A 144,179-nucleotide genomic window follows, 5' to 3' on the forward strand; every position below is an offset into this window, starting at 1 on the left:
ACTTAAGGTGTAAGATTAAAGTTGGCCCACAGAGAAATGATTACACAACCTTGATTGAAGGCCACCCCTCCCTGCAGCTCCCCCAGGACCTCTTGGTTGCTAAAGTCCTTGCTGATGTGAAGAGAGGCTGTGCCCCTGTCGCAGTAATGAACCTGTCCCAGTGAGCTACAGTATTACAATCAAGCCACATACACACCTGGCCACCTCCTTCATGGTGGATAATGTTGTGGAGTTTCCTGATGAGAAGCAGGGAGAAGGTGACAAGTTAGGGCATGCCTGAGCTTTGGTCAGGTGGTGACAGGCTGTGCAGCGGACCTCAGAGAGGCAGCGGTGAAGGACGTGCACCAACGTTCTCTCCTTAAAGAGCTTGTGGATAATAAATGCAGGTGTGTTCTCACAGCATTCCATGGACTTTGGTCACACAAAAACAGTACAGCATGAAATCCCCCTGGTTGACTCAAAGCCATTTCGGCTCCCGTATTGCAAAATCCTCCCCTCCCAGTGGCAGGATGTCAGAAAGTTGTTGACAGCCATGGAGGCTGCAGGTGTCATCTGGCCTAGCATGAGTCGATATGCATCACTAGTGGTTATGGTAACAAAAAAAGATGGCTCATTAAGGCTGTGCATCGACTATAGGAGGCTCAACTCCTGCAGCACAAAAGATGCATTTCCACTGCCAAGAAAAGAAGAGGCTCTGGGCCAGGCAAAATACTTCTCCACTCTTGACCTCACATCAGGTTGTTGGCAGGTGGAAGTGGAGGAGCATGACAGACACAAGACAGCATTCAGCACTCCCATGGGGCTGTTTGAAGCAAATAGGATGCAGTTTGGGCTACTAAACACTCCATCCACCTTTCAGACGCTAATGACCTGCTGTTGTGTTGATGAAGGTTCTCAGTCATCCAGGTCATGGGATTTCTAACTGGAGGAGAGTTGCAGGCTTTTAACCTCTGTGTGGGTGTGTCCTTGCAGAGTCGTTAAGGACACGCGTGGGTCGTTGACTTAACCGGCCTTCATGTGATATTCATCATCTATCAGTTCACTTCAAACGTACCAACACACTGAGGCAGTAACTTGTCCATCCTAAGGACAAAACACCCAGGCATAAACAGAGCAATGTAGTTGATGCTGTTCAATGCAGCCAGGACTGCACTGATTTGTACATTGGGGAGACAAAACAACCTCTGAATAAACAAATGGCACAACACAGGAGGGCCAACTCCTCAGGTCAAGACTCTGCTGTCCACTTACATCTGACAGAGAAAAATCATTCCTTTGAGGACAACAATGTAAACATCTTGGCCAGAGAAGAGAGAGTTTGAAAGAGGAGTAAAATAATCCATCTATGTCAAACTGGAAAGACCGTCTTTGAACAGAGAAGGTGGCCTAAGACACTACTTATCACCCACCTACAATGCAGTACTGAGTTCCTTTTCCAGACAGCTTAACAACCATTCACACCTGGGCTCACCTAGCCCTAGCAACCCATATGAAGGCTGGTTAAGTCAACAACCCACAAGTGGCCCTAACGACTCTGAAACTCAGAGCTCACGTGTCAAAGCCGTCCAAGTGCCACCTTGTAAGGAGGGAGGAGCAGTATTTGGGTCACTTGTTGTCTGCCGAGGGAGTCAGAACAGACCCGGAAAAGATCTGCAGGGTCAAGGAATAGGCACGGCCCGCCAATCATAAAGACGTGCTGCAGTTCTTGGGATTTGCAGGGTTCTACATGCGGTATGTGCAGGGCTACTCCACCATAGCTGCCCCGCTATACCACCTCACCAGTGGTAACCCCAGGAAGAAAAAGAAAGGGGGAAAGACAAGTGCAAATCCTGACCTGCCCTTCCTGTGGACTAGTGTGTGTGAGGAGGCATTTCAGTCCCTTAAAATGAAGCTGAAAACTGTGCCGGTGCTTGGGTATATTCTTACTACAAGCCTACCATTTGTTCTTCAGACTGATGCCTCAGGGTCAGGGCTCGGTGCCCTCTTGGCACAAGTGCAGAATGGGACTGAGAGGGTTATAGCTTATGCCAGCAGGGGCTTGAGCCTGGCAAAGATAAGGTATCCTGCACACAAACTCAAGTTCCTTGCTCCGAAATGGTTGGTGACAGATAAGTTCTATGACCATCTCTATGGCCTTAGATTCTCTGTCCAGACCGACAAAAACCCTCTCTAGTATGTGATGACCTCAGCAAAGCTGGATGCTATGGGCCAGCGGTGGGTGTCTCGGCTGTCTGCGTTCGACTTTGATATCCAGTATAGGAGTGGTCAGAGTAACTCCAATGTCGATGCCCTCTCCCATCTGTCCAAACAGTAAGTCACCCAGGTCTTGCAAACTTGCGCCCAGAGTGTGAAGTCTTGTGAAACAACAGAGCCAGAAAGTGATGTGAAATGGATTTAATCCCTCCCATGTCAACGCAGGAGGTTTGTGCAGAGAAGAGAGGAGATCCTGTCATTGGCCCAGTCTTGCACTTCCAAAGTCGTAACCAGAACCCAAGCTACAGTGAGAGGATAGAAGGTGGTAGGCAGGTCTGCCTTCTCTTAAAGGAGTGGAAGAGGTTAGTGGTAAGGGATGGTAGCCTGTACCGCTGAATTCAAGATTGTCAGAGAGGTGCAGTAGAGCAGCTACTACTGTCAGAGAGGCTTTGCACAGCAGTCAAAACTTTGGATTTGAGAGGACATACAGATGATAAGACAGAGATTTTACTGGACAGCAATATTCCAGGAAATCAAGGCTTGGTGTTAGCAGTGTGAGAGTCTGCAGGTCTCAGGGCTCCCCTGGTCAGCATCCACAGCAGTGTCCCCATGGAGCTTGTATGTATTGACTTTTTGTGCTCATTGTTACCAACCACTTCTCTCGCTACACACAGGCACACCCCACTAAAGACCAAAAAGCCTGCACTGTTTATTTTTCCATGCCCTGTTATGGTAAGCAGTGTTAATGGCAGCCTGAATTGTCATCAAATATTAGCGCTAAAACCACCCATCCACTTAAATTATGCATTGAAACTGTTTATTTACATCTTAAACTACATTTTGAGGAATATGAATGTTCATTACTCGTGTTTTATGCAATTTTTGAGACTTGGTAATTGTAGTTAGCATGCTGTTAGCTCCTCATGGGTTTCTTACTGATGGTGAGTTTTGGTTAACCTGACTAGCATGCTGTGGGTCAGTAGGCACTTTAATCTGTGTAATAGTGCTTGACGGAGCAATAGCTTTTCTGTTTACTTAGCATCTCTTTTAAATAGTTTGTCTTTCATCAGCTAGCTGATGTTATTTCTAACATTTTTAACATCTCACTCTCACAGGAGACTGTTCCGTCCTGCCTCAAGACAGCCATCATCATTCCTTTACCTAAAAAGTCTGCTGTGTCTAGTCTAAATGACTACCACCCTGTGGCTCTCACCCCCATCCTGATGAAGTGCTTTGAGAAACTGGTTCTCCGGCACATCAAAGTCAACATCCCTGCCAGCCTGGACCCCCACCAGTATGCTTTCAGAACCAACAGACATCTATTGCAATTACACAAGCGGTACATCAGCTTAACTTTATTGATTATTTAAATCTGTTGACAATTATTAGTTCTGTTATTAACATATCAAAAGGTAATGACATTAATGTCAAGGAGCTGTGTCCAGACACAAATTCATCAAGTCTCTACAGCTGTTACAGCTGACTGACAGCTGATCCAGCTCTAATCAGCTGCAGCCATCATCAGAAATTGACGTCGCTTCACGTGACTCAACAGAGGAAAGGACGCCTCATTTCTCTTAAAACAAATTTCCTCGTTTCCTCTTTCCTCCAGTAGTGTCCTTGCGCCTCTCCACGAATCCATGTGGGAAGGACTAAGATGCAAAAGGATGCAAGTGAGGGAAACGTGTATGCAATTCAGAGAAATGAGAGGCACCTTTTATCCTATGACGGCCCACATTTCCCATCATGCCATAGTGCCAGACTAAATAGTTAAAGCTGCTGTAAGCGTTACTTTCTTGTTAAAATAACTACTGAACTATATTCCACTGTAACTACATCCATTTTAACTATATTCCAAGGAGGAGCCCCATGTTCATGCAGTTTAAGAGAAAATAAATTATCTGGTATGGTTGCCCACTTTATCTATTCAGGACAGAGAACCACATAAAGAGGCGGTCCTGTCTGCTTGAACGGTCCTCATGTTCTGGTACCTACACCCGCATTGGTGGCCAAGGGATGAAAAGTGAGACAAAAAGAACTGTCTCCAAAACATAAAAAGAGTTGTGCATGTGTGGTGACATATACCCCTTTTCCACTGGTCAAAAATCCCACTTAAACCTGCTAAGATCGGGCTATTTTGTGCAATGGGAATCTGTAAACTTGCCATTTACACCCAGGTCAATTGACTCTGCAGTAGTCACAGGTTTTTATCACCTCAGTTCAGCTCTGATCTAAACGTAAGACCCGGGTGAACACGCTAAATTCCGCCGAGCAAAGTGATGGCGCGTTATTAAAATCTGGTGGTGTCGCGTAAATAAGTAAGTAATTTGGGATGCGGTCTATTAAGGACGTTTTACTACTGGACACAGTGTTGGAGGCGGAGCCCCGTTCATTCCTATGAAAGCTGCTCAGTGGTGTTTTAAAGCCAAAATGCTCGGTTATGGACGCCTGGGTATGAAAATGGCCGGCTAACTTCCGGTTGAGCGGTTAGGGTTAGGGTTTTGTTATTGTTTTGTGTTCCAAAATGCAAATGCAGTTTGCGTTAATTAGGGTTCTAACCCCGAAGGGGTAGAACCCTTCTAAGATTGTGCCGGTTTATTATTATTATTTGTTGTCTGCCGCTTGAGCTCAAATTCCCGTGAGCTGGAATGGGCCAGAAACTTGAAACTTGGCCCAATGATTGGAAATGATGTGCATCAACTTTTATTAAAATATGAGCCCAGTCGGCCAGATGGTGGCGCTGTAATTAAGGCTTGAAAATGTGTTTTTCAGAAGGCCACGCCCCTCACACCACAAGTCTGATTGACTTGAAATTTGACACACAAGTCCAGCTCAAAGTGCTCTACAAAAAATCCAATTGGACCATAAAGGTCCGCCTGACTAGATTTTTTGCTAATTTGCATAATGTGAAAAACAGTAAAATGAATTAAACTTTTGAAAGATTGACCCTATCAACACCAAATTTGGTATACAGCCTCGAGGGATGAAAATACAAGTTTCTATTATAAATGAGCCAGATTGGTCAAAAAACATGGCCACCACGGAACATGGCCACCAGTTTCTGGCCCATTCCAGCTCACGGGAATTTGAGCTCAAGAGGCAGACAACAAATAATAATAATAAACCGGTACAATCTTAGAAGGGTTCTACCCCTTCGGGGTTAGAACCCTAATAATAATAATAATAAACCGGCACAATCTTAGAAGGGCTCTACCCCTTCGGGGTTAGAACCCTAATAATTGTCCACTGGCCAAAATCTCAAAAGGTTGAAAATGCTGTAAACAAAAAATTATTTGATGTCAGAAATGCCAGTGTTGTTGGGGTAAGGTTAGCTATTGGTAGCTAATAGCTACAGCTGCTAGCATGTGAAAATGCTGACTGCAATGAAAACAGGAGACTGAATGTGGCTGAATTCCACATCAACATCTTTTTTTATTTATATTAAATGAGAAAGTGTCATTATCACCATTAAATACAAATGTACAATATATTACTGCAGAACATATAGATAACAACAGACCAGCTCACACATACAGATCACTGACATTATATACAACTGCTCTCCTAAAGGTGAAGCAAGTTAGTAAGTTTAAGTGGAGTTGTACATACAGTATGTCTTTGGCTCTATAGTTATTTCATGAGTCACATAACAGGCAGGTCATTAGTAGGTGTGGGGACTCCGGAATAGGGTAGGTCAAAGAGGTCCATGTTTTTATTAAAAATAGTGGAAAACTCTTTAGAAAGCAGCTGATGGAGGCTCATACCATCATGAGTGTATACCCAGCGCCCACCTGTCCAGCTGTAGCGCTTTGGTCCACTGCAAAAAGAGAAATTGGCTAAAAAGTTATTTCAGATTTCTCAGGAAAAAAAGAGAAAAACAATTTTTGTATTTATTTATCTCAGAAGCTTTTTTCAATGCACTTCGTTTTACCCTGCTTATTGTTTTCCATAAACCCATGAATGTAAGCTTAAAACACCTCTGCAGCACTCTGCGGCAGCGTGAACAGCTGTGTGTAACGACAGCAGAAGAGGGCTGCTGCAGTGCAGAGGATAAAAGACAGACAGCTGCAGACAGATGTGACTTTTGTAGAGGCAAAACAGGCAAACAGACCACTGAGGCAGGTGCCTGAGAAACACTCTCAGGTGATGTGGTGTGTGTGAATAAAATGTGGGCATCTGTCAGGTGTGGTGCGACTCTATTCTCACCTGGTAGGAGAAGACAGCCAGATCTGTTTGTTTGGAGTCTGTTTGTTGATGACATAAGTGCCGTGGTCCCCGCCGACCTTCACTGTCAGCACACCACTCTGTACATGAACCAAAGACACAAACGCACACATGAAGACATTTCCTGTGACACAAATGTAATAAACCATCTGAAGCATAAACTTAAATGGAACAAAAATAAAAATGTTATTTAAAGTGATTCAAATAGATCACCAAAGAAACTTTACCCCCTGCCATTGCCTCACCCCTCCCCACTGATCCCACCACCAGCAGATAGTATCAGCTCTTCCAGAGACAGAAGATCAGGACAGCACCAAGCTCAGGCGGCATGTCACCCTCCTGTCTGAAAGCCTATGCTCACCTGCTGGCCCCTATCTCCAAATAGTTCTTTAATAGATCACAGGAGCCCTGCAGTTTGCCTGCCTGGCAAACAGGTCTGTGGATGATGCAGTCAACAACTCGACTCGCCGAGTGCATGAAGGGACCTTTTGTGGATCTCAGCTTTGCTTTCAATACAATCATCCAAAAACAGTCCGTACAGGAAGTTACAATGTTGGGATCACAACGCAAATTCAACCAATCTCTGTGAACTCTGCACGACCTGCAATTTTGTATAATCACTGTAAATTTTTTGCAATTATCATAGTTTCCCTCAATTTTAATTGAGGGAAATTTAATGCATTTAATGCAAAAAAACAAAAACAAAAAATCCTTTAAACAATGCAACATCCACTGCAATTTTTAAGAAAAGCTGCTGTGAAATAATTTTAGGCTGCAACGATCCCCCAAAAAAGCCCCCAGTGAAGAGTGAAGAATTCCACAAAGATTTAGTGTACACCCTCTGCAGTGTACACTACTGCTGTGTGTGTGTGTGTTGTTCACGGCCCCATATGTCACTGCAGCCACATGAAAAAGGTTGTCACTGTCCAACCAAAACGATTTTTACACACACACACACACACACACACACACACACACACACACCACACACACACCTTTATTAATTATCCTCTCATGGACCTCTGACAGGGAGGAAGATGTTACAGAAAAGACGGAGAGGGATGAAACAGGAAGTCGAACAGGGTTGAGTCGATCACATGGAACACAGACAGGAAGTGCTGTGATGATAAAGGAGGGAAACAGGAAATAAAATGCACTTTGTTGTCCACGCATTCACTCCATGACTGCATAAAATATAACAAGACATATGATTGTGCTTAGCAAGACCATTTCTCTAATAATATTTATCAGGCAGCCAATCAGAGAGACAGCTTCCACAGCTTATCTCATGTTTAGAAATTGATAAGCAGAGCCATTTTTTTTTCTTTTTCATCAGGTAGCCAGTACTTGGTATTAAGTACTCAGTTCTAACTTGGAACCAAGTTGCGGTTCCCAACCCTACCTGTGATATGTCAATCTGAACTGGAGATGACACACTCAAACACAAGGAACACATCACAGTAATGATCTGTCCATTAGTGAAACTTCTGAAGGATTAATTTCCACTCAGAATTTAATGAATCAAGATATTGAACCATGTCTACAGTAGTGCTGTTAATCTACCTCTTTTATCACATTCAAATTTGTTAATGCTCAAATTCAGCCTGTTATCAATATTTACTATGGACCTATACACTGTATACAGTACACAGGCTTAAGCATTCCCAATGGCCCTCTCAGTAGGTGGTTGTTATACATTCTGTCCACTCGAGGGCGTTCACACAGTATCTTTAAACTGGTCCCTTTCTTGCTTGAGTCAGAGTCAGAATCGGTCAGAGACAGAGGCAGAGGCAGAGGCAGGCAGAGGCAGACAGAGACAGACAGGCATTTTCTCCTCCTTCTCCTTGGTAGTTCATTGGTTGGTGGGTTATCACAGACTTGCTGTATTGTTTCAATGCAACTTGATTATGTCAGAAATTTTTTTTTCAGTTTTTTATTCAGGACCAAATAACTTCTAGATGTGACATAACTACATTCATTCTACACAGAACCAACATTTAGTTGAAACAAAGTGAGAACTAGTGGAGATATGAATTTTTGAATAATTTTCATTCTGGTAAAAAAAATCCCTTCCTGTTATAAATGTGATCACTGTTACCATTCAGCAACAACTATTTACATGAATACATGCTGCCAAGTGTCCTTCCCTTGTGGACTGGATGAAACAAGTCGGTTTGGACAGCCCTCAACTTGTGGACTGAAGTCTGGACATTTGGATGCAGCAAATGGCTGCTATGATGAGGAGCCCAAAATACTTCCACCAAGCACTTCTCAGATGTGTTGGTGTTGTTGCTGTCCTCTCAGGGTGGTTCTTCTAACCATGGTTTTCAACATTACATTAACATTACCATAGTTTACTGATCAATGGTTAACAGAGCCAAAGGTCCAGTTAACAGTGAAGTTTTGGAGCGCCCTCAGCTGGATCACAAGGTAAAACTACAACAAATGACCTGATAGTGATTATTACCTTTTCACCCTACTTTTGGACGAATGTTTTAAATAAAAACAGACAGCCCAAGTAGGAACCCCTCTTTATCTAATATATCAACATGGTCAAATACATCAACAAGCACATTGAGTGGCATACTCATAATTTAACCTTTTTTTTTTTTTTTACATTAAGCTGTTGGTGTTACTGTTACTGTTACAAACAAGCTACTTTTCAAAAACCAGCAAAACCTGTCACCATTGGAATCAACTGTAGCTAATGTAGTGCATGCTGACCACAGCATGTGTGCATGAACATGCACTTAAAGGGTAACTCAAAGGGTGAAACATCTGACTCTCCAGTATTTATTATGTTTTTCCTACCCTATTCTAGCAGTCAGCATCATATGCCATAAATCATTTGATTCAGGAGAACATTGGGTTTTAAGCTGGCTCTTTTCAACATTTGCTTTGTCTGAGAATGGATGAATTAAAAAATAAAACACAAACCACAAGTCTAAATGAGGTAGGAGTTTTGTGTTTGTTTTTGTTTTCTTCAGACAGAACCTCAGGAAGTTGACCTTTCCTAAGCAAGTTACAGTCATTTATTATGATATTATCCTTGCCTTTTTTCAGTGAAAACCAGGGTTAATCCTATATTTCATTTACTGATCATGTAGATGTGTCCAAAAATGGAATATGAACATCTCGTGGTTGTGAATAAAACTTTCAGCCCTTATTACTTTTCTTTTTTCTCCACACCACTGCAGCAAAACACAGGAAGACAGAGAGAGAGACAGAGAGAGAGACAGAAACAGAGAGAGACAGAGAGAGAGAGAAAGAGAGAGAGATTAGATGAGAAATGATTGTGAATGCTTTGATTAATTAACTATATAATAATGTTGTTTGTGAAGACAGTTGAGTTTCAACACCTGGGTGTTGTCACATGTGCTCCAGGCTGTGTGGATTAACTCTACTGGATATACCAACAAGCTAAAAGGTGTGCTGCAGATATACATTTTGAATAAAAGACAAGATACAAACTAGATACAATTAGTTATTTAATCAATTACTTTTAAAATAAGTCAAATCATTTTTGGAGCCAATTAATAGATTTGTTTATTAACATTTATTTAATAGAATTTCCAATTATTTAAGGTTTACAGATGTGAGGATTCCCTTTTTCCGACTATTGTTTTTACAGATGTTTATACGTATTTATATCCCATAAATAAGGTGTAAGAAATGAGAACCGCAATAATAAACCTGTTGTCTTCCACTCAGGTGAGTGACATGAGAAACTGATGCCCATCAACCTGTTATCTGAGTGTAATCAGAGTGTAATCAGAGATGTTCCAAAGTGACAGTAAGCATAAAACAGAAAGACTTACAGAGAAGACCACATCGTAGTCTGCTCCAGTGAAAGCTTCATCTGTCAGGTCTTCAAAATACTCAGCCAGAGCATCCAGCGTCTCGTCTGCCAGCTTCTCATATTCTGCCTCACTTTGAAACAGCAACACACAGTTGAATATTAGCTCAAACAACTGACGCAAGCTCGCAATGCTTAGAAAATCAGATCGCTGTGGTGTACCTCATCTGCACAGGGGTGGCTTCCTCCTGCCATGATGACGTCAGATGGATGCTCTTCTTCCACCTGTCACTGTCACCTCTGCTCTCAAACCACTGAAACAGGAAAATACTGAGGTCACATATTAAACAAGAAGGACTTTATTAGCCATCATCAGAATGTTATAAGTTGTCTAAATCCACTTTGAATGCCCTTTTTAGTTTTTGTCTTTCATATTTATTTCATGTTCACTTAGCCTTTAACTTGAAGAATCTCACCCAATTATGGAAATTGATAAGTGACATTTCCATTTTTCCTGAGTACAGTTTTATCGTTAACACGACATGTCAGTCACTTTATCTCCTTTGTTGGTAGGGAAATAAAAGAAATACTTAAAATGTCATTTTTTTTAAAATGGAGTCTGGCAGCGGGACTTACTTTGTTTGGAAGTTGACAGATGGGATTCAGCGTATGTTGAGTGAACGGACGGACCCCCATGAAGCCAGACAATCTCCTCACCTGGAATAGCAGATGAAACTAGAAAAATTGCATTTCCTGCGAAAATACAGTGTGAATGCTGACGGCTGAAGTGATTTCGGAAATCTGCTGAATGTACTGGAAAACACTTGCCTGAAATGCACAAAACTATAAGAATGAATGGTCAAGAATTTGCAGAAAAAGCTGAAAAGGCAGAAAGGCTGAAAAGTAATAGGCTAAATGGGCTGAAAAAGCTGAAGATTTTAATAGCTGAACGGTTTCTCTAGCTGAACATGAAGCTGAATACTTGAAAAAGCTGAAAAGGCAGAAAGCTGAATATTTGAAACAGCTAAAAAGGTTGAAAAGCTGAAAAGTACAAGGTTGAAAGAGCTTAAAAAGCTGAACATTTTGATAGTTGAATGGTTTCTATAGCTGAATGTATGCTGAAGTAGTAGCAGAATGAAATTTGAAAAATTTCCCCATAAGGATGAATGGGAAAACACCTCCCAAACACCTGCAGGTCTAGAAAAAAGTGTAATGGTTATGGCCAAAATATGTATACAGTCAGTGACAGGAGACATTGCTGAACTCTATGATGTCTTTTTTATTTCTTTTTTGTTTCGAGAGACAAAACCAGTACCGTCTGCTCCACTCCAGATATTTAGGCTCAAAATTAACATTGAGCCTTATAGGAGAATTGCTGGAGTGCTTGTCGCTCCTACAGCCAAAAGTTTCATCTGAAATAAGACCATCATCTGAAAGTCAACAAGATTTCCTACATTTCCATGTATATATTATCTATGTGAAGTAAAAGATGTGGGACCCAAATCAAGCTGAAGAGATTTTTTTCTAAAGTTTTTGCAGCTGCTCTCCACTCTAGCGATGTCACGCACTCTAGCTCACGCAATACACACCCATTATAAAACCAGACGAGGTTTTATAATGGGTGCTAAACGAGCTAAAAATCCTTAAAACTAAAACTGTGATTATTTCAAAACCGTAAAAGATTTTCAAGAGCCGAATAGCCCAATAGTTCAAGGTCTTCTGACTCTTTTAAAGTTGGAATGGTGTCTGTAGCTTAAAGTATGAGGGACTAGAAGAGGTTGAAAGTCGATGACTTTTGAGGGGGATTTGAAGATTTTCCCATTTGCTTCCATATTAAATGTTTTTTTTGAAAAAGCTGAATATTTGAAAAAGTTGAAAAGCTATAAAGCTGAAAAGCACAAGGCCGAAAGAGCTTAAAAAGCTGAACATTTTGAAAGTTGAGCGGTTTCTATAGCTGAACGTATGCTGAAGTAGTAGCAGAATGAAATTTGAAAAAATCCCCATAAGGATGAATGGGAAAAATTTTGCAGAAAAAGCTGAATATTTCCAAAAGTATGAAAGATAGAAAAAAGAACAGACGCCATCATGTCCTTAACGAGCTGAACGTTTTGATAGTTGAATGGTTTCTGTGGCTCAAAATTTGTAGGAGAAGTGAGCCAAAAAACGTACGGAAGAAGAATAATAACTTTAATAAATTCCAGAAGAACAATAGTGTGAATGCTGTGTCAGTATTCACACTAAATATGAGAGCTGACTTATTATTAGTAGGATATGTTATATGATGTAACAGCTAACAAGCGTTACGTGCCACAGTTAGCTAACGTTAGCAGCGTGTCAGTCGTTCTGGACAGAGCTACCTGGTTGGATAGTTTCCTGATCCTCTGCGCGGTCACATTCATGTAGAGCTGCGTGTTCGCACGGTGACACATCTGAGAGTAGATACAGGCTGTTTTACTGAAGGACAACATGTTCAACAGGCTGCTGACGGTCCTGACAAGTTCATCGATCTGTCCTGTGTGTGACTTGTTCTCCTTCCGCCTCTTCTTCTTCCTTTTTTTTTTGGCTGGTTCAAACTAACGTTCAGCATCCACATACTGCCCCCTGCTGGAGGGGCGGAACTGTGTCTCCTGTCACAAACTTCAGCATCTGTGTTTCTCCAGAGGCAGTGTGTGATGTTTTAAGATCTCTTTTGATCAGATCCAGGCTGAACTTCATAGCAGGAAAAAAGTCAGTGCAGCAAGAAAATGTATTTTGTGGGTCGCCACAGTGGTTTAGTCGTTTAGGTGGACTACACCTGTCAGCCTTCATTTTTTTAATCACAACTACAGACCTGTAAAGTTTGTGACAACATACAATACAAATGTAGGCTAGAGACCAAAAGTGAGGGGCCTGAGGCTCCTTCCTTAGTTCATGTCCCCCTATGATGACATTAATTTACTGCAAAGATATAAAAAAAATAAAAAACTCTGTTGTTTTTGACTCGTGCTGTGTATCAAAAGGCTATTTGAGATTATTTTACTCATTTTTTTTACTTATCTGTATTTGTATTTTTCTAACAACAACATCACAAATCTTCTGTTTATGTACAGTAATTTATTTGTTTTTTATTTTTACTACACACTTGTTTTGGCCATGTAAACACCCATTTCTGATTTGTTGAGTCCCAAGGGACCAGGAATTGGGTCAGATGGGTCCTGGCACTTCACCAATAAGTAGTCTCTTCAGTGTAGGCTGGAGTCAAGAAATAGGCTCATAGAAGATCACTGGAGAGGAGCAGAGTCTGGGACAAAGGAGTTTATTGGGTTCTACAAGACAGCAACACCAACAAACAGTGAATTCAGACCTGGAAGCAAACTTAACAAGTTCTCTCTGCGCTCCTGCTTTTATGCTGAAGGGTTTCTTAAACACCCGATTATAGGATTATATTTAAACACACTGTATATAATAGAGTTTTACACAACAGATGCCAATAAAGCTCTTTGATTTGATTTGAATTGAATTGTGATCACTGGAACACTTTATACTGTAGTATGCCATCAATACCTGTTTCATAAATGTTTCATATCATTAAATTTGTATTGTAAAAAAGATAATTTAATGAACATTCAGCTGCAAACACGAACAGCCACAAGCATGATAAGTCAGGCTGTGCTGTGCAGTGACTGGGCCTCTTCTGAACTGCAGACCAGTGTGAAAAACACTTGAACATGTTCAGTAAGTCAGAAATAACAATAAAACTCCTTATTTCTAGTTGGTTTTGTTCTTAAAGCATGTGTGAGATACTTTTCACTTCTCATTCCTTAAATTCTGAATTACACTCTCACAGTAACTCATGAAGTGCTACTTACATGTATTCATGCTATGTAACATGCTAATTCATGTACCTAAATGTTAAAGTGGAGAATAAAGATGTGCCAGTTAACCCCTGCCGGTCCCAGTACTTCCATCCAAACTTCGGACGAGCTCACACCCAACATTATTCATGAATCTGTCTACAGACGTCCCACCAGGGCTTAGCCAATCAGTCCACTGGTGAGACATGTTGGACTCTCATCTAATTGGCTGGCAGCTTCTCTGGTGAGGGCCATGCAGTCAGAGATCAGTGGACAGAAGTTTACATCCACTTGTAAAGAACATGTTCATCATGTCAGTCTTCACTTTTAATGATTTCTACAGCTCTCATGTTTCTGTGATGAACGAGTGGAACACAAACTACTTTGTCACAGAAACATTCATGATATGTGCTTCAAACATGAATTTATCATGCGTCTTCTTAAAATGTGTCCAAATCTGCTGGATCAAAAATATACATACAGTAATTCTAAAGTTTGGTTAATGTCCCTTGGCCATTTTCACCTCAATTAGGTGCTTTTGATATCCATCTACATACCCACTGCTCTTTACAGAATCAGTTAAACTAAATTTGTTGGCTTCTTGGCACAGACTTGTTTCGTCAGCAGTCCACATATTCTCGATGGGGTTCAAGTCAGGAAGGCCGTTCTGAAACTGCATTTCTAGCCTGATTGATCTGTTCATTTACCACTTCTGATGTGTGTGTCGATCACTGTCCGGCTGGAACACCAAGACCCAGTCTTCTGCTGATGGTTTTAGGTTTTCCTGATGAATTTGGAGATAATCTTCCTGCTTCATTATTCCATTTACTTTCTTTAGAGCAGTAGATCCACTGGCAGCAGAACCACCCCTCAGCAGAACACTACCAGCACCATGCTGGACAGTAGGTCTGGTGTTCATGGGGTTAAAGGCCTCATCTTCTCTCTTTCAAACATATTGCTGCTCATTGTGACCAAACAGCTCAGTTTTAGTTTCATGTGACCAGAGTTTTCCTCCAGAAGGTTTCTTCTTTGTCCATGTGATCAGCAGCAAACTTTAGTTGAGCTTTAAGGTGCTGCATCTGGATCAAGAGCTTCTTTCTAACACGGCAGCTTCTCAGCTCATGTTGATGTAAAACACACCTGACTGTGGACACTGACACCTGTTTTCCAGCAGCCTCTAATTCATTGCAGACTTGCTTTTCGGTGGTTTTTGGTTGACTCTTGACTTATTTTCTGTCAGCAGCAGGAGATAGATTGTGTTTTCTGATCGTGGCAGTGACACAACTGTGCGATGAGCTTTCTACTTACAAACAGTCGTTTGTACAGTTGATCTTGGGACCTGTAACTGCTTTGAAATGGCTCCAAGTGACTTTCCTGACTTGTTCAAATCAATAATGTGCTCTTTCAGATCAATGCTGAGCTCCTTAGACTTTCCCATTGTAGTGTTTGTGGCTGAGTCTAATGGCTGTGTAAAACAAGTCCTATTAAAATGGGCCCAGAAAAGTCACCAGCTGTTTTCAATCAGAATCACTCAGAAGAAGTTAAGATGCTACAAAGAACATATGATTCACACAACTTTTTATATCACCAAAATTGGTATTTTGCTGTATGTACATTTTTGATCCAGCAGATTTGGTCACATTTCAAAAGACTCATAATAAAATCATATTTGAACCAAACTTCCTTAATGTTTCTGTGACAAAGTAGTTTGTGTTCCACTCCATTCATCACTGAAACATGAGAGCTGTAGAAATCGTAGGAAGTGAAGACTGCCATGATATGAAGTGTATTTAAACTTTTGACCACGACTGTATGTATGAAAAACAGTCTTACCATTTTTCAAAGTTAATGATAGTGTTAAAATTTTTCGGAATATGTTTCACTTTTTCACTTTCAAACAGCTTCAGGTTTTCATGAGTTCCAGGTCTTCAAACAATATTCCATAACTTTCTACCTAAAATAACAGCTTCAAATTTATTGGGATGTTACAGTAACTTGTAATAGGGTGAATGGTGTCTGTCTAAGCCATTCCGGCCCCTTTAGCTTGTCTCTGTGCTATGTAACTTCAGCTGGTAGCATCACAGTGTGCAACTCTTAAGAGCGGTACATCACACACAGCACCAACTAGCCCAGATTTTGGTGAAACAGGTTCATAGTTCATGGACAAGAGGTTTTGTTTTTTTCCTTCTGATGTGCTCCGACTGCTCTGCCTCAACTCTCTGTGATTTATGGAAAACAAAGACACATTGTGTTTTCGTTACTTTAGAACAAGCCTAATCTACAGAGGCAGCGGCCATCCATGTTCCACCGCCATGTTTCCACAGCAGTAAACGCTTTTTTTCATGTTTTTAGTAGCCACTGTAGGTGAGGTTGAGACAAGCAGTATTTCGTTTGCAATCTGCAACCTCACTGGTGCTTTTCTCTGTGGGCAACTGCACACTAATGTTTAGGTTTCTAAATGCAATCAGTGGTAATACATAATCTTAGAACCCTAAAATACAACTGTCACATGAAGCTTCTGCATGCAATTTCCACAAACTACACAGAACACATGGGAGCTTCAAAGATTAGATACAAACTCAACTGTTGACTGACCCTGAAACATAGCTCTTCAGTGTCAAGGCCAATGGTGCATTTACTGTCATGCTATTGTAAATTCCACATTTAAGATAATTTGCAATTCATGACAGTAGCAGCTGTAATCAAAGTAGGACAATCTGTCATTATAAAGTCCTTTTGTATTTATTACAAAATATATTCAAAATATTTGCCATCTGCCAGAACATCAGGGAGACTCACTATTCATTTTAACTACACGACATCTGCAGTACATCATATTACATTACATCTTTAAGCATCAACGTCACATGCTAATGCAGTTTAAAATGCATATTGATTTGAAAAGTATGTGTCTGCATCACCACACAGTGATAACACAACTTTGTCTTGATTAAAAGCAGTCATAATGTAATGGATTACAATACCTGACACATGCAAATGTCTAGTCTTTGCAAGTTTGTTTCCACACATTCATATCTGTCGTGAATGGCACTGGAATACACTGTGCTTTAAAGTACTCTCTTTATGGTAAGTACTGTGAAGTGCAGACGTCAGCTGAGCCATTGGCGTTGTTTCTTTTGATCAATTAGACAATGTGATCTCAACATGAATGGGTGAATGATTTGTTGCATAGTTCCATTAGCAGGACAGGCACTTTTAGCCTTTTTTAATCACCCTCCCTTTTATGAAGGAAACGATCAGGATTTTGTCCACACCTGTCCTGTTCTGTACTTATAGGAGGTCAACTGAGCCTTTGAGAGAGACTAATTCTAAGTTCTAAACTGTTATTGGATTCACATAATCTTTCTTCTGTATTTTTTTTTTTTATTAATTCCTTAAGTCTGTCATGGATAATCTTCTGTCTCTGTTCGCAGTCCTGCTGAACTGTGTGAGCTATTTGTAACTGTGACACTATGTGTTCTTGTTAGCTTCACAAACCACCCTGATGAAGAAATCAAATAATTCAGAATCTGTATTAAGCAATTACAAAGATGTTTCTGCACTCACAGTGCTCCGTTTGGCAACAGGGGATCAGAAATGTTTCTCTTGAACCCAACCTGTCCGTTTCCCAAAGACCAACATTTTAAATGTGGACATAAAAGAACAAACACAAAGAAAATGAATTACTCGGACATAATACTCTGATTAGCTTGTATGGATCCTTTTTATATCCAGCATAGAGATTGGTCAAAAGACACTCCTATGTCTTTTCCAAAGCACCTGTAAGATATCTGAGGTCTGTTTTCATTGAACAGAATGATTCGTCCCTTTCATTTTGTCCATCTTTTCGGTTTACAGCTCCATCCAGGGACTGAGGGAGGCCGCACTGCTCTCAGGCTCTCAGGAGGCTTTCTTGGTGCAGGCTCCTGGAGTCTCTTGTAAGTTCACCTTGGATCTGCACACAGAACAGTTAGGTCAGTTGATAAAAGTGTATCTTTGGTGAATTACCAAAGTCTTTAAATAGTATGTTTTTACAGGAACTTATCAGTTTTTCACGATCAAACATTAAACTTGCAAGACTGGGGTTCAAAGAGTCAGTGCCAACCAGTCCTCACTGCTCTGGCTCACTGACCCGGAGCATTCAGCAAGCCAAGAGCATAGCTGAATAAGTTGATGAAAGTTCTCAGGCATCCAGGTCACGGTCACTCTAAGTACTGTATTGCAGGCAACTGGACGTGTTGGAGTTAGTTAGAAGTGAAGAAGCCTCTTGGATGAGAGGTGAAACGTTTTCAAGAAACTGATACACGTCCAGGTGCCTACGATACAGCACTTAGAATAGCTGAATAAGGCTTTAACAGGTTGTTTAACCGTTGTTAGTTTGTATGCTTGGACAGGTTGCACACTACCAGGATGTTCTCCAGCCTTGTACCGTGAGAACTGTAAGTCTTTGTTTGAACCATAAATAAATGCACCTGGATTACAATCGCTGAAGTGACTCTTTAAGTTAAGTTTAAGCATTGGTGTCTAATAATGCCTTCTTACAAGCTAGCTGTTAGAGTTAGGCAAATATGTTAGAGGTATGATGCTAGCTATGCTAGCTTATAAGCACTGACACAGCAAAAAACAAAAAGTGGTGGAAGTGCTGATGGGATTTGTTGATGATGGTCTCATGATCTGAGTAGCTCATGCATGAGTCTGTCCGCCCTCTTGGAAAGTTGGATACAGAAACACCACTTGGACAATTTATATGATCATGAAATAATATACTACATAATAAATTAGATGTGATCATAATCGTGATCAAACCCATAAACATACTTAACAAATTTCCGGTTTACCTGCAGTGGTGCATGTGGTTTGCCCAAGTGGTGTTGCCTTACTGAAGGGAGCCAGGCTTTGAAGCCAATTTTACATAATGGCAAAAACTGTGTAATACAATGTCACATGATGCACTGGGGCCCAAAAACACTTTTCCACATAAGCTTACATTGTGAAAGAAGCTGCTGTAAAGTGGTGGATGAAACAGGGTCCCCCTGATGCTGTATTTCCCTTGTTAGAACCATGGTGCTACTCAGATCAGGGCGTGAAGATCAGTAACTAACAGACAAAATGAGTCACGTAAATCTGTGCATTACCTGTTGTGTGTCATGTGACTCTTGACCAGGTGGCCAGCAGCCAGAGCAGCCATCAGTGAGAGCTCTCCAGCCAGCACAGTGGCACACACAACCCTGGCCAGCTGCCGGGCATTCTCCCCTGGACAGTCCTGACAGGCTCCCTGCACGCCCAGCATCTACACAGACAGACAGACAGACAGACAGACAGACAGACACACACATAGAGATAATGAAAACAAAAACTAAGGAAACAATGTTCATGTTGGCATGGCTAGTCTATGTGTGTGTCTACCTGGAGGCAGGCTTGCTGGGGGGGCAGGTTGGTACCTCCTCCTACTGTGCCCAGCTCTATAGAGGGCATGGTGCAGCTGATGTACAGGTCCTCCCCTGTTGGTCCTGATGCCTCCATCAGGGTGATGCAGTTACTGCTACCCACTGACTGGGCTGGATCCTGGAGGACAAACATACACACACAGTCGTAAAATCAACACAGAAAACACAGAAATACATTGGAATACCCAGATGTGCAACAGCTCCTGAGAACTACTTTACCTGTCCACAGGCTATGTAGATGGCAGTCACCAAGTTGGCTGCGTGTGCGTTATATCCACCGATGCTACCAGCCATGGCTGAGCCCACCAGGTTCTTGCTGATGTTCACCTCCACCAGAGCTTGTGTCGTCGTCTTCAACACCTGCAGCACAGGGACAAGGAGTAAATATAGAGTTAAATTGAGAGTGGTTGATTCTAATGAACAGAGTACAATTTATTAAGGGAACTTATGTGAAACTAAAATAAAAAATTTTTTGAAAGATTTGGAAGATTTTGAAAGTCTTACAGCTTTCTTAATACTTGGTACCTTTTTCTTAAAACTGTGCAGTAATACAAGCTAGAACCAACACCTGCATTGACTTATCCAAAGGTGTCCCTTTATAAGATTCAAATTTTCTACACTATGGACTGAATTTCTGTTGATGAACACAAAGTCACTGGTTTTAAGGATGGAACAACTGATTAATGGGGCGGTTCTGGCTCAGGACGTAGAGCAGCTGCCCACCAATCAGACGGTCGGTGGTTTGATGCAGTCTACATGTCGATGTGTCCTTGGGCAAGACACTGAATCCCAAATTGCTCCCAGTGGCTCTTCCATCGGTGTATGCGTGCCTATGAATGGTTATCGCTTCTGATGAGCAGGTGGAACCTTGCACGGTAACCTCTGTCACCAGTGTGTGAATGTTTGTGTGAACGGGTGAATGCTGACTTGCATTGTAAAGCGCTTTGAGTAGACACTAGAAAGGCACTATACAAGTACAGTCCATTTACCATTACCATTTAAGGCCAGTAAAGGCTGTACAAAGTGCCAACAACAGTATACCCAGCACTCTCACTCTGGCTCCTCCTACCTCTCTGACCACTTTAGCGGGGATGGTAGCCTCACAGACAGCAGACTTGCCCCTGCCTTCGATCCAGTTGATGGCGGCTGGTTTCTTGTCGGTGCAGTAGTTCCCGCTAACAGCCACAACCTGCAGCTCTGGAAAGTGCTGCTGCAGTCTGCTCAGAGCCTGCTCTGTACCCTGCAGGAACAACATGTGTTAATGACAAGCGGCTGAAAATTTAAGCCAATGAATGAACCCACAGTCAGCGTCATGTGAGTAACGTTAGGCGAAATTCGCTTCTCTTTATGTGTGAAAATAGATAGCTTGTTAACCATAACCAGCTTGGTAGCTTTCAGCTTGGTGGACTTGTTTAACTAACTAGGCTCGTTTCAGTTCCTGCCACGATCCACCTCTCTACCCATTTTTGATTAGCTGGGAGTTAGGCCTTTGTCAGGCACTGCCATGATGGCGACAACTGGTATTTTTACAGTCGGTGGTTAATCATCATACTTACACTAGGGTTACAGCTGTCATGACACGGTTCACATATTGGGTTACTTTCATATGCATTTGAAATGCTTAAACAGTTACCTTAGAGATCATATTCATCCCCATGGCATCACCAGTCTTGGAATGGAAGCGGATGTAGAGATTTCTCCCAGCCAGAGCAACCAGCAGCTTCTGGAGCCGTGCAAACCTGCCAACAGCAACCACACACTCTTTCACAGAAAGATAACATGTGGACACACAACGGACACTGAGTGAATTCTATGTCCTCTGTCTACGTCCACGTCAGGTTCATATTTTACCTGCTGGTGTTGTCAAATGCATCTTTGATGGCCTGAAAACCGTCTGTGCTCTCCAGCCAGGCCTTGACCTCAGAAGCCTGGCAGGCAGAGGGCAGCCTCACTACGGGTCCTCGAGTCATGCTGTCAGCCAGGATACGACTGCTGGCTCCACCTCCAAGCTTCAGCATGCAGGGGGCAGGACCACAAGTCAGGTACCGTGTATATTATCACATTATGTTGTTACCACAGTGTCAAAGTAATACTGAAGATTTTGAATACATAAAAACAGGCCAAAATAAAAAACACCACTTAATAAAAGATAAATGATTAGTCATTTGTCATTTGAGTCTCTCATGCCCAAAGTCTGATGCTGTGTTGACCCAACTCTCCATGTGGACCACCCTCCTATGACGTTTATCAGCACTATCACAGGGACCACTAGTTTTTGCTTTCTGAGAATGAACACTCATAATTCACAATTAGTCCTTGTCAGGGAAATGTCATTTTAGTCATTTTAGAAACTTGACCAATCAATCTGACAACTGATGCTGTCATTTTTCTAGTGAGCTCAGTTTAAAAATTCCATGTTCTCATATTAACAACATACCCAAAGAGCAAATTATGTCTTTTTGACTGAACATTCAATTCATATATAAATTTACAAATTGTAATATTAAAGTAAAACTCGTCGGGCACCCCAGTGTCTGAGTTGTTGGAGAGTGTGCCTCATGTACAGAGGCTGTGTCCTCGCAGCAGTTGCCCCAGGGTTCAAATCCAACCTGTGGCCCTTTGCTGCATGTCATCCTCCCTCTCTCTTCCCCCGTTCCTGTCAACTCTTCAGCTACACTATTTAATAAACTAACTTGCATACCAGTTTCATTCTAATTTAACACTGAAAGAATATACTATATACTAGGGGTGTAAAAGATCACAAAACTTACGTTATGGACGCCAAGAAAGGTTAGTTTTGACTGATATCCATTTTTTGTGGTTGGTTGGTTGGTTGGTTGGTTGGTTTGTCAACAGGATAACACAAAAACCGCTGCACTTATTTCCACAAAATTTGGATGGAGGATGGGTCTCTGCCCAGAATAGACCCTAATAACACCCAGGGTTTCCTCTACATGTAATTGATTGTGGCGCACCGCCACGGCAAAATAAAAGCCGCCACACCTTCAGAATAATGTTTGTTTTTTTTACCTTGTTTTTATGTTGTTTTATGTTTGTGTTAATGTAAATTATTGTATGAAATGTGAATTTTGGTACAAAACATGGTGTTTTTCATGAAATGTGACGCTACGCTGCAAATACCCTTATTTTGAAAAACCAACACCGGAGTCACCACCTGCCTGTCTGGCTGCGGCGCGCGAAAGACGAAGAGAGTAGAGACGACAGTCCGACGTGGAGAGAGAGAAAAGGGTGAAAGAAAGGTACCTAAGCTAGGTTATATTTGATACAGTTTTGTTCAAACCCGTGAAAACGACCCTAATGTTATAGATGGATTAGGCTACAGAAAAAATCCTGAGTCGGGATAAATGTGTTATTGATTGGTGGTTAATACAGGATACGCATTATTTCTATCATTATTTCAGAGAGATTCTTATTTTCATTTTATTTTTGTACCATCGACACTTGTTAAAGAGAGATTACTTTAGGCCTAATAAAGCATGTCGAGTCTTTGGTTATACAGTAGAGAGAGATATTATTTTGTTGTAGATTAATTTTTAACTGTAAAACTTAATTTTCTATTGATAGAGGAAACCCGTTACGTTTCAGATACACGTTTTGAACAGCACGACATAACGTTAGCTTAGGTAATGCCCAGGTAATTTTCTGCCATGACTCTTTTCTAGTTACATTTTCAGATGAGTATAAAGAAAAGTAAAGTGCTCTCAGCCAGGCTGCAAACTGTGCCATTAGATTAGGCAGTTGTGTATATGCTTGCTACAGTACAAACATTCAGTTTGTAGTCATAATTTCAAATTTCTCCCCAGAAATGTAACTGCACGTCGCAGTGAAGTGGGTCGCAAGGAATGTGATTGGTCCACTTGGAAGCATTGCATTTTCTGGCTTCTCCTCCGGTGCTTAGCGGCGGTGCTTATATCAGGGGTTGTGACCTGTAGTTTCCCAACATTTACAGTGAGCTCTTTGGCTGTTGCAGTCCCTCCTGACCAGCCGGCTGCTGCTCCTCTTGGATTATGCTACTCCTACAGAGCCTGTCTCTCTCTGTCTTAATTGCGATTAATTAATCACAAAGCTTATAATTAATTAGATTTTTTTTTAATCGTTTGACAGCCCTAGTATACAGATTTATATTTCTGTTTGCATTTCTTTTGTTAAATATGAAGAAAATATGAACAAACGTGCTGCCAGGTGTTTGACAAGAAATAAAGTACAAATGTACTTCATTTGTTAGTTTAGTGCAAGGTTTCAATAAGCCTAACTAAGGCTTACTAATACTATACTTACTTACTATAAGACTAACTAATCATATAAAAAAAATATACAAACTGCTGTTCGCATTATTATGTTAATAATGGAAATAAAAACTAAATTTTCTGAAATGTTGTACTTTCTTGTAGTACTTGCACACAACAAGATGACAATACCAGCAGACGCCCAAAGCTAATTTGAGTGTGCGACCCCTGACCTACAGTGTATAATTAGTAATACTGTATGTGTCAGCTGTCAAAAAGGTCCCACGATCCATTTCTTGACCTGAGATTTCAAAGCAACGTATGAAATGAACTCCTTCAGCTATACCTAGATACCACTTATTGCAGGGAGCAATATCTCAGGATGAAAACTCAACCAGCAGTGCCAACAGGATGCAGTGTGACGCAGGCCCGGAGTGGCTAATTGGGAGGACTGGGACAATTCCCGGTGGGCTGGTCTGACTTTTGGGCCGCGAGGGCCGGTGTTCAATTATTATTTTTTATCTATTTATTTATTTTGGGCCGGTGTTCAGTCATGGCACTGAGTGGGTATTACGTGTATGCTGTTACCGCTGTCCCTGGGCCGTCTCCACTGGCAGCTCTTTTTTTTTTTTTGCAGACGCAGCCTGACGTAACACGTCCGTGCACACTGTCAGTGGTGTTTGTAGCCTGGCTCCAGCCCCAGAAGTGCAAGGGTGTTTGCAAAATGGAAAATAAAAAGAGCAAGGGTGGCGCAGAAAAAGCAAGAATTAAAAAGAGAAAAGCACTGGAGACAGATGCAGCCAAATGTGCAAAAATCGGCATCTTTTTCAATAAAACGAGCTTGCGGTCTGAAACGACCAATGAAGATGATGAAACGGGTAAGGCAAGATGTTGAACAAAATGCCACTTTACCTGCACCATTCAAGTTAATTAATTAGCCTATCAAGTCAATGAATTGCGTGGCGTTGTAACATATAGCCTGCCTAACCTAACATTACATAATTTAAATAATAGTATGATGCGATGCCACATAACTGGGAAACTTTGTCCCCTCAGATGCAAGATGCAGCACCAAGCACCAGCCATGAGCCCACCACAGGTCCAGAGTGGGCAGGTAGGATTGCTCATTGAGTGAATATTATTAGAATTAATATAATGAAGAGTATGGTGTAGACCTGCTCTATATGAAAAATGCCCTGAGATAATTGATGATGATAGATGATTCAGCACTACAATAATGAAACTGACTTGTTTTTTTTTACTTGAAAAAGGGGAGATTTGTGTTGAGAATTATGACCATTTTTAAAATGTGATTTAGTGTCAGAGGCAGAGCCAGGAGCCAGTGGTGAGGAAGGGATAGCTGCTGTCATGGAAGGAACAGGTGAGCTATAGTGTGTGCACAAGCAAGCATCAGTTCCAATATAACCACTTTCTATGCCTAAATGATAGTAGTGGCCCAATATAATTTTTTATCATTAAAAGTAAGATAGTAAACAAAGCACACAGTTGAAAGTGAATAGGATGAAAGTAATATGGAATAAGCCTGCATATTTTGCCATTGAAAAAATCTTCACAGTTCACAGTTCTTCTCAGTCAAAATGTGTTTTCCATGTCAAATATGCTAAAGCCTTACACATTATTGGTTTTTATGTGATACAGGTGCTGGCAAGTCTAGGGAAACTGGAGGAAGTGTGAAAGGGAGAGCAGAGTCTACTCAGGGACTGATTACAGAGGCAGCAGCTCAGCAGCAGAACCCTGAACCACAAGTTAGGAATGAGACAGATAAAGATGAGTCTGTTGATAGTTTTGACTACTTTGCTCGCCCTCAGTCACAGGATATACATATATTTTTTTCTTATCATCCTAATTACAAGGCTTTAGAGAACAGTGCGCTATTGTAGGCTTAACATGTAAAGTTATAATTAAATTATTTTAATATAATAGGTCATGATCTAAAGTGGGCTGGTCTGAGGCATGAAACTCCAGGGCTGAAAATGAGTCCAACTCCGGCCCTGGTGTGACGTATATATAATATGAAAGAAATGGCTGATCTGAGGGCAGTGGCTGACTATTTGCTGTTCATATGTTGTATATTACAATTCCTTTTTTCCACTTCAGTACATGTCCTGTAAGGCCCTATCAGCATCTTAGGAAAACAACATTGCCGACACTTACAGCAATTGCTCGACAACCGCGGTTGGTACTGGCAACCAAGCAGCCCTCTGTGGTTGCCATGGGGACCTGGAACTGCTTCCCATCAAGGTGCAGCGGTCCAGCCACACCCACGGGTACAGGCATGTAGCCAATCACATTTTCACAGCAGGCGCCCATTACCTGGAAAACAAAAATGTTGAGGAGCTTGTAAAACAGGAAGCAGAGTGAAACAGAGAAGACAGCTCTTTGCTGTGTGTGTGTGTGTGTGTGTGTGTGTGTGTGTGTGTGTGTGTGTGTGTGTGTGTGTGTGTGTGTGTGTGTGTGTGTGGCTGTGCGTCCTCACCTTGGAGTAGTCATAGTCGGTGTATGGCAGTGAGGAGAGTGCAGAAGGGGAGGGGAGTTTGGCAGATATCATCTGTCTTCGAATGGCCACTCCTCTCTCTGGTCTCTCCATCATGGCCTCCAGTTTGTATGCTGGGATGTGTTTGGAGTTGACCAGTAGCATCACCTCAGCATCACTCAGCAAACGAGGCCCCAGCTGCAAGAGGTACAATCATGCAGTGACTAAGGCCAGATCCTGGTCTGCACAAGAATGCGAACACAAATGACAACACTGGCCCAGTTACTCAGAAAAATGAATGAGGTGATCCTCTCTTTCCTCAGTCCAAATGTGCCATTTCGACCAGCTGATATTTTGTAACGGACATGACCAGCTGATGTTGCTACAAGGCCCTGATTGCATATCATTCTAATCGCTTATCAGTCTCAGACTCGGCCCAAACAAACAGAATAGACTAAATGTTCTGCACTATTTGTGAGAGGGCAGGGAGGACGATCATCAGTGCATCGTAGCCTTTGCATGCTTTGTGTTTTATTGCTATTTAAATGTAGACTATATATATAGATAGATAGATAACTTTATCCAGTAGTTCTAGTTGGTCAAAATTCCATAATATTAACGGCAACATTGTCCTTTTTGTAAGACCTTGGCATAATTTAAGTTTAAAACATTAAAAAAATTAACTAACCCTATCAACAGTGTTATTATCAAACTTCATACAGCCCCACTTTAAATATTCATCTTTGTCCAGTCATTATTATAGATCTAGCACAATGGACTCAAACATAGATTTGTTTTTAAACTCTTGTGTTTTAAAAAATGATAATAAATTTACCTTGTGACCTTGTAAGCTTGTAGTATTATCATTTGAAATATTCTTATCTCACAAGTCTTACTGGATGGAGCATTCCTTGCATTGTGGGAGAAGTCTATTTAACTGCCATGAAACCTCAAGTCAAGTCTGAGAAAGCTCAAAGGTGAGCTGAGTCGATCTGAGGACGCACAGAGGCAGCCAAATCAGTGCAAGTGTCTTTTCTATTGGCGTCATGCTCTAATTGGTTCAGCCTCAGAGAGATAGTCGAGTGACAAAGCTCATTACAGTGCAGTTAAATCACATAACTGCAGTCTTATTGGTGGGACATGGCTCCACAACTGAAAGAGACATCTTAGGGAGCTGGAAAGTAGGCCGACGTGATGTAAGCACTCAGCCACCTGAGAGGAGGTAAGCTGTGAAAAGGAGATTGTATGGTTTCAGTTGTAATGTCTCACCTCAGGGTTGTTAAGGATAGCCACACATTCCTCCAGTCCTCTGGGCTTTGGGAGGAGGCTCGGCTTATCGATCTTGGACTTGAACTCTTCCTCTCCCCCCCCAACGACAAAGATGCTCTTTGGCTGGGGATCAGTGGCTGGGGCAGACAACGGCCGAATAACCTCATCTAATAAAAGAAGATAGAGTTGGATACCACAGTGCTATACAAGTCCACCTGCTACAGCATCATCACTGAGCACAGACAAACCTCTGTCTTCCTTTTTGGCGATCGCCGGGGCAGCCATACTCTGGGCAGGGGCAAGGGCCCGGGGAGTGTAGGGCTCCATCCTGCAGCAGGTCTCAATAGGCCGTCGCAGGGTCAGGGCGGGGGCAGACATAGTAATGGGGTTCTTCAGTGACAGTGTAGACTCCATCTCAACCTGCTCGAAGAAGATGTACTTGATAGCCAGCAGCAGGGCCAAGGCGAGACAGATCACCTGCTCTATGTCCATGGATATCATCCTGTGGAGGAGGAGGGGGGACAAGAGGGACAAACACATATACAAGAAGTTTTATTACTGAGTTCAGAAGTTGCCCGTTGTTTTTTTTTTTTTTTGCACCATAGCTTCAATACAAATTTTAATGTTCTATTTATACTGAGGTATCGACAGTAATTGTTGAGATAACTGCTCTTTGTGTTAAAGGGGCTCTTTGGAACTTCTGAAAGCTAGTTGTAAGTTTATGTTAGCGGACTCCATTTCTAAACTTGAGAGGCACTTGAGAATGTGTAGAAAGTCACATCCTTTTGACAGTTGCAGAATATAAGACCCAAGTCCTTCACAAAGAAATCTACAGTGCAGCAGCATTAAACAACTTACACAAATCGTTCACAGGCTTGCAACCAAGAAAAACAGGGAAGGTCTCACTGGTCAGTTCATATTACAATCCGCTTACATATGGCCAATAAAAAACTGATCAATACATGTAAATTGCTACAAATTGTTAAATAGAGCCCCTTTAAATGATCTTCATGCTTCACAGTGTCTGAGTTGGATACAAAGTCAGGCCCACCTTTAACTCTATGAACATCATTTCCTACCTGGAAATACTTAAGAATCTTTAGAATGAACTTAAGATAATTAAGTTGCATCAAGAGGTCATGCAATAGAGAAGTCAATTAAGTCACTACCATGGTATAGAGGTAAATTGGTTTTACTTTCTCAAACATTTTGAATTGTATATAATAAATGGCTCTAGGAATGGGAAAGCCAACTTCACCTACTTCCAAGGTGCCTGGAGAAGAAAAAAAGAAAAAAAGTGTTGCTGAAGTTCCAGCAACACTTGTAGTATAAAGAACAAATTTGTTTTCATCATCAGATGATGTTAGTGAATTTGCTGATTTGTCAATAAAGGGTGTACTATACACTACAAATGTTGGTGGAGTTTTGACATCTGTATTAACATATGTCCTGAGTGATCCGATCAGAAGTAATTCGTAATTCTGAACACTCCCAAGACGCTTTTATGTAATTCACTGTAATGCAAATTACCTGTTACTTATTACGGGCCGCAGCTCAGCAGGCAGAGTAAGTCTTCCAGTAAATCGGAAGGTCGCTGGTTCAATTCCCTGGCTCCCCTGGCTGCATGTCCAAGTATCCTTGAGCAAGATACTGAATCCTAAACTGCTCCTGATGAGCAAGTCGACGCCTCTGCCATCAGTGTATGAATGTGTGTGTGAATGGGCTGTTCAGTAGACTGGAAAAGTGCCAATGTTGGAGCAGTCTGTTTCCACTAACCACTAAAATAGTAACTGGATATCCCCAGACTCCCTTACAAGTGACCTGTTTTTAAGAGTTGTTGAGTGAGGAGAACCTTGCGAAACTTTGCTGTGACTATTCATGCTTCCTATAAATTTGGCATTAAATGCAAAACATGAAGTTGTTTCTTTCCTTGTAAAAAGTGTCACTGTGTATCAGCATTGCCAGACCAGCCTGTCTGCTTCTGTCTGAAGCTCATCTTACCTCCCAACATTTCGCATCTGCTTGAACACAGTTTCAACTGATGTCATCATTAACCAGTAATGTTGATAGGTACGCATCCTGCGTCTCTGACCTAACAAACTCACTATCCATGTGTCCAGGGGACGCACCATATTTTATCCTTGATAATGCTATATTATAATATTATAACAACATATCTGTATTGAAATAGTTATAAAGAGGAACTCTTTCAACAATGTGAATAAACTAACTGGGCCACCTTCAAGAATGATCAGCTCTGACTGATTCTGTATTCTCGCATGATGATGATGACGGATGATGCTTTGCCATTCTGTGATGATGCCGTGTCGGGCTGTACCCGACTCAGGATTTTATCAGTCCTATTGGATTTTGCTGTTCAATTAAAAGATTCAACTATTCATCTTTTTTTTTCAGTTCAGCACCACACTTACCTTCTTTATCAGCCTCCATCAGTATGTTTTACCTGCAGCCTCAGACCTGCGTTTTAATCTGTGATATGAAAACATCAGATTTCCACACAGTCAGAGAAAGTGTACGTCTGCACATAGTTCGGTTATACAATCCCAGTGCATCACAGAGTCTCTCCTGTTGGGCTCCTGACAGCACGGTTCTCCTCACTGAGATGTTATCCCTGTGCATTTTTGTAAGCTTCTATGTTTTATCCCGTTTTGTAATGTACTCTGACCGACAAAACCAGTCTCAGACTGACTGGCTCATCAGCCCTTGATGTCCCAGTGTATTGTTTTCAGATTTGGGATTTTATTTGTTATTTATTGGTTTAATTTTCAGATGCATTTTCAACTTACATGAATATAACCATGATCAGATCCATACAACAAAACAAATACGAGTTCAACTGTACTCGGAACTCGGAAGAAAAATACAACTGCCGACACAGAAAAGTTTAACAGAATGGTCCCCCACGTTGGAATTACAATTAGGAAACTCGGGCAAGATCTGCGTAGCCCGAGTTTGCCGACATAAACACAGATGAGATCACAGCAGTATGGCGGGGCACATAGTGAACAATTAGTTTTTACCTCTTCATCAATTTTTACTTCATATAGGGGTTGTTTGTGAAACGTGCAGTAAATACAATGTGTAGTTGTCATTTTCACTTCATTCAGTTTATCTGTGCTCAATATGAGTCTTTGAGAGTATGTGTCAGAAACCTACTCATCCTGTCTTTTTTAAAGTGCCCTCAACTGTTAAATCAGCTGCTGTAGTTGCTTGTGAAGTTCGCAGACTTGCCATTCAAACACCCGTTTGCATCGAGCATCCATGTTTTTCCAAGCAAATGCACTGGAACGCTTTTAGATTGGAAGTTGGAAATACAGACTCAGAAATTTCGAATTCCAATTTACAATCAAACGCACCATAAAACTACAGTTTGTCAGAAATCACAATTTTTATTGAGGGCCCACTGAATTTCCCTAAGACCCAATGAAATGATCACCTGTGGGGACTGATGGTGAACATGTCAAATTTTACAAATACAGAAAACAGGAACCAATATAGGCAACTTCCTTGACACGAGAGGAGTAAAAAAATCATTCAGGTTTGAAAGTTGGGGAGCTAGGAGACACTTGATAAAGCCTGTGAAACACTGTCTACAACAAAGTCTTTCTGTTTGGGCCTTGTTAATTCAGCAAATGTTATAAATGAAGATATTTCCTGATTTGTAAAAAACTCATTGTATCCGTTTGTTCATGATGTACGCGTTAATTTGCATGTAGAGCTGGGAAGTGAGATCCCATTACAAGTCATCACTCAAAACATACGTTAATGCCAGGTGTAAAGGTGTCCACTTATTATTGGATCACTCAGGATGGACGCTGATACCAAATGTGAACAGCCTCACAGTCTCCACTATACCACTCTACCAGTGTAATTGCATTTTACAGATTCTGAGGACAGGCAAAGCTAATGCTCCGAAGAGCTCCAGCAAATGCAGGTTAGTCGCCACACTCACATGAACACGGAGTTAAAAGCAAGCATATCAGTAGTCTCACCTGGTAAGATAGAAGTGCCAAAGTGGTTTCTCTGGCTCGATCCTCCTGGGTGAGAGGTGGTCCAGTTCCATGCTGACCTCTGGCATGCCCACTGTGGTGTTGATGGACAAGGGCTCAGCGATCCAGCGGCTGTGGGCATGAACCATCACCAGGCCCAGTGACTGCACACAGAGCAGAGAGGAGATTTCTCACTTGTGTTCGAATGAAAACAAAGAAACAAATGAAAGACGGAGAGAGGCATTACCATGATCATTTTGACTCTCTGTGTTACAGGGTTGGGTTTGTTGTCCTCCTCCTCCTCCATCACCCTGGAAAAGTGGCTCAGCTGCCAGATAGGATGGCCCTCCTGACTCTCACGGGACAACTACAAAAGCAAACACAACACAGTCAAACAATCTGACATTAACACGCATATATAGGCACATAAAATGAAACGCTGCACCCATACCTCCAGCACCAGTGAGACACACGCTGGGAAGAAAGTCATGAACACAAAGTAGTTGGCCAAGACAGACATGCAGCCGAAGCAGCACATGATTTCCAACTGCCGCACACCTGAAACATACGGGACAGATACTCAGCCATTCACAAGAACAACACACATGAGAAGTGTCCACTATATTACCGAACATATTAAAAGGTGCAATATGTAAAAACTAACCACCTCTTGAATTCATATTCCACCAAATATGGGGTGGCATATCACCAGAGTAACCATTAATTGCTGCTAAGTGTAGCTGCCAATAGCTAGTTAGCTAAGTTAGCTGTGCAGCAGTGGTCCAGACTGGGAGCTTGTAGTGGTATTACAAGAATGGATGGGCCATGGCTAACTGGTTAGCATGCTGGCTTCAGTAGATATCTCTGCAACACAGTTGATAGAGGTCTTTTAGATATCATCAAAAATCTTGCTTCCCCACATTCTGTTACAAAAATCTTAGTTCATTTTTTACATATTGCACCGTTAAATCAGAAAAACACTTGTCATTACTTTCTTTTCCTTTTGGTGAATTAACAGCAAAATAGGCCATCATCTGCTCAGAAGATGAATGATTGAATTTGACAGATATGCTTTACAGTGTCCACATTCACATATCTAAGCACTTAATTTGGTTCACAAGTTTTTGTTTTTATGACAGTTATTTCCTTTTACATTACTTTTTTCACTTCCTTGAGCTTTTTCAATTTATGTTCAATGTGCTATCTTCAACTATTGGCTATCTTCACCAATACTTGAACTCTGTGAATAAAGTGAAAACGGTGTGATCTCAGCTCAGAGAACTAACTGCAGTGAAATGCATAAAGCTGAAAAAACAAACAAACCAGACATGGTTCCCACTCCGATCACTAAGCACTCCACCAGGGCATCCAGAGTGAAGGTAGGTCCCAATACTGCCATGCCACGAGCAATGTTGTCCCTCACTTCATCCTGAACAATTGTAGCACCAAGATATCCCAGTCAGGGCTACTGTTGAATTTCATGTGGAATGCTGAAATATGATGAGTGAATATTTCTTCCTACCTGAGAACTGGAGCTTAGGGCAAACTTGGCGAGAGCGCATGCTTTGGAGAGGTCGATGAGAAGCAGGAAGAAGGGTAAGGCCTCACTGGAGAGCAGAACAGAACAAGTTGTAACTTGACTTGTAACTTGTAAGATATTGACGAGAAAGGGATATGTGCGAAAAGTGTGTCCTTACTTGAGGCCCGTGAGCTCTTTGTCAAGGAAGTGAATGACAACTGTGCTGAAGACGAAGCTGGAGAATATGGTGAAAAGGCCAGCAATACCTGCAAGAGAGTAAATGAGGTGCATTTTAGCTTTATCTAGCTAGTTAGGTCAAAAGATCTCCTTCCTCTACAGCCACAAGATCCATAGCATCTTAGCCACCTTAGATATCCTGTAGACATCAAAACTTTACCTAAGATATATTTGGATCCAAGTTGTCTCAAGTTCTGGAACTGGAAGTAAATATAGACGATAGCAATGCAACGTGTGATGGTCAGAATGATGATGTCACTGCTCAGAATTTGCTGTAAAAAGAAAAGAAAATCAGATCAGTGGCAAGGCAACAGGAATTAATTAGAAATGTATGGTAAGTAAGTAACTACAGGATAATCCTCAGCGATATCCTCTTAGCTGATAAATATAGAGATACAGAGCAGGGACCCCTACTACATATAGAGTATAACATTTTGTTGCATATTAAACTGGGTCTACAATAATTTGTAGCTAACTGTAGCTAACCAGATGTTTCAATAATATGCAGTCAGCCACACATTCTCACCCCAGATCATCGAATACTAATCTATAATGCAGACGTTTAGCGTCTGTGTGCAGCTCTCATGCCAAAACGTCATACACTGAGGGACATGACAAAACCTTGGTAGCCTATATGACACCCTGGAAGGAGGCCGGCTTGAATTAAGGAACTAGGTAGCTGTTAAGCATAGGTGCTGCACAGTGATTAAGCATAATGTTAGGTTAGCTTGCTCACATGAATGCACAAGGAATCATGGGTAGACTATCAGCACAGCAATAACAGCATTTACATGCACCTTAATATCCCACCTATGATCACAATAAAAATGCTTCATGTAACCATGTCAATCAGGAGAGACTGATAATAGCTGTCCTGATGTGATTGAATATTCAATCAGATTGAGAGAGTTGGTCTACCCCTTGGATAATCCGTTCAAATGGAAGATATTAGTACCTAATAACCATGTACATGAATGCCTAATCTCATTGTTTCTCTCTGGTTGGAGTCAATATTTTCTTTATGCACATGGTAGCCTCACATTGGTGTAACATTAGGGGACGTTATTTCTTGGAAGGACGGGAACATGGTGGCAGCAAAACAGAATTGGTCTGTGGCCAATACAACTTTTTTGTTGGAAATCTTAAAAGAGTTTAAGATTGTTGAACATCTTGATGGTTAAAAGAATTGAAATGAGTTGAATGAAGTCAGAATCCACTGGACCACAAACTGAAATGCTGTTCCAATTTTAAATAATTCTATTTACAGGTGGAGCAAATGAATGAGTTTTCTCAATAAAGCTGGAAAAAAATCTTCGTATTCTGTTATATTTCCAGCAGATTAGACACAGACATTTAAAGATGTATCAACATGTCTTTATCAGATTTCATGGTGATCCATCCTTTAGTGGTTTCTGTGGTGGACTAATAGCCTGACACTCCCTAGAGCTACAGCTGTACTCAAATTAACTACAAATTAATGATGTCTACAAGGATTTATTAAAAAAAAGGATTTATAGCTATTGGTCATTACAATACATATTAACTTTAAATGGGGATAAGGGTATTGCATCAGAGCTGTGTGATTAGTGAAAGTATTCATATACTGTCCGTGCCTAAGTGCAACAGAGGGAGGACAGTCCTGCAGGCTGGTGGCTTTACATTGTGTGGTCAATACACTACTACAAATAACTGACATGTTTTCCATCATCTCGTTCACTCACCTCTTCTGTTTTAGGGCAGTCAAAGTTCCAGCCACAGATCTGATCATTGCCAGTGAACATGTTCATGGACATCATGCAGATGGTGAGGGTGACTGTGCCGACAATCACCTCCCACTGGTGAGAGGCCACCAGGAGGCCGTGCATACGGAACAGATGGGTCAGCATGGTGCAAGAGACCTACCAAAGAAAACAAATGGGGTAATGGGAGAAGCTGACTGCAGACCTTTACATGAACAAAGATGTCATTGGAGGAAAGATGTGGGTTAGGGGTTAGGGTTAATTTATTGTTTAAACTAACCAACAATGTATAAGTAAAACTAGCTGCCCCTCATCTTACTACAACATTAAACTGCTACTTACATGTGAACAAATGAACGAGCATAATAATCTTCCAGTTATTTCCCTACCTGGAACTATAGTCATGCATATAGATCCAAGGCTTTCATCGCATAGTACATACAGTCTGTTTGATGCTGGCTTTATGTTTAACTTGCTTTTCATGGATTTGTTCTTGTGTAATTTGGTTATTCTGCAATTAAATCCAGTTTTTTACTCTCTCTTTTCAAATATGAGCCCACCTTTTGTATTGTTTGTCACCTATCTTCATTTTATTTTTTTTCCCCATACAAATGGTTTTAAGAGTTGTTTCCATTTTGTCTAGTGCCAGAAACAGAATGGTAATTCAGTCCCATGTTCTCTTTACAACTATAATGTCAAACAGATGAATTATTGTGGTGTGGTAGGTAAAGACCACTGAAACACTGTGGTGACTTACTACAGCTTCATACGTCTGGTCATTTACTGCTCAATTCAAAAAAATGAATATGATTCACGGAATAACAAGCTAAATCTAAAGCCTTTTGAACATGATTGTAGAAACTATTCTTTTAAAAATAAAACAAAGTCAGAGGAATTAGACCTAATAAAATGTTCTGTATCATTATTATCAAATTAAAGTGTATGGGCGGAAGCTGGCCGGTCCAGCAGAGCGGCTTTTGTCCCGCTATGCTCGGGTCTATTTTTGACGAAGGTTACCGACGCGTCTATCAGATCTATTGAGTCGTCCTGTCGCCTGTGCGGGTTTTTACTTATTCAATACGAACAGAAAGTTAATTTAAGAGATATAATTAACTTACCTTGACCGGTTATCGGTTAGACGATAAGTGTGTTCGGTGTTTGATGGCGGCCAGCCTCCTGACGTGTATCAGCCTCAGGTAGTGCAACACTTAAGGCCTGCTCACCGGCACAGTGAACACCCTCTCTGAAGCTCACTGAAGACCGATGGAACGATGGCACGCTACTACATCTTCCGACACTTCAGCCAATCACATCGCTCACTTGCTGCACGAGCGCTTTATCCACGCCCCGTTTCCTAGGCGACAGCATTAACGGGGCATGGCCAGAGCGAGGACGACTAATCTCGCCATTTCACAGACACACAGCCAGGTTTGTGGTGTCTGTGTGAGGTCTGGAGCTCAGCTGTGGCTCATAAAGTTCTGTTCATATTACAGCAGCTTTGTGACGGTTCAGCAAAGCTGTTAGGACTAAATATTATATTGCTCTTTTGTTTGAAGCTTGAGGAGGAACATGAGCTCTGACAGTGTCTAATACAGTAGACTGTGTGCTGTCTTCCCTTTGATGAAGGGAGACCTGTTTTATAAATCATAGACCTATCAGTTAATTATGAATCATAGACCTATCAGTTAATTATAAATCACAGACCTATCAGTAATTATAAATCATAGACCTATCAATTAAGGAACCCCTGGTACTTTATTTGATCCTATTTGGCATTTAAACTTGCTCCATTTCATGTTGCATATGATGATTTTATCACTGTAATTTTCAGAGCGGACTACATATTTATTGGTTTTATGCAAGCTGGCATTACAAATAATTCCTACAGGAATTAGCTTTACATTCTCACATGGGAATGGGATCCTCCCAGGACTTCTGGGACAGTGCCTGGTCCTGGCATTTCAGTTTTGTTTGTCCTTTATATAACAAGGTGATGGTTTAAGGTTAAGTTCAAGGCTGAACTTATGTAAGGTGGTGGGTCATAACTAACTGACCCACCACCTCTGATATGTCTTCCCACTGCCTGTTTCAAGACTTCACCTTCACCTCCACATATGAGTTGGACCCAAACAGGAACATAATAAAGAATTTATTCAATAAACATGTAAAACCCCTGTACAAATAGGATATAAGACTATACAGTACAGAGAAGTTGTACCAGGTGGCAGCATAAAAAAAAAAAGATGTTTTCCAACTGCATGTGTTACGCTTACTTTTCAGATGGATTTCCCTATTCAATTCAATTCAATTCAAAAAACTTTATTTGTTCCCAGGGGGCAATCACACCACAAGTAGTCACTGGCACTTACAGACAGAAATAGATAGGGTGCAAATTACTATTGTGTTGAGTGAGGGGCTTCATTCACACTGACAAACATTTGTAGTAAATAAAATTAATATTTACTGTAATCACCTATTTGAGCTATAAATAACACTTTTATTGAGGGTTATTTTAAAAGTTTTTAAAAAATACTGTAGAATTAGGTCAAGACTAAATGTTGGACATTGTAATTAATCTGAAGGCCCATAGTGTAGGATTTAGTGGCATCTAGTGGTCAGCCTGCAGATTGCAACTAAGGAACTGAGGAGCCTATAGAATGCCAACTGGCCAAACTCCTGCTTCCAGATGATCTTGGACTCCCAAAAGCCAAGCTTGTCACCAAATAAATGATCCCACATCACTCCAAGTAAAAAGATTAGTCAAGCAATGGATTATTAGATTGACAGCTGGTTTGATGATTGATTAATCAAAGTTATTAAATGAAAGTTGATGAAGGTTCTCAGTCATCCAGGTCATGGTAAATCTAAGTGCTGTATTGTAGGCAACTGGACTTGTTTCAGTTTTGCCTACAATACAGCATTTAGATTTATTAAATGAAAGTATTTTATATTAGTTGGATTTTTCAACCATGAAGATTTGCCAGGTGGCATGGTGTGACTTCACCCCCACAACCCTTGACATTAAATTGAATATCTTTGGGTTTGGACTGTTTGTTGGACAGAACGATATCACCTTGGGCTTTAGGAAATTGTTATGGGCATATTTTATCATTTTATAGACCAAACAATGAATCGTTTGAAATAAAAAAATAATTGACTGATCAGCCATCAAAATAATTGTTTATTGCAGCCCCATTCAAAAAGTTCATTATGTAATGGCAGTATGTAGGGAATTACATTGTGACTTAGCCACTAAAGGTTAATATTGTTAAAATTAAATAAATTAAATGCAATAAAAAATATTTCCTAGGTGTATACTTGTTTGTTTTTATGAAGGAACTACAAACTCTGATTTCATTATGGAACCCTGTGTTGAATAGTTACCTTGTAACAGCAACACTGTAAGAAAGAAAAGTACCATCATGAGATAGTCGTGTGTTTGCTCCAGGACGCCTGTGAACAGATACTGTTATGAGCACAGATAGCAAAATCTTTGTGTGGCAGTTACCAGTAGTTACCAGTTAGAAACAGTTAATTAGGTCATATTATGTTTAAATGTTAAGTTGTTGTGTGACATATTTTTCACTCATTATGAAAAGGAGTAGTGTAGTTTCTCCAGAGGTGTTCTACACCAGAGAAGTGACATCTTTACAATTCTTTCCTTTTTTGATATCTCTATATTGCTTTATGATGTTTTTTTGATTGCCTGATAGAATGTTCCACATACATGTTCAAGTCTGGAGCTGGTTTTTTCATCGTTGCCCCAAACAAGAGCCTGAAAGTAGTTTCTCCACATAATATGATGGTGGTTTATTAGCAAACATATTTTAGTTTTGCTGCCATCTAGTGAATGGTTTTATAACAGTCAACTTGGCTCAAGTCTTTAAATGTAGGATACTGCATTGATAAAACATGAGTTGTTTTAGGTAGTCCAGTATTTACAGATTTAAATCCTATGACCACTGAAGGTCCATCTCACCATGATGCTGGGAAGGAAAAGTGTGAGCTGGAGGTGTACAGGAGCTAAACCACCTTATTCCCAGGCAAGTGGTCAGCATTTACAGCTCAGCTGCAGCTCTGGGCCCACAAACACCATCATCATCCAACCGAGGTCCAGTGTTTGTGCCTAGTCACAGCACACTATTCATATGCTGAATATTGGAGATGGGGCTAAACTGAGGTACGTGCTTGTAAATAGCTGTCCCAGCCATGCACAAGGGACAGAGAGGTGTGCTGTCAGGATAGTGATATTCAGTAAGAGCACAATTTTATACTCAGTGAATAAGGAGGGAGACCAGAACTGTGGTAGAAAGACCATCTTAAAAACCACGCATTTTTATAGTTGTGAGATTATTTTAATTACGTGACTTGACTTGAACAGGCTCCTTTCACAACAACAGACACAGGTTGGTTCCTTTAAACGGCCATGTGTTGCTTGAGAATGTCTCTTTCTGATGCATTTCTCACCTTTCACGCTGCAAGAACTACGGTGGCCCTGAAGGGCAAATGACAACAACAAATGGGGAATCACAATGACAAAAAGAAAAACACAACCACAAAAAGAAAAACACAACTACATTAACAGAAACACAACGACACTAACAAATACACAACGGCAAAAAGAAAAACACGACATTAACAAAAACACAATGACAAAAAGAAAAACACAACGACATTAACAAAAACACGACAAAAAGAAAAACACAACATTAACAAAAGCACGACATTAACAAAAACACAACGACAAAAAGAAAAACACGACATTAACAAAAACACAATGACATTAACTTGTACCAGAAAAGGTAGGTACCTGCTATGACACGGATAATTGCTGATTGGACGAAAGCACGTCCGTCTTTTTAACAGGTGAGAAAGGCTGCTTTACGCCACACCAGGTAGTTCACGGCTCGGATGTAAACATGGCTACCACCGAAGAAGTTATCAGGGATTATTTTGATGCGGGACATACATATGAGGTGATAGTTGATATGCTGTCCACCTTTCATAGCATAACAATGAGTGTTCGCACTTTGAAGACATGTTTAAGAGAAGCAGGGTTGTATAGGAGAAAGAATCATTCTCCACTCGCTCAGGTGAGACAAGCCATACTGACAGAGCTGCGTGGGCCCGGGCAACTGTTCGGTTGTCGGACTATGTGGCAAGTACTAAAGCAAAAACACAAGCTACATGTTAATGGTGGTGTAGTGATGAGATTGTTGAAACAACTTAATCCACAAGGGACGGATTTGAGGACACGTCAGAGGTTTATGAGACGTACATATCACTCCATGGGACCAAACTACATATGGCATGTAGATGGCTACGATAAGATGAACCCCTTTGGCTTGGACCTCTCAGGAAGTATTGATGGCTTTTCAAGAAAAATCATGTGGCTTGTTTGTGGGGCTACCAACAACAACCCATCGGTCATCGCTTACAATTATATTCAATGTGCCAAGAGTGTTGGTGTGAGACAAAGAACTGACTTCGGAACAGAAAATGGGACAATGGCAGCAATACAATGCACCCTCCGCCATGAGCATACCGACTACTATGCGGGCTTGTCAAGCCACAGTTATGGCTCATCAGCAGGGAATCAGCATATTGAGTCGTGGTGGTCCTTTTTCAGGAAAGGAAGGTTGGTACATTTCTTTTCGATAGATTAAAAATGCTGTTTTGTACATCAGGCCTTATAGTTGGCTATACATTGATGAATAATGCATCTATACTGTTATAAAATGTGGTCTACTTCATAGGACTACAATCTTTTTTCATAGAATATTGCACATTGCTATCAATAAAAAGTCATATGCACTTGTACATTAAGTCCATTGCCCTTCCATGTAGGCCTAAGCATTCACACAATCATTTATTTTACTAATGATGGCAGCAGCATCAATGCTTTCCTGCAGTACTTGTAGTTTTAAGTTATTCAATCATGATGTTCTGCTCTTGTATATACTAAGCAACTTTTGTATTTAATGTATTCCAGGGCTCAATTTTGGATGGACCTATTTGGAGACCTTAGAGACTCTGGACAGTTTAATGGCAGCCATGAACACCAGGACTTACTAAGATTCTGCTTCAGTGATGTTCTGCAGAAAGACCTGGATGAATGTACCGACCTCTGGAACATGCACAGGATTCGACCCTCCAGACTTGCATCATGTCCTGGGGGGATTCCAAACAAACTCTATCTCTTGCCTCACAGGTAATCCATATCAACTCAGAATGAACTGACCATATACATTCCTATAAAAATGCAAAGTGTTGTATTATAGCACAACAGTCATGGGAAATACATTTGGATCATTACAGGTGTAGGCAAATTATAACCTTTCATTTATAGGCTAGTTGTCCCTGCCTTTGTTTACCTTCGCAATTTGGTCTATGAAGGAACAAAATCAAAGTAAGAATAATAATTTGAAACTGCATTTTCCAAATCTTAGGGACATGTTTTCCTTTCATTTTGAATTATATAGTCGTCTCACTGTGCAGGTTTGGTTCAAGGGACTTCGGATTGGCTGTTGAAGACGGGGAACTTCATATGTTTCCTGAGTCGGGGCAAACTATTCATCTATGCAGTGATCCTGACATTCAGGCTTATCTACAACAGGCTGTGGAACAAAATGGATTAAAGCAGCCACATGATTGGGAGTCAGCCTCAGAACTATACATTACTCTGAAGGAAGTAGTTGGGCTATAAATATGGACTAATATACAAAAATTGACTACTGCAGCCCATTGGGCACTGGACAGCACCTTCAGTGTAAGGACAGAGCACAGAGCAGCCCTAAAAAGGGTACACTGACTTGTAGTTACTTGCAATTCACCACAACCCAGAAGACAATCTGTTGTTGACCAACTTGTTTATTGCAACTGTTACGCAGCATATGAAACATCATGATCAATGCAATCAGTGCAATTCCTTGCCTTTTCCCCACTTGCTTGAAACAGTGGAGTGTTGACTAGAAAATGAGGTAAAGTAAACTGATTTTACTTGGACCTCAAAACTTTGGAAAGGAAGTTGACACAAAAGACCAAGCCAGGCAGAACTTAGAACTTTCTTGCCTGTTCTACTTTGTAACTTATTCTACCTTCCACACTTTTCAGAGACATCCAAAACCTGGTGAGTTTTGAATACCAAAGTCCATATTTGCTTTGAAAAGATTGTATGTTTGCAAGAGTGGAGGTGTGATTTTGTTGGCACATGCATTTGCTAAGGGATACATGGACTCCTGTGTAAATATGATGCATGGACGGGGTGTCATTCCTGCAGGTGGGATTGACTTCAGGCCTGTGGAAAACATTAACACCTCCTCCAGTGACACAGGTCCTTGTTCTGTAAAAGGAGCAGTCATTAGATACATTTCCATTCATGTAAAATCTGATTTTATTATCTTATCAGAACAGTATTTTTCTTCACAAACCTTCACAGTCCATAATATAGTCTTCACAGAAACTGAGTGCCAATTTTTCTGTTGTCCTCCTGTTGCTCCCTGCTAGACTGAGCTGTGGCATAAAGAGTTGTTCAAGTTCTGTAGCAGTCAGCCTCTTGTCCATGTGACATCATTGGGGGGGGGACCAACCTGAAATATATATAACATCAGCAAATTCAGACAATTGATATTTTAAGGCCAGGACAAAATAAACAGAAACCTTTAAAATGTAGTTACATAGAGAGGAATGTGGTTTCAATGTTTTTAGTAATGCATGCTTAATTTTTGAGTATTATAGTGTTTCTGCGCAGACATTTGCATAAGGGCCTCTACTCTAAACTCAACTACAAGTACTGTACTTATAAGCATTTCAATAAACAATAAATTTATGACAATGACCAGTGTAGTCTCTTTGTCATACGTCATTAGGAGCTCTCCCTATCTCATCATCTGTCACATCCTTCACATTTGCACAGAAACCAGGTTGTCCAACAATATGGTTCACCAGGTCCCTAGAGAGAAAATGTGGGCCGACTCTCCAGGGGTCCTTCAAAAATGGGTCGAGACTGCAACTGGCTCATTAGAAGTGTCAGAAATTCTCGTTTTGGACCTCCAGTGTCTATTCCTTCCTCAGAGGAGCCTGCATCATCATTGAACTTCACAAACACATCCGATTTTTCAGAAGCTTGAGTGTCTGAACCCTCTGAATGCTCCATACCAAACATTTGAGCGTGTGATATTGAATCTGCTGACAATTTTGTGGTCAATGGCATCTGCTAATTCCGCAATGATCTCGGCTGCAGATATACCTGTGTTCCTATGACAATAGATACAGAACAGAATAGAAAAGTATATAAAATACTTGATCACTTCTCATGGATACTAATGATCATATTTTCATATGATTTATCAAATTCATTTTTACAATGTACAGGAAAGAGTGGAAAAATGTGTTCCATTATGTTAACACTATAGAGTACTTTAGAGAATATTTTGCATCTGACCTGGTTTTTCCACAAAAAAGATAAATTACCTTGTTAAAAAATAGTCTAAACTTCATGCTGAATTCTTTTACACAAGATGTCTCCTACTTCACTAAAATGTCCATTCTTCAAATTATTTATAGGTGTAGGTTTTTCAATAAACATGGTTTATAGCAAATATGCTGCCATGTCCAAAAGCACTGATGTGGTCCTTTTAAAGATCTTCTGTTTTTGACTTCACAATGGTAATAAAAAAAGGTTCAATGATTACCTCTAATAAGACACAAAATTTCAATTTCACAAGATTGCAGCCAATAATACTTACTTGGCTGTTTTTGCAGGGTCAGTGCTTATGGGTACAACATCACAATCTTGACTGTCGTCCTCATCATCCTCAATTACAATAGGAGCATACAGCTGTGTATACTTGCTGCAAATAAAAAAATATGTGATTAAATATGATTCAGCAGATGCTCTTATCCGGAGCGACTCATAGTGAACCAACTACAGGGGCAGTCCCCCTGGAGCACCTAAGTTAAGTGCCTTGCTCTGGGACACAATGACAGCAGCCCATAGGATCAATCTCAAAACCTTCCGGTGATCCATTTGAAACCACTACCACCCCATGAAATAAACAAATGGTGAAACAATATATGGTGACATACATGACAGTGAGTGTTTGAAAGTGTGTTGAAACACTACTGTTTGAAAGTGTGTTGAAACCCTAAAAGAAACACTACCTGTACAATGTGTTTTCCATTGTGTTCACAGCAGTCGTAGTGGCAAGGGCTGCATCTGCAACACTAAAAATTTTTTTTTTATAATCTATGGTCGTCGTGAACCACTAGGTGGCGCTATAATCAAGGAAAGTGCGTTTTGGCTTATAACTCCCATATACTTTGTCACACATTCAAAAACCTTATATCCACGCATTCCCTGAATTGTGTTGAGTCTCGTGATATAGGCCACGGCCATTTCCGCATACCGTTTTTTTTCGCTAACTCGCGAAATGTCGCAAACCTACTTTTTCGAACTCCTCCCAGGCAATTTCACTGATTTGCACCAAACTTTGCACACAGCATCTGTGGAACCTTCTGACAAAAAGTTAGTTAAAGAAATTTGATATTCCAAAGAATACTTAAGTTATTAAATAACAACTTCCTGTACATTTTGTTCCAAACAGGAAGTGTTGCATATCTCCACATTGGTGTGTCCGAAAGACGTGAAACTCAACTTGACAGATGACCACTAGGTGGCGCTCTTTAAATTAAACTATTTTGTATCTCGACATCGGTTGGTCGGATTAACACAAAACTGGGAACACTCATTGCCAATGCCCTCTTGAGGATAGCTGACGAAGGTGTTACCGATCCGACACTAGGTGGCGCTCCGGTGGCAGTTTAATTTTATATTTGGCACTGTGCCCACACCATAACAATTATGTCAACAAAATTCATAGGGGTGGTATAGACTGGCCCCTGTAACTCACACACCAAAAATGACCAGCAAGTGGCACTATTAATCAATGCAAAAGCGTTTTTGCCCAATAACTCCCACATAATATGTTGCACAGTTTTAAACCTTATATCTTGGTGTTCCCTGAATTCAGCTGAATTGTGTGATGTAGGCCATGCCCACTTTCGCAGTAGATTTCCATTCGCAAAATCGCCAAAACTGAAAAACATACTTTTTCGAACTCCTCCTAGGCGATTTGACAGATTTTCACGAAACTTTGCATGTGACATCTGTGGACCCTCCTGACAAAAAGTTATCAAAACAATTGTGATAGTCCAAAGAACGCCCAAAATAGAGAACAACAATTTTCTGCACATTGTGGTCAAACAGACAGTCTTGCACATCTTGACCAAATACAGTCCCATTACCACCAAACTTTTGCTAATTGCGTTCCATGGCCCCATGATGGTCTGTGCAAAATTCGGTGCAAATCGGCCAATAGGCGGCGCTTTCATTGCTAAATAAATGACGAAACAACAGCTTCACTGCCTTCACTTTTGATTCCTCAACGGAAGTTGTTGCATGAAGAAGGCCCGAGAGCAGCATGCCCCGACACGCGTGGACTGCGAGGGCCCATTCATCACTGCTTGCAGTTTTAATGATTAGGGCCCGAGCAGGAAATCTGCGAGGTCCCTATTGTTTTTCGAATGATTCTTTTATTTTTTTTTCTTTGTCCCAAATGATCGCATTTTTCACTGCCTGAACATACCCCAAAACTCACCAAACTTGGAAAATACGTCACACCTGGCGAAAAATTTTATAATCTGTTGTTGTTGTGAATTTCCACCACTAGGTGGCGCTATAATCAAGGAGAGTGTGCGTTTTGGCTTATAACTCCCATAAACTTTGTCGCACATTCAAAAACTTTATATCCACGCGTTCCCCGAATCGTGTTGAATCTCGTGATATAGGCCACGCCCATTTCTGCCTACCTTTTTTTTTTACGCAAACTCGCCAAATGTCGCAAACCTACTTTTTCGAACTCCTCCAAGGCAATTTGCACCAAACTTTGCACACAGCATCTGTGGACACTCCTGACAAAAAGTTATTAAAAGAATTTTGATATTCCAAAGAATACTCAAGTTATTAAATAACAACTTCCTGTACATTTGGCTCAAAACAGGAAGTGTTGCACATCTCCACATTGGTGTGTCCAAATGACACGGAACATGATACTACTTCCCCATGAGCCCCTAAGGCTCTGTGCAAAATTTTTGGCGATGACCACTAGGTGGCGCTCTTTAAATTGAAGTATTTTATATCTCGACGTTGGTTGCTCGGATTAGCACGAAACTTGGTAGAATTATTGTCAATGCCCTCCTGAGGATATCCGTTGAAGGTTTTACCGATCCGACACTGGGTGGCGGTCTGGTGGCAGTCTAATTTAATATTTGGCACTGTGCCCACACCATAACGCTTATGGATATGAAATTGATAGGGGTGGTATAGACTGGCCCCTGTAACTCACACACCAAAAATGACCAGCAGGTGGCGCTATTATCAACACAATACCATTTTTGCCTAATAACTCCCACATAACATGGCGCACATTGTTAAACCTTATATCTATGTGTTCCTTGCATTCAGCTGAATTGTGTGATGTAGGCCACGCCCACTTTCACGCTAAATTTTCATTTGCTAAATCACGAAAACTGAAAAACGTACTTTTTCGAACTCCTCCCAGGCAATTTCACCGATTTGCATGAACCTTTGCACACAGCATCTATGGACACTCCTGACAAAAAGTTATTAAAAGAATTTTGATAGTCCAAAAAACGCCCAAAATATAGAACTACAATTTCCTGTACATTGTGGTCAAACAGACAGTCTTGTGTATCTTGACCAAATACAGTCCGATTAACACAAAACTTTTGCTAGTTGTGTTCCATGGCCTGATGAGAGTTTGTGCAAAATTCGGTGCAAATCGGCCATGGCCCGGAAATGGGCTTGGCCTATATCACGAGATTCACCACAATTCAGGGAACGCGTGGATATAAGGTTTTTGAATGTGCGACAAAGTATATGGAGTTATAAGCCAAAACGCACTCTCCTTGATTATAGCGCCACCTTGTGGTGGACGTTCACGACGACCATAGATTATAAAATTTTTCGCCAAGCCTAATGTGTTTGCCAAATAAAATCGCGTTTTCATCCATGTTCAGGCAGTGAAAAATGCGATCATTTGGGACAAAGAAAAATAATAATCCTTATAAAAACAATAGGGACCTCGCAGGTTTCCTGCTCGCTCAATCAAATATCAGCATCGACCATTGACAACCCTGACCACTACTGAATATCTTTCAAAAATTGTCATTTTAAATAAATAAATAAATAAATATATTGCACTCACCAGTGTGTCAGCTAGATCAACGTCTGTGGGTCTTTTTATGAAAATCTCAGAGTCAGAAATGTCTGGCACTTCTCCAACTGTAAAACACACAAATAATTCAAGCTGGCATTGAAGTCTTAACTGTAGTCATTATTTACAATATTACATCGTTTAACAGACACTCTTATCTACAGGGAACCAACTACAGGGACAGTCGTTCTGGAGCAACTTGCGGTTAATTGCCTTGCGCAGGGGCAGAATGGTGCCCCTTGGATCGAACTCATAACCTTCCAGTGTTCCATTTGGAAACCCAGATCCCTAACCACAAGGCCACCACAACTTACATTTAATGATAAAGATTTAAAAAGTAGCTAAACCCAGGAGAAAGTGCTGAATGGAAAGCCACCTTGACACACTGTGTCAGAAGCAGCTGGTTTTGGCTCAAGGTCAGATCTCTGCTTGAGCAACTGCAACATATACCTGCACAACAAGTAAAAATAGCTTTGCACTCAGCAGTTTCTTGGATACTTTGTTTTTTTACTTCATTAACTAGCTACAGTCTCTCTTTGAGAGGTAAAACAACTAGGCACAGGAGTTACTGATGGAAAAAACACTTACCTTCTTCAAAGTCCTTCTTAGAGCAGATGAAAATGTTGATTCGTTGATATGGTTTGCCTAGTTCTGCCTTGTATTCTTTTAGAATAAAGGGTCTTTGTGTCCCAGGGGTACTGATGACTTCAGATCCATCCGGATAAAGAAGGATGAAGGGTCCTTCATCCAAATCTTTATTAAAGTCCCTCATTTTTTTTCACAGCCTGATAAAGAAGACTTTGAGCAGTGCTGTCAGGGTCTGTTGTCAAGGAAATTGTTGTTCCACGTTGTGGCTTTAAACATTTCTGAGCAGTCATCAAGCCAAGATTTATCTGCAATAGAAAACATGGTGATTCTACATATTGATTAAAGAACAATGCTTCATTCAAAAGTGATTGTTTCGCTGTTACAAGGCTGGTAAATGTTACATTTAGATGCAAAATAGATCTTTACTTCGAATTCTAGTAAACAAAAAACATAATGATCGATCTTGGCCAAATAATTGCTAATAAAAAATAATGATTTAATTTCCACAGTAGCCTACACAACATTTGATATTCATGATATCCTTTTTCTTCTGGTATTCCAGGAAGGTTTTTACCAATGGGGTTGGATTAGATGGAGGATTCTGTGATACTACAGGGAAACAAACGAAAAATGCGTTCTTATGAATGGCAAAGCATGCATTACAGGTGCATAAATACAACAATAGTGGTATAAATAAAACGCATGGCTAGACTACACAGGGTTTCCCCTATAATTTTGTTCGGGCCTGGTGGGAGACATGGGCTGTTTTCAGACACAAACTCCTGGCTTGTGTTTACAAGGTTACGAAACAAAAAAAGTTCACACAGGCTTTGCACATTCTCCAGTCTTACATACTAACGTTAGCTGGCAGGGTTAAGGCCGAGTAGACCTACATTACTTGAAATTTCCAAACTTCCAGTACAACTGGCGCGTTTGGCTGTCAGCGTAGCAGGACAGTACATTTTTAAGTAGAAATGTAATGACATCAGTGGCGGTCCTAGCTTGCATGACACCCTGGGCGAACCTCACCTTCATGACACCTAATAACAATACACTGCCCACACTGTCTATAATTACACTGTTTATATTTGTACATATTATGTATATACAATTCTATGTCTTGCCTTTTTATTATATTGTTTATTTTTTACTATTATTATTGCTTATTGTTATATTGAACTGTCCTTTGGCTGCTGTGACGCACAAATTTCTCCATTTGCGGGACTAATAAAGGAGTTCTGATTCTGATTCTGAATCCCCTGCTTCACCGCTCCCCCGCACCAGTAGGGAGAGCTGAGGTCCAGAGCTGAACCTATCCGGCGGCTGCCCATACTGCCCTTATGAGAAACCGCCCCTGAATGACATTATACCATTTAAACGCATCTGAAAATAAAATGTAATGACATTCCCGCTACCGTCTCTCCCTAGCTCTCTGTTGCTCGGCTCTCTTTTGTCTCGTTTTTTAAAAATTAGCAAGCCTAACCTTACTTTACTTACTACTTCTCAAGTTATCAAACGGAGAGAAATGTCCTCCCTTCCTCCTAGTAACGTCGTTGTACTCTACGATACTCTATATTGCCGTCTATACACCAATAAAGTGCCAGAGTATATCGTTTTCAACATTATTCTTCATTTTTTCGGAACCATGTAGCCTGCAGACCACCAGGTCTGAGGAACCCATTCACTACTTTATTAGCAACAATTAACGTTACATTAGTTAACTTACCTGAAGGCGGTCCGTTGGTGGGTTCAACGCCAAGCATCTCTTGAAGCCCCTTGCCACAACCACTGCAAAAGTTAGGTCTTTCGACAAGGTTTTCAGGTACCTTTCTGCCACAATGAGGGCAATACATCTTTGCTATTTTTCTTAATCTGATGCTAAATGAAGGCCGTCCAAGCCGTAAACTATCTGGTGTGGCGTAAAGCAGCCTTTCCCACCTGTTAAAAAGACGGACGTGCTTACACAACAGTACGTGATATCAACACATCATACATCGTACATACATAATGCAAGTTAGGCTCAACGACAACAACGTGAAAGCCATTAACAACTTGTACAAATATACCTCGCTGGCTGCTGGTCATAACAAGAGGTCCTAAAAAGTCTTTAACCATCGCTTCCACATGTTAACAGTCCGCACAGCATGTTAGCACTGTGAGCTCCACGCGGTCCTTCAGCAAATACTGTCGTAGCATTACAGCAGACAGGGAACTTTAGTTCCGCCTCGGAAACAAAATAACATATTTTGTTCGTGCGTTTCCCCCCGACACAGACACAGACACGGACACGGAGGAGAGAGGTGCAGTCCTCCTGTTTCAGGTAATTCACATCCAAAAACCACAACCATCTATCCACAATGTCTATCCTGTATAAACGTACTTTATATGAACGCGAAGATAAGTTTAGTAAGTTCCTCATCAGTCTCTGGCTCTCAGTCAATGTATTCATTGGCAATTAAAGCAACATTTTGTAAGTATTTTGCCTCAAAATAACAGCATCAAAATCATTTTGATTGTACAGTGACTTGCAATAGGGTGAATGGTTTGTTTGTCTATGTCTTTTTTATGTCTTCAACTCCCCAGACAGTTATTCCAGTCAATGTGTAAGCTAACGACTGGAGATGTCATGGTCCCGCCACAGAGCCCGACTGTGGACCCAGTTCATCATTGGCATTTAAAGCAACAGTAACTTCGGCCCAGCAGGACCAGCCTCCGTTCTAAATGAATAGGGAGAAAGCCATTACTTCACTTTCAATGGTCACTGGGCAATAATTACTTCATGTATAGAATCACCAGTTAAATCTGGTATAAAATGCTTTAAAAATGTGGTGACTTTGCCCCTACACAAGCGTAAAGAGCTTTTTTCACACCCTTTACTTCTAGGGTTTTGCGATACTACAGGCTAATTTATGGTTGCACGTAGGCTCTACGCAGAGACGACTGCAATAAAATGCCCTTGCGCTATAGCCTACGCAAGTAGTCTATGCTGAAGTGAGCTTTTAATCTGTGCGCTGGCGTGTCTGCGTTGCTCGCGGTGGTGAGCGGATTCTTCGGCTCTCTGGGCCACAGATAGCGGACTTGCAGTGTGTCTGCAGGAAGGGCCATGCTCTCTTACCTGGAGTCACCCTGGTGGCAAAGAGAGGTGGAGGTATAGTCCAAGACGAGCGGAGGCCTGCCGGAGGAGAAGCCAAGAAAAGAGATGCTTCCAAGCGGACCAATTACAGTCTTTTCGGTCCACGATGCTACAACATTTCTGGGGAGGTGCAATAATTATACCTGGACACAGCCATGGAGGTGAATCCCATTAATGACTGGCAGCTTGCATCCTAAATGTTGTACTATTGCCACCCTTTGGAGTAATCTAACGCCTACAATGTTCCATATTTCAGATTTTCTCATGAGTTCTGTTCTCATTAGGAGACTGAAGCATCTTCTACCTCGTCCGCTTCCACCACACTCCAATATGCTCTTTACTCCGGCTCTATTTAACCCTGATCTTTTCATTCCTTCCACCATGTCCTTTCTCTCTACTACATATTTCCTGCACTTAACAAGCACATGTTCTACAGTTTCTGGTAGCTGACAATGATCACAAAAACCGTTTGGATGCTTCCCTATAATGTGAAGTGTGCCATTCAGATTACTGTGTGCTATTCTTAATCTAGTCATAATTGTCTCCTCCCCTACCTCTTATCTCCCAATCCCAGTGCTGCTGCCACTCTTCATTGATTTTCTTTCATACTTTCCTTTTGATTTTGAAAGACTAATATGTGCGTCTATGTTTCCTTTTTCCACAGCTTGTTTGGCTAATTTGTCCACTCTTTCATTACCTACAATTCCTATATGAGCAGGAACCCAGATAAATATGACCTCAGCACCTTGTCTCCTGATTCTTGTATGTATTGACATTATTTCATAAAGTAAATCCTGGCGATCACTTGATATACCTGGCCTGAGACTGTACAGAGCAGAGACTGAATCACTACAAACTAGGACCTTTTCAGATTTGTTTTTTTACCAACCCATTCTAGAGCCATAAATATGGCGTACAGCTCCCTGGTGCAGTCTTGCCAGGTTTAGCCAGCACCTTACTTAATTCCCCCTCTGTAAATGGGACATTTTGTTTATCCTCAGTATTTTTCCTCTCTCCTTAATGCCTGCAAGTTTTCAGCTTTAGTTTTCTCTCTTCCTCTTCTTCCCTCAGATAAATTACTGGAGCTGTGTACTGTAACAAAGGTATCTACCATTATCTCAGCCTTTTCCTTATTAGTTACTGCAACCGTATTTCCACTGCTCAAAACAGGATAACTCCACTCCCTCCTGTCCCCATTCATCCTTTTAATGATCCCGCACACCTCTCCTACCTGAGTGGTGTTCCCAAAGTTCTTCCTCCAATATGTCCATTTTTCCTGTCTTATTGTTCTTCTTACTACTGCCTGAGCTTGTTTGTATTGAATAATTTGCTGGAAATTATGTGTTCTTTTTACTAGCTTAAATGCTTTATTTCTATTTGCCACTGCTAATTTACACTTCTCATCCCACCACGGTACTGCTTTCCTCTTTACCCTGCCTTTACTTTAAGGAATTGTTTCTAATGCAGCTGATATTATGGCTTGTTTGATTTTATGTCTATATTATCATCAATCTGATTCAAGTATCTTGTCACTTTCTTTCTAAAATTTCTCCCAATCAGCCTTCTCAAAAAACAATTTCCCTCTCCTGTCTTCTGTAGCCAGTGATGTAGAAATGTTGACTTTACATAACACTGGGTAATGGTCACTTCCTATGGTTCCTTCTCGATACACAGTCCAATCACATATTGGTGCCATATTATTGGAAACCAGCGTGAGATCATGCACAGATTCCTTTCTGGTGCCAACATCTATCCATCCATCTTGTTTTATTTCCATCGTTTAAACACTCTTAAGTTTTTCCATCCAACAATTCTTCTATGACTTGACCATTATTATATATTCTCTCACTCTCCCATAGTGTGTTATGCATATTAAAATCCCCACTAGGCCTGGGTGATAAACCGAAAATTTACCGATACCGAAATTTACGACGATAACCGACGTCATTTTGCCCCTGTCGGTATATTCGGTGTTTAAAAAAAAAAAAGAAAAGTTGTTTTTGTCTTGTTTGGCTGTGTGTGTAGGTAGGCTACCGGTATGTTCATGTCCCTTTAAGACGCTCGGCTGTACTACGTATACAGCGTGTGTAGTCACGTGACTCCACGCCATCCAGTCTGTTACAAGAAGGGAAAGAGACGGTGAGACGGAGAAAATGGAGCACACCGGTTCAAAAGATGAAGCGGCTGCGGTAGTCGAATCTCTTTATAAGAGACTGTATTTTTAATACTTTGTGTTTGAAGGAAATTTAAGTTATTTTATACTTTTAACATGGATTAAAGTTCTCCGTCGCTACGACGGATTTCCGTCATTCAAACTTCACAGAGGCGACTTGTGAGATCAATGTAGATCGGAGGAGAACTGTTGGCTTATGTTTATTGACAGATTGTCACACTCTACAGCCAATGGTATCGTTAACAGCGTGTGCGCGCCTGACCAATGACAGTGTAGTGACCCACACAGGGCGGGATCTAAACACGGGGCGGCGCTAAAGTTTAGCTGCTTAGCTAGCAAGGACTCGTCGCGCTGCTACGTTATCAAGTGAGTTTAGTCAGCACGTGAGAACTCGTCTGACACGGAGAGTCTCCTGTTGTGTGCTACATGTGTGAAATAACAACTATAGTCTGGACTTTGTCTGTAGTGTATCTGTGTAAACGGCTTCATTCAGCATCTCTCCCTCCCCTCGGGCACCGCGAGTTACCATGGTTACAGGAACGCCCTGAAACTTTATAATGATGATCAATAAGAAGTTTTTGGTTAGTTTGACTGTACAGAATCATGAATGAAGCCTGATTGTAGCTCAATGCTGAAATCTTGTATTATAACATATAGAACAAAGCCTCAGAGCTTCTTTGATTATTAACAGCATGTTAGTGATGACAGAAAGGTGATAACTCGCCATCAGACTGACAAGGCTGCAAAAGTTGCTGCTTGTATGATGTATTTTTCTGTTAAACGATAAGAGGCCCACTTTAAACAATATTAATAATAATAATAATAATTAATGATAATGATGATGAGAAGAAGAAGTAGAAAAATAGCGTACTGAAAAGCTCTGTAGATGGTTGATTATTTGAAAGAGTAAAACTTGAGAGAAGCTTGGCAAAAAAAGAGGTTGATTTCATAGATTGAAAATTACATTGAAAAGACAAAAAACATTTTAAGTGTGAATAGAACAGCTGTTCAGATCATCCTCCTGTAAAACACTGTTGGTCAAATATTTAAACTTGATGTCTGCATTAGAGAACATGGTGTGGGGTGAGGCTGTAAATCTTACCTTATTTTTTTAGCACGTGTCAAGTAAAATGCCCTGTAACATGTTTCACAAATTACAAATTGGGAATATGACTTGGCTACAGCTCGAAAAAACATTTCAGTCAAAAGATTTTTTTTTGCTTTAATCCATGCCTTTTAAACTTGTTCAGTTGTTGTCATTTCAAGTAATCTGTGCTTTTCAGCTTTCCAACTTATCGTTATCGAGGTGAGTTGCTCAATATATCGTGATATTGATTTGAGGCCATATCGCCCAGCCCTAATCCCCACACCATGCAACTAGGGATGTCCCGATCAGGTTTTTTTTTACCCCGATCCGAGTCATTTAATATTTAGTATCTGCCGATACCAAGTCCCGATCCGATACTTAGCCCTAATTAATATTTTCCTAGATAATACAGCTGCAATTAAGAAAAAAATTACTTGCACCCAAGCTGTTCCTTAATAGGTTTTTTATTTTGTTGAAACAAAGTAAATACTTTCATATGGCTCTTTCTTATTCTGCATATCCTATTGCAACATTGGTTTTCATTTGTTTTTTTTGTTTTTTTAACAAAAACAACCAAGTAAACAAAGTCAGTAACTAAACCCTGATCCTCGACCACGGAGATGGGCTAGTTATCCAGAACGATGAATTCATTGCCCTTCTCTGTAATATTTTTGGCCATGTCGCTGTCTCAAGGATATTTCTCTTTCCTTTTGAAAGTATCCGCAAGTGTTTGTTGCTTCTGTGCCTTTGCCTGTATTGCTTGAGTGAACTCATTGTATTCCTTTGAGTGTTTGTTTTTTATGTACTGTATCAAACTTGTAGTATTAAATGCAGCTCTTTTGTTACCCCCTCGCGAAACGGTGATATTGCAGATGTTACATGTCGCCGTTGAACTGCTTTCGCTTTCTAATTTAAAATATTTCCACACTGCAGACATTTTATCCACAGGTTTGCCAGAGTAACGTTACGCGCGTCTGCGTTCTGCCACAAATTGTGCTCCATTTACGACAGCTGACGTAAAAATCATCGGGCTTGGGTTCATGTTCAAAATTGCTGATCCCGATCAGTGAAACAATGCCCATATCGGCCCCGATCCCGAATCCTGCAGATCGGCTCGGGACATCCCTACATGCAACATTTTTTCTATCCTGGTCCTCTATTTCCTCAAGTCTGTGTAACTCTAGCCTCTTACATGGGTTGTAGTAATTTATGACTACCAACTTTTTCCTCTCATTCCACACTTCTAGTCCAACATATTCCTGTTCATTCCCTACACCTAGTACTCTGAAGGGAATCCCCTGTCTAACAAACGTGACACATCCTCCACCTCCACCATCTTTCCTATCTTGCCAAATTGCTATATACCCATATAAGATCCAATTTAAGCTTTAACCAGGACTCTTGAATGGATATAATGTCTGTTTTTTCTCTTCTACTGGCTATAAACTGTTGAAAGTCTTTTCCATTTGCTATCAGGTTTCTTGCATTCCACTGAAGGACTTGACTGTACACTCAGCTCATCCCTTACTTCTTCTCATTTCAACCCTACCATATCCAGGTGGTGCACTGCTGCTTTAACAATAACCTGGATCCTCTCAGTGTTAGATTAAATGTCAGATGTTGCATTTATCACCCCAGCTATAAACGTCACCAGTTTCTTCTTTTCTCTCCACTCATCTCTCTGCCCATCTTAATTTCGCTCTGTTATACTCTCTATTAGTAGTCTGTTTTTCCTGTCAAGTTCTCTTAACTGCCTCTGCATAAGAAACTTGTTCTTTTACTTCTATCTGCTATTATTCCTGCACCTCTCGTCCCAACACTTCACATCCCCAAAAGGCAACACTATGGTTACCTCCACAGGTGCAACGCTTTGGTCTCACTCCCTCTCCACACTTCCCATATTCATGATCATCCCCAAGCCTAGGACATCTTCTTTTCCCTTTGCATACCTTAGCCACATGTCCAAATTCCTGGCCATTGAAACACCTCATAGGCTTTGGTATGTACTCTCTTACACTATATCTCATAAATCCATAGTACAGCTCCTTTGGATAACATTAGTCTCAAACCCAACCAAATGGTGTCCGTCTCCATTTTCTCGAATTTCCTTTGTCATTCCTTTAACCCTTTTCACTGAACTATTCCGCATCCTCAAGTTCTCCACTTATTCCTTCATCCCAACAGTGAGAAGTACTGTGAAATTCTAGCCGATAAATAGAGCCGATTATATGAAATATAAAGATAGAAGTACAGAAACATTTCTCAAGGGCACCTTCTGTCGTCAATAGTATTATACGTAGATAGCGGAGTTGATGATGACTTAAACTGTAACGGATAATCAAAAGGTAAACAACTTAGTGCCAATGTTGCGGCTGCATTGACACACAAGATTTAACTGTGAGGTAATGGGCCAAACAAAATGCAGTCTGGTTATAACTGTAAATGTGTTTTAGTTTATTGAGTGGTAGAAGTAAATGAATAGTCACACACATGTTTTTTTAGTTAATTTGCAGAGAAGCTACTCAGTGGAAGTCAGCTACCACCAGCAACACACTCCCAGAGACTGCTGATTCATACCGAACGCCATATCAAGGAGGGATCCAGTCTTTGAAGACGTTGTTAGTCATGAGTATTTTATACTAAACCTTTTTAATCTTTAAATAACTGGTAATAAATTACTTTTTTCTTCTTCTGCTGGAATGGGTTAAAAGAAACTATCCTCACCAGAAAAATGACATACACTGTCATCCTGCCAGTAGCGGTGTCTTTCATAAAACACTCATGTGGTTCTATTAAGGAGGTAATGACGCATGACCTTTGTTACTGGCAGGGCTGGGAGGAATGGAGATATTCAGATGATAATTCTTTAAGCTTGTTGTGTGATCTTAATGTCTGTCAAAGCAGAGGGGAACTGAGGACATGGAGATAAGTAATTCTGCTCTTAAGCTGGAAACAAAAGGCAGAAAAAAGGAAATGGAGATAAATCAAGTCAAACCACCTGAGTCAGGGATATCCAGCTGTACCCACTGTGCAGCAGGCTGTTTTCATCCAACATCTCAATTAGGAAAGAGTTAGAAATTCAGTAAACATAATGTCACAGCAACAGATTCTTGCCACCATTACACAAAATGTTTGTGTATTTGTAATTTTACCTTTAATTTGTCATGTTTTTTCTGGATTTACTTCCTAGAAATCTTAACTTTATTAATCTCCAAAACAGCAAATGTCTCGTCAATGAGTGAAAATTCCTACCAAGATGCATCTTCACAAGAGAAATGGAAAGGGAGAGACTCTTCTGCACAAAGCATGCAAAAGAAAAGATCTGGCACAAATCAAGGCGTTGATTCAAGGTGGGATCAGTGTCAACATTCTGGATAATGCAGGTTTGTCATGGCTTAGACAGTTGTTTATTTGCACGTTTGCCTCTATATTCTTACATATTTTACCACCATGAAACAATTAACTGTCAACACAAAATCCACTTTTATAAGTAAATGTTGACTTGAATTGTCAGGCTGGACTGCTCTCCATGAGGCTTCTGCTGTGGGTGATGAGGCAGCGGTTGAGAAGCTGTTGAAGGCCGGTGCTAATGTTAACGCCAGAAGCTTTGATGGTGTCACACCGCTACATGATGCTGTTGCCTCTGGAAACTATCAGGTGATGGAGAAACACTGAATGAGACTTTTAATATGTTGTTTGAAGGCTTCAGTAACACTTCTGATGTGTCCAGAGAGAGCCAAAGTCCTGGCATCAATGTCAACCTCTGTTTCACCGGCTTTGGTAACTCAGTGTTATGTCTCAGTGAGTGTATCTTTGGTTTTTCTGAAAAACTGAAATGTGACTCTGAAGGTTTACAAAGACATTCATAGTAACGACAACATTGTGTAAAAGAATTTTAACCCTGTTTTAACTTTCCTTCCCTATCCTTAAACCTAAACCTAACCCTTGCCTCCCCCTTCCTCTTATTTGGGATCAACTTTAAACAGGCAAGATGTGCAATGTCAGCACAGACAGGACAGACTTCCATATCACCTCAGTTCAGATGAATGCAAGGAACATACCAACATACTGTTGAGCAGCATTATAATTTACGGCTTGATTTCTTTTTCTTCTTTTATTTCCTTCTTTTTTTGTTATGTTATAAATGTCGACGTGGTTTTAAATTTGCGTTTTCTTATATATCGATAGATATTAATACATTATTCAATGCCTAATGCATCCCTAGAGTTGCTATAAACTTTCAGAATTCATTATATTGTGTTATAACAAGATTATGAATATGGAGAGTTGTGTGGATGTGTGGAGGATGCTGAGAGAGAGAAGGGTTTGAGAAAGAGTTTGAAGGTCTTCACTGAAACATCTCACAACAGAGTAACCAGGGACCAAAGTTACTTTAAAAATAAGTGTTGGGGAGTTCCGGTAACCACGTGGACCTGATGGCTGCCTGAGTTTTGAGCTCTCCAGCAACATCCCATTTTTGTCAAATATTTTAATCATTTCACGCCAAACAAGCACCATTTTTTTGGTGAATGCACCGACGGTCGTTTAAAATGCCAGATTCAAAAGGAAAGACGGCTAAAACCCTGAAAGACGAAGATATTAACTCCATTGCTGAAGTTGTCAGAGCTTTGCTGCGCGAGGAGCTGGAAGCTAGCATGCAGCAGGTGGCTAACAGGCTAGATGCTGTGCAGACAGAGCTAACTTCACTGACCACGAGGATTGTTACGGCTGAAGGCGAGCTTACTACTCTGAAAAAAGACACTAAGAAAGTCTCTGTCGTGATCTCCAACACGCAAGAGAAGCTGCAGAGTTACGAACGCAAGTTTGCGGACCGTAGCAGGAGATGCAACATTCGGGTCTACGGCATGCCGGACGACTGACCCCAAGAGTGGCGACAATCAAGTTTGAGCTTCCCGGCTGGACAGCCCCGCTGACTGTAATGTGTTTGCGGCTCTCAGGTTGGCATTCTAGGGCTGGAGGCTGGCGGCCGGTGCAGTTAAGTTTTTGCCTTACCCATGCACTACAGGCAATTATGTTTTAGTTTTATCTAACGTCGTTGTCACTTTACAATCATCCAGCGTAGTGTTATGTTTGGTACATGCCTTGAGTTCATGTTAAATGACGATGATTTTTACAGCGTCAGTATTATTTTCATATAGATTTATGTTTACCGTAAAGCTGGATAACACAACAATCTTTTTTTTTCTCTTCGTCTGTGTCTCTGCAGTATCTGGCACTGACTTGTTGGTTTGTGTTGATTGTGTGCTTATTTGGTTGAACATTTGGGATGTTGTTGGGCTCGAGTTCTGTATAGCCCTAGGTTTTTCTCCTGGTTGTGGACTATTTTGTTCATTGGGGAAGGGAGGGGGGCGGGGGTGAAATGTTGATGTTGTTGACTGTGTGTGTAATTTTTATTCTTTATTTTTTTCTCTTTTTTCTTTTTTCCTTTTGGTTTGTGGCGGGCGGGTGGGTGGGATGGGCTCCTTCAGAACCTTATATCTACTTATTTGGGTTATTACAAACCAGTTACATACATTCACTGTTGACATCAATTTATGACTAATTTAAACACACTGGTTTGGAACACAGGCGGCCTTAACGCTCCACATAAACGCACTAGTGTCCCTGGCTTATTGAGGAGAAAAAAGGTGGATATAGCACTACTGAGTGAAACTCACCTTCTGAAGGCTGATGTTAGGAGACTGGCCGACAAATTCTATCATGCCATAGCATCCTCCTCTGCTAGTACCAAGGTATGAGGTGTGGCCATAGTGGCTAAACGTAGTCTAAATATTAAAGTTCTGGACATATGGGCAGACTCATCGGGGAGGATAACTATTGCCAAAATTGAATGTTCTAACAGGAAAATTGCCTTGATGTCAGTTTACGCACCTAACCAGTTTGATGCAGATTTCTATAGTGTGCTCACTGACATTACGCTACAGCTTGCAGACTACATATTTATAGTGGGGTCAGACTTTAATGCAGTATGGGATCCAGCCGTAGACAGATCAGGTGCTTCAGAGACACCCGACCAGAGACAGGCCTTAGCTGCTCTGCAGTCTTGGGCTCGTGATACTGGTCTTGTTGATATGTGGCGCATGGTCAACCCCTCTCTGAGAGATTTTTCCTTGTTTTCTTCAAGACATAAGACCTTCTCTAGAATCGACTACTTGTTTGCCTCCCCCCATCTTTTTGATAGCTTTGATGTGTCCATGTTACCCATAGCTTTATCTGACCATAAAGCCATCTTTCTGTCTGCTTCATTTAAAAAGCTCTCCTCTCGTGCTTCCAGGTGGCGATTTAACACAACATTACTGAAAAATTATGACTTCTGCTTGTAATATGGGGAGAAACTCGCAGAGTTTTTAGAGTTTAATGTGGATTCAGTGGAAGACCCCAGAATATTGTGGGATTCAGTTAAGGGTTTCATCAGGAGCCACACTACAGTATTTGCATCTAATTTACGTAAAGTGCGCCTCTCAAAACTTGGAAAATTGGAAGATTTATATGCTAACCTGAATGCTTCACTTCAATCTAATTACAATGAACAATTGGACTTGCAGGTGAAAGTAGTTAAAAAAGAAATTAATTCTATATTCAGACAGCGCTCAGAATTTTTGTTGCACAGAACAAGACAACACTATTATTTCCATGGTTCTAGACCTAGCCACTTGCTTGCTATGCAAATTTGTGCTAATGAACAATTTGCAGATATCCCAGCCATTAAGACCCAGCAGGGGCAGATGACCACTGACCCCAAAAAAGTTAATGATACATTCAGATCTTTTTACTCTGATTTATATAGATCAGAAGTAAGTTTTGATAGAACTAAATATGAGGCATTTCTCAACGGGGTTGAATTACCATGTTTACCAGAAGACGATTCCACACAACTGGCTGAGCCTATTACTTTAGAAGAACTAAAAGTCGCGGCCCTTGATATGCAGAAGGGCAAGGCACCTGGATGGGACGGCATTCCCCCTGAGATCTATTTAACCTTCTGGGACATTCTGGGCCCTCTATTGCTTTCTATGATTCAATACTCGATTGAGCAGGGCAGATTCTCCAGGGACGTCAATATGGCTCTCATTTCCTTACTACTAAAAAAGGATAAAGAACCAGCTGACTACAGCAGTTACAGACCTTTAAGCCTACTTGGTGCTGATGTTAAAATCTACGCCAAAGTCCTGATTACAGACCTATATGACATCGCTAATTCATTGTGACCAAACTGGTTTTTATAAAAGGTCGCCTAGCCACTGATAACCTCAGACGCTTATTACACATTATTGATGCTAGCAAAGATGATAACACACCAGTAGCAGTCATGTCTTTGGATGTGATGAAAGCTTTTGACAGACTGGAGTGGTCATACTTATGGGCTGTTATGGAAACAATGGGACTAGGGAATGGGTTTATTCATATGGTTAAGGTTCTTTACACTGCGCCATCAGCTATGATTTTGTCAGGTAAAATTTGCTCATCACCTTTTCTGGTTGGAAGATCTTCTAGACAGGGCTGCCCCTTGAGTCCTGGGCTTTTTGCCCTTTCCCTTGAACCGTTAGCTCAATTTATAAGACAGTCACAGAATATTATTCCCATATCCATCCGTGGCACATCTCACCATATCTCCCTTTATGCAGATGATATACTGATTTTTATGTGTAACCCTTCCTCGTCTGTACCTCATTTACTTAAAGTGTTTGAAGAATTTGGTGACCTTTTAGGATTTCGGATTAATTGGCCGAAATCTGCATTTTTACCTCTTAATGAGACTGCCAAATTGGCTCATCTTCCAGCAGACATATCCATGGTCGAACATTTCACATATCTCGGGGTAGAAATATTCCCCACTTTAAACCGGACTGTGAAGCATAATTACACAGACACATACAACAAGGTTCTGCAGGACCTTAATAGATGGACATGCCTGCCCAACTCTCTACAAACTTGTGTTTCGATCATTAAAATGAATATATTACCGAGAGTTAATTTTGTTAGTTCAATGCTCTCTTTACCTCCCCCTAATGGGTATTGGAAGAAACTTGATTCAATTGTCTCTAAATTTCTTTGGAACAATAAGCGGCCAAGACTTAAAATGTCTACTATTCAACGGAGGAGGCTGGATGGGGGGCTGGCGGTCCCAAATTTTAAATTATACTTTTGGTCTTTTTCTTTGAGACCTTTGATTAACTGGTTTAACCCAAAGGATGTGGTCTCCTGGCGTGTGCTAGAGGAACAGCTGGTCTCCCCTTGGAGACTTCAGTTATTAGGGCCCGAGCAGGGAACCTGCAAGGACCCTATTGTTTTTGTAGTGATTATTATTATTATTTTTTTCTTTGTCCCAAATGATCGCATTTTTCACTGCCTGAACATACCCCAAAACTCACCAAACTTGGAATATATGTCACACCTGCTGAAAATTTTTATAATCTGTTGTTGTTGTGAATTTCAACCACTAGGTGGCGCTATAATCAAGGAAAGTGCATTTTGGCTTATAACTCCCACATACTTCGTCGCACATTCAAAAACCTTATATCCCCGCGTTCAGTGAATTGTGCTGAATGTCGTGATATAGGCCACGCCTATACTTTTTCGAACTCCTCCCAAGCAATTTCAACAATTTGCATGAAACTTTGCACACAGCATCTGTGGACCCTCCTGACAAAAAGTTATTAAAAGAATTTTGATATTCGAAAGAATACTCAAGTTATTAAATAACAACTTCCTGTAGATTTGGGTCAAAAGAGGAAGTGTTGCATATCTCCACATTGATGTGTTGGAATGACATGAAACTCATGTTCCTACTTCCCCATAAGCCCCTAAGGCTCTGTGCAAAATTTTGCCCCATGACACCTAGGTGGCGCTCTTTAAATTCAAGTATTTTATATCTCGACATTGGTTGGTTGGATTAACACAAAATTTGGTAAACTCATTGCCAATGCCCTCCTGAGGATAGCTGACGATGGTCTTACCGATCCGACACTAGGTGGCGCTCTGGTGGCAGTCTAATTTTATATTTGGCACTGTGCCCACACCATAACACTTATGGATATGAAATTGATAGGGGTGGTATAGACTGGCCCCTGTAACTCACACACCAAAAATGACCAGCAGGTGGCGCTATTATCAACACAAAACCGTTTTTTGCTAATAACTCCCACATATTATGGCGCACATTGTTTAACCTTATATATACGTGTTCCCTGCATACAGCTGAATTGTGTGATGTAGGCCACGCCCACTTTTGGGCTAAATTTCCATTCGCAAATTCGCCAAATGTCTCAGACCTACTTTTTCCAACTCCTCCCAGGCAATTTCTCTGATTTGCACCAAACCTTGCACACAGCATCTATGGACCCTCCTGACAAAAGTTATTAAAAGAATTGTGATAGTCTAAAGAACGCCTAAAATATAAAACAACAATTTCCTGCACATTGTGGTCAAACAGACAGTCTTGCATATCTTGACCAAATACAGTCCCATTACCACAAAACTTTCGCTAATTGTGTTCCATGTCCCGGTGACGGTTTCTGCAAAATTTGGTGCCAATCCGCCAATAGGTGGCGCTTTTATTGCTAAATGACTAAAGAACCGCTTCACTGCCTTCACTTTTGATTGTAAATTCAGGCTTTCTCCAACAGACGGCAGTGCTGCCTTGCTAATGGATACAAACCTCTGTTTAAGAGTCTGTAGGGTCACGCAGTGTAGTTGTCTCATTATTTGTTCTTCATGTAGATTGCAGGGAGTTCTTTGAACTTCAGCATACATTATTTACTACAGGCAGGAGCAGCCCACCCAAACACGGACACTTAAGACATGCGTACACAATAATTGGGCAATGGGGCCGGGTAAGCAGCACGTCCCGACAGCAGCACGCCCCGACGCGCGTGGACTGCGAGGGCCCGTTCATCGCTGCTTGCAGCTTTAATTTTTCTTTGTTTGTTTTTGGTTTTTTTGTTTTTGTTTTGTTTTTGTTTTTTTGTTTGGTTTTCTTTTTCTTTTTCTTTTTTTTTTTTTACTATTGTGGTTTCTCTTAGTTCTCATCTTCTCATTCTTATGTCTGTCATCATGTTTTGTATTTGTTATTAAAAGGCACTGCCTTTTTCAAAGTTTGGAAAATAAATAAAAATTTGATCACAAAAAAAGATTATGAATATGACCAAAATGCTATACAACAGGGTTTCTCAGTGTTGTTTATGGTCTTGATTTTTTTTAAAATCAGTCAACCCTGTATGTATTTATTTAGTTACTGTATGTATTTATTTAGTTACTGTATGTATTTATTTAGTTACATGGGGACATGTTGGGGTCATGGTCATGTTGATATGTGGTGCAATACCAAAATTGGGATAATCTGCTCTCCACAGTCCCTGTGGCTCAAAACTGCTGCAACCATTTTGCATGAAACATTATCAGCTGTCCATGAAGTTTTCATCATGACCGCTTAATGCCTTGTTCAATTACAACAAAAGTTAACTGATTTCTAGTAAATAGGACTCAGACAGATGGAGAGTATCCTATATGACATGTTAATGTACTGTGAAAGCTTAACAGCAATTCTCATGATTCTTGTGTTATATTGGGTAAGGCTGGTATCTGAAATGAGTTGTGGTGGTATAAATCAGGCACACCATTTTTAACATCAATTAGAATAACCAAAAAGACTGTTGAATTTGAACATGACATGATAGTTGCTAGTTTTAACAAAAGCTGTGATCTTATGCCAGGACGCTTATCAACGTTAAAGCAACATTATGTAGCAATTTATAATTTTGTGCAATTTAGCGCCCCCATGGTTTCTGAATGCAACATGACTGTCATAAATACACTTTTATGTAACAATTCGTCAAATAAGGTAACTAAAAACAAAACTCAGCATGTCATATCAGTGTTACAGTCCTGCTCACCATTATTAGCACCCATGAAGTTTAAGTACATAATGTGGAATATCTTCTGAAAAAAATGAATCAAGTGAAACATTTCTTTTCTATAGAGAACTTGTGTTTGATACAAAAGAGCAAATGATAAACAACAATTTAAAACAATAAACAATGGGAGGAAAAAATAGAAAACCTTAAAGCTTGCTGTGTCACTGGTATTGGCACCCTTTGCTGTAAATCAGTATGGAAACACATTGTGTTCACAAATGAGAAATCACCTATGATAAATTGTCTGTGCCCATGTGACATGAATTAGCCAATGAATGATGACTTCCCTGTTTTAAAAAGCCATCTGTTATCCCCTGTTCCTTTGTCACAATGGTGAAGACAAAGGAGGTGTCTGAGGACATCAGAAGTGCGATAATTGGCAAACACAAGACCTCCAAAGGGTATAAGGCCATCTCCAAAGACCTTGGTGTCCCTGTTTCAACAGTGCGTAATGTTATTAAGAAGTTTGCCAAGCATGGAACTGTCAAGAACCTCCCTGGGCGTGGGGGGAAGAGAAAAATTGATGAGAGAAGTCTTCGAAAGTTGGTGCGAATGGTGGAAAAAACACCACGTCAAACATCCAAAGACCTGAAGGCCAACCTGGAACAGTCTGGAGTCATGGTTTCAACAAGTACCATACGCCGCACACTAAACCAAACAGGGCTTCATGGGCGAAGGCCAAGGAAGACATCACTGCTGAGGAAAAGACATAAAAAGGAACAACTAATCTTTGCCAAAGAGTACCTGGACAAACCACAATCCTTCTGGGAAAATGTTCTGTGGACAGATGAAACAAAAATAGAGCTTTTTGGCAATGCACACCCACAGTTTTTTTATAGACTACACAATGAAGCCTACAAGGAAAAGAACACCCTACCAACAGTTAAGCATGGTGGAGGATCCATAATGCTGTGGGGCTGCTTTGCTGCATCTGGTACTGGAGGCCTTGACCGTATCACAGGAATCATGAAATCAGAGAATTATCAAGAGATTTTAGAGCGAAATGTCCTACCCAGTGTAAGAAAACTTGGTTTGAGTCGAAGATCATGGGTCCTCCAGCAAGACAAAGACCCAAAGCACACATCTAAAAGCACGCAGGAATGGTTGAAAAGGAAAAAATGGACTGTTTTAAAATGGCCAGCCATGAGTCCTGATCTCAATCCGATTGAAAATCTTTGGTATGAGCTGAAATCTGCCATTGGGGAAAAGAAACCTGCAAACGTTCAAGAGCTTGAACAATTTGCAAAGACAGAGTGGGAGAAAATACCAGCTGAGAAGTGCAAGAAGCTTATAGAAGCGTATAAGAAACGTTTGGAGGCTGTCATCACTGCCAAAGGGTGTGCAACCAGATATTAAAGAGGGGTGCCATTATTGCTGCACATGCTGTTTTTTCTGTTTCTTCTTTGAAATTACAATATGTAAGTTGAAAAAACAATTTTCTTTGTTAAATTACTTTGGACCTCCGATTAAAAGATCCTGATGATATAAATTTGGTACATTTCCATTTATTTCTGACGATACTGTAGAGGTTATGCAAAAAATGAAGGGGTGCCAATAATGGTGAGCAGGACTGTATGTCTTGAAAACTTCTGGCTTGAAGGAACATCCAATGCAGAGGCACTTTTGCAATGCAGCAGTCAAAGTTTGCACTGCTGTTGCACACATCCCAGAACAGCGAAAGCACGCCAACTTAACGTAACCTGAATCTGAAACAGTAACACCTCACTCTAACCTTCTACCAGCTACATCCCTAACCCAAAATTGGATGACGTGGCTTATGATCAAAAACTTTGCTGACACAGCCAAACATCGAGGAAGTGCAACAACAGAAGACATAAAACTTAGGAAGCCAGCTAATATTACTTAGTACTTACCAGCAACAAGTCCGACTCTGTGTTTGTCGTCTGCACCTGCAGCCTTATATTTAGTGAAGCTGTCAACTAAAAGCCGGTCTGAGATTTACTCTTTACTCCTCAGTTTTTTTTACCTCTGTCTGGATGTCAGCAGAGGCTACTGAGCCCAGTTCCCTTGGCCACTTGCCCAGCTTCAGTTCTGGTGCCCATTCCAGCCTGGACCTGAAAGCCCCCTTCCAATGACCCAAAGCTGCTGTGATAGTGGTGTAAACACCAACACTCCCCAGCAGTACTCCGAGCCGAGTCAGCTAGTGAGCTAACTTGTAGCTACGGTATGCAGCAGGTAGAGGATGTTCTCAGAAAAACTTTGGAAACTCATCACGGATAGTTGAGGCAGAGCAGCCAGAGGACATCAGAGTGAAAACAAGAAAACATTTTCTGTATAAAATATGATCCAGTGTAATCAAATTCACTGATTGTCAGTGCTATGTGTGATCTACAGCCGTAAAGCTGCCGCACTGTGATCCTACCTGCTCACTGACGTCTCACAGTGCAGAAAACAGGACACAGGGGAGCAGAGTGGCTGAGTCAGAGACACCATTCAATATATTACAAGTCACTGTACAACTGAAATGATTTATTGATTTATTTAAAAGGTAAAATAGTTACATAATGTTGCTTTAATCACTTACTGGATTTTGTAATGAATGGTCTATGTACCTCTGGTGAAGACAGGAGCATTGATGTTGAAGTTTCTACCTCCTAACATGATGAAATGCATTTGTGTTGTGTAGGTAGTGAAGCTTCTCCTCCAGTATGGGTCAAACGCCACTGACAGGAATGTCAGTGGCCTCAGTGCACTAGACATGGCAGAGGAGGAGAATATCAAAGAGCTGCTCCTAACTTTCCAAGCATCTTCCTTTATGCATGAGCAGCCTTGTGTGGCACCTGCACAATACAGTCAAGCAGGTGAGCTACCTTTCACATTCCATACTAGACTTTAATTTCTTCCTATTTTCTCCGTAGAGCTAATGTGATCTGAGCCATTGATTTTGACTTAAAAGTGATATTCAAAAATGTGTGTAGTAGCAACTCAGCAAATGCATTTTGTCATAAGGTTTTACTCCACTGAAATGTTTAAAGTATCCAACACTCACCTCTTGTAGTCTGGAACAGAGGCTCTGAAATGCTTGTAGTTAACTTCTTGGGGTTGTAGTCAGCTGGTTTCACAACAGGTAACATGGATTCCACAGTTCTCTACTTGCACAATATAGTGTGACATATATCCGTTCTACAAAACTGCACATCGGTTTACTTCCTGTGTCAATGATACAGTAATGTTATCTACGCAACACGAAGGACTGCGTGACTTAGCACCCCCTCCCAGCCCCTCACCACCACCACCAACTCGTACACACAAAAACAATTCACACACACACCAACGTACTATATTCGCTAACTTAATCGCAAGGTTTTTGTTATCTCACAATTGGTGAAGCAGCAAAACACTTCTGTGACATAAATGTTGTATGAAGCAGAGGACTTCTCACTTCTGGAGTCTCCTGTCGGCCAAGACCACAGCAATCCAGAGCTGTACCAGGTTGAGTCGTTAGCGCAGACGGACTGTGCTGAGACAGCTGGGCCTGAGGACGGAGGGGTAGAAGATGCACCCCGAGGGATGTTAATGTTGCGGCTACTGGTCAAACAGAACAAATTAACATTTTTAAACAAATAAAATATGAATCCAATAGCCACAATAAATGTATATTTCTGCCTACCATGGTTATTTTAAAACATTCCTTATGTTGCAACTACATGTTTACTTTACTTTAGTTTAGAATGAATGAGTGAATTCATTTAGAATTAGTAAATTTTTGCAATTTAATACTGTGCTTATGCTATCCAGTGGTTTATGTTAAAATGCCATATCGAACTGTGGTCACTGGCTCTGCTGCCTTCTGCCCTGTGACCCCACAACCATCACCTCCACCTCCCGATATCAAAGTCAGTTCATTTACTGTGTTACTATAGGCATATTTATCTAACCAATGATACTCGTCTACACAGTCTGCAGAGTCGAGAGATGTTGGGGAGAGAGGGTTGGTTGGGGACAAAACTGCCCCCAGATCAGCTAAAAGCAAAATTCAATTGCAATAGCCAGGTTTCAACTACTAGAGGGCAGTCGCTATGCATATTTATTGCACCATATGTAAATTTAAAATATTTTGTGCTAAAATGTCGAAATTTGGACCTGCAATCAGTCAACAACACGACTAAATATCCATATACATTGATTTTCAGCTGAAAAAAGAGGTTTGTGGGTTTAATTACTCTTTAAATTAGATACATCACCTGTCACAATTAGCTTTGTACATAATGTTATTTTTGGTTTGTTCTTGTTTATAGACTGAATCACAGTGACACTGCTAGAAAACTGGCCGGTGATTTGCATTGTTGAGATATGTGAAATAAGTAATCTGTCGTTATTTCAGCTAATGTGCTTACATTTATCTAAGACACTAAGGTAATTATCAAAATGATCAGAAACAGTATATACAAAAACCCATGGTAAATATTGTTAGTCACTCAGCTGACTGACATCAGATCACAATGGCTCTTATTAACACTAACACTAACACAGTACTTGGAAGAGCTGCTAAAAATAAAGTGACTGACGTAAGTGAGCAATAAAACTATGAGACCTTTTTACTCATAACCTTGACAGTGCTTTCCTTCCTATCAGTTGTCAGCAAGGTCAGTCAGCTGTCAGCTAAGTGGCTAACCTAATGAATAACAATGCTGAAAATACTATAAACAAAGGTAAATACTGTTAACAATGTATACAAAGCTAACTGTGATGTGAAGTAACTAACTTAAGGATGAGAAAGCGCTGTGATCACTAAGGTTCGAGATGTAGGTAGAGAATACAGTCGATGTGCAGTCACACTACATTGTACAAGTAGTGAGTTCACCTTGTTTCGCTGCAAAAACACAACTGTGTATGCTTACTTTGCGTGTTAACCTGGTGTCTTCATTTCCCACAATGCAACTTAGCCACTGGGTGACATCACTGGAGGCAGTTTAATAGATCACATGCAGCCTCCTCTGGAGCCACAAAAGGATTTATGTTGCTTTTTTCACATATGCTGTAGTACCCAAGAACTGTAAACACACTTTAATGTCTAAAATTGGTGGAGTAAAGAATATTGGTCAATGCAGTGTAGGCCTGGGCGATAAACCGAAAATTTACCGATACCGAAATTTACGACGATAACCAACGTCATTTTGCCCCTGTCGGTATATTCGGTGTTTAAAAAAAAAAAAAAAGAAAAGTCGTTTTTGTCTTGCTTGGCTGTGTGTATAGGTAGGCTACCGGTATGTTCATGTCCCTTTAAGACGCTCGGCTGTACTACGTATACAGCGTGTGTAGTCACGTGACTCCACGCCATCCAGTCTGTTACAAGAAGGGAAAGAGACGGTGAGACGGAGAAAATGGAGCACGCCGGTTCAAAAGATGAAGCGGCTGCGGTAGTCGAATCTCTTTATAAGAGACTGTATTTTTAATACTTTGTGTTTGAAGGAAATTTAAGTTATTTTATACTTTTAACATGGATTAAAGTTCTCCGTCGCTACGACGGATTTCCGTCATTCAAACTTCACAGAGGCGACTTGTGAGATCAATGTAGATCGGAGGAGAACTGTTGGCTTATGTTTATTGACAGATTGTCACACTCTACAGCCAATGGTATCGTTAACAGCGTGTGCGCGCCTGACCAATGACAGTGTAGTGACCCACACAGGGCGGGATCTAAACACGGGGCGGCGCTAAAGTTTAGCTGCTTAGCTAGCAAGGACTCGTCGCGCTGCTACGTTATCAATTGAGTTTAGTCAGCACGTGAGAACTCGTCTGACACGGAGAGTCTCCTGTTGTGTGCTACATGTGTGAAATAACAACTATAGTCTGGACTTTGTCTGCAGTGTATCTGTGTAAACGGCTTCATTCAGCGTCTCTCCCTCCCCTCTGGCACCGCGAGTTACCATGGTTACAGGAACGCCCTGAAACTTTATAATGATGATCAATAAGAAGTTTTTGGTTAGTTTGACTGTACAAAATCATGAATGTAGCCTGATTGTAGCTCAATGCTGAAATCTTGTATTATAACATATAGAACAAAGCCTCAGAGCTTCTTTGATTATTAACAGCATGTTAGTGATGACAGAAAGGTGATAACTCGCCATCAGACTGACAAGGCTGCAAAAGTTGCTGCTTGTATGATGTATTTTTCTGTTAAACGATAAGAGGCCCACTTTAAACAATATTAATAATAATAATAATAATTAATGATAATGATGATGAGAAGAAGAAGTAGAAAAATAGCGTACTGAAAAGCTCTGTAGATGGTTGATTATTTGAAAGAGTAAAACTTGAGAGAAGCTTGGCAAAAAAAGAGGTTGATTTCATAGATTGAAAATTACATTGAAAAGACAAAAAACATTTTAAGTGTGAATAGAACAGCTGTTCAGATCATCCTCCTGTAAAACACTGTTGGTCAAATATTTAAACTTGATGTCTGCATTAGAGAACATGGTGTGGGGTGAGGCTGTAAATCTTACCTTATTTTTTTAGCACGTGTCAAGTAAAATGCCCTGTAACATGTTTCACAAATTACAAATTGGGAATATGACTTGGCTACAGCTCGAAAAAACATTTCAGTCAAAAGATTTTTTTTTTGCTTTAATCCATGACTTTTAAACTTGTTCAGTTGTTGTCATTTCAAGTAATCTGTGCTTTTCAGCTGTTCAATCGTGTGCTTATCAGTTGTTCTTAACTACTAAATAAATAATATACATCTTAACTACAGTGTAGTTTTACAGTCCTTTAAAGTGGCATTTAAGTGTGTGGGTGTGTGTGTGTGTGTGTGTGGGGGGGGGGGGGTTACTTATCGTTCATTTATCGTTATCGAGGTGAGTTAATCAATATATCGTGATATTGATTTGAGGCCATATCGCCCAGCCCTAATGCAGTGTGTCGTCAGTGAACACATTTTCAAGTGGAAAAAGTTTGAAACATGTAATTTAAAGTTATGTTTAAAGTTGGATAAACCTTACTATAGAATAGGACTATTGGCAACATGACACTTCATACATTCAAAATGCGTCCAAATCTTTGTGTAAATTGAGTTGGATTTATTCATCGTAAGACTTTGGATTTTGAGGGGGGATTGCAGCTGAGGTCTGAGTACAGGACTCTTTCAGGTGAAACACCCTCAGAGGCTCACTGCCAGAGCAGCTTCAGTCCCGGCCACAATGACATGACAAATGTACAACCAAGAGAATCAAGTGACAGAGACGGAGGCAGACAGTCTGGTGACATTCAGCTGAGAAAGAAAGACACCACCACTGATAGCGTGAGAGCTCTTTACACTTTCAATACCTTCAAACTCAAGTGTGCATTAGTGTCAGCTGAGGCTGGTTTAAATGTATCTCGACAAAAAAGGTCTTTTTAACCATTTATGGCACAGCTCCAGTTATCTAATGTCACCCCTCTCTTTAGGAGACATGCAGCATGCACTTATGGAAAGCTTAGCTGGTTTTACAGCTGGGATACACATCACTTTTCACTAATTGTCTTTATTATAGCTGAACCAGTCAGAGGTCATAACAGTGGTTTTGGAGGAGGTGGTGAGGAACCAAACAAAAATGTCAACTTGGCCTTTTGCAGATCCAGAGGATGCAGGTAGAGCAGTTGCAAACAACCCAACCTGATAAGTCAATTTTTTTTAATAGCTCAATATCACAAATCACAAATTTGCCTTAAGGTGCTTTACAATCTGTTCCATACAACACTGTCTGTCCTTAGACCTTCAATTTGGAGAAGACACACCCCTTACACAGGGAAAATAATGTAAGAAACCTCAGGAAGAGAAACAATACAGACAGACATAACATAGTTGGTCTGTGTGCTGAATAGATGTTGAAATTACAGAATGGACAATCAGGATGACAAAACTTTAGATAGATTGTAAACATATGGTAATATTATGGATCTGGGAAGATGTCGAGCAACTTCCAGGCGGTGCCATACTCTCCTGAGCCACATAACCTTCTCTCATCCAGTATTGCTGCTGCTTCACCATTTGGTTTATAATGTTTGAAGTACATACAAGGGTTCATTCTATGCCAACTCACCCAGACTTCAGAACTTTTCCAATTTCATGACAGGGATTTTCACAAAAATTGATGTATAAACCAAAATCTATCTGAGCTGAAAAAACACACTTTTTAAGATATTTTGACTGTATTTTTTCCAAAGGATTAAGAAGATATATTCAGCAATATTTATGGCACTTAATTTTTTATGCAGGATGAAATACCACACAGTCAAATTTTGGTTGCAAGAAAGTGAATACAATATTTTATGATAATGATAATATTTAGGATTCTGCATTAATATATCTAAAAACAACCAGATCTTTGTCATATATATTTTGCTGAGTTGTGTACATTATCTCTAATGTTTCCAACCCAGAGAAATCTACAAGTTTACTCAAGGGAACAGATTAAGAGAGGAAGATGGCAAATTAGAGTAAACGTAACATGAATAAAACTTTCAAACATTAATTACCTCGACCCTGATCATTTCTGCCTTAGTCTCGCCAGATAGATTTTCCTGAGCAATGGCAGTTATTTAGTGGTGTATTCCCCACTGGTGCAAGTTTTACCACGGGACCTTTGAGAGAATTTACATATTGTTTATTTAATTTTTGAAAATGAAAGATTATTGGTTTGGGTACAAAATTCCTTATTTTTAGTAATTTTATTGCTGTAAACATTTTGTAACAACTATTTACATGAACACATCTTGCAAATGATCCTTTTCAACCAAATCCAGTGAAAAATAAGCGATCTGGGAGGTTAAGAACCTTTCATACAAAGAATCACAAAAATTCTAGTAGCTCTGAGGGCCAAACCTCAAAAAGTCATAACTAAAATAGTATGTAGTACAGCTTTAGGGTTTTGCACGGTCCAATGACTTTATGACATAAACTAGGAGGTCTCAGGTGATTTGGTATGGAATAACCCAAAGACAGTTGTACACAATAATTAGCAAATAGGATCTCAGCGTATACATTAAGTTGATATGCCAAACATTGTTATTTTTTAAAAAATTTTTTAAAGAACCAGTCAGTTACTGAATTTGTATCATTCACTTTAGCTGTGTTTTTTTTAGGCCAATATCATACTGCTCTGACACATATCCACTACGTGCTGATTGAGGTGCTTGCCAAACAGCATTTGGAGAATGACAATCTCTCCCACAAATACCGGTAAGTGCAGTAACCTCAGTCATTCTTGATTTGAGTGTAGCTTTTTGAGCCAGCAGTAAAACCTTTTGTGTACCACAATGCTGTCATTATTATTATTATTGAGAGTAAGCTACTTCCTTATACAGTATATGCATGCACTAAATAATTGGAATTTAAACTAAGGGCATGACACATTTACAAAAATGTATTTGCAACAAGTGCACTATGGTTATAATGTTGCCTAACACAAAGCTGCCATAAGAACTACTGTACTCTGATCATATAATCATATTTGCTAGAATGAGCAGATGGCTTGGTGTTAATGAGACTACACCAGTCTGATTCTCAAACAGTAAAAGGCTTATTTATTTAAAGTGGTTAAAGTGCATTCTTATTAGGTTATGTTATTCTAAATAAATCCTCCATAGCTCCATCCTTGATAGAAATTCTAACTACTCTTTATACATAATATTACTAATAATAATATTAGTAAATGCTGTTATCACAATTTAAGAATACTTAACATGACAAATAAGGTAAGTAAAAAAAACAAAAACAAATTAGCAATTTTTGGACAGTGTGCCCAAATAATTTATATATAAATAATTTATACATAATAAATGTTTTAAAACCATCACCTTTTCAATAATGTTTTTCACAATGTTTCCTTGTGTCTCTTTAGTCTGAGATGAGTGCCATATAACCTCACTGTAAAAAAAACACATTCAGGGCATCACAAAATGAACATCATATCCAAACTTAAAGGTTTAGTTCTCACTTCACCTAACCTGCATGTGTTTGGACTGCAGGAGGAAACTAGTGCAGGGCTGAGGTGGACTTAAAGCTACTATGTCAATTTTCTTGAATGAGTGTTGGTATAAAACAAGAGAGTAGAGCAGACCGCTGTACGTGGTTTGAAGAAATTACTCTTGAAAATTCTTGAGATTAGATTGACCTCTTGACATGGCTTTACAGCACCAAGTACAGTTAGAGCACACAGGTGGTCAAGGCAGCTTTCAAACAAGCCAACAATTTAATTATATTATTTAAACCACTGATGTTGAGGTGGAAGTGAGGCACATGAAGTGTATTTCCCAAATTGACCATTGAGAATGTCCTTTATATCTCGCAGTTACTTCCTGATTGAACTTTGACCATCAGCAATTACTTTAGTTGGGGACACACATGGTTTTCAAGTATAGTGGATAATTATTGCAGATGTTTCAGGTGCATTCACTTCTAAATGGGTTTAGATAATGGTGTAAAACTGGGACCTAATTAAAAGTTGCTTTATTACCATATCTCTGCAAATGAAGAGTACGATTTTGGAATAAGAGACACGAGTGAGAGCCAAATGAAATCTAAACCCAGGTCTCAGTGCTGGGTATAAATTTAATAAAAGCAATAAAACCATAAAGTCTTCTTGTGACTTACTGTTATTCTAAGGGTTAGGATTAGGGTATCGTAGGCAACTGGACTTGTTTCAGTTTGTTGAAGATGTTTCACCTCTCATCCAAGAGGCCCTCTGGTGGCTCAATAAAGGTCTGAATGGAGCTGAACCATTTTTTCCACTAGCACTGTTGGCCATGCCAAGTCAAACCGCGCAGCGCTGATTTGCCTATCCATCACCGGTTTAACTGTGCCAAGTTGAGCCAAGCCGCGATGGTGATGGACCTGCTCTGGAGTAGGGCCAAGCCCCGGCCGCCCCACCTCCAAGCCGGCCGCAGTGATGTCTCGCGACTGCCGCCAACCCATAACAAGCACCTGTCTCCCCCTTAAATCGACACTGGACTCATGTCTGTACAGAAAACCTGAGAGAAAGATGTTTCTAAAAGTCAGTGTTCAGCTCTCAGTATGTCTGTAGCTTCTAACTGAATCTCTTTAGTTTCTCTCGTCCTGTTTGTACTTTCAAACATCTGTTGTGTTCTACTGTTTCATTGTGTTCACTTTCAGCTTTTTCAGGAGTCATGTTTAGTTACTGCTGCTGAAAACACGTTTCCTGTAAAGCTGCTTCATAATAAAAGCTTTTAAATGCCTAAATAACAGGGGGCTTTTATTGTTTAAGTTATCATAAACGAAACGTGTTTGTAACTGAATTACCAGAGCTGTGATTCTTCGACAGTACTGCACAGATAGAGACAAGAGCGTCAATACTTTAAGAAACACTTTCAGGCAGGTAGCTCAGTTGTGATGGAAAAGTAAAAATCCGGCCATGCTGGGCTGCCGCGCCGAGTCAAACCGAGTAGAGCCAGGCCGGCAGATGTAATGGAAAAACGGCATTTGTCACTCCCCTCTCTTTCTCAGTCTTACCTCTACTCTACTGTCACCTGTCTAGTAGAGGTAGGAATTCAATGCAGTTAGTTTCATTCATCAAAAACAGTGTTGCTATTTATTGCTGTGATGCTGTCTTTCTCTCTGAACATTTATGCAGTTTTTATACAGTATATTGAAAGACATAACTAAATACTGCTATTGTCAATGTGCTAGCACTAGGGCTGTTATAATAAAGTGTTAATTTCAGTCTTTCTCAAACCGAGAATGGGCTGTGGTTAATGGTCGGATGTTATACCATCTTTAACAGGCGCTGTTGTTTCAGCATGATTAACATCATTAGCATGGATAGTAATAGCATAGATATTAACAAGGATACAAATATCACGGATACAAATAGCATGGATATTAGCAGGGATAGTAATAGCTATCATCAAACATGAGGACTTCTTGTGTAGTAAGGAACTGCAGAGTTTATTCATGGTCATACTGTGACCTGTACTGCACATTTACTGCCACTAGACAACCTCTCGGCTAAACATTTAATCTGCTCTGGTGGCTAACAGCTGTTTGGTCTGAGCTCAGCCACCGACCGTTGCGCTCCACTCACTCACTACAAACTTCCCTTGGTGGAAGCTTGGTGTATGACATAAATATCCTAGATTCTTACTGTAGTCCATTCCATTTTAGCGACAGCTTAATTTTCATTTAAGTTTAAGCGCAAAATTAAGTTATTTGTCAAAAATGATAAAACGTTGTCAGGAACACTCGAGTAGGGCTTCAAAAACTGCCCAGATGGAACTGTTGACAGGTGCACTGTTTTTTTGGGGGTACAAAAGTATTGTAAAGGGTACAAAATGTGCAGTAGATCATATGCAGTAATAGATATAAGATGAGGTATTGCTCAAAAATATTAAGAGAATCGGCATCGCTATGTGCACATGTATGTTTACCTATATGAAAAGGTATGCGGTCCTGTATATGCAAATATGCATGTAAAGTTTGACTTAAAACACTGAAACAACAACTAGAACACAACAACACAATATATGATATAGCCTGGCCATCTAACTAATTAAGAGTAGTCTGAATATTCAAGGTAAGTAAATAGACATAAGGAGTTACAAGTAGAGAAGAGTAAAAAAAAAAATACAATAGTCAAAATGTCCCTGATGAATGCAGAATGAGACGGAGGAGTGGGTGATTTCCACTGTAGTAAAATAAGGCGTCTCTCCAGAAGAATTGCAAAGGCTACCAGGTCTGCTTTATATCGTGGTAATGGTAGGTCGATAGTAGGGACAACAAAGTAAGCAGTTAAAGCATTTGGTAACAATGCTCCCTACAATAGAGCAACCCTAACCCTAACCCTAACCCTTGGGACTTCAATACAGACTGACACTGAATCAAAGATTTTGGACCAAAATTTGTATAGGGAAGGGCAGGACCAAAACATGTGACCTTGTGTTGCTGGGGCCTGGTGTGAAGAGATTAAACCATTCATAACAGATATAATGCCTTTTCTGCAAGGTTTAAAAAAAACAGTCTATAGGGGTGGCATCCGGGAGATTGGGAAAGGATTACTATTACAGATAAAACTACGGATTTGCAAATATCTGAAAAAGTGTTGCTTTGTTAGTGAATACTTCTCAGATAATTGTTCAAATGATACAAATATGTTTTCTATGTATAAATCTGTGAATGACCTGATACCCAGAGGAGACTAGGAAAAAAACTCCTCCACGATGGAGGGAGGGAGGACAGGGTTAGCTGCAATTGGGGCCAACAGAGGAAAGGACTGCAGACCAAATTGTCACCTGAACTGGTTCCAAATTTGGAGTGTTGATACACAATGACGTTTTTAGAGTAGGCAGAGGAAGAAACATTTAAAGGTGCTTGTGCAAGAGCTGACAATGAGGAGGGACTAGAGGAAGTGCTTTCCAGAACCAACCATGCAGGAGATAAGGGGGAGTCGTCAAACTGGGCCCAGTGTTGTAATACTCTGAAGTTGGCTGACCAATAATAAAATCTAAAATTTGGTAGTGCCAAGCCTCCCAAAGTTTTTGGTCTTTGTAGTAAGGGTCTACTGAGCTTAGGTGTTTTTCTGTTCCAGATGAACGCTGACAACAAGCTATACATTTTTCGAAAAAATGATTGTGTAAGACAAATGGGTAAATTTTGGAAGGGATATGACAGTTTTGGTCAGGAGTTCATCTTAACTGAATTGATTTCTTGTGGATAAATCAGGGACAGTAATGACAGTAAGCTAGCACTCCCACATAAAACCTACCATTTTGATCAGAATAAACATCTGAGCAGATAAAGTTAAAAGACTTATGAAATAATACAGCTACACCTCTAGAGCTGCTCTGAAATGAATAATGAAACAATTGTCCAACTCATCTCCTAGTATGATCAGCTCGCTTAAGATGGGTTTCCTGCAGGAAAGCAATATGAACTCCCAGATGTTGAAGGTGCCCAAGTACTGTGTTTAATTGGCTGGTTGAAGTCTTTGCAGTTACAACTACAAAATTTGATCATTCCTCTAGTTTGTTGTAAAACCTTTGGTTGGCTCATAAATCATGCAGGAAAAAGATAATTGAAAGATAAATAAAATACAGCACAGGGCGTAAAACAATAAGTTGAATTTTAAAAGATACTCTGACAAGGATTTTAAGGTGTTGTGGCCAGACTACAAACAGAACAATACAAACATTACTCAAAAGGAACAGTAAACACACCCACCCCCCTCCCACCCCTGCTGAAGCATCACCTTGAACTAGACATTCAAGGGGGGACACAGCAGAAGCGTAATCAGCAGAAGCGTAATCAGGGATGGTGAAGAGCCTCTTTCCCTGAAAGCATAGGGGGTTGTGGCAGAAGTTTTTGTTCGCCCGAAGCAGAATCGCAATCAGTTGTCTCATCCAGTTAAGTAGGTCCTTCAGGAGTTGGCTGATAAATACGGTTGGACGCTGACCCTCCGACCTGTCCGGGACCCCACCACGCAGAGATTATTCCACCTCGATCTTCCCTCCAGATCCTCACATTTGTCTGTCAGTAATTTCGCCTGTGCTTTAAGCACATCAACAGTGGAGTGAAGTGAGGAGAGCTGGTTGCTGTAATCGCTGGCCGCCATTCCAACTATTCAATAGTGTGTCCATGGTCATTCTGCAGCAGTGGTTCGGTGGCATTTTTTAACTCTGTGAGTGTATTATTTTTTAAGTGAATTTCGGCTCTTAAATTAGTTGACAATAATCGATTCGGCCACATACTGTCTTCTTTCAGTGAGTCAAGCACGGACTGTAGAGTCCGTAGATCAGTGGTGTTAGTGCCATGCTAACATTAGTGCCAGTAACTGCGTCTGGCAATGATGATGGTTCAGTCAACTGGGACGCTTTGCTGCGGTCTGACCGGGCGGAATCTGTTTTATGTTTGGGAGAAGTCCAAAAAGTTATGTCAAACTCAAACGCAAATGAGTCCCACAGTGTCCAAAAAGTTAATAGATGACTATGAATGAGTGAAATTTGCCATAAAACAACAGAGCGACAGAGAAGAAATTTTTGTTTTTTTTATCATTTGACAGCCCTACCTAGCACTTATCTAAACTAGAATGGCAATCACCATTAGAGCCCACACCTCTGCAAACCGTCCCCTTAAATTTACTCAAGCCTAATCCAATATCAACTAAAACATTTAAATCAAGATCAAGATTAACTTTATTGTCCCACAATGGGGGAAATTTGTTCTGGGCCATTTGCCCATGCTGCAGCCATAAGTAACACAGAACATACAATGACTCACAATCACATACAATAGATATGCACATCTATATCATACAAAGTGCCGGAGTGCAAAAAAGTGCTAAAATTGTAGTAGGAAAATTACTAACCTATACAAAACAAGCAAACGCAAGTCACCTGAACTTATCTGACCTTATTTAACAGCTTGATTGACACAGGAACAAACGAGTTTTTGAATCTGTTCAGTCTGCAGTGAGGAACTCTAAACCTTCTCTAGAATCTGCTAGATTCCATTTTTTTAATAGGATCCATATCAAATGGTATCACCTCCTTGGTGAAGCCAGTAACTGCAGTATTGTTTGATTCTCTGTGCAGGGGTGTGTCTGACTACCTTCGGCAATGTTTGTTGAAAAGTCAGCTCGTCTCCCTGGTGGCACGTCAGAGGACCTTGGTGGAGATCCTCCAGAAGCAAATGCATTTGGTAGAGGTGTATCTTATCAAGAAGGCCCAACTTTCCACACAGCCCTCCAACCATCCAAGCAGTACAGTAGTGAGACATCAGCCAGATCACTTCTCCTCTCCAGCTTCCACACCAGCCTCTGCTAATGATTCTGAAGTGCACAGCTTTTTTCAAGACAGTCAAAGATCAGCACCTCCAAACAATTTTGAGGACCTTAGAGTGCCCAGAGCTCGTGGTCAGTTGCTAACCCAGGGGGAGAAGACTCTGAAAAACACTGATGTGCTGAATAAGGAAGCCAGCAGCTGTCAGAGCTGTGCCCATCAACCAGGGAATTCTTCACAACACATCAACTTTCAGATGAAAGGAAATAATGCACTGGTACAGACAAGAGCTGAAGACAACAGCAAACATCTCTCTCAGCACATACGGACTGGAGTCATGCCATCTGGTAGAACTTTGCAGATGTTGTTGAAGGTAAGGCAAAATTTGTCTCACAAAACCTATTTAATCCTTGTCTAACAGCTTGGTCTTATTAGAGTTGTCACCAAATACACATATCTTCTGCCAACAGCTGGAAATAAAATAAACCTAATGTCTTGACAATAAGGGTATCACTAACACTTCCCATGGATACAGTCAAGACCTGGCAACACAGTGAATTATTAAGTTATTGTCAACCATGAAATGCTACAGTGTAGTGCTACTGTAGTACAGCAGTACTGGTAGTATAGATTATTTGTCAGTGGCACCTCGCTCATGTGCTGGGTGATGGCTCAATAATGGACAGTAAAGGGAAGTCCCACCTGGCTCGAGAACATTGGCCAGAGCTTATCGTTAGTAACCACATTCCTGTCAGCTCAGCATACACCAGGGACAAGGTTAGACACCAGTCCGCTTAATCACTTTCACAACACTCAAAACATAAGAATGGCTTCAGAAACAGAAAATAGTCAAATGTGTTCAGTTGCAAGACTCAGGAATGTGCAGGAGGCCAGAGAGAAAGATGATATCAAAAATCTCTCTGTGTTCAGCTCTCTTGTAGCTTCTAACCAAATCTCTTTAGTTTCTTTTCTGCATCCCTGTATGTACATTCAGATATCTGCCTTGTTTACTGGTTCATCGTTTCAGTGTTAATAATTTGTGTTAAGTTACTGCTGGTGAAAACCCAACATTTACTGATTTTGCTGCTTCATTGTAAAATCTTTTACCTAACTAATTAATGGTGAAAATGTTATAGGAAACACCAAATTAGCGGAGGTTTGTTAGCGGATTCTTTGATATTACTGCAAGGAGAACGAGTATTTAAAGCTGCTCAGTCGACCACTACTCAAGACAAGTGCGTCATCAGTTAAAGACACACCCTCAAGCAGGTATCCCTGTTGTAATAAAAATGCAAATCACTGCCTTGCTGGGCTGACATGTTGAGTCAAACCGATTCAAGCCAGGCCAGCACATGTGTATGCAAAAGCTCCACTGAGGAGAAAAAAACTGTTTAATCTGTTTAACCTACTCTGAAGAATGACAAAATGACTGATAACTTTCCTGTCTTATAGTATTATAAACTGCTGCACCGTGTCTCGGCATCTGATAGGCCTCAAACAAACCATTGTATCATTCTGACTGGCATTCATGGATTGTATTTCATTGTTTCACCACCACAACCTGAAACCATCTCTACAACATCTGTCCATAGAATACTTCAGGTTCAACAAGATACAGTGTCTTGACAGCCACAGTATATGTGTATTCCCTCTGTGCCAGTTAGCTCCATTGTTGTTCAAATACTATTAAAAACAGAACAATGAGCCACACTGTTGCACTCTGACATGTTCCTTCATTACCATAAACACACACACTGTAGATTGTTTAGACTCAATCCCACATACATGGACCAGATGCTAGAAATACTCTCTATGTATGTTACCCACTGCTGAAAATAGTCCCGAATAAATGTACTATTTCCTCCTGTTGAGTTAAATTTGGTAAGTGACCAGCTGAAAATGCTGAATCTTTTTTAAGAATGAAACTTTATTAGTGAGTTGTTTTTAAAGAATTTGAAACCCCAAATGGGTAGAACCAGATTGGGTTTGGGCAAGTCAATTATCATTATTTGTTTTCTGCCTCTGTTTCTGCCTCTGTTGCACAATCTTGTGGCATGAAACTTGGCAATAACTTGAAATGATGTGCAAATGAATTACAAGAAATATCCTAATCGACCTCATACTGGTGCTATAATTAACTTAAAAAAAAACAGACATTTTTAAAGGTGGGTGGATTTTTCACTGTATCAACACCTGATTCGGTACTCATAGATACGTGTATATACAGTATATATATACATATATATATAATATATATATATATATTAGTGGTGGGCATAGATTAATTTTTTTAATCTAGATTAATCTCACTGTGATCATGAAATTAATCTAGATTAATCTAGATTAAAATGGGTCATTTGAATTCTGCCGAAGGCATTCAGAATATGTGTGCTACCTAAATAATGACTAAAAGTAAGTCTTTGAGAATGGGTTTCATCTCCTGTTTCCACTAACTGCTTGAGAAAGCTGTTCTACTATGATAATTGGTGATGAAAATAAATAATGTTCAATAAGATGTACTGTGTTTACAAACTGTTTATTCAGTTAAACATGAATTTTGAACTGTAAGCCAACATAAGAGGTTGTGATGAACGGTTTACAATCAGTAGCTTTGTGTGAATCAGTCCAAGCTCTATTTCTCCTTCTTCCACCAGTCACTCAGGCAGACCAGCTTGTTCACATTTTCTGGTGTCAAACTAGATCTCCGCTTCTGCACAATATGGCCTGCTAAAGAGAAAAGTCTCTCGCATGGGACAGTTGTGGCAGGAGTCCCCAGGTATTTACAGGCAATGTTGGCCATCTTACCATAGACAGCAGTGTGCTCCGACCACCACTTCAGTGGGCACTGATCTAGAGTGGCACTGGGCTCTACCTTGTACCTCTCCACAGTATTGTCCCCTGGTGTTTCCTCATCTGATTCTGAGTCAGATCCCATCAGTAGCAGGGCTGTTTTCTTCTTGGGTGGCTCAGGGTTCTCCTCCCCGAGTGGCTGCAGAGCAGGTTCTTCTCCCTTCACCAGCTCACTTAGCTTTGCCCACACTGGCTCCCTCTCTGCTCTGGTCAAGCACTTGAGGTCCTTAAATCGTGGATCTAGAGCAGTCGCCACCTTTCATGAATAATACATAACAATTATTGATGAACTTTCACTTTTCAAATCCAACCTCCATATTTCTTCATGATTCATTCATCTATTCATTGACTGGCTTAACAGTCCATAATAGTCAAACGATGCAGTTATCTTCTGGTCAGTCTGACATACCTTAAGCCATTCCAGGTTTATTTTCTCCCTCCGCTGGTTGAGGTCCTTGGTGAAGGCAGCCTTGAATCGCACAATATAGGCTGGATCATCATCTGAGATCTTCAGTGCATGCTGGAGGTGGCACAGGGCTGGTAGAACCACAGAGCAGGATACATACTTATCGCCACCAAGGAGCTCAGTGATGTACCTACACAGACAGACACACACACACACACACACACAGAGAGAGAGACAGACACACACACACACACACACACACACAAACAGACAGACACACACATACACAGACAGACAGACAGAAAGAAAGCAATAATTAATGACTGATTCATTTAACTTAGATTACACATTTTTAAAGTTCTTAATCGCATTACATTTAAGGGCAGGTATTTCTTAAATACAAAGTGACATTTAAAAGAGCTTGTATGCCAATTCATGAACACGCTATCTTTGTAGACCATACCTGCATGGCTCCAGCAGTTTTTCTAGCTTTGCCAACTTCTCATATTCAGCATTTGTTGGGAGGGCCAAATTGTGCTTCTGCTGAGACAGAGTTGTGTGCAGTGCGTCTCTGTTGCGCCTCACGCGCTTGATCATCTCAAGGGTGGAATTCCACCATGTTGGAACGTCTTGGACGAGTGGCTCCTGAACTTGTCCAAGGGAGGCTTGCTGGACATACAGCTCGTCTAAGTTGGCTGGACTGTGTTTGAAATGTCCGACCACTTTACGGCACTTGGCCAGTGCACCATCAAAACCACCTTCCCGAAGGGACATTACTACAGCTCTCTGTACAACATGCGCAACACAGGGCAAGTGCTCAAATGGCAGTATCCTCCCTGCGGCCACCATATTAGGAGCGCTGTCTGTTCCGATAGTGCTGATTTTGTCAGCTATCCCCCACTGATTAGCGACGTCGAGAAACTGCCTAGCACACGCTTCTGCAAAGTGACGCTCCTCTGTTTTCATCACACCTAACGGACAGACAAAGTAGGCTAGATCAGAATAAGTTTACTACTAGTAGTAAACAAATCATAAGCATGGTAGCATACATAATGTGGTGGTAATTCGTGGTGTCGTGGTAATTAAGAGGCTACGTAATTCAATTTAATTAGCCTATGTAATTTAAAATGACATAACGTAACCTAAGTAATTCAATTTAATTAGCCTATGTAATTTAAAATGACATAACGTAACCTACCTAAAGCGAAGGAGTGAAGTTCCCAGCTGGCATCGATGAGGTGAACAGTAACGCCGAGGTAGTTATCGTTGTTGACCGATGTCCAATGGTCCCCAGTCAATGCTACACACTTCGCCTTTACCATCTTCTCATTTTTTGCGGCTTTCTCTGCGGCGTACTGGTCATGTATTCTCCTAACGATAGTTCGCCTCGTAGGTAGTTTGTAAGATGGGTCACCTGTGGCCGCCTGGAGAATAAGCTCGAGCCCATCATCTTCAACCACGCTTATGGGCCGGCAGCTGGTGGCAATCCACTGAGCGAGGAGATTAGTTAGCTTGGCTGATAGAGCTGTGCTGACAGGCTTGCCTCGGTTGCACTCCAACATAGTAGTTTGACGACGACTCTTCCCCTGAGCGACACCAGTGCTTGGCCCGGCATCTTCCGCATTAGCTAAGGGATGCTTTGCGTTCAGGTGGTACTTGAGACTGGAAGAACTCCTACAGTAAACTAATTCCGCATTGCACAAGGTGCAAACAACCTTAGTCTTGTCGATGTTTCCATTGGGAAGCTTCTTAAAAATAAATTTCCCCTGAAGCAAACCCGGTGGCTTCGCTGCATCCATGTTAGCAGTCACGTTTGATGTGGTAGGCCTTATTCACAGGTTCATGCATAGGTTCGAATACTCGTTCTCGCCCCCTACAGTGCAATTTGGCTAGGCATACATCCGCGCTAAAGTAGGCTATCAAGGTGAAAGTCATCATAGTTTGTGCAGTAGCCTATAGACCCAGCTCCCAACCCAACTTTGAGAATAGATTAATGCCGACATTTTATTTATCGCCCGATAAGAGTCTCACAATAACGCAGCACGTTAACGCCGATAACGGCCCACCACTAATATATATATACTGTATATACACGTATCTATGTGTATATATATATATATATATATATATATATATACACACACACACATATATATATTTATATATATATATATATATATTTATATATATATATATATATTTATACACAAAATGGATTTTCCTCAAAATTCTACAAACAATACCCCATAATGACAACGTGAGAGAAGTTTGTTTGAAATCTTTGCAAATGTATTATAAATAAAAAACAAAAAAATCACATGTACATAAGTATTCAAAGCTTGTTTCCACTGATCATCACTGAAATGTTTCTACAACTTGATTAGAGTCCACCTGTGGTAAATTCAGTTGATTGGACATGATTTGGAAAGGCACACCTGTCTATATAAGGTCCCACAATTGACAGTGCATGTCAGAGCACAAAAAACCAAACCATGAAGTCCGAGGAATTGTCTGTAGACCTCCGAGACAGGATTGTATCGAGGCAGGGTACAGAAAAATTTCTGCAGCATTGACGGTCCCAATGAGCAAAGTGGCCTCCATCATCCGTAAATGGAAGAAGTTTGGAACCACCAGGACTCTTCCTAGAACTGGCCACCCAGCCAAATTGAGCGATCGGGGGAGAAGGGCCTTAGTCAGGGAGGTGACCAAGAACCCGATGGTCACTCTGACAGAGCTCCAGCGTTTCTCTGTGGAGAGAGGAGAACCTTCCAGAAGGACAACCATCTCTGCAGCACTCCACCAATCAGGCCTGTATGGTAGAGTGGCCAGACGGAAGCCACTCCTCAGTAGAAGGCACATGACAGCCCGCCTGGAGTTTGCCAAAAGGCACCTGAAGGACTCTCAGACTATGAGAAACAAAATTCTCTGGTCTGATGAAACAAAGATTGAACTCTTTGCAAACCAGGCACCATACCATCCCTACAGTGAAGCATGGTGGTGGCAGCATCATGCTGTGGGGATGTTTTTCAGTGGCAGGAACTGGGAGACTAGTCAGGATCGAGGGAAAGATGAATGCAGCAATGTACAGAGACATCCTTGATGAAAACCTGCTCCAGAGCGCTCAGGACCTCAGGCTGGGGCGAAGGTTCATCTTCCAACAGGACAACGACTCTAAGCACACAGCCAAGATAACAAAGGAGTGGCTACAGGACAACTCTGTGAATGTCCTTGAGTGGCCCTGAAAATAGCTGTGCACTGACGCTCCCCATCCAACCTGATGGAGCTTGAGAGGTCCTGCAAAGAAGAATGGGAGAAACTGCCCAACAATAGTTGTGCCAAGCTTGTAGCATCGTACTCAGAAAGACTTGAGGCTGTAATTGGTGCCAAAGGTGCTTCAACAAAGTACTGAGCAAAGGCTGTGAATAATTTCCGTTCTTTATTTTTAATAAAGTCGCAAAAATTTCAAACAAAGGTTTTTTCACGTTTTCATTATGGGGTATTGTGTATAGAATTTTGAGGAAAAAAATGAATTTACATATATATATTCTGGTCATATATATATATATATACATATATATATATATGGAGGGGCTATGGTGTAGCTTTGTTTGTTTGTTTGTATAAAAGATGTATTAAAAATGATTGTATAGTTTAAAATCAGACGAGAGAGCAATTGCTAAGACCAAGAAACAACAGATACTTAACCCTAACCCTACTTGAGGAGCATAAACACTGATATTTATTCACAGAATAAAATCAGGTTAAAACCACAGGTCCATAAAAAATGATAAGACAGGGGGCTGGTAAAAAGGCGCTAAAAGGCTAAAATGAGGGAAGCTAAAACTAAGGGGTGAGGAAGTCCAATAAAACAGTTCGGAGTCTTATCTGTGGGAGGAAGGGGCTGCAGCACATGTGCAGAACGCCGGCGGGAGTGGCTCTGTCGGCCGTAGAAAGAGCGTCGATACGTCCTGTGTTCGTGGTCTTGTAGTCGCCTGGCTCCGCCGATCCACCACCGTCGTCCTCCGCTGAGCACTGGCCTCGAGCTATCGGGGAGGCAAGACAGCAGTCACTGCACTTTTAACACATACAGGCACAGCGAGTCACGCTTTGTCATCCAGGGCCGCTACTCACACAAAAGGGCAGAGTATCACTCTGCCCGCTTCTTCATGGAGCTTTCTGTCAATCAGCCACCTGGCTTCTCCGTCCAATGGCGGCTCTGGCGTGGCTACTGTGGTCGGTGCCTCTCCCTCTGTTCCTGCTCCGCTTCCTGCTTCTTCACCCGCTCTATGCATCCCGATTTTTCTTCTTTCTCCTGCTTCCTATGGATGCTTTTAAAAGGCTGCCAATCTCATTCTCTCAGGTGCAGGTGATTGTGCCGGGGGTGTCACAACCGCATGGGATTTTCAAAGTAAAAGCACAACACACTCCCAGTGTACAATACATGCAATAAAAACACACAGATAAAACTACACACTAAAATCAGAAATGTTGAAAATTAAAAACACACTGGGAGCTTAAAATACACACAATAAAATCATTAGTTTACCCATGTGACATATATATCTTTATTTTTTGGTGTGTATTTCCACCGCAGGTTTTGTCCTAAATTTCATATAAAGTGGTATTTAAAAGATCTTAAAAAGTCTTAAATTGAACTTGTTTATATCTGTAGACACCCTCATTTTAATCACAAATAAAACGTTTTTCAATGTAATGAATATTCTTTACATTAACGATATAAATAGGTTAAAAAAAACATGTTTACAGAGGAACTACGCACTGTATTCTCTCATTAATGACAATAACAAAGAGCACGTAGGTCTCTCTCTCTGGGATGTGCGCTGTCAAACCTTTTCGTATTTAAATTTCTCAACAAATTCTTATCTACTTAGGCCTTTTTGTTCATTCGGCTGGGAAGTGAGATCCGGTCACTCGAGACACCTTTATTTAGACATTTATCATTTTCATGCCAGGTGTGAATTAATGGGCTCTCTCTCTCTCACACACACACACAGAGAACACACCCATTCGGCTATTATCCTATTTGTCTATCTCTGCCCTAACGTTAGTAAGGGTTTGTCGTTAGTTAATTTAGAGACCCCCACAAACCTCAGATTATAACCTGAACCCTGGTCTCGGCCATGAATAGACCTCATTAACTTTTGGTGCAGACCTGGATAAAGGGATGGATCCAGGATTTTTTCCGTCTTTTCTTTAAAATTGTGAGATGGAGATTTTTTGTTTTTGTTTTTTTGGACATTGTCGTAAATTTGTCAGGGAGTGCATGGATCTCGATTAAGAAAATTTGGCATGTGTAGGTGGTTGATATCTATGAATGAATACAATTTGAGGCAGATCCAAATAAAAATTTGGATCTAGCGGATTTAAAGTAAATCAATTTTATTTGATATTGAATTAGGCTTGATTGAATTAAAGGGGACTGTTGGGCCTTGGTGGAGGTATGCACTCTACTGAGTGCCATTCTATTTTGCTGAGGAAATCAACAGGCATCTCTTTGTGTTCAGGATGTGTAGTCTCATCGTCTTAACTTGTTCAGCTTCATACTGTCAGAAGATTTTGAGACACACAACACACTTCATTCCCCTCTTCGTTGCCCACAGTTGTACTGGTGAAGCCGAGGGTGAGCTATGCCTTGTCATGTTTTCTTGTCTTTGTTTTTTAATAGTTGTAGCGTATGGTGTATACTCATCATCTGCTGGGAGTAACGTTACAAATACATGGACATATGTAGAAAGATGTTTCGGCGTATTGCTGCTGTTTTTCCATCCTTACTTGAAATTATCAACAGTCAGCTCCCACAGACTGTTTTCCAACTGTATTTTCTGTTTATGTGGAGCAAGGTTCACTTCTCTCTGTTTCCTGCCTGCCAGTAAGGGTCTGTGGAGACAGGGCAATTAACAGGCATTAGGCTGTAAATTATTGAGTATTCATCTTCCACCTCATTGAGAAAAAAAAAGTGTAGTGCTAGTGTCCTATTGTACCAGAGTAATGCTGAAAGACATTTGATAGGCCAGGCTTCACATATCCCACCATATGTTTACTACTCTCATTAATAAGTCATTATTTTTAGACAGGCATGTCAGCGATACATTTTGTCCAGGTGAAGGAAGCTAACTGCTGCTGGTGAGTAAGGAGAAATTGAAGATTGAGTGTTTAGGCATTCTGTGAGGAAAGTTAGTTGAAATATTTAATCTTGTCTAGATACTTTTTAGTAGGCCCACCACCCGCAGGAGGGTTCAGAAGGGGCCGGTGCGGTGTGATTTGGGTGGCTGTCCTGGGCGGGTGCCCCGGCGACCCAATCCCCGGACGGTGACTCTAGCCATGGGGACATGGAATGTCACCTCGCTGAGGGGGAAAGAACCTGAACTGGTGCGGGAGGTTGAGCGCTACCGGCTAGAGATAGTCGGGCTCTCCTCCACGCACAGTCTGGGCTCTGGAACCCAACTCCTTGAGAGAGGCTGGACTCTCTTCTACTCTGGAGTTGCCCGCGGTGAGAGGCGGCGAGCTGGTGTGGGCTTGCTCATAGCTCCCCAGCTCAGCCGCCATGTGTTGGAGTTTTCCCCGGTGAACGAGAGGGTCGTTTCCCTGCGCCTTCGGGTCGGGGATAGGTCTCTCACTGTTGTTTCGGCCTATGGGCCAAACGGCAGTGTAGAGTACCCGGCCTTCTTGGGGTCCCTGGGAGGGGTACTGGAGAGTGCTCCAACTGGGGACTCCATCGTTCTGCTGGGGGACTTCAACGCTCACGTGGGCAGCGACAGTGTTGCCTGGAGGGGAGTGATTGGGAGGAACGGCCTCCCTGATCTGAACCCGAGTGGTGTTCTGTTGTTGGACTTCTGTGCCAGTCACAGTTTGTCCATAACGAACACCATGTTCAAGCATAAGGGTGTTCATCAGTGCACATGGCACCAGGACACCCTAGGCCGGAGGTCGATGATCGACTTTGTGGTCGTGTCATCTGACCTCCGGCCGTATGTCTTGGACACTCGGGTGAAGAGAGGGGCTGAGCTGTCAACTGATCACCACCTGGTGGTGAGTTGGTTTCGCTGGCAGGGGAGGAAGCTGGACAGACTTGGCAGACCCAAACGTATTGTGAGGGTCTGCTGGGAACGTCTGGTGGAACCCTCTGTCGGGGAGGTCTACAACTCCCACCTCCGGGAGAGCTTTGACCAGATCCCGAGGGAGGCTGGGGACATTGAGTCCGAATGGGCCTTGTTCTCCGCCTCAATTGTTGACGCGGCTGTTCGGAGCTGTGGCCGTAAGGTCTCCGGTGCCTGTCGTGGCGGCAATCCCCGAACTCGGTGGTGGACACCGACAGTAAGGGATGCTGTCAAGCTGAAGAAGGAGTCCTATCGAGCCTGGCTGGCTCGGGGGACTCCTGAGGCAGCTGACGGGTACTGGCAGGCCAAGCGTGCTGCAGCACGGGCGGTCGCGGAAGCAAAGACTCGGGCCTGGGAAAAGTTCGGGGAGGCCATGGAGAAGGACTACCGGTCGGCCTCGAGGAAATTCTGGCAAACCATCCGGCGCCTTAGGAAGGGGAAGCAGCACCCCGCCAACACTGTTTACGGTGGAGGCGGGGAGCTGTTGACCTCGACTGGGGATATCGTCGGGCGGTGGAAGGAGTACTTCGAGGATCTCCTCAATCCCACTGACACGTCTTCCATAGAGGAAGCAGAGGCTGGGGACTCGGAGGTTGATCCATTCATCACCCAAGCCGAAGTCACCGAGGTAGTCCGGAAGCTGCCCGGTGGCAAAGCACCGGGGGTGGATGAGATCCGCCCTGAGTACCTCAAGTCTTTGGATGTTGTGGGGCTGTCTTGGCTGACACGTCTCTGCAACATCGCGTGGCAGTCGGGGACAGTGCCTCTGGACTGGCAGACCGGGGTGGTGGTCCCTCTATTCAAAAAGGGGGACCGGAGGGTGTGTTCCAACTACCGGGGGATCACACTCCTCAGCCTCCCTGGTAAAGTCTATTCCAGGGTACTGGAGAGGAGAATTCGGCCGATAGTCGAACCTCGGATTCAGGAGGAACAATGCGGTTTTCGTCCTGGCCGTGGAACACTGGACCAGCTCTATACCCTCAGCAGGGTGCTGGAGGGTTCATGGGAGTTTGCCCAACCAGTCCACGTGTTTTGTGGACTTGGAGAAGGCATTTGACCGTGTCCCTCGTGGCATTCTGTGGGGGGTGCTTCGGGAGTACGGGGTCGAGGGCCCTCTACTAAGGGCTGTACGGTCCCTGTACGACCGGAGCAGGAGCTTGGTTCGCATTGCCGGCAGTAAGTCAGACCTGTTTCCAGTACATGTTGGACTCCGGCAGGGCTGCCCTTTGTCACCGGTTCTGTTCATTATTTTTATGGACAGAATTTCTAGGCGCAGTCATGGGCCGGAGGGGATCTGGTTCGGGAGCCACCGGATTTCATCTCTGCTTTTCGCAGATGATGTTGTCTTGTTGGCTCCTTCGAGCCGGGACCTCCAGCATGTTCTGGGGCGGTTTGCAGCCGAGTGTGAAGCAGTTGGGATGAGAATCAGCACCTCCAAGTCTGAGGCCATGGTTCTCGACCGGAAAAAGGTGGCTTGTTCCCTCCAGGTTGGGGGAGAGTTCCTGCCTCAAGTGGAGGAGTTTAAGTATCTCGGGGTCTTGTTCACGAGTGAGGGAAGGATGGAGCGCGAGATTGACAGGCGGATCGGTGCGGCGGCCGCAGTAATGCGGTCGTTGTATCGGTCTGTCGTGGTGAAGAGAGAGCTGAGCCGAAAGGCGAAGCTCTCGATTTACCGGTCAGTCTACGTTCCTACCCTCACCTATGGTCATGAACTTTGGGTCATGACCGAAAGAATAAGATCCCGGATACAAGCGGCCGAAATGAGTTTCCTCCGCAGGGTGGCAGGGCGCTCCCTTAGAGATAGGGTGAGGAGCTCTGTCACGCGGGAGGAGCTCGGAGTAGAACCGCTGCTCCTCCACATCGAGAGGAGTCAGCTGAGGTGGCTCGGGCATCTGTATCGGATGCCCCCTGGACGCCTCCCTCGGGAGGTGTTCCAGGCATGCCCCACCGGGAGGAAGAGACCCCGAGGAAGACCCAGGACACGCTGGAGTGACTATGTCACCCGGCTGACCTGGGAACGCCTTGGGATCCTCCCGGAGGAGCTGGAGGAAGTGTCCGGGGAGAGGGAAGTCTGGGTATCCCTGCTCAGGCAGCTGCCCCCGCGACCCGGCCCCGGATAAGCGGAAGATAATGGATGGATGGATGGATAGATACTTTTTGTCAATTGTTGTGAGACCATTGAAGTTAAGTAGCTATCAAGTGCCCTTTGTCACCGGTTCTGTTCATTATTTTTATGGACAGAATTTCTAGGCGCAGTCATGGGCCGGAGGGGATCTGGTTCGGGAGCCACCGGATTTCATCTCTGCTTTTCGCAGATGATGTTGTCTTGTTGGCTCCTTCGAGCCGGGACCTCCAGCATGTTCTGGGGCGGTTTGCAGCCGAGTGTGAAGCAGTTGGGATGAGAATCAGCACCTCCAAGTCTGAGGCCATGGTTCTCGACCGGAAAAAGGTGGCTTGTTCCCTCCAGGTTGGGGGAGAGTTCCTGCCTCAAGTGGAGGAGTTTAAGTATCTCGGGGTCTTGTTCACGAGTGAGGGAAGGATGGAGCGCGAGATTGACAGGCGGATCGGTGCGGCGGCCGCAGTAATGCGGTCGTTGTATCGGTCTGTCGTGGTGAAGAGAGAGCTGAGCCGAAAGGCGAAGCTCTCGATTTACCGGTCAGTCTACGTTCCTACCCTCACCTATGGTCATGAACTTTGGGTCATGACCGAAAGAATAAGATCCCGGATACAAGCGGCCGAAATGAGTTTCCTCCGCAGGGTGGCAGGGCGCTCCCTTAGAGATAGGGTGAGGAGCTCTGTCACGCGGGAGGAGCTCGGAGTAGAACCGCTGCTCCTCCACATCGAGAGGAGTCAGCTGAGGTGGCTCGGGCATCTGTATCGGATGCCCCCTGGACGCCTCCCTCGGGAGGTGTTCCAGGCATGCCCCACCGGGAGGAAGAGACCCCGAGGAAGACCCAGGACACGCTGGAGTGACTATGTCACCCGGCTGACCTGGGAACGCCTTGGGATCCTCCCGGAGGAGCTGGAGGAAGTGTCCGGGGAGAGGGAAGTCTGGGTATCCCTGCTCAGGCAGCTGCCCCCGCGACCCGGCCCCGGATAAGCGGAAGATAATGGATGGATGGATGGATAGATACTTTTTGTCAATTGTTGTGAGACCATTGAAGTTAAGTAGCTATCAAGTGAGTTTCTGCCAAGCCAGGTGTGTTGAATAGGCTTGATTGCAGGGCAGAGCCAAGTCCGCATGAGGTAAATCTAGCACTTAAAGGCTAGTCACTACAGCATCAGGACAGCCGAACAAAGACTGTTGAACAAAGACTTAGGGAGTCTCTCTGCGGGAGTCTATCGAGGAGGTCCAAGTAACTCCCTGTCCACCACAGATTGCAGCCATGGGTCCCTGCCAATCCCAGTCAGGACATCTAACCTCTGGTACCCAACATTTTCCACCGGTATTGAACTTGAAGTACTAGGGGGGCTATGGAACTGCCAGTCTGCAGTCAAGAAGGTGGACACCATTTCAGCCTATGCCTCCCTGCAGACTTTCCACTTCCTGGCCCTTACGGAGACCTGGATCACTCCAGATAACACTGCCACTCCAGCTGCCCTCTCAACTGCCTACTCATTCTCACACTCCCCGAGACAAACAGGTCGAGGAGGAGGAACTGGACTCCTCATCTCACCCATGTGGTCCTACCAGGTCCTTACCCTTGACCACCTACCCAGATCTGCATTTGAATTCTATGTTGTCACTGTCACCCTTCCTTTCAAGATCACCATTGTGGTGATCTATCGCCCCCCGGTCCTCTCTGCGACTTCTTTGATGAGATGGACGCCCTCCTAAGCTGCTCCCCTGACGATGGCACACCGCTCGTCGTCCTGGGTGACTTCAACATCCCCCCTGAGAAGCTGCGCTCAGCTGAATTCATCAGCTTCTTCTCCACATTTGACCTCACACTCTCCCCCTCTCTACCCACCCACCAGGCCGGGAACCAACTTGACTTTGTCTTCACAAGGTCCTGTAGTACCTCGGCACTCTCTGTTACCCCGCTCACTGTGTCCGACCACCACTTTGTGGCTTTCTCTCTCCCCTTGAAGTCCTCCACTTTCCTCACCCCTACACCTTGGACGGTGACCACCCGCCGCAACCTGAAATCCCTCTCTCCTTCCATTCTCTCCTCAACTGTTCTCTCCTCACTACCATCCACAGAACAATTCTCTCTACTGTCCACCGAGGAAGCCTCCTCCACTCTGTTATCCTCCCTCTCCTCCTCTTTAAATGCTCTCTGTCCCCTCACCTCCCGACCAGCACGATCATCTCCCCCCCTCCCTAGCTGTCTGAATCGCTGCGAACCAATAGATCAGTGTTACGAGCAGCAGAGAGAAAATGGAAAAAATCACATCATCCTGATGACCTTGCTCACTACCACCACCGCCTGTCTGATTTCTCATCAACTGTTTCAGCAGCCAAATCTGCCTTCTACCTGTCAAAGGTCAACTCCTCTGCCTCCAACCCCAGGAAACTATTCTCCATATTCTCTTCGCTCTTCACCCCTCCTACCGCTCCCCCTCCATCCTCCCTCACTGCTGACGACTTTGCAACTTACTTTACCAAGAAAGTAAAAGACATCAGCTCCTCATTTACTCCTATGCCCTCCCAGAAAGCACCTCCCCCAACCCTCACCGATGACAGCCTTACCTGCTTCAGCCCTCTCTCCTCTGAAGATGTTCACACACTAGTGACGTCTAACCGTGCCATCACCTGTTCCCTCGACCCGATTCCCTCCTCTCTTCTCCAAAACATCTCACACGACATCTTGCCAACTCCTCCCTCCCTCAGTCAGTCCTCATCCTCCTCGACTTATCCTCTGCGTTTGACACAGTCAACCACCAAATCCTCCTCTCCACTCTGGCCAAACTTGGCATCACTGACTCTGACCTGGTTCGCATCATACCTGACAGAACACACCTTTCAGGTCATGTGGAATGGCTCCTTGTCCAAACCCTGCTCCCTGGAAACTGGTGTCCCTCAAGGCTCAGTACTAGGACCACTTCTGTTTTCACTATACACTAGATCACTAGGCTCTGCAATCACATCACATGGATTCTCTTGCCACTGTTATGCTGACGACACCCAACTGTTCCTCTCCTTTCCCCCATCCTCCAACACCCACATTGCCACGCGCATCTCGGAATGTCTAGCAGACATCTCCGCTTGGACAACTGCGCATCATCTCAAGCTCAACCTTAGTAAAACTGAACTCCTCTTCATCCCAGGGAAAGAATGCCCTCACATGGACCTGTCAGTCACTGTTGAGGACGTCACAGTATCGCCTTCATCGACTGCGAGGAACCTGGGTGTAATCCTTGACGACGGACTATCCTGCACCTCCAACATCACCGCAGTGGCCCAATCCTGCAGATTTGCCCTCTACAACATCCGCAGGATCCGGTCTTTCCTCACAAAGGACGCAACACAACTACTGGTCCAATCGCTGGTCATCTCCCGCCTGGACTACTGTAACTCGCTCTTGGTTGGACTCCCAGCCTCTGCGACTAAACTGTTGCAACGTATCCAGAACGCTGCAGCGCGCCTCGTTTTCAATCTACCCAAATTCTCCCATGTGACCCCCCTCCTCCGTGACCTCCACTGGCTTCCTGTTGCGGCCCGCATCAGATTCAAGACCATGGTGCTGGCCTTCAAGGCCATCAACGGAACTGCACCCATCTACCTCCAAACACTGGTCAGACCACACGCCCCTGCGCGAGCACTTCGCTCTACTACATCAGCTGGCTGGCTGGTACTGCCATCGCTGAGAACAAACAAAGGCCGCCCAGCGAAATCCCGACTCTTCTCTGTTCTGGCGCCTCAGTGGTGGAACGAACTCCCAACCAATGTCAGGACAGCAGAGTAACTCGCCATCTTCCACAAAGACTGTTCAGACTTCACCTCGACCCCGCATAGCGTGACTCCCTCCCCAACCCCCCCACCCTAAAAAAAAACAAAACAAAAAAAAAACATAAAAACATATTCACTTGTATGTTCCTACCTTTAGCACTTACATCATAGCACTTATGTACTTAAGGTGAGGGCTTGAAAATTGTTTCTATCTTTTCTACTTTATCAACAGTGATATGTTGTGGTTTCTTTCTTGTAGGCCTGGGCGATAAACCGAAAATTTACCGATACCGAAATTTACGACGATAACCGACGTCATTTTGCCCCTGTTGGTATATTCAGTGTTTAAAAAAAAAAAAGAAAAGTCGTTTTTGTCTTGTTTGGCTGTGTGTATAGGTAGGCTACCAGTATGTTCATGTCCCTTTAAGACGCTCGGCTGTACTACGTATACAGCGTGTGTAGTCACGTGACTCCACGCCATCCAGTCTGTTACAAGAAGGGAAAGAGACGGTGAGACGGAGAAAATGGAGCACGCCGGTTCAAAAGATGAAGCGGCTGCGGTAGTCGAATCTCTTTATAAGAGACTGTATTTTTAATACTTTGTGTTTGAAGGAAATTTAAGTTATTTTATACTTTTAACATGGATTAAAGTTCTCCGTCGCTACGACGGATTTCCGTCATTCAAACTTCACAGAGGCGACTTGTGAGATCAATGTAGATCGGAGGAGAACTGTTGGCTTATGTTTATTGACAGATTGTCACACTCTACAGCCAATGGTATTGTTAACAGCGTGTGCGCGCCTGACCAATGACAGTGTAGTGACCCACACAGGGCGGGATTTAAACACAGGGCGGCGCTAAAGTTTAGCTGCTTAGCTAGCAAGGACTCGTCGCGCTGCTACGTTATCAATTGAGTTTAGTCAGCACATGAGAACTCGTCTGACACGGAGAGTCTCCTGTTGTGTGCTACATGTGTGAAATAACAACTATAGTCTGGACTTTGTCTGCAGTGTATCTGTGTAAACGGCTTCATTCAGCGTCTCTCCCTCCCCTCTGGCACCGCGAGTTACCATGGTTACAGGAACGCCCTGAAACTTTATAATGATGATCAATAAGAAGTTTTTGGTTAGTTTGACTGTACAAAATCATGAATGTAGCCTGATTGTAGCTCAATGCTGAAATCTTGTATTATAACATATAGAACAAAGCCTCAGAGCTTCTTTGATTATTAACAGCATGTTAGTGATGACAGAAAGGTGATAACTCGCCATCAGACTGACAAGGCTGCAAAAGTTGCTGCTTGTATGATGTATTTTTCTGTTAAACGATAAGAGACCCACTTTAAACAATATTAATAATAATAATAATTAATGATAATGATGATGAGAAGAAGAAGTAGAAAAATAGCGTACTGAAAAGCTCTGTAGATGGTTGATTATTTTAAAGAGTAAAACTTGAGAGAAGCTTGGCAAAAAAAGAGGTTGATTTCGTAGATTGAAAATTACATTGAAAAGACAAAAAAACATTTTAAGTGTGAATAGAACAGCTGTTCAGATCATCCTCCTGTAAAACACTGTTGGTCAAATATTTAAACTTGATGTCTGCATTAGAGAACATGGTGTGGGGTGAGGCTGTAAATCTTACCTTATTTTTTTAGCACGTGTCAAGTAAAATGCCCTGTAACATGTTTCACAAATTACAAATTGGGAATATGACTTGGCTACAGCTCGAAAAAACATTTCAGTCAAAAGATTTTTTTTTTGCTTTAATCCATGACTTTTAAACTTGTTCAGTTGTTGTCATTTCAAGTAATCTGTGCTTTTCAGCTGTTCAATCGTGTGCTTATCAGTTGTTCTTAACTACTAAATAAATAATATACATCTTAACTACAGTGTAGTTTTACAGTCCTTTAAAGTGGCATTTAAAGTGTGTGTGTGTGTGGGGGGGGTTTACTTATCGTTCATTTATCGTTATCGAGGTGAGTTGCTCAATATATCGTGATATTGATTTGAGGCCATATCACCCAGCCCTACTTTCTTGTGACAAATGTACTTATTGTAAGTCGCTTTGGACAAAAGCGTCTGCTAAATGCCCTAAATGTAAATCTAAATGTAAATGTGCTTAAAGACATTTCTAATGAAGTCCACCCACTGTTTGCCCAGGTGACACATCATGAGGACTGTGTTCAACACTGCAAGGCTGGCTCTTTTCAGGAGACACTGCCCACAGGTCTGTAGTTCTGTCAGCTGACATGCCTAGCCCCGGCCCAGCTCTACATACATCCTGCCTTTGACATTTCTTTCCGAGCAACTCAAACAAATAAAGTGTGCAGGCAGACAGGCACTGAAGTGTGCTTTTTTCTCTGTCAGTAATTAATCACCTGCCTCATACATTTCCTACCTGGAGCTTCTCTGACCACTGTTGTAAACAGCCTCTTTTAAATTAATTGTACATTTGTATTTAAAAGGGACTTCATATGGTTTTGAATGTATTTGAATGCCTTTTCTGTTTCTGCAGAGCCAACCATCCTGGACCGCATCATGAACGTCAAAATAATCCATTTGGTGGATGATGAGGAACTAATGCCAATAGCTATGCTGGACTACTACTGGGAGAAAGACTGTTCAGATTCTGAAGACTGGGGGACTTCATTTTTCTAATTATCTCTCCTAGTCTGGAAGATATGCGAAAAAATTGTTCAGGTTTTAATTAAAGCATTAAACTTGGTACACCTGTACAGTTTGGGACCCTGAACATTTTCAGAGATGATACTATATACTGCATCATTTATTGTTCAGATTAACAGTTAAAGGGGAATTCAGGTATGTTGTGATAATGAAACTAGATAGTGTCTGTGATACGTCAAAAAACCTTTTACTTCTTCATAAAAGCGTGAAACTTGGTACACTTGTACAGTTTGGGGCCCTGAACATTTTTACATATGGAGCCATTGCAAAAATGTCATGTGGCAGCCATGGTTGCCATTTTACTCTCTGCCATAAGTTAATTATTTATTGTACATCATATCTCCTGAGCCAAACATGACAACACAGAAAAGACGATGTCTGTTCAGCGCCGCAAACTGTACAAGTATACCAAGTTTCATGCTTTTATGAAAAAGTTAACAATTCACCTCAAATTTGTCACGTATCTTCTGGACTATCCCCACAGTTTGTTCATAACTGATTGTCTTCAGAATTTAACTTGGTGAGTTTTAATTATTTAACTAATTTTTATGATCAGTTTACTATACTCATTGTGATTGCAGTAAATAGAGAAAGTTACAATGTGAGTTCCACTGGGTAAATAGGATTAAAAAGAGACTTTGTTTATCTTCCATCTTTGTTGTTCCCTGGTATGGGGTACACTCAGTTCAGTGTTCCCCATTTACTTTTTTCTGGGCATTGTTCAGGTACTTGTATAGTATTTCCATTAATAAATGTTACACTTTGAATTGTAACTGGCATTAAAACAAAATAAATATATAATAAATATAATACAGTTAAGCATGTTGGTTTGGTGTGTGGTTAAAAGTTTGTTAACATGTTATTTTATTAAAAATTCTTTGAAATTACCTCCAATTATCACAATAATTACCTTAAAATGTATGTACCCAACATAATTTAATAATAACATTTAGCTATTATCTGAGTCGTTGCAGCATAATTTCAAACTAGTTATTGCTTAACTTCTGCAGGTCTGTAAATTAAAGTAAATTTTTTTACCATTTACATTTTTATCAATGTCTATAACTTCAGCAGATCAGTCCAACTAAAGAACTTTTTTCCTTTCTTATGGTTAGCCACCTTAAATTGCTAAGTGCCGACAAATACTTTGAGAATCGACTGATCGACCAATTTTCTGCTTTAGGAGTTCCTTAACTGCCTATAGTTGTTTTTTGGATTGATGAAAATGTAAATGATAAGAAAAAATGTCATTCAAGTCACTGACCTGCTGAAATGAAACAGAAATTAGTTGGAAATTAAGCTGCAACAACTCACTTTAATTTAGTGGCCTGCTAAGGTGGAAGTTAGACAGAAACTAGTTGGAAATTAAAATGGCATCATCGGCAGAAGGTAAGCAAAAAACAGTTTAAAGTTTCCTGGAAATGTATTAAAGTACTAGCTACAGTATATACAGAATATTATGTAAGGGATAATGCCCAAGGAGACGTCCATTATCAGGAATTGATGGATGATGTGGAGGCCTGAATGGTTGCCTCCATGGTCACAAAACATAAAGATCATTTGCGTAAGTTTTTCGCAAGCAGTAACTCCATTTCCCTACATCGCTTCCTGAGAGTTAGCTGACATTCATTTCAATCCCATAATGTTCTTGTGTAATGGAAATGTAGTTTACTACTCCAGTAAACAGGACGGACATTAGATACCACTTATCAACGGGAGATAAACTAGTTGGCTCAGCTCATTGAACCCTTCGGCTCAGGTGTTAGCCAGAAAGCTAATGTTATGCTCGCAAGATTAAAAAAGAATAACATTGCGTTCGGTGGACAAACAGTAAATGTAATTTCACAGCATGTTAAACAAGACAAGCTTACACGCGCGAACAGCTGATTGCGCTGCGTGAGCCTGTGCTGCTGCCCGGAGACAGACCTGTGGTCCCAGGGGAGTTAAAGAGGAGACGCCGGGGTTGCAGGTCTGGAGCTATACGGAAGAGGAAAAGGAGAAGACATAAGCCAGCGGTCCCGGCGATTATAATGGGAAACGTGAGGTCTTTGGGGAATAAGACGGATGAACTCACAGCGCTGGTGAAGACCCAGAGGGAATACCGTGAGTGCAGCATATTTTGCTTCAGTGAAACTTGGCTGCACTCGCACATCCAGGACAACAGCGTTGAGGTTCCAGGCTACGGTTTGGTACGAGGAGACAGAGACTGTTCCAAGAGTGGGAAGAAGAAGGGTGGCGGGCTTGCACTTTATGTGAGTGAGAGGTGGTGCAATCCCGGACATGTCACTGTGAAGGAACGGCTCTGTACCCCAGACATTGAACTGCTGGCTGTGGGAATGCGTCCGTATTATTTACCGAGGGAATTCACGTCGATCATTGTTATGGCCGTTTACATCCCTCCGCCTGTGACGTCATCAGCTCCGCCGCTGCTAAACTACAGACTGAACACCCGGATGCATTCATGGTGATTACAGGTGATTTTAATCATGCCTCACTGGACAAAACTTTAAATAACTATCACCAATATGTTGAATGCCCCACCAGAGGCAATAAAACATTGGACCTCCTCTATGCTAATGCCATGGATGCATATGACGCCACAGCCCTTCCCCCCCTTGGCAGATCAGACCACAACTTGGTCATGATGACTCCCAGGTATGTCCCTCTTGTTAGACGGCAGCCCGTGCACACCAGGACGGTGAGGAGGTGGACACAGGAGGCCGCTGAGACACTGCAGGACTGCTTCGGGTCGACAGACTGGGATGTACTCTGTGAGCCACATGGGGAAGACATTGACAAGATGACTGACTGCATCACAGATTACATCAGATTCTGTGAGGACACCACCGTACCAGCCCGCACCGTGCACTGCTTCTCCAACAACAAGCCCTGGATTACCAGTGACCTGAAGGCACTTCTTAACAAGAAGAAGAGGGCTTTCATGTCTGGAGACAGAGAGGAGCAGAGGAGAGTGCAGCATGAACTCCGAGAAATGCTGAGGACGTGCAAGGACAACTACAGGAGGAAGCTGGAGGCCAAACTCCAACAGAACAGTGTGAGGGATGTGTGGGCAGGAATGAAGCACATCACGGGGATGAAGGGGAAGGACAGGCAGACATCAGGGAGCCTGGATAGAGCGGACCAGTTGAACCAGTTTTTTAACAGGTTTAGCTCACCTCCGACACCCCCTGCCCCCCACACACCCACACTGTCCCAAATGGCTCGACCCACCCCCCAGCTTTCTCCTGTACAGCCCCTCTCCATCTGCCCCCCCTCCTTGTCCCCCACATCCTCCTCCTCCACCTCCACTGAAGACATCTGCACCAACCCCCGCCCAACGGTGACTACAGGCCAGGTAAAGAGGCAGCTGGAAAGACTACACCAGCGAAAGGCTGCAGGCCCTGATGGCATCACACCTAGGATCCTGAAGACCTGTGCCAGCCAGCTGTCTCCTGTACTGGCACATCTGTACAACCTGAGCCTGAGTCTGGAGAAAGTCCCTATGCTGTGGAAGACATCCTGCTTGGTTCCAGTCCCCAAGAAGTCGAGACCATCCGACCCGGCAGACTACAGACCAGTCGCCCTCACATCTCATGTGATGAAGGTCCTTGAGAGACTGGTCTTAGCCCAGCTGAGGCCACAGGTGATGACGTATCTGGACCCTTTGCAATTAGCTATCAGCCCCATTTAGGAGTCGATGATGCTGTCATCTACCTGCTGCAACGAGCCCATATGCATCTGGATGGTGGAGGAGGCACTGTGAGGATCACATTCTTTGATTTCTCCAGTGCTTTCAACACCATTCAACCTCTGCTACTGGGTGAGAAGCTGCAGGTGATGGGTGTTGACAACGCATGGATCTCCTGGATTACTGACTACTTGATAGGCAGGCCACAGTTTGTCCGTCTTGGCAGTGTCCTGTCTGATGTGGTGGTCAGTGATACAGGAGCTCCACAGGGAACTGTGCTTTCTCCCTTCCTCTTCACCTTATACACCACTGACTTTCAGTACAACTCTGAGTCGTGTTACCTGCAGAAGTTTTCTGACGACTCAGCTGTTGTCGGGTGTGTAAGAGAGGGAGAAGAGGGGGAGTACAGGACACTGGTAGACAACTTTGTTGAGTGGTCCGAACAGAATCACCTGAGGCTGAATGTCAACAAGACCAGAGAGATGGTGATTGACTTCAGGAGGAAGAAGATGCCTTCACAGCCACTAAGGATCAGGGGGGAGGTGGTGGAAGAGGTGGATGACTACAAGTACCTGGGAGTGGTGATCGACAACAGACTGGACTGGAAATCTAATACCGAGGCTGTGTACAAGAAGGGGATGAGCAGACTCTATTTCCTGAGGAAGCTGAGATCCTTCAATGTGTGCAGCAAGATGTTGGAGATCTTCTACCAGTCTGTTGTTGCCGGAGCAATTTTCTTTGCTGCTGTGTGTTGGGGCAGCAGCATCAGAGCCAGCGACACTAACAGACTTCATATAATCATCAAGAAGGCTGGCTCCGTACTCGGTCTCAGGTTGGACTCTTTTGAGACAGTGGTGGAGAGGAGAACGCTGAAGAAACTTTTATCCATCATGGACAATGATCAGCACCCTTTCCATCACACAGTAGACAGACAGCGGAGTACCTTCTCTCACAGGCTGCTTCAGCTCCGCTATCGAAGGGACAGATACAGGAAAACTTTCCTGCCACATGCCATCACACTGTATAATAACAGCTAAAACTCTGGTCATAACATACAGTCTCTACGCACTTTATATGTTTTTTACACTGTTCTGCACCTCATCTGTTCACTGCACCTTATACTTTATGTTGCACTACCATTATACACCAACACTGCTCATTTATACATTTTTATACATATTTTTTGTATATATACATTTTTTATATTACATTTTATATTGTTATGTTAATATGTCTAGGTTGTTCTCTTTATTTTACTGTGTTGTCATTCGTCTCTGTGTGTAATGCTGCTGCTACACCTTAATTTCCCAGCTTTGGATCAATAAAGTATATCTATTCTATTCTATTCTATTATTATCTAACCAGCCATGTCACTGTCCCCAAATCAATAAAAAACTTTTCACAAACAAATGACTGGCTGGCTGCAGCCAGAACCATAGACATGTATACGTAGATGCCACAGTGACTGTGGCTGTGTCTCAATTCAGGGTCTGCAGCCTTCGAACGGCGCATTTGAAGGCCAATTACGTCACAACGCAGCGCGAAGGCTGTCCCAATTCGAAGGCTCCTCCAAATGCAGCCCACAAATGCGGCCTTCTTTTCCCTCTTTTTGGAGGATGCACCGCTACTATCCTTCGCGGCCTCCCATATCCCAAGATCCTTTGCGTGCCCGAAAAAGAAGAAAGAAAGAAGGAAAATGGCGACATCAAGTGGTGTAGATCGTCACTTTCGCGGGCCTGGGCGTCAGAAATCATGATGTAAGGGTAAGGGGCGGGAACATCTGGTGACGCAACCAGGAAATGCTCCGAAGGCTAGACCATCCCATTTAAAAACGGTGGACGTGGCTTTCGAAGGTACCTCCGAAGGACTCGCCTTCGGAGGCTGCAAAGGCCGCGTCCTTCGAAGGATGCAGACCCTGAATTGAGACATAGCCAGTGTGTCCGCCATATTGGATGTGGCAGGTCTGTCCTGTAAACAAATACAAGTAGATGTTGTGGGAACTGTGGGTTTTCTCAATAAAAAGCACTAACACTTACATTTAACTGATTCTGATGAAATGTTTTTATATTCAGTGATTCATATTCATTTAAGTACTAATAATGACATCACTGAGACAAAAAATGAACAAAGTCTGCAAATCAAAATAAGACACTGCAGCTGGCAGTGAGTCTGCTCTCTTTTCTTTTAGCAGTGAAGTGATTTACTCCATGACAGAAAATTATACACTTATTTTATTGTATACAATTACATTTCATGGTAAAAGGCAAAAAAAAGTAAACTTGCAGTAGGCTACTATAAATATGCACAATATCATGCATGTCAGTTGTCCATATTTAAAGTGTATGTATTTTCTAAGTGGCAGCTGTGATAAGAATTTTGTACTTCATGTAGAGGAATGTGAATTGATGTTTACACAGCCCTATTGAGAGAGACTGTTAAATGTGAACTGTGACCTGTAACTTGTGACCTCTTTTATGACTTGTTTTATATTGTTTTATGACCTATGTAAGGTACTGAGTAATCACTGAAGGTAAACACTCTCTTCTCTGCAGGAGGGCATGAATGAGCAGCTGTTAGAGTGAAAACACACCCACAGAGACAGATATAAGCCAAGCATTGCTCTTCTGATATTGAGTCTTCACTTTGTAACTGACCTGCGTGTTGCTCTGTGAATGCTCCTCTTGTACAAGATTAAACCCTTGTTTGAACTTTGAGCTGACTCCGATCTCCTTCCTCCAGTTCTAAATTAACGCGGAAGTATTTTAACAAACTTTGGTGCACCAACGTGGGGCCCCAACATCTGTCTCTCTCTCCACATCAGAGGACCTGAAGACCTTGCAAGGCAGAGATAAAGACTCTTGAAAAGACCTCCACCGCAGGGCTCTTAAAGCCTCGTTTGGCCAGGGAGGCCAGGTCCCCTGGAGAGGGGGACAGTGACGGGGCTAACTAAAAGAGGGGAGACGGACCAGCCAGGCAAACATTGAGTCAGGGGCTCAAATCATCAAAAGCGTAAGAAACAAACATTTCTAGAAATAAAAAAAAAAAGCAAGTCAGGGGCTTGGGAGATCAGGGATCTAAAGGAAATAAATAAAGCAAGTCAGGGACTTGGAAGAGCAGGTATCTCTTAGAATTAGGTCTGGAACCTAATAAGCTGTCTTTGGAAGGACAAGGTTTAAATTAATCCCTCAGGCCTGAGTAAACAGTAAAATAAAAAGTAAATAAAAATACGAATAAAATTGAAAATTACATTTAAAAAAAGGGGGGGGGGGTCAAAATGGGAAATTGTAATAGTTGTTGTAAATGTTGTTGTGAACCTGACGAGGTTCAATATGAAGGAGATGTAAAACAAATGGGCCAAAGAGCACCAGATAATGTAAAATATATAAAAAGTGGGAAAAGAAGTACGGGTTTAGAGGAAAGTTACAGGTAGAAGAGTGCAGAGAACTGGTAGAAAAAATAGAGGCAAAGTCAAAGGGAAGTAAGAAGAGGCAGAACAAAGAAGGTTACACACAGGCAAAGGCATGGTTAAATGAGGCAGAAGCAAGAAAGAGAGGAATGCAGAAGCAGAAAGAAAAGGAAGTGAGACAACGTAAAGAAGGGAAAAGAGAAGTTGAAGAAAGGAAAAGTCAGATAGAAAAGGAAAAAGATTCAGGAGGTAATAAACTTTATCCTCTTTTGTACTCTAACCGAGATAAAAGGAAGATGACGATTATGTGCCTCTGGGTCTCCATCCCGATCCTCCGCCGTACCTCAACCCTCAACTACCACCACCTACTGCCGAAGGCGCAGCTCCAATTCCTCCCCCTCCCCCTCTCTCTGCACCTACTCTTTCCGCTCCTACACGGACAGAAAGGGTCGTAGGAAGTCCAAAAGCAACAAGGTCGGATAAGTGGTATGATTCTTATAACCCTTTTCCCATGCCTATACTCTCCCCTCCAAAGGAGTCAGTGAGTTTAAATATTGACATAGAAGAATCGTATCCGCTGATAGAAATGCCTAACCCGAGAGCTGGGGATGGGCAAGATGCAACAATTAGAGTGTATAGAGCATGGATAGAGGGTGACGTGAAAGATGCAGCATGCGGCATTCCACACCCTAGAGAAAACACAGGGGAGTTTAGAGAGCAATTTGAAAGATTGTGTGAAAGTTTCCAGCTGAACACCTTAGAGGCAGAAAGAATACTAAGGTATATGGTAAAGCAAGATTGGTGTCTGATTAAGGGAACATGGGATCCATTCCGCAACAATGTCACTATACCACATGGGAATGCTGAATGGAATGTCCGAGTTAAATGCTTTGGTCCAAAGAATAATAACTCATTATCAGGGAAGAGCAGACTATAGCAAAATAGCACGGTGTGTACAGGATGCAGATGAAGGTGTGTTGATCTACCTAGAGAGACTGAAAATAGTGTTTGCAGCAAATAGCGGTATGCAACAGGATAATGTTGACAACGGTCCCTACAATATGCAGTTAAAAAACGCATTCCTGAATGGAATGAAGCCAGAGATCTCACAGTTTGTAAAAAAACACCTAATAGGTCTTGGAACTGCTGGGATACAAACTACGACCGACCATGCAGTACACGCAGAGAACGTACTGAGAGAAAAGAAAGCCAAGAAAGGTGGAATAAAAAAGGCAAGTGAAGTATTTGTCGTGGATGATGATGATGATGATGAAAATTATGCTAATACATTTACTGATGTGTATTTCCGAGGCAATGTCAACCATGGAGGCTGGAGAGGGAGAGGACGAGGAGGAGGACGGGGAGGATGGAGATTTGGAGGAGATGAGAGCTGCTATAATTGTGGCAAATTTGGACATTGGGCTCGAGAATGCAGAGCTCCAAAGGGCAGAGGTCAAGGAGGCTGGTGGGGAAGAGGAGGAGGAGGGAGACCCAGACGAGAGAATGATTTACCAGCATGACTAGCCAATAAACCAGGTCATGCACAAACACACACACACACACATCAAGACACAGAAGATGAGGAGGAAGAAATATTGCTCGCTACAAAGCGCTGAAGTATTTTTGAGCATGAATCAAAAACCTATAGTTACCCTGTTAGTTGATAGTCATAAAACTTGTTTTTTATGCGATACAGGAGCATGCAGAACAATAATCAGAAAAGATGAAGGCGACAGTAGACTGCCACTCCAACACAGTAAAGGCATGAAGGTAAAATCTGCAACAGGACACATAGTCACAGAGCCACTTAGTCGACCTGTGTCAATTACTGATCCAAAAACAAATAAAACAGTCTTAGCAGTGGTTGCAGTCTCAAACATGTGTCCAGTGAATCTGTTAGGGAGAGACCTAATGGAAAAATTAGGAATAGGAGTAATTCCAACCCTGCTGGGTATGGAAGCTTGTAGAGTGACAAAAACAGTACCAGATTATGAAGACGAAACAGAAGAAGCAAATCAGTATGTGTTTGAGGGAGAGGAATTGCATTACTGGTACGGTCTGGACTTGGTGACAAGCGGACCTAGTTCGGTAACAGACAAACTGATCGCTGAAGCAAAAGCGAAAATACCGCCAGGTACGGTATTACAAGATTCAAAGGAGCTGCACTGCACAATGTAGTATGATCATTATCAGGGTCGAGATACACTCTATGAAGGCAAATTTTTCAAAGAGCCAAACACACGCTTGATGCTCACAAACCTATATTGGGATAAAAAGGGAAATTATGCAGCAGCGGTAAAATTACCTGAACCTGACCAACGAATGTTCTGCATGTTCAGCACACCGCATGTGTCATGTGCCGTAAGCGCAGACACACGGTGGATGGACTTAGGTCGTATAGTACAATGTGCAGAGGAGTCAGGCGAACCATGGCTCAACATGGAAGGGGGAGTACAATACTCACCTTCCCTCAAAATGTACTGTATGAAACTCAACTGGGTTACACCAGTTAAGAAGGTAGTCCATCTATGTGGCCGACAAACGTCTCAAATGACTGAATGATACTCACTGACTGATAAGGAAGAAGAGGAACTGAAAGATGTTCCTGAAAAACTATGGTCTAAAGGAACAGCAGATGTAGGGCTAATACGAGGTATAAAACCTGTAGGGCCTAAAGTTCATTTAGGCCCTACCAAAGACAATATCCATTAAAACCAGAAGCAATAGTAGGAATACAGCCAATAACCAAAGACTTATTGGCTGGAGGGATAATCAGACAGTGTCCAGATTCACCATGTAACACACCATTATTTCCTGTAAAGAAGGCTGCACCATCACAAGGATGGTGCATGGTCCAAGATCTACAAGCAGTAAGTCGAGCAATAATACCAAGAGCTCCTTTAGTTCCTGATCCACACACTCTATTAAACGATCTTGACCCAAAGGTAAAGTACTTCTCAGTAATAGATCTGGTAAACGCATTTTTCTCAGTTCCAGTACATAGAGACTCGCAATTCTGGTTTGCGTTCCAATTTGGAGGGAAAAAGTATACGTATACAAGAATACCTCAAGGTTACTGTGAAAGTCCAACCATCTTTTCTATGGCCATGTCCTCAAATTTAGCAAAATTCGACCCTCCGTGTAAAAGTCAGATACTACTGTATGTGGATGATATTTTAATAGCGTCTAAAACTGAAAAAATATGCAAAACTGATACTCTAGCGTTATTAAAATTCTTAGCTGAACAAGGACATAAGGTCAGCAAAAACAAACTACAATTGTGGCAAACGGTTGTGAAATATTTACGTTTTAATATCTCACAGTCAGGAAAACATCTAGACGAAAAAAGGAAAACAACTATTTTACAAGCACCAAAACCTACAACCAAGAGTTTCCAGTCTTTCTTAGGCATGACTAATTTTTTGTAGACAATGGATTGCTAATTATGCTGAAATAGCACAACCGCTCCAAAATGCTATATATGACCAACCTATGGCGGCTCAAGATAAAATAACATGGACTCAGGAAGCTAATGATGCTTTTGTTAGACTCAAACAAGTTCTAGTGAGCTCTGCAGTGTTAGCTTTCCCTGATTACTCAAAGCCATTTGTTCAGACCTGCGACACCAGAAATGGTTTTATGACAAGCGTTCTAACACAACCATTTGGAGGGAAACAGAGACCTATTGCATATTATTCATCTCAACTTGATAACATCACAAAAGCCATGCCACTTTGTTTGCAGGCAGTACAGGCAGCTGCATTCAGTGTGCAGAGTTCTGCTTCCATAGTGTTATATCACCCATTGACGCTTATGGTATCACATGCGGTCTCAGCACTTCTAATGCAAAACAAAATAGCTTTTATGTCACCAGCACGACATCTTAGTTGCATGACTATTCTACTGTCGCAGCCACATCTCACTATAGAGAGATGCACTACATTGAATCCATCAACCTTGCTGCCAAATGAAGCAGATGGAATAGCACACGATTGTGTAGGAGAAACTAGTGCTAGAGTATTACCAAGACCAGATCTTACCGATGTACCACTCAATACTGCTGATATTGTGATGTTTGTAGATGGCTCATGCAAAAAGGATCCAGATGAAACAAATATCAGTGGATATGCTGTAGTAACATTTGATAAGGTTTTAAAATCAAGGTCCTTACCGTCGCATTTCTCTGCACAGGCAGCAGAACTAGTTGCACTTATTGAGGCGTGCAAAGTAGGAAAAAACAAAAATATCACTGTGTACACAGATAGCCAGTATGCATTCTCGACACTTCATGTGTTTGCACAGCAGTGGAAAAATAGAGGCATGGTAACGTCCAGCACATACTACAAGTAAAGACCCTATTTCAATGGGGGATCAAAGAGCGGATGAGGAAGCAAAACGAGCAGCTGCTACTCAGCAACAGGTAGATGATGTTTATACCGCCGAAATTATGCCTACACATATAGACCATGACATTTTAAGAGACATGCAAAATAGCTCACCTGAAACTGAGAAAAACATGTGGCGAAACAAAGGAGCCACGCAGACACAAACAGGTATTTGGCAGGGCCTCGAAGGAAAGCTTATTCTATCGAAATTTTTTTTTAGATTTGCTGCAATTTTGAGTCATGGGAATACCCATGTCTCAACAGGAGGGATGGTATCCACAATAGAGAACATATTTACTACATATGGATTTCAAAACTATTCAAAACATTTTTGTGCTTCGTGATTAATATGCTCCAAGCACAAAGCTCAAGGTAGATTACGTCCAAAACCAGGTAAATTCCCAGAAGCAACATACCCATTCCATGGCATTTGTATGGATTTTATCGAATTGAATAGAGCTGAAGGAAAGAAATACTGTTTAGTAATAATAGATATGTTCTCCAAATGGGTGGAAATCACACCAACAGTGAATAATGATGCCATAACTGTGGCCAAAATCTTAGCTACAGTAATAGCTCCAAGGTATGGTTTTCCAGAGAAGATTTATTGTGATAATGGTCCACATTTTAGGAATCAAGTAATACAAAAACTATCTAAAATATTTTCAATCCAACTCAGGTTCCACTGTAGCTATCATCCACAGTCAGCAGGACTGGTGGAAAGAAACAATGGAACTATTAAAGCAAAACTAAGAAAGGCTATGGAGGAAACAGGGAAAAGTTGGGTAACATGTTTACCAGCTGTAGCATTAAGCTTACACATCCAACCCAACAGTACAGGATTGTCACCATTTGAAATATTATATGGAAGGCCATTCAGGACACCATTAATAAATACGAAGGGAGATGATACAGGATTAACTGAAACAATTGTTGACTAAAATGTCAAAAATGATAAAGAACAAGAGTGTTATGTCTACAGTATCTCCTCCAACAGATCCAGCACTAATAGATTCAGCACTAACAGGAGGGCCAATAAACCCAGGAGATTGGGTATTAATAAAAGTCTTGAGGCGAAAGAATTGGTCAGCACCACGCTGGGAAGGGCCCTATCAAGTACTACTGTCTACACCCACAGCTGTCCGCATAGCTGAAAGACAGACGTGGATCCATCTCACACACTGTAAAAGAGCACAAATACCACTGTCAGATAAGTAGAGCACCTAATGGCAGCATTACTAAGGCACTGAATGGATTAACCTCCCTATTTACAGAGCTAGCTGAAAATTCTGGTTTCGATGATCCTCTGACACGATGGTTTCAGGACATTTTTGGAAAATGGGCAGGTTCTATAAAAGCTATGATGTTATCTGTAGCCGTAATGATTGCCATTCTAATTACTTGTGGATGTTGTTGTATCCCCTGTTTGAGAGGACTGTTACAGAGACTCATTGACACCGCTGTGACCAAAACGACAATGCTGTATGAAGGGTCCCCACCACCGATGATTACCGAGGGGACTATGAGAGAACAGCACAAGAATATGTTTCATTTGATCTGACAGATGATGATCTATATGGTAACCTCTTTAATGAAGATGAGGATACAACGGTTTAAGGGATGATTGCTGTTTATGTGTTTATTCTATTATTATGATGGAACTACAGAAAATCTAACGAAGTTGTAGCTTTTTGAATTGGCTGACTAGAGCCACTTAGGAGAAAAATACGCACAGCATTTGTGAATACTGTACATATTAAAAGTGACCCCATCTTTTTATTCATTTACGTGCAAGGGATAACTTAGTTAGGTAGGGACAGGTCCATAGCCAAGTACGATGGGTTGACCAGCTTGGTGAGGACCCTTATGTTTTGTTTTGGGGGTAACATTGTAGTAAAAAGCTTTTGAACTTATGGTTATTTTTATAACTTCTGTGCCTTGAGAAATGGAGTACCTGTGTGTGGTTGCCGGGGCAGCGAAACCGTGAGAGAGTTTCCCTATCTATAAGGATAATGGTTAACTAGAATGTTTTGAACTGCCTGATAGGGTTTTCGCTCTCACACTCCACTAAATGTATGTTATAATTATGCTTAAAGTCAGCATAAACAGGAGGGATATGTGATGAGAATTCTGTACTTCATGTAGAGGAATGTGAATTGACGTTTACACAGCCCTATTGAGAGAGACTGTTAAATGTGAACTGTGACCTGTAACTTGTGACCTCTTTTATGACTTGTTTTATATTGTTTTATGACCTATGTAAGGTACTGAGTAACCACTGAAGGTAAACACTCTCTTCTCTGCAGGAGGGCATGAATGAGCAGCTGTTAGAGTGAAAACACACTCACAGAGACCGATATAAGCCAACCATTGCTCTTCTGATATTGAGTCTTCACTTTGTAACTGACCTGCGTGTTGCTCTGTGAATGCTCCTCTTGTACAAGATTACACCCTTGTTTGAACTTTGAGCTGACTCCGATCTCCTTACTCCAGTTCTAAATTAATGCAGAATTATTTTAACAGCAGCCTTTGTTTCCACTACATTTATATAATTAAATGTAATTGTATACAATAAAATAAGTGTATAATTTTCTGTCATGGAGTAAATCACTTCACTGCTAAAAGAAAAGAGAGCAGACTCACTGCCAGCTGCAGTGTCTTATTTTGATTTGCAGACTTTGTTCATTTTGTGTCTCAGTGATGTCATTATTATAACTTAAATGAATATGAACCACTGAAAATAAAAACGATTCATCAGAATCAGTTAAATGTAAATGTTAGTGCTTTTTATTTAGAAAACCCCCAAAAGGTTTAACTTCTACTTGTATTTGTTTACAGGACAGACCTGCCACATCCAAGAAGGCGGTGACGTCGACATATGGTCCAGCGATTCAAAGCAGCATCTACGTGTGTGCGTCTCTGTTAGAACAGGTGAGCTGAACAGTAAATGTGACATCATAGAGTCAGCTCAGAGGACAGTGTAGCAGGCTGTCGTGTTTTCTAATCAAACAGGGTTAACTCACCTTTTTATTATTTATCCATTACTTCATATGGACAGTTATGTTACCCACTTTTTAATGTACTGCAGCCCCGAGAGTAGCTTCATGTTGCAGCTTGTGTGTTAGAAGCGCAATCCTGTAGTGTTCAGAGGATGATGCACTGAGGGACTATACTTCGTGTCGTCAATAACATATTCATATTTATTTTATTTTATTTATTTCTAAGGTCGAGGTGTCTGCAGCCAGCCGATGGCAATGCCGCTCGTTTTAGATACAGAATAGCGCATTGATTTAGACCGGTAAACAGGCAGTTTCACTGGAACTACTTGAGGATTATTCACCCAGACCATGGTATAATATTAAATACTCTTGGGGTAATTTTCAATACATCTTGAGGTAATTATTTTGGTATTTTGGGGGATCATTTCAAAGAAGTTTTAAATGTTGCTTGGTGATTACTGCCAACTTACCATGAAATTCCTGTAAAACCTGTAAGACCTGTAAAATGAAGCATTACCAAAAGTTTCAGCAGCAGCAGCAGCAGCAGGGTGGGGACTGCCAGGCAGTACAGATGGCCAAAGCCCCGCACTGGGACACTGTGTACGACACACATGGGGCTGCATGCACACATACATTGATGGGTAGTGGTGTTCAAAATAAATAAGCTTTGTGCTTGGTGGCGCCGAAGAGGGTTAATCATTAGTGAGTGGATGGTAGATTTATTGGGTGGTGGTGATGTGCGGGATGTGACCAGGCAGTGGGCGGTCTGCTGCCAGGACTCCCCCCTCTGCCACTCTTCTCTCTGCCCCGGACATAGCAGACGCGACTCATGACTGCTCGGCTCTTTATGCATGTTGTAAGTTTTCTGCTCTTGTGCATTCTTGTGTACCGCTCCAAGTTTATATCGCTTCCGGGTTTATAGAAAGACTAGACTGGTTGTACCGCACTGCCTCATTATTACATTCCTCTTGGAGTAAAGGACATTTTTCATATGCTGAAGTGGGGCTGGTGCGTAAAGCATTGATTCCCGACTCAAACTGTCCCCCCCCCCCCCCTCTGTCTCTATACATCTATATATACATATATATACACACACACACATATATATATATATATATATATACATACATATATACATATATACTGTATATATATATATAAAACAGCTTGTTAGATAGGTTTGGTGTTGCCGTTACCTCTCTTTTCTAATTTGTGTTTGCCCTCATACCTACTGCATAACTGTTTCTCATCACATCAAGGCTCTTACTGGAACTGTGGGAGAAGTTCGCATGACAAGAGCCGCTCAAAGACAACTTTAGAGAGCAAGGTAATATAGAGCAGAAACAGATTCTTCCCAGAGTGAATTTCATTTTTTGCTTTCTATACACAATTATCAGAGAGAAATATTCATTTGAAATGTTAAGTCAGTGTGTTCATGAAGTTAATTATGTGAGTAAAGAAAGCTGCAGTGCTGTGTCCCAAGAATATGTGAATTTAGGCAAAGTAAATCTATTTATATAGCACAAGGAAACCTGAAGTGCTTTGCAGATTACACTCACAAAAGCACAAGAAAAACATATAGAATAAAATGAAAAAAGCAAATAGGCCACGGAGGAAAAACAATAAGGAAAAAATCCAAAGCACACACAGTAAGACAAAAACAGAATAGCAAATACATCGATTTACAATAAAGTTAACTCAAAGCAATGGTAAACATGAAAATGATTTACTTTGGGTAGCTTCTATTAACTTTTCTGAAAGTCTTTCAAGAATTCCATGCACCGTAACAAAATTATAAAGATAACTAAAACTGTATTCAAGCAATAAAATAATTCAAGCTATTCTGTCACTAATTAATAAATATTTAAATATTTACCTCACTTCAATGCTCTTCTAACTACTACCTGCGATAGCTAACTACATAATAAAGCCTGAATGCTGATTTACATGTCTTCTTTTTATCCCTTTGTTCGTAGAATGAAAATAAGATCTGGCTACTACATACATAGATTGAGACACAGGTGCTTCCTGTTATCTCTGTCTCTGCTGGCGGTCTGTCTACTCAAGCTGGTTTACATTAAAGTGACAGTGAGGGACAGCATCTACATTGAGCCCTATGGAATTACTGTCGACTTATCGAGGATTCACAGCCGCAGGTACGATGTTAACTGCACTGCCATCTACGAGCTCGACCCTGTGGAGATAGGCAAAGCTCTGGAGATAAAACGGAAAATCATTGTTGGCGTGGATGATGACAGCACTGTGAGTTTGACCTCAGACTGTCAAACGTTTATCAAAACCAGGGGTTACAATGATGTACCAGTGTCAGCAGCAGAGCAAAGCTTCCCGTTGGCTTATTCTCTGGTGGTCCATAAGAATGCACCCATGGTGGAGCGTATTCTTCATGCCATCTATGCACCTCATAATATCTATTGCATTCACTATGATCATAAGTCCTCTCCACAGTTTATAAAGGCAATGAAAAACCTGGCTCAGTGTACTCAAAATGTGTTCATTGCCTCAGAATTGGAGTCTGTGGAATATGCTCACATCAGCAGGCTTAATGCTGACCTCAATTGTCTCTCTGACCTGCTGAGGTCAGAGGTCAAGTGGAAATATGTCATTAACCTGTGTGGCCAGGACTTTCCTCTGAAGTCAAACTATGAACTGGTAATGGAGCTGAAACAGCTGAATGGTAGTAACATGCTGGAATCAAGCCGACCCAGTGAACTCAAGAAACAGCGCTTCAGTTTCCAGCATGAGCTGAAAAATGTCCCTTATGAGTACCGTCGTATTCCTGTCAAAAGCACAGTGGCCAAAGATGTTCCTCCTCACGGGATAGAGATGTTCATAGGCAGTGCATACTTTGTCCTGTCATGGGATTTTGTGAATCACATTAGCAGCAGTCAGGTGGCAAAGGACTTTCTGACCTGGTCTGCTGACACATACTCTCCAGACGAACACTTTTGGGCCACGCTTGTAAGGGTCCCTGGGGTGCCAGGACACATTCCCAGGTCAGAAGCGGATGTTACAGATCTGAGAAGTAAGACACGGCTTGTCAAATGGAACTATTTAGAGGGAAATCTTTACCCAGCCTGCACCGGCACACACATGCGGAGTGTTTGCATCTATGGAGCCGCCGAACTTCGCTGGCTTCTCAACTATGGCCACTGGTTTGCTAACAAATTTGACCCCAAAGTGGACCCGATCCTGATTAAGTGTTTGGAGGAGAAGCTCATGGAAAAACGCCAATATTTGCAAACATGATACTAATGGGAAAAGGAAATGTGACAAGGACAGGACAGAGTGGTTCCAGGGCATGTGCAAAATTACAGAATGCAAGTGTTATAAGATACATCTCCTAAATCACTGCACTTAAGTACAATTTTGAGATGCAGGCACTTGGGTATTTTCACTTTTATTAAACTCTCCTACCTCTTACATTGGAAAATAATAAAGTTGATAGTGTACAACATTGTGGGATGGCTTTGCAGAGGATTTCTTAAACAAACATAATAAGGTCATAAAATGTGCATTGCTATAGTTTAGACTTTTCCAAAACCTAACCTAGGCATCATCTGAACCACCTGCAATATTAAAACTCTGAATCAACTAGAATGGCAATCAGTAAAGCGCATACCTCCACCAAGGCACAACAGCCCACTTTTGTACTCACAAATAGATATCACCCACCTAAATTTGCCTCTTTTTTTTATCAAGTGGGAATTCACCCAAGTTTCCAGGAAATCAGTTCAGTAGTTTTTGTGTGACCCTGCTGACAAACCAACCAACCAACAATCAAACAAATGGACATGGGCCAAAACATCCCCTCCCTGGTGGAGGGAAAAATAATAATAAGAAAAAAACAGTTATTGCTGTTACACAGTAAAAATACAAGATGGTATCAATAAAAATAGACACAAGTGGAAACATAAACTGTGAAATGGATCATTCTTCAAAAATACCCATTTTACTTCCATTAAAAAGGTACACATTTTGAATATTTACTATGGATTACTGGATTTTTACTTCTAAGTGCTGTATCGTAGACAACTAGACATGTTTCAGTTTCTTGAAGATGTTTCACCTCTCATCCAAGAGGCTTCTTCAGTTCTAACTAGCTGGAGGAGAATTGAGGAGTTGGCCCTCCTGTGTTGTGCCATTTTTTATTGTTTTGTCTCCCCAGTGTACAAATCTGTGCAGTCCTGGCTGCATTGAACAGCATAAACTACATTAATCTGTTTATGCCTGGTTGTTCTGTCGTGAGGATTGACAAGTTTCTGCCTCAGTGTGTTGGTAGGTTTGTGTACATTGGGGAGACAAAACAACCTGATGTACGTTGTACTGCATGTTGTTTTTTATTGTGTTAAAATGTCATTTTTGTGCTGCAACTTCTTCCCTATCTCCGAGACAAATTTCTCCCTGGTGGAGACCAATAAAGTAACCTTAACCTTAACCTCTCCATAAACGAATGGCACAACACAGGAGGGCCAACTCCTCAGGTCAAGACTCTGCTGTGTCACGCCCTCCACTTCTAGGGCTAGATAGTGGCAGCCTCTCTTTCCTTTTTTTCCCCTCTCTCTCTTCTCCCTCTCTCTCTAGCAGGCTGGAGCATGGTGCGGGTGCAGGGCGGACAGGTACAGCCACTCCGCAATCAGCGGATTGATCCGTCCGGCACGGAGGGGAGCGATCTCATTCATTCACCTGCCGCCATAAAAACCAGACGCTTTCCACAACCCGACGCCGGACCGCAACTCGATTACCAGTCAGTGTTGATGTTACCTAGCTCTAACCTGTTTTTCTTGTGAACGATTCCTGATCCCTGTCTCCGTCTCTGTCTCCAGTTTCCCTTCCCCGCCTGCGCTCCCGGACCCGCCTGCTCTCCAGTTTCCTCCGCCGTGGCTTCATCCAGCTCTCCGGATCCCCACCCCGGCTCTCCCCAGGAAGCCGCACCTGTCCGCCGCATCTCCACCTGGCCACACCGCATCATCTCCACCTGCCTTCCCCCCTCCAATTTGTCCCTGCCAGCCCGTTGGGTGAAGTGTCACTCTTCTTGGCTCTAGTTTTTGTGTAGGTGCAGCCTTATAATAAATCACCTTGTGTTTTGAACTCGTTCTAGCCTGTGTCTCTTTGTCTTGCACTTGAGCCTCAGCTTCTGAACTGTGACATGCTGTCCACTTACATCTGAAAGGGGAAAAATCATTCCTTTGAGGACAACAATGTAAACACCTTTTCCAGAGAAGACAGATGGTTTGAAAGAGGAATAAAAGAATCCATCTATGTCAAACTGGAACGACCGTCTTTGAACAGAGGAGGTGGCCTAAGACACTACTTATCACCCATCTACAATGCGTAGGTGAGTTCCCTCCCCAGACAGCTTAACAACCATTCACACCTCGGCTCACCTAGCCCTAGCAACCCACATGGGTTGACCCAACAAGGCCTGTTGGGTCAACGACATCCATGTGGCCCTAAAGACTCTGAAACTCAGAGCTCACACATGTCCTTAACGACTCTGTACACTCCCACACAGAGTTTAAAAGCCTGCAACTCCTCTCCAGTTAGTTAGATCCAAAGAAGCCTCTTGGTTGAGAGGTGAAATGTCATCAATGAACTGAAACAAGTCCAGTTGCACTGATACAGCACCTAGAATTACTATGACCTGGATGACTGAGAACCTTCAACATGGACTTTTACTTGTTTTACAGTGTGGTAAGGGATTTAAATTCTCTATCCACCTCTGCTAGATTATTTCATTGTGTCTAATCATTGTCAGTCTGTAATGTTCACTGACCACACAAGGCATTTAATCAGAGAGATAAGGAAATAAAAAAAGTGCCTATGTCTGAAAGAATTATCAGTTATTTCAGAAAATGCCATCCTAAAAGGAAATGCCAATTGATATCACCTCCAAAAACAGTGTCCATTTTGTTCCTGACTTCTGATTTCAGACTACTCTTCTATTTAAGAAATGTCAAAGACTCATGTTGTGCTCATGTGTTCTATACATAAATGCTCCATCTTTTGTCATGAAGATAGGTATTGATTTTAAAAAGGTTTAGATAAATATGAAAGCTTGCGACCTTTGATGATTTATTTATTCCTGATTAAAAGTATGAGTGGAGAATTAAACCTCCAGTGGTGTTGTAGAGCCCTAATAAGCAGGTACCTGTGATTGCTGGTATGTTCTAATAGTGAAGCATTAAACATGGAGGTCATGTGATTTCTGCAGACTGTAGGGATGCATATTGACAGTGTGTGACTGTAATTAAAGAATGTATACATTTAGAGAAACAATAGAGACCATATAATGCAGTAAAACGATGCTTGGAAACCTGGGAGATATCTGGTCTGAATGACCTCGTTTTGCCATCTTTTCAGCATCTAAAATGCATCAACGTTGATACAAAACACAAATTTGTGTAATTATTTTTGATAACTTGTTAATTTGTGGGTGGCATGAGAGACGGCAGTGATTAATGTGAAGGTATTTCTCTGAAGTCATATTCTACTTGCAGATGAAATGTGCTATACAAATACATAATTTTAACGCATTTAATTTTCCATATAAAATGTCATAAATTTGGAACTATATGGGCTGTGTACTGCTAACCAAAAGCTGCCAGGACATCGTAATAGGAGCAGTTTTAATGCAAAGCAGCATTAATTTAAAATAAGAAATTGCGTTTACTGCTGAAAAGCTAGTTACTAGCTTTTCAGCAGTACTATACTTCAAAGCCAGTATTGCAACTTCCAGTGAAATATGGTCTAAATGTGAACGTTTAATTAACATCTTTAAATAGTCGGAGGAAACACATTCATTTTTGGTGTGAACGTCTTTTCAATGGTGACGATAGCCGTTTTTTAAATGTTTTTCAGCGTATTTCAACCGAAAAATGCTGACTGGGTAGTAACATTGCAGATTGAAAGTTAAGCTATATTCATCAGAGCATCTTTGTGCAGCTCAGCAGACAGCTGTGCGGTGGTTTGAGTCTGAGACAAGTGTTGAGTGTTTACTTAATGCTATACTGTTACCTAAGAGCTCGGTGGTGAGAAGGAGCTCAGCAGATGTGGTTGTGTTTTGATTCTGTTGAGTTAATTTAACTTGTGAGAGGCAATGCTGGAAAGTAATTAACCATGTCCCTAACAAGCTTTTCATACTCATTAATGCTAAACATTAACAGTGAAATATTGCGAAATATGACATATAGTGATAAGCAAGAAAAAAGCCTTTCTGATTGGAGTTAAATTCATTGAAATAATGGTTCAGAATTGGAATAAAGCTGCAGCATGAATCTCATAGCCAGCTTGACAGAAAATGAGTAGTTTATAGAGAGCAGTGCTGGAATGTAATATTTCAGTGGCATTTTCTGCTACTTGTTCCACTCCACTTAACTTCAGAGGGAAATACTATACCTTTTACTTCACTGCATTTATCATTTCAAAGCTATAGTTGCTAGTTACTTTTTCAGATCAATATTTTATACATACAGTAAGAAAAATAATGTGAAGAGGTTAAATTATATGCAAGACAGACCTTACAGTCAATGATCACCCTCCATCAGAGAGCTACCTACCAATCAAGCCTTAAATAACAAGAGCACAAGGTTGCAACCAACAGGCAACCTAATGCTGCCATCTGGCCCACTGGCACCAGTGTAGGTCTCTCCCCAGGTTTTAAAGAACCAGGCCTAGATTGTGAGGGTCAAGTGTGATCCACCACTCTCTATAGGCAAGGAGGTGGGAAAGGGTGGAATCTGGAGAGAGGAGAGAAGACACAAACACATCCACAGCACTACAGACGTAACATGGAGAAAGAGTTAATTGTTCAGTCATCCCCAGGTCGTCAAATACTGACGCTTTGGGTTGGTAGGCCAGGCTGGCTACCAACCCTTATGTCAGTATTTGACAATCAACTATCTTACAAATTGCACCTTAGACATCATTATACTTCAAACTATTTACCATTAGCACCACTTTTACACTAAAATAAGCATGAATACGTGTTACACCTTTAGTCTTACTTAAGTCCAACCCATTACCACAAATTTTTCCCTTGTTTACATAAAAGTATTCCCTGTTTTTGAGTGGAAATAAAAAGAAACAATGAATTATTTTGACTTTATATCATTTTGACTATTTGACTTATCACAGAGTGGTATATGTCAAAGTTTAGTGAGGATGCTGTTTTTGAATCATTTGAATTTTTTTAATGGCAGCACATAATCACACCTGCTGTCCTCTGGGGTCAAAATCGACCCCGTCTGGTTTGACTGTTATTTAAGTGGATACTTTACCCAATTCTGTGTTACACCTTTAATAACAACTTCATTCAAACACATTAACACAATTTCTTTATTCCATTTGAAATTTAAGGCCAATAAGACCTCATTTACATGAACTTTTACCTTGTTTTTGAGTAATAATAAATAAAATCATCAATTATTCTGACTATAGTTAACGATCAGAGTCACGTGTGTTGATAGATCATCACAGACTGGTATATGTCAAAGCTGAGTTAGGACGCTGTTTTAAAACCACTTCAATTTTTTTAATGGCAGCAAATAATCACAGGGTAGGGTTAGGGTTAGGAGATTGTATGTAAAAGTTGGGTCTTCCTTACCCTTATACAGACTTACCGTCTAAAAAGCCCAGCGTAGTCTTCGCACCTGTCGCCGACAATGTGTGTGTATTGCGTGCCAAATGCCAGGAAAGCTGTAGGACCCAGTATTCCAGTGCCAGGTTCCAGGTACACTGCTGTTTGTATTTTTGGCCAGCTGGTGGCGCTCTACCATAACCTGAGAGTCAAATAATCTCAGTAGGCATCCAGCATGTCTCTACCAGTCCCTTACTATGATAACCTAAGGCCTCCGGGGGCCCCACCCCACGACTAGGAGTCCATCATCTCAGTAGGCACCCAGCATGTCTATACCATTCCCTGACTATGATAACCTAAGGCCTCCAGGGGCACCACCCCACAACTAGGATTCCATGATCTCAGTAGGCACCCAGCATGTAACTACCGGACCCTGACTATGATAACTTAAGGCCCCAGGGAAACCAACACCTACATGCATCTTGAAAAAATCTGAGTTGCCTCCCAGGGGCCCTTATTTGCCCCAAGGGGCCCCAAGTGTTCTACAGGAGCCCAAAAATTAAAATGTATTTTTTCTTTTTCTGACTTGTCTACAAGGTCAAGCAAGGGCCCCAGATGACCCCCAGGGACCACAACCTAAAGATGTAGTTAAAGGCCATCAGACAAGTCTGCTAAGTGTCCCTGGCAACCCTGTTGTCCCAAGGGGCCCCCAGGGGCCCCAAAATAAAAATGTATTTTCAGTCTGTCTGACTTTTCTGCCAGGTTTCCCAAGGGCCCCAAGGGTCCCACCCATCCAACCACTGTTGTCGACCAAGAACACCACGTCATCACAACAACACTACCCGATGGCTGCCTTCTAGTTAGGCCTGGTGACCTTTGGTGATCTTTAGCAAATTGTAGCTATTCATTATAATGTAAATGGAGTAATGGCTCCAAAATCGCATTGTATGATCAGCAGTGGTTTTGGGCCCCTACGTGGCCCCTGAAAAGACCTAGGCCAGGGAAGGTCCTAGAACGTTGTGCTTCAGTATTCAGCATGAAAGAGTGTTTGTGAGTCTTCTATTCAAGTTTGACAGCATTTGGAGCTGAAATCAGTTTTCCTTACATTAAAGAATCTTAACCCTCTAGGCGCCAGTGTTTATTTAGGAAAATATTCCGTTTGGATTTTAAGATTTCAAAAGGCTGTAGCTTGGAAGTGGTGAGAGATAAATCCATAGTGTAAATGAGAAAAATATTCATAATGACCTAAAGTTTGTGATGGGAATAAATTTAATCATCTAATTTGCATATTGTGACGTCACCAGGTGACTGAAAGTAACTTTCTGTAAAACTGATTTTTGAACATATTTACACAGAAAAAAAATAATTATATTGTCATCTCATCCTCAAAATAAAGGAACAGGAGTTTGATTGGAGTAAATTTACTAATCTAATTTGTATGTCACCAGGTAAAATTCAGTAAAACGGAATTCTGAACATATTTACACAGTAGATTTTTTTTCATTTCATTTCATTTTTTCATAGCGATCGTCATCAGAGCGATCGTCATCAGAGGGCAAATCGTCCCCTTCTGAATCGCGATCAGCAAAGATCTGTGCAAGCACATCATCCACACTGTAAAGTCTTTTGGGCATTTTGTTTTTTATTACAAAAATCGCTATCTGTCTCTCGATCTGTCCAGCATACTTCTGCCACCGCTCCGCGGCTCTCTCCTCTCCCACTCTGCCGTTTAGCCGCTGACGCTCCGACAGCTGGTGTCGGGTTTCAGACTTTTTTTTCTCAGGTATTTTGCATAGAAACACACCCCCAAATGACGTCAGGATTGAAGCTGACTCTATTGGCCATCTAGTGGTAGCAAGCAGTAACAGCACAAGGCAGTAGATTTAAAGATATGGGCTGTTTTATTCAGCAATGTTGCCTGTCGCAATAATGCGACATTGGCGCCTAGAGGGTTAAGGGTAGATGTTGGGTGCTATAGCCTTTATATACTGACAAGGTGTTCCAAACTACCTCCTGAACTTTGGGCTCACATTTAGGTCACTTCCTGTTGGGACAGAAAGACAAGTCATGTGTCCTAGTCTTCAGTTAGACCTAAGCTTTACAGCAAAAGTGACAGGAAGTCGATACACCCACATTTGGCTGAACAGGCCTCAGTCATACACTCACAAAGTCTGCCTTTTAGTCAAGCCTTATGACCTTTGGTGATCCTTAGGAAATTGTAGCTTTTTATTATAATATGAACAGAGTAATGGCTCCAAAATCGCATCCTATGATCTTAATGGGATACTGAATTGAGTCCCAGTGGCTTGGGTCCCCTACTTGGCCCCTGAAAAGACCTAGGCCATGGAAGGTCCTAGAATGTTGTGCTTCAGTATTAAACATGAAAGAGTGTTTGTGAGTCTTCTGTTCAAGTTTGACAGCATTTGGAGCTGAAATCATTTTTTCTCACATTAAAGAATCTTAAGGGTAGATGTTGGGTGCTATAGCCTTTATATACTGACAGGGTGGCCCAAACGACCTCCTGAACTTTGGGCTCACATTTAGGTCACTTCCTGTTGGGACAGAATGACAAGTCATGTGTCCTAGTCTTCAGTTAGACCTAAGCTTTACAGCAAAAGTGACAGGAAGTCGATACACCCACATTTGGCTGAACAGGCCTCAGTCATACACTCACAAAGTCTGCTTTTTAGTCAAGCCTTGTGACCTTCAGTGATCTTTAGCAAATTGTAGCTATTTGTTATAATGTGAACAGAGTAATGGCTCCAAAATTGCATTGTATGATCTGTGCGGGATACTGAATTGAGTCCCAGTGGTTTGGGGCCCCTACGTTGGTGGTCCAAACTACCTCCTGAACTTTGGGCTCAAATTTAGGTCACTTCCTTTTGGATTAGATATACAAGTCATGTGTCCTAGTCTTCTGGAACACCTAAGCTTTACAGCAAAAGTGACAGCAAGTCGATACACCCACATTTGGCTGAACAGGCCTCAGTCATACACTCACAAAGTCTGCCTTTTAGTCAAGCCTTATGACCTTTGGTGATCCTTAGGAAATTGTAGCTTTTTATTATAATGTGAACAGAGTAATGGCTCCAAAATCGCATCCTATGATCTTAATGGGATACTGAATTGAGTCCCAGTAGTTTGGGTCCCCTACGTGGCCCCTGAAAAGACCTAGGCCATGGAAGGTCCTAGAATGTTGTGCTTCAGTATTAAACATGAAAGAGTGTTTGTGAGTCTTCTGTTCAAGTTTGACAGCATTTGGAGCTGAAATCATTTTTTCTCACATTAAAGAATCTTAAGGGTAGATGTTGGGTGCTATAGCCTTTATATACTGACAAGGTGGCCCAAACGACCACCTGAACTTTGGGCTCACATTTAGGTCACTTCCTGTTGGGACAGAAAGACAAGTCATGTGTCCTAGTCTTCAGTTAGACCTAAGCTTTACAGCAAAAGTGACAGGAAGTCGATACACCCACATTTGGCTGAACAGGCCTCAGTCATACACTCACAAAGTCTGCCTTTTAGTCAAGCCTTGTGACCTTCAGTGATCTTTAGCAAATTGTAGCTCTTTATTATAATGTGAACAGAGTAGTGGCTCCAAAATTGCATTGTATGATCTGTGCGGGTTACTGAATTGAGTCCCAGTGGTTTGGGACCCCTACGTTGGTGGTCCAAACTACCTCCTGAACTTTGGGCTCACATTTAGGTCACTTCCTGTTGGATTAGACATACAAGTCATGTGTCCTAGTCTTCAGGAAGACCTAAGCTTTACAGCAAAAGTGACAGCAAGTCGATACACCCACATTTGGCTGAACAGGCCTCAGTCATACACTCACAAAGTCTACCTTTTAGTCAAGCCTTGTGACCTTCGGTGATCTTTAGCAAATTGTAGCTATTTATTATAATGTGAACAGAGTAATGTCTCCAAAATCGCATTGTATGATCTGTGCGGGATACTGAATTGAGTCCCAGTGGTTTGGGGCCCCTACGTGGCCCCTGAAAAGACCTAGGCCAGGGAAGGTCCTAGAATGTTCTGATTCAGTATTTAACATGAAAGAGTGTTTGTGAGTCTTCCATTCAAGTTTGACAGCATTTGGAGCTGAAATAATTTTTTCTTACATTAAAGAATCTTAAGGGTAGATGTTGGGTGCTTTTGCCTTTATATACTGAGAAGCTGGTCTCACTGGTCAAATTGAGGTCACTTCCTGAGAGTAAAACAACTCATCGGTCAACATCTACACCAAGACTTTATTAGGAAATCATTATGATATACCCATCACACAAGCCTGGGGTAAAAATGTGGAAACACCACCGCCCCGTTCTCTGGTGTCATGATTAGGCCCCATATGTAAAATCCTCTGTAGCTCAAGCTTTTGAGCATAAAAATATTAACATTTCTGCTTAAACTCTGCTTTACCTTCCCCCACCCCCCTCCTCTCTGTGACATGTGATCGTTAAGAAGTCTGCTCTGATTGGCTGCTGTTAATCACTGTGGAGCTCCTTTCCCGTGTTTGAGTCACATGCCCCCTGTAAAGGTCCTTTTTCGCGGATTTGCCTGCTTCCTTCGACGCCCTTCATGAAATTTACAGGACTAGCAGCTCATCTCCAGGTAAAAATTAAGTTGCTAATTGTACCCAACTACTTTCTGTTTCTTTTTTGCTGAAGGGTTATTTTGTGTGAAATTTCAGAGCTAGACTTGGAGGAGGTGGAGTTGAAAGTTGTACAGTTGAAACTGTCCATTTTTTCTGTATAATGATAAGCGGACACCCACTTTTACTGTCTACTGTAAAAACTCAAACGGAATTTATTGCGCTGTTTTGTATACCCAACTTTGGTATAATAATGCCGTTGGAAGCATGCACCCAACTTATTGTATAGTGGTCTATTTATATTTAACATGAGACAGAATAAATGAATAAATAAAACAGTTAAAGCCGTCCATTTTTTCTGTATAATGATAGGCGGACACCCACTTTTACTGTAAAATATCCTCTACTGTAAAAACTCAAATGCAATTTATTGTGTTGTTTTGTATAACCCAACTTTGGTATAATAATGCCGTGGGACGCATGGACCCAACTTACTGTATAGTGGTCTATTTATATTTAACATGAGACAGAATAAATGAATAAATAAAGCAGTTAAAGCCGTCCATTTTTTCTGTATAATGATAAGCGGACACCCACTTTTACTGTAAAATATCCTCTACTGTAAAAACTCAAATGCAATTTATTGTGTTGTTTTGTATAACCCAATTTTGGTATAACAATGCCGTGGGAAGCATGCACCCAACTTACTGTATAGTGGTCTATTTATATTTAACACAAGGGGGAAAAAAATATAAAATAAGATATGTAAATGTGTAATTTGGCAAAGAGGCGAACATTGTTTATGTACATGGTACTGCAAGGTAATAAACATTTCTTAGAGTATCTGCTTTTTTTTCCCTCAAGCTGATTAACCCACACTTAATTCAACCTGGTTAAATAGAGCTAATTTTTTTTTTACATTTTGTTATGCACTATACCCTCACCCAACCCTTTTATTTTACAGTGCAACCCAGAAAGTGAGCCAGAAGCTGCAGCCTATCCCCAAAAATCGTCAGCTTGATGTTGCAGCCACACTGCGGTCCCCTGCTAACCCGCTTGAGCTCAAGAAATGTCCCCACGAAAGCTTGGGCTATGGCCTTTCGTCATTATGGGAATATTATTCCTTTTCACAACAGGACCAGCACCTGCCCTCAAAATAATCTCACACATGAAGCACTATTATGTGGCTATAGATTCAACTGTGACCCTTAATTGCGAGTTTGCTGTAGCTTCTGAGAACTGCCAACCTACAGAGATAGAGTGGAACATTGTGCCTCCAAATAGAATGGAAGATGACAAGCTTATTATCCATTATACTGGAGGCACGATATATAATCATTTATATGATCCTTTAAAGGGTAGGCTCCACTTCACATCGCCTGAGCCCCAAAATGGCAATGCTTCAATAAGCATCATTGCCCTGAAACATTTGTCCTGACAGTAATGGAGAGGCCAAGTAAGCCAGTGTGTTACATGGACGGTCAAGCTGTGGCTCATCAAGATCTGAGGCTGAGGTGCAGATCCTCACAAGGTACTCCCCCTCTCACCTACAGATGGTCAAAGACAAGTGGAAACAGGATGTTGCCTCATAGTGCCTTTGTTGACAGGATAGGAGGTGACTTGTATTTGGATAAAATCACACAGCATGACTCTGGAAGCTATCTCTGTACGGTTGAAACCCTTGTGGGTGTGGAGGATTGTGAGGTTATCCTCAGTTTCACAGCACCACCAACCGTGAACTATGGACATGTAACGGCAGGGATCGGTGTCGCTGTGATTGTAGTCATCATCACTATCATCGCAGTCCTTTGCTACTGCAGAAAAAAGAATGAAGAGGAATTCAGCAATGAAATATTGCAGGATGAACTCCCTCCTCATAACTTGCTTCCCACAAAGCATGACATTGTAGATTCCTGGCCTTTAGAAAGCTCTCGGGGCAGTACACAGGTGACAAAAAGTTAGAAAAAGACATTTTCACATGTAAGTATACAGTATGTTAGCCATTTGTGGCACAAGTTCAGTAACTCACGATTAAATCATTTTTTTTCATGAATTGCACCAGTTCACAATTTAAGTCATCTCGTTGCAACACACATGGTATGTTTAATAAGTTAAATTGATCTAATCATGTTCTGTATTGTGTCAACAGAAACATTGGAACGTTTATGAGGATATAGACAGAGGGCTCAAGCCTGGGGACGAAGAGAACGACATCATGGAGGAGAAGAAGCCTGTGAGTATATTCAAATATGTATGCAAAATACATCGAGTACAAGTCTCTGTCTCATGGTTTATCTGACGCTGTTAAGGAAACACAACTGTAAACAACTGTAAATGCTTAGCCGATGTAACTAATCAAGTGGCAGACTATGTATAAGTAGAACATTTTACAGTAATTTTTACATTTTTTTAGAAAGAGTAAAAACCCCATTTCTGTCATGGAGTGACGGCCCGTGGTGTAGCTTGACCCATTCTGATATTTGAGCAGGAGAAAACTACCCATTTTCTATGTATAAGCACCTTTAATACAAAATTCAGAGTGCAAATTCCACGATATGTCTTTTCAAGCACAAGTCCACGAAGAAGGATGTGTCAGAGATTGATGTATGCAACCCTGATGGGGAGCGCCATGAGAAAGACGAGGTGAGAGTACCCTCAGTGCGGTCAATGTAGTGTAGTGGTTCTGAATCCAGGTCTTCACTGCCCACAGCACCGCTTATGTTTTGTTTTCCTGCACAATCAAACAAACAAACACTTTTTCGACAATCAGTGACTATGTCAGGTACGTTCTCTTAGCCAGCACTAGTCTGCTTGATCTTGACTGGCTAAAGAAAGCTGATTTAACTAATCAAGTGGCAGCGTATGTAGAAGTAGAAAATCTTCATTGCCGTTGTTGTCGGGGAAGAGAACAAGTGATTTAGTTAAACAAATCATTGTATGGTAGCCTGAACCCTTTAAATGCACTGACGGTGAAAACTTGAGCCATAAGAGTAAAAAACCCAATTTCTGTCTGTGTGTCCCTTGAATTAAAAAACCTCATGATTTATCTTTAGGAGCTGTGTCACTCACAGAAAGAAAAGTCAGAAGAGATTGGATCCATTGAACATGATGCGACAGCCTGTGGTGAAGCAATGGTGAGTGTTTGTAAGCAGGCTTTAGTGCAGTGTACATGAATTACAGTTATGCTTAAACCCAATGTCTGTCTATGTATCCCTTGAATTAAAAAAATCATATAATGTGTCAGAACGAGCAGTTTTCCCCATTGAAAAAGAAGTCAACTGGATCCATGGAACATGGTGTGAGGGCCGGTGGTGAAGGAGAGGTGAGTGGTAGTAAATTGATTTTAATGTTGTGTACATGAATTGGTTACACAGTAAATCACACACACTTACACCATATAAGTTAAAATCATGCAGAAGTCCTGGTTCATGTTTTGTCATATAAGGACGTGGATTACCAGGGAATAGTAGCGTTATTATTCTGAAAGCTACCCATTTTCTCTGTGTAAGGACCTTAAATACAAAATTCACGGTGCAAATTTCAATTTCTTTTCAAGCACAAGTCCATGAAGAAGGATGTTGAGGAGATTGATATCTTCATCCTTGATGCAAGTTTCACCTGTGTGTTACAGCCAAAAAAGAATAAAGACTGAGTTACAAAGGAGGACGAGGACATCCAACTGTCACATTGTTTATGAAGAGCAGAATGTTCGTGAGGTCTGCTGAATTTCAGGAAGAAAACATTGTTTTTGTTTAAATTTCTTTATTCAATGTTCACATAATATTCAGACATTTTGAATTTGTCTATGTTTACTATAAAAGACTGAATTACAAAGGAGGACGAGGACATCCAACTATCACATTGTTTAGTAAGAGCAGAGTTTTCTTGAGGTCTGCTGTATTTCAGGAAGAAAACAATGTTTTTGTTGAAACTTCTGTATTCAATGTTCAAAAAAAATTCAGACATTTTGAATTTGTCTATGTTTACTATAAAAGACTGAGTTACAAGGAGGAGGAGGACATCCAACTGTCACATTGTTTAGGAAGAGCAGAGTGTTCTTGAGGTCTACTGTATTTCAGGAAGAAAACAATGTTTTTGTTTATAGTTCTATATTAAGTATTCACATAAAATTGAGATATTTTGAATTTGTGTCTTTTTAATATAAAGGACTGAGTTACAAAGGAGGAGGAGGACACCCAAATGTCACATTGTTGAGGACAATCAGAGTCTTCTTGAGGTTGTGCTTCAATATTTTGAATAGTTGGGTCTCTGTGAGTCTTCTGTTCAAGTTTAGGCCATTTGGAGCTGAAATCAATGTTTTTTACATTATAGGATCTTAAGGATAGATGCTGGGTGCTGTAGCCTTTATATACTGAGAAGTTGGTCCAAATGACCTTCTGAAATTTGGGGTCAAATTTAGGTGACTTCCTGTTGTGGTAGACAGGCAAATCATGGATCCTAGTGTTCAGGTATACCTCAGCTTTACAGCAAAAGTGACAGCAAGTCAATACACCCATATTTGTTTGAATTGGCCGGAGCTCAAATCAGTGTTTTCTACATTAAAGTATCTTAAGTGTAGATGTTGGGTGTTTTAGCCTTAATATACTGAGATGTTGGGTGTGACCCAACATCTACCTACAAGCCCCTTGCACTTGTGAATAGGGTCCATATGGAGATGTCGGGTCACACGCAATGACTATACTGAGATGTTGGGCGTTATGCTGAGATGTTGGGTGTGACCCAACATCTACCTACAAGCCCCTAAGTACCTAAATTGTCAAACCTGCAACAGTTTGTGTTTACACAAGGCAATAATTGATAAGACACATCTTGATTACCCACAAGGAAAGAGCTGGTGGCATGCTACATGATGGTGGTGGCAAAGCAACATGGTGAGGCCAGTGATCTGCAGCATCCTACTTGACTGAACACACGGGAGGACTGAGTAAGGCCCAAGACATCCAAGACCATATTTAAGTGCACACAAGGCACTGCCGACCTTGACTGAAGTTGGATGTTGAATAAAGGTGGCTCTTGAGTGAACAGAAGGCAGATGAAACCAGGCACACGACAACATGGCCGTCAGCCAATATGAACTTACCAAAGGCCCAATATGGTAATAACCAACTTGGCTGTAGTTGGGTTTTGGGATGGATGCATACCAAAGTTGAGTCTTGCCACCCAACTTGATTGATCAATTGCCAAGACATCCAAGACCCAATTTAAGTGCACACAAGGCACGGCAGAATTTGACTGAAGTTGGATGTTGACTAAAGTTGGCTCTTGAGTGAACAGAAGGCAGATGTAACCATGCCCAGGACAACATTGCCAACAGCCAATATGAACTTACCAAAGGCCCAATATGGTAAGAACCAATTTGGCTGCAGTTGGGTCTTGGGTTGGATGCAAACTAAAGTTGAGTCTTGCCACCCAAATTGATTGATTAAATAACAGGACATCCACCTTTCACAGTCAGACTATTCCTGAGGTTGTGCCTCAGTATTCTGAATGGTTGAGTCTCTGTGAGTCTTTTTTTTCAAGTTTGACAGCATTTGGAGCTGAAATCAATGACTTCCTGTTGAGGTAGACAGGCAAATCATGACTCCTGGTTTTCAGCTAGAGCTAAGCTTTACAACAGCAGTGACAGCAGGTTGATACACCCATATTTGTGTGAATGGGTGGTATCTAAAATCAGTGTTTTCTACATTAAAGAATCTTAAGTGTGGATGTTGGGTGTTTTACCCTTAATATACTGAGATGTTGGGTGTAACCCAACCCAATTTAGGGTCATATACAGATGTAATGGTCCTATACAGAAAAGTTGGGCTCATCTGTGATTGGTCAGAACAAAAATAATGGGTTAGCGATTGAGGTGCTCATAATGAGATGTGGGGTTCCGTTTTATGGAGATGTTGGGTGTCAATCAAAAGTCCAGCGCCCCCTTTAAAAGTCCTCCAGTACTGCAAGCATTTCAACTTTTTACAGGAGCATCGTAGAAAGACGCCGCCGAAGACAGAAATGTTCAGAAAAATCCCAGGATTCCAAATATGTAATCGAAAATGACGTAGCACAACGGGAAAGGGGTGAAAAACAACTCCGAAGGGAGACCCCCATTAAAATCCATTTTATAGGTACTTTCCCAGTACCATCCCCTAATTAAAGCTGCAAGCAGCGATGAACGGGCCCTCGCAGTCCACGCGCGTCGGGGCATGGTGCTGTCGTTGCATGGTGCTGTCATTACATGCTGCTGTCGGGGCATGCCGCTGTCGGGGCTTGTTCATGCAACAACTTCCGTTGAGTAATCAAAAGTTAAGGCAGTCAAGCTGTTCTTTCGTCATTTAGCAATAAAAGCACCCCCTATTGGCCGATTTGCACCAAAATTTTCACAAACCGTTATCTGGCCATGGAACACAATTAGCAAAAGTTTTGTGGTAATGGGACTGTATTTGGTCAAGATATGCAAGACTGTCTGTTTGACCACAATGTGCAGGAAATTGTTGTTTTATATATCGGGCGTTTTATGGACCATCACAATTCTTTTGATAACTTTTTGTCAGGAGGGTCCACAGATGATGTGTGCAAAGTTTGGTGCAAATTGGAGAAATTGCCTGGGAGGAGTTTGAAAAAGTAGGTTTGTGACATTTTGCGCATTTGTGAATGGAAATTTTGTGCAAAAGTGGGCGGGGCCTACATCATACAATTCAGCTGAATTCAGGGAACACGTAGATATGAGGTTTAACAATGTGAGCTATACTGTGTGGGAGTTATTAGCCAAAAACGGTTTTGTGTTGATAATAGCGCCACCTGCTGGTCATTTTTGGTGTGTGAGTTACAGATGCCAGTCTATACCACCCCTATCAATTTCATATCCATAAGTGTTATGGTGTGGGCACAGTGCCAAATATGAAATGAAACAGCCACCAGAGCGCCACCTAGTGTCAGATCGGTAACACCTTTGTCAGCTATCCTCAGGAGGGCATTGGCAATGAGTGTACCAAGTTTTGTGTTAATCCAACCAATCGATGTTGAGATATAAAATACTTCAATTTAAAGAGCGCCACCTAGTGGTCATCGGCCAAAATTTAGCACAGAGCCTTAGGGCCTCATGAGGAAGTAGGATCCTGAGTTTGACGTCATTTGGACACACCAATGTGGAGATATGCAACACTTCCTGTTTGGAACAAAATCTGCAGGAAGTTGTTATTTAATTACTTGAGTATTTTTTGGAATATCAAAATTCTTTTAATAAGTTTTTGTCAGGAGGGTCCACAGATGCTGTGTGCAAAGTTTCGTGCAAATTGGTGAAATTGCCTGGGAGGAGTTCAAAAAAGTAGGTTTGAGACATTTCGCGAGCTAGTGAAAAAAAACGCCAGGCGGAAATGGGCGTGGCCTATATCAGGAGATTCAGCACAATTCACTGAACGCGTGGATATAAGGTTTTTGAAGGTGCGACAAAGTATGTGGGAGTTATTAGCCAAAACGCACTTTCCTTGATAATAGCGCCACCTAGTGGTGCACGTTCACAACGACAACAGATTATAAAATTTTTCGCCAAGCCTAATGAGTTTGCCAAATAAAATCGCGTTTTCATTCACATTCAGGCAGTGAAAAATGCGATCATTAAGGACAAAGGAAAATTAAAGCTGCAAGCAGCGATGAACGGGCCCTCGCAGTCCACGCAGGTCGGGGCGTGCTGCCGTCGCGACATGCTGCCGTCGTTACATGCTGCCGTCGTTACATGCTGCTGTCGTGACATGCTGCTGTCGGGGCTTGTACTTGCAACAACTTCCATTGAGGAAATGAAAGTGAAGGCAGTGAAGCTGTCATTTCGTCATTTAGCAATAAAAGCGCCACCTATTGGTCGATTTGCACGAAATTAATTGATGTTTTATAGTTTGGGCGTTCTGTGGACTAGCACATTTCTTTTAATAACTTTTTGTCAGGAGGGTCCAGAGATGCTCCGTGCAAAGTTTGGTGCAAATTGGAAAAATTGCCTGAGAGGAGTTCGAAAAAGTAGGTTTGCGACATTTGGCGAATTTGCAAATGGAAATTCAGTGCGGACGTGGGCGTGGCCTACATCACATGGTTCGGCTGTATTCAGGGAACACGTAGATATAATGTTTAACAATGTGCACCATATTATGTGGGAGTAATTAGCAAAAAACGTTTTTTCTTGATAATAGCGCCACCTGCTGGTCATTTTTGGTGTGTGAGTTACAGGGGCCAGTCTATATCACCCCTATGAATTTCATATCCATAAGTGATATGGTGTGGGCACAGTGCCAAATATAAAAAGAAACTGCCACCAGAGCGCCACCTAGTGTCAGATCGGTAACCCCTTTGTCAGCTGTCCTCAGGAGGGCATTGGCAATGAGTCTACCAAGTTTTGTGTTAATCCAACAAACCATTGTCGAGATATAAAATACTTCAATTTAAATAGCGCCACCTAGTGGTCATGGGCCAAGATTTTGCACAGAGCCTTAGGGGCTCATGGGGAAGTAGTGTCCTGAGTTTCACGTCATTTGGACAAACCAATGTGGAGATATGCAGGACTTCCTGTTGTGACCCGAATCCACAGGAAGTTGTTATTTAATAACTTGAGTACTCCTTGGCGTATCAAAATTCTTTTAATAACTTTTTGTCAGAAGCGTCCACAGATGCTGTGTGCAAGGTTTCGTGCAAATCGGTGAAATTGCCTGGGAGGAGTTCGAAAAAGTAGGTTTTCGACATTTTGCGAGCTAGCGAAAAAAAACGGTAGGCGGAAATGGGCGTGGCCTATATCAGGAGATTCAGCAAAATTCACTGAACGCGTGGATATAAGGTTTTTGAATGTGCAACAAAGTATGTGGGAGTTATTAGCCAAAACGCACTTTCCTTGATTGTAGCGCCACCTAGTGGTGGATTTTCACAACGACAACAGATTATCAAATTTTTCGCCAGGTCTGATCTATATTCCAAGTTTGGTGAGTTTTGGGGTATGTTCAGGCAGTGAAAAATGCGATCATTTGCGACAAAGAAAAACAAATAACTAAAAATAACAAAAAATTAAAGCTGCAAGCAGCGATGAACGGGCCCTCGCAGTCCACGCGGGTCGGGGCGTGCTGCTGTCGGGACGTGCTGCTGTCGGGGCATGCTGCTGTCGTTACATGCTGCCGTCGGGGCATGCTGCTGTCGAGGCTTGTTCATACAACAACTTCCATAGAGGAATCAAAACTGAAGGCAGTGAAGCTGTCATTTCGTCATTTAGCAATAAAAGCGCCACCTATTGGTCGATTTGCACGAAATTTTGTAGAAATGCTCATCGTGCCATGGAACACAATTGCCAAAAGTTTTGTGTTCATCGGACTGTATTTCATCAAGATACACAAGAATGTCTGTTTGACCACAATGCGCAGGAAATTGTTGTTTTATATTTTGGCCGTTCTGTGGACTAGCACATTTCTTTTAATAACTTTTTGTCAGGAGGGTCCAGAGATACTGCGTGCAAAGTTTGGTGCAAATTGGAGAAAGTGCCTGGGAGGAGTTCGAAAAAGTAGGTTTGCGACATTTGGCGAATTTGCAAATGGAAATTCAGTGTGAACGTGGGCGTGGCCTACATCACACGGTTCGGCTGTATACAGGGAACATATAGATATAATGTTTAACAATGTGCACCATATTATGTGGGAGTAATTAGCAAAAAATGTTTTTTCTTGATAATAGCACCACCTGCTGGTGATTTTTGGTGTGTGAGTTACAGATGCCAGTCTATACCACCCCAATCAGTTTCATATCCATAGGTGTTATGGTGTGGGCACAGTGCCAATTATAAAATGAAACTGCCACCAGAGCGCCACCTAGTGTCAGATCGGTAACACCTTCCTCAGTTGTCCTCAGGAGGACATTGGCAATCAGTGTACCAAGTTTTGTGTTAATCCGACCAACCAATGTCGAGATATAAAATACTTCAATTTAAATAGCGCCACCTAGTGGTCATGGGCCAAGATTTTGCACAGAGCCTTAGGGGCTCATGGGGAAGTAGTATCCTGAGTTTGACGTCATTTGGACACACCAATATGGAGATATGCAGCACTTCCTGTTGTGACCCAAATCCACAGGAAGTTGTTATTTAATAAATTGAGTGTTCTTTGGAATATCAAAATTCTTTTAATAACTTTTTGTCAGGAGCATCCACAGATGCTGTGTGCAAAGTTTCGTGCAAATCGGTGAAATTGCCTGGGAGGAGTTCGAAAAAGTAGGTTTACGACATTTGGCGAGCTAGCGAAAAAAAATGGTAGGCAGAAATGGGCGTGGCCTATATCAGGAGATTCAGCACAATTCACTGAACGCGTGGATGTAAGGTTTTTGAATGTGCGACAAAGTATGTGGGAGTTATTAGCCAAAACACACTTTTCTTGATTATAGCGCCACCTAGTGGTGAAAGTCCACAACGACAACAGATTATAAAATTTTTCGCCAGGTCTGATCTATATTCCAAGTTTGGTGACTTTTGGGGTATGTTCAGGCAGTGAAAAATGCGATCATTACGGACAAAGAAAAATAATAATAATTAAAGCTGCAAGCAGCGATGAACGGGCCCTCGCAGTCCACGCGGGTTGGGGCGTGCTGCTGTCGGGACGTGGTGCCGTCGGGGCATGCTGCTGTCGTTACATGCTGCTGTCGGGGCATGCTGCTGTCGTTACATGCCGCTGTCCGGGCATGCTGCTGTCGAGGCTTGTTCATGCAACAACTTCCATAGAGGAATCAAAACTGAAGGCAGTGAAGCTGTCATTTCGTCATTTAGCAATAAAAGCGCCACCTATTGGTCGATTTGCACGAAATTTTGTAGAAATGCTCATCCTGCCATGGAACACAATTGCCAAAAGTTTTGTGTTCATCGGACTGTATTTCATCAAGATACACAAGAATGTCTGTTTGACCACAATGCGCAGGAAATTGTTGTTTTATATTTTGGCCGTTCTGTGGACTAGCACATTTCTTTTAATAACTTTTTGTCGGGAGGGTCCACAGATGCTGTGTGCAAAGTTTGGTGCAAATTGGAAAAATTGCCTGGGAGGAGTTCGAAAAAGTAGGTTTGCGACATTTGGCGAATTTGCGAATGGAAATTCAGTGCGAACGTGGGTGTGGCCTACATCCCACGGTTCGGCTGTATTCAGGGAACATATAGATATAATGTTTAACAATGTGCACCATATTATGTGGGAGTAATTAGCAAAAAACGTTTTTTCTTGATAATAGCGCCACCTGCTGGTCATTTTTGGTGTGTGAGTTACAGGGGCCGGTCTATACCAGCCCTATGAATTTCATATCCATAAGTGTTATGGTGTGGGCACAGTGCCAAATATAAAATGAAACTGCCACCAGAGCGCCACCTAGTGTCAGATCTGTAACCCCTTTGTCAGCTGTCCTCAGGAGGGCAGTGGCAATGAGTATACCAAGTTTGGCGTCAATCTGACCAACTGATGTGGAGATATAAAATACTTCAATTTAAAGAGCGCCACCTAGTGGTCATGGGCGAAGATTTTGTACAGAGCCTGAGGGGCTCATGGGGAAGTAGTATCCTGAGTTTGACGTCATTCGGACAGACCAATGTGGAGATATGCAACACTTCCTGTTTTGACCCAAATCTACAGGAAGTTGTTATTTAATAACTTGAGTATTGTTTGGAATAGCAAAATTCTTTTAATAACTTTTTGTCAGGAGCGTCCACTGATGCTGTGTGCAAAGTTTGGTGCAAATTGGTGAAATTGCCTGGGAGGAGTTCGAAAAAGTAGGTTTGCGACACTTCATGCGCTAGCGAAAAAAAACGGTAGGCGGAAATGGGCGTGGCCTATATCAGGAGATTCAGCAAGATTCACTGAATGCGTGGATATAAGGCTTTTGAATGTGTGACAAAGTATGTGGGAGTTATTAACCAAAACGCACTTTCCTTGATTGTAGCGCCACCTAGTGGTGGAAATTCACAACGACAAGAGATTATCAAATTTTTCGCCAGGCCTAATGACTTTGCCAAATAAAATCGCGTTTTCATTCACATTCAGGCAGTGAAAAATGCGATCATTTCGGAGGAAGGAAAAAAACTAAAAATAATAATCATTCGAAATACAATAGGGACCTCGCAGGTTTCCTGCTCGGGCCCTAATTAAAGCTGCAAGCAGCGATGAACGGGCCCTCGCAGTCCACGCGGGTCGGGGCGTGCTGCTCTCGGGCGTGCTGCTGTCGGGACATGCTGCCGTTGGGGCAAGCTGCTGTCGTGACATGCTGCTGTCGGGGCTTCTACATGCAACAACTTCCATTGAGGAAATGACAGTGAAGGCAGTCAAGCTGTCATTTCGTCATTTAGCAATAAAAGCGCCACCTATTGGTGGATATGCACCGAATTTGGCACGAACCCTCATGTGGGCATGGAAGACAAATCAAAAAAGTTTTGTGTTCATCGGACTGTATTTCATCAAGATACACAAGAATGTCTGTTTAACCACAATGCGCAGGAAATTGTTGTTTTATATTTTGGGCGTTCTGTGGACTAGCACATTTCTTTTAATAACTTTTTGTCAGGAGGGTCCAGAGATGCTGCGTGCAAAGTTTGGTGCAAATTGGAAAAATAGCCTGGGAGGAGTTCGAAAAAGTAGGTTTGCGACATTTGGCGAATTTGCGAATGGAAATTCAGTGCGAACGTGGGCGTGGCCTACATCACACGGTTCGGCTGTATTCAGGAAAGATATAGATATAATGTTTAACAATGTCCACCATATTATGTGGGAGTAATTAGCAAAAAACGTTTTTTCTTGATAATAGCGCCACCTGCTGGTCATTTTTGGTGTGTGAGTTACAGGGGCCAGTCTATACCACCCCTATGAATTTCATATCCATAAGTGTTATGGTGTGGGCACAGTGCCAAATATAAAATGAAACTGCCACCAGAGCGCCACCTAGTGTCAGATCGGTAACCCCTTTCTCAGCTGTCCTCAGGAGGCCATTGGCAATCAGTGGACCAAGTTTTGTGTTAATCCGACCAACCGATGTCGAGATATAAAATACTTCAATTTAAATAGCGCCACCTAGTGGTCATGGGCCAACATTTGGCACAGAGCCTTAGGGGCTCATGGGGAAGTAGTATCCTGAGTTTCACGTCATTCGGACACACCAATGTGGAGATATGCAACACTTCCTGTTGTGACCCGAATCCACAGGAAGTTGGTATTTAATAACTTGAGTATTGTTTGGAATATTAAAATTCTTTTAATAACTTTTTGTCAGGAGTGTCCACAGATGCTGTGTGCAAAGTTTCATGCACATTGGTGAAATTGCCCGGGAGGAGTTCGAAAAAGTAGGTTTGCGACATTTCGCGAGCTAGCGAAAAAAAACGGTAGGCGGAAATGGGCGTGGCCTATATCAGGAGATTCAGCAAGATTCACTGAACGCGTGGATATACGGTTTTTGAACGTGCGACAAAGTATGTGGGAGTTATTAGCCAAAACGCACTTTCCTTGATTATAGCGCCACCTAGTGCTGAAAATTCACAATGACAACAGATTATAAAATTTTTCGCCAGGTCTGATCTATATTCCAAGTTTGATGAGTTTTGGGGTATGTTCAGGCAGTGAAAAATGCGATCATTTTGGACAAAGAAAAAATATAACAAAAAATAATAATCATTAAAGCTGCAAGCAGCGATGAACGGGCCCTCGCAGTCCACGCGCGTCGGGGCGTGCTGCTGTCGTGACATGCTGCTGTCGGGGCATGCTGCTGTCGTGACATGCTGCTGTCGGGGCATGCTGCTGTCATTACGTGCTGCTGTCGGGGCATGCTGCTGTCGAGGCTTGTTCATGCAACAACTTCCATAGAGGAATCAAAACTGAAGGCAGTGAAGCTGTCATTTCGTCATTTAGCAATAAAAGCGCCACCTATTGGTCGATTTGCACGAAATTTTGTAGAAATGCTGATCGTGCCATGGAACACAATTGCCAAAAGTTTTGTGTTCATCGGACTGTATTTCATCAAGATACACAAGAATGTCTGTTTGACCACAATGCGCAGGAAATTGTTGTTTTATATTTTGGCCGTTCTGTGGACTAGCACATTTCTTTTAATAACTTTTTGTCAGGAGGGTCCAGAGATGCTGCGTGCAAAGTTTGGTGCAAATTGGAAAAATTGCCTGGGAGGAGTTCGAAAAAGTAGGTTTTTGCGACATTTGGCGAATTTGCAAATGGAAATTCAGTGCGAACGTGGGCGTGGCCTACATCACACGGTTCGGCTGTATTCAGGGAACATATAGATATAATGTTTAACAATGTGCACCATATTATGTGGGAGTAATTAGCAAAAAACGTTTTTTCTTGATAATAGCGCCACCTGCTGGTCATTTTTGGTGTGTGAGTTACAGGGGCCAGTCTATACCACCCCTATGAATTTCATGTCCATAAGTGTTATGGTGTGGGCACAGTGCCAAATATAAAATGAAACTGCCACCAGAGCGCCACCTAGTGTCAGATCGGTAACTCCTTTGTCAGCTGTCCTCAGGAGGGCATTGGCAATAAGTGTACCAAGTTTTGTGGTAATCCGACCAACCGATGTTGAGATATAAAATACTTCAATTTAAATAGCGCCACCTAGTGGCCGTCGCCCAAAATTTCACACAGAGCCTTTGGGGCTCATGAGCAAGTAGTATCCTGAGTTTCACGTCATTCGGACAAACCAATGTGGAGATGTGAAACACTTCCTGTTTGGAACGAAATCTGCAGGAAGTTGTTATTTAATAACTTGAGTATTTTGTGGAATATCAAAATTCTTTTAATAACTTTTTGTCAGGAGTGTCCAGAGATGCTGTGTGCAAAGTTTGGTGCAAATTGGTGAAATTGCCTGGGAGGAGTTCGAAAAAGTAGGTTTTCGACATTTCGCGCGCTAGCGAAAAAAAACGTTAGGCGGAAATGGGCGTGGCCTATATCAGGAGATTCAGCACAATTCACTGAACGCGTGGATATAAGGTTTTTGAATGTGCGACAAAGCATGTGGGAGTTATTAGGCAAAACGCACTTTCCTTAATTATTGCGCCACCTAGTGGTGGAAGTTCACAACGACAACAGATTATCAAATTTTTCGCCAAGCCTAATGATCTTGCCAAATAAAATCGCGTTTTCATACATGTTCAGGCAGTGAAAAATGCGATCATTAAGGACAAAGAAAAATAATAATAATAATAATCATTCGAAAAACAATAGGGACCTCGCAGGTTCCCTGCTCGGGCCCTAATTAAAGCTGCAAGCAGCGATGAACGGGCCCTCGCAGTCCACGCGGGTCGGGGCGTGCTGCTGTCGGGGCGTGCTCCTTACCCGGACCCATAGCCCCGTTATTGTGCGCGCATGTCTTAACTGATAGGCAAAAATGGTTTTGTGTTGATAATAGCGCCACCTGCTGGTGATTTTTGGTGTGTGAGTTACAGATGCCAGTCTATACCACCCCAATCAGTTTCATGTCCATAAGTGTTATGGTGTGGGCACAGTGCCAATTATAAAATGAAACTGCCACCAGAGCGCCACCTAGTGTCAGATTGGTAACACCTTCGTCAGTTGTCTTCAGGAGGCCATTGGCAATCAGTGTACCAAGTTTTGTGTTAATCCGACCAACCAATGTCGAGATATAAAATACTTCAATTTAAATAGCGCCACCTAGTGGTGATGGGCCAAGATTTAGCATAGAGCCTTAGGGGCTCATGGGGAAGTAGTATCCTGAGTTTCACGTCATTTGGACAAACCAATGTGGAGATATGCAACACTTCCTGTTTGGAACGAAATCTGCAGGAAGTTGTTATTTAATAACTTGAGTATTCTTTGGCATATCAAAATTCTTTTAATAACTTTTTGTCAGAAGGGTCCACAGATGCTGTGTGCAAAGTTTCGTGCAAATTGGTGAAATTGCCTGGGAGGAGTTCGAAAAAGTAGGTTTACGACATTTGGCGAGCTAGCGAAAAAAAATGGTAGGCAGAAATGGGCGTGGCCTACATCAGGAGATTCAGCACAATTCACTGAACGCGTGGATGTAAGGTTTTTGAATGTGCGACAAAGTATGTGGGAGTTATTAGCCAAAACACACTTTTCTTGATTGTAGCGCCACCTAGTGGTGAAAATTCTCAACGACAACAGATTATAAAATTTTTCGCCAGGTCTGATCTATATTCCAAGTTTGGTGACTTTTGGGGTATGTTCAGGCAGTGAAAAATGCGATCATTACGGACAAAGAAAAATAATAATAATAATAATTAAAGCTGCAAGCAGCGATGAACGGGCCCTCGCAGTCCACGCGGGTCGGGGCGTGCTGCCGTCGGGGCGTGCTGCTGTCGGGGCATGCTGCTGTCGGGGCGTGCTGCTGTCGGGGCATGCTGCTGTCGGGGCTTGTTCATGCAACAACTTCTGTAGAGGAAACAAAACTGAAGGCAGTGAAGCTGCTGTTTCGTCATTTAGCAATAAAAGCGCCACCTATTGGCCGATTTGAACGAAATTTTGTAGAAATGCTCATCGTGCCATGGAACACAATTGCCAAAAGTTTTGTGTTCATCGGACTGTATTTCATCAAGATACACAAGAATGTCTGTTTGACCACAATGCGCAGGAAATT

General features: G+C 41.8%; 5 protein-coding genes, 1 long non-coding RNA gene and 1 pseudogene across 11 annotated transcripts; 4 read left to right on the forward strand and 3 right to left on the reverse strand.

Annotated features, from left to right (window-relative positions):
- Positions 1-5,595: 5,595 nt before the first annotated feature.
- On the reverse strand, positions 5,596-12,743 carry fxn (frataxin). The gene is made up of 6 exons (XM_073467169.1): positions 12,571-12,743; positions 10,850-10,930; positions 10,436-10,527; positions 10,236-10,347; positions 6,400-6,497; positions 5,596-6,010 (listed from the first exon to the last, which is right to left on the reverse strand). The coding sequence occupies exons 1-6, from the start codon at positions 12,679-12,681 to the stop codon at positions 5,836-5,838; spliced, it is 669 nt and encodes a 222-aa protein (XP_073323270.1). The 5' UTR covers positions 12,682-12,743; the 3' UTR covers positions 5,596-5,835.
- A 4,023-nt stretch (positions 12,744-16,766) lies between these two features.
- On the reverse strand, positions 16,767-36,214 carry LOC140995572 (3-hydroxy-3-methylglutaryl-coenzyme A reductase-like). The gene is made up of 20 exons (XM_073465627.1): positions 36,127-36,214; positions 34,991-35,167; positions 33,430-33,541; positions 33,211-33,298; positions 33,036-33,120; positions 32,837-32,942; positions 31,965-32,071; positions 31,761-31,880; positions 31,517-31,677; positions 27,752-28,005; positions 27,504-27,670; positions 26,238-26,432; positions 25,916-26,074; positions 21,345-21,502; positions 21,127-21,232; positions 20,563-20,733; positions 19,713-19,853; positions 19,453-19,611; positions 19,182-19,336; positions 16,767-18,001 (listed from the first exon to the last, which is right to left on the reverse strand). Exons 2-20 carry the CDS (start codon positions 35,153-35,155, stop codon positions 17,947-17,949), a joined length of 2,664 nt encoding a protein of 887 aa, XP_073321728.1. The 5' UTR covers positions 35,156-35,167; positions 36,127-36,214; the 3' UTR covers positions 16,767-17,946.
- A 5,646-nt stretch (positions 36,215-41,860) lies between these two features.
- Positions 41,861-50,033, reverse strand: LOC140996804 (uncharacterized). Of its 2 annotated transcripts, none has more exons than XR_012178825.1 (7): positions 49,959-50,033; positions 49,619-49,830; positions 47,893-48,197; positions 47,296-47,372; positions 43,756-43,860; positions 42,439-42,597; positions 41,861-42,350 (listed from the first exon to the last, which is right to left on the reverse strand). It is a non-coding gene; the product is annotated as an uncharacterized lncRNA (long non-coding RNA). The 2 variants fall into 2 exon arrangements; XR_012178824.1 differs by having other exon boundaries at positions 42,439-43,264.
- A 123-nt stretch (positions 50,034-50,156) lies between these two features.
- On the forward strand, positions 50,157-100,663 carry LOC140996260 (uncharacterized). 4 transcript variants are annotated; one of them, XM_073466596.1, is made up of 8 exons: positions 50,157-50,212; positions 57,506-57,668; positions 57,800-57,942; positions 67,867-68,041; positions 74,304-74,400; positions 80,763-81,321; positions 99,378-99,444; positions 99,733-100,663. In XM_073466596.1, the coding sequence occupies exons 2-8, from the start codon at positions 57,542-57,544 to the stop codon at positions 99,873-99,875; spliced, it is 1,311 nt and encodes a 436-aa protein (XP_073322697.1). In that variant the 5' UTR covers positions 50,157-50,212; positions 57,506-57,541; the 3' UTR covers positions 99,876-100,663. The 4 variants fall into 4 exon arrangements, with proteins under 4 accessions (XP_073322697.1, XP_073322700.1, XP_073322699.1 ...); XM_073466598.1 differs by lacking the exon at positions 50,157-50,212 and adding an exon at positions 52,093-52,128; XM_073466597.1 differs by lacking the exon at positions 50,157-50,212 and adding an exon at positions 56,788-56,903.
- On the forward strand, positions 86,672-87,304 carry LOC140996640 (uncharacterized). Its single transcript, XM_073467087.1, has one exon. It carries the CDS (start codon positions 86,672-86,674, stop codon positions 87,302-87,304), a length of 633 nt encoding a protein of 210 aa, XP_073323188.1.
- Positions 94,564-97,281, forward strand: LOC140996643 (uncharacterized; annotated as a pseudogene).
- A 12,263-nt stretch (positions 100,664-112,926) lies between the features above and the next one.
- Positions 112,927-118,316, forward strand: gcnt4a (glucosaminyl (N-acetyl) transferase 4a). Of its 2 annotated transcripts, XM_073466434.1 has the most exons (4): positions 112,927-112,960; positions 114,220-114,312; positions 115,640-115,707; positions 116,357-118,316. In XM_073466434.1, exon 4 carries the CDS (start codon positions 116,358-116,360, stop codon positions 117,645-117,647), a length of 1,290 nt encoding a protein of 429 aa, XP_073322535.1. In that variant the 5' UTR covers positions 112,927-112,960; positions 114,220-114,312; positions 115,640-115,707; position 116,357; the 3' UTR covers positions 117,648-118,316. The 2 variants fall into 2 exon arrangements, with proteins under 2 accessions (XP_073322535.1, XP_073322534.1); XM_073466433.1 differs by lacking the exons at positions 112,927-112,960; positions 114,220-114,312 and adding an exon at positions 115,202-115,236.
- The last annotated feature ends 25,863 nt before the right edge of the window (positions 118,317-144,179 follow it).

The sequence above is a fragment of the Pagrus major genome, chromosome 5, assembly GCF_040436345.1.
Source record: "Pagrus major chromosome 5, Pma_NU_1.0".
In the NCBI taxonomy this organism is placed as follows: Eukaryota; Metazoa; Chordata; class Actinopteri; order Spariformes; family Sparidae; genus Pagrus; species Pagrus major.

Bases quoted from the DNA above. Each gene is read 5' to 3' on its own strand.
- LOC140996640 (XM_073467087.1), top strand. From the start codon at position 86,672: ATGTCAGAGCACAAAAAACCAAACCATGAAGTCCGAGGAATTGTCTGT.
- LOC140996260 (XM_073466596.1), top strand. From the start codon at position 57,542: ATGCATCTTCACAAGAGAAATGGAAAGGGAGAGACTCTTCTGCACAAA. The intron at 81,322-99,377 runs GTAAGGCAAAAT...CTGTTTGCCCAG, and splicing joins CTTTGCAGATGTTGTTGAAG to GTGACACATCATGAGGACTG. The intron at 99,445-99,732 runs GTCTGTAGTTCT...CTGTTTCTGCAG, and splicing joins TCAGGAGACACTGCCCACAG to AGCCAACCATCCTGGACCGC.
- gcnt4a (XM_073466434.1), top strand. From the start codon at position 116,358: ATGAAAATAAGATCTGGCTACTACATACATAGATTGAGACACAGGTGC.
- LOC140995572 (XM_073465627.1), bottom strand. From the start codon at position 35,155: ATGCTGACCCATCTGTTCCGTATGCACGGCCTCCTGGTGGCCTCTCAC. The intron at 32,072-32,836 runs GTTTGTTTGTTT...CGTATGTTTCAG, and splicing joins CGGAGTGGGAACCATGTCTG to GTGTGCGGCAGTTGGAAATC. The intron at 18,002-19,181 runs GTAATGCACAGA...TTCTGTGTGCAG, and splicing joins AGTCACATGACACACAACAG to ATCCAAGGTGAACTTACAAG.
- fxn (XM_073467169.1), bottom strand. From the start codon at position 12,681: ATGTTGTCCTTCAGTAAAACAGCCTGTATCTACTCTCAGATGTGTCAC. The intron at 6,498-10,235 runs GTAAGTCTTTCT...GTTCATGTACAG, and splicing joins ACTACGATGTGGTCTTCTCT to AGTGGTGTGCTGACAGTGAA. The intron at 6,011-6,399 runs GTGAGAATAGAG...CTCTTTTTGCAG, and splicing joins TGGCTGTCTTCTCCTACCAG to TGGACCAAAGCGCTACAGCT.